Below are 115,467 nucleotides of genomic sequence, written 5' to 3'. Positions count from 1 at the left end.
CTTTCATGTTGAATAATGAATAAATGTAAGAATTGGTTGTTTCTGGCTCTTCTACACTATATACTTCATTGGACTTTGTTTGTTGTTTGGAAGCCTGTTTAAACCTTGCTTTGCACTGTCTCATTATGTGCCCACTTCTGTGACAAAAATAACATTCTACTTTTTAAAATTGTCAATCGCTAGAAGACTGATTGTTTCTATGTCAATTAAAGTTATTTTTCAATGCAGTTGCTAAGCTGTTTCCTCATTTTTTTGGTTAGTAGGAGCTGTTTTCCACTTTGCGATGGAATCCTGGCTTTTTGTGCCACTTTTGGATGGCTGTTCCCACCTAACTAGGTGAACGGCGCCATTTTGTGCTGCTTGAATTGCTTGTGAATCCCTTACAGCGCTTTCCATTGCCAGCACTATTTCTAACGTTTTCTTAAAATCAAGATTCACTTCAGCCAGCAATCTTCGTTGAATAGTGTCTTCCTGCACACCACATACAAAACGATCTCTGGGCATGTCATTCAAGGTTTCACCAAAATCACAATATTCTGTTAGTTGCTTTAATTTTGCCATATAGATAGCAATTGTCCCCCCCGGGGCTCTATTCTGTGAATTGACCATGAACCCTGCATTGTGACTGAGGGCTTGGGTTGAAAATGCCCCTTACAGGAAGGATATCAGTAAGATTGAGAGAGTACAGAGAAGATTTACTAGGATGTTGCCGGGTTTTAAGGAGTTGAGTTACAGGGAAAGATTAAACAGGTTAGGACTTTATTCCTTGGAGCGTAGAAGAATGAGGGGAGATATGATAGAAGTTTACAAAATTATGAGGGGTATAGACAGAGTAAATGTGAGTAGGCTCTTTCCACTTAGATTAGGAGAAATAAACATGAGAGGACATGGCTTTAGGGTGAAAGGGGAAAGGTTTAGGGGGAACATTAGGGGGAACTTCTTCACTCAGAGAGTGGTGAGAGTGTGGAACGAGCTACCATCTGACGTGGTAAATGCGGGCTCACTCTTAAGTTTTAAGAATAAATTAGATAGATACTTGGATGGGAAAGGTCTGGAGGGTTATGGACTAGGTGCAGGTCAATGGGACTAGCGGAATAATATTTCGGCACAGACTAGAAGGGCCGAATGGCCTGTTTTCTGTGCTGTAGTGTTCTATGGTTCTATGAGGTCTACTGATTCATTGAAAGTCTTTGAATCTGGGCCACAGGGGGCCATCAAGCTTTGAATTAAACTGTAGGTCTTGCTTCCACAAACACACAGGAGAACCGCTCTCCTCTTTTCCTCCCCCGTGATTTTGTTGGCTTGAAAGTAGAATGCAAGACATTCTATATACTGAGACCAATCATCTATGGCTGGCTCAAAGGGATCGATTCTGCTAAACTGTGGCATTTCAGAAGAGTATATCTTCTGTTATTTTTAACAAACTTAGATACTCACAATTGCTGGGCAAGGTACAGCACCGAATCTGATTTATCCTTGTCGACAGTAGTTATAGAGTTGATCTTTGGACAACTTTTCTTGGTGGACACATTTAGCTTTATTTACAAGACAGCAGTAGCAACTACGCATGTACATCAAACTCCATAACTAAAGAAAAACTTCCTTGTAGAGGTTCCCTGCACTGCTAACACATTGGTTTACACAGATCATATGATCTTACAACACAGGATTATCCTTAAAGCTACAGCTCTACATTTCCAAAACTATAATTACTACAATTATGAATGGGTCATTGTTAATGGTCATAGCATCTGAACATGCAGAACACATCAACACATCTTGTCTGTCATGGATAATCATTTTGCTGGGAGGATTGCTAGCTAGATATTGATCTAATGACACAATGCACACTGTGAACTATCAGTGGTGCCATTAAAACAGATGATGCATAATTTGTTCTTGACTTTGTCACGTGTTGAAAATGAATGTACACAATCACACCTACAGCCTCGGTGATTTTGTCTGAAAACATGCCAGGTTCCACATGTATGCTGATGACACTCAGCTCTATCTTTCTTGACCCCTTAACTGTCTCTGAATGATCACAGTGCTTGTCTGATTTCAAGGACTGTGTGAGCAGAAATATTCACTGACTAAATATTGGGAGGACATTGTCTTCGGCTCCCGCCACAACTTTCAGTCTCCATCCACCGGCTCCAATCCTGTCCCTGGCAACTGTTTGAGGTTGAAGCAGATTGCTTGTAACTTTGAAGTTGTGTATGACACGTACAGGGATTAGTTTCTGACTGCATTACAAAAACTGCCTACTTCCCTTTTTATCATTTCCCAACTTCATCCCCTCCCAGCTCATCTGCCGCAAGCCCTCATCTATGTCTCCATTATCTCTAGACTTGACTATTCCAATGCTGGCCAACCTTTCACCCTTCATAAACCAAGCTTATCCAAAACTCTGTGCTGCCACTCTCCTAACCCGTACCAAGACTCATTTTCCCATCAACACTGTGCTCGCTGATTATATTGGCTCTTAGTTTGGCAATGCCTCGGTATGAAAATTCTCCGCCTTCTTTTCAAATTCCTCCATAGCATCACCTTTCCCTATCCCTGTAACCACCTCCAGCCTTACAACCCTTTGAGGCCTCTGCACTTCAACTCTGGCCTTATGGGCATTCACAATTTTAATGACTTTACCATTGGTCACCGTGCCTTTAGCTGCCTAGGAGTTAAGCTTCAGAATTTCCTCCCTAGGCCTCTCCATCTCTCTAACTCTCTCCTGCTTTAAGCAGCTCCTTAAAACCTACTTCTTTGAACAAGATTTTGTTTATCTGAACTGATAGCTTTTTATGTGGCTTGGTGTATAACTTTGTGTGATAATTGCTCTTGTGAAGTATCTTGCATGATTTACTATATTGGAGGTGCTTCATAAATTCAAATCTTTTGTTGAGAAAATGGGGAGAGTGGTTGTTTTCTCTCAAATTGTATCTTTCAGAAGCTCCCCCATAGTATAAACCAGACAGCGTTATATAATTATAGACAAAGCATCCACAAGTTTTGTCAGGCCTAATTTCCTTGTCACGCCTATGTAAACTTCAAGTTGAATGTTCAATCTTGATTTGGTAGGGAGGGGCTATGATGATTCATGCATGGCTATCAGTTGTTACCATCTCATTCACACACACCCTATGGTTTTATCTGGATTCCTAAACCTTATTTTGTTTATCTATGTTCTCTCCCACAGAAAAAAATTACCAACAATTTATTCATGGATGCATGAAATTGTCATATATAGCAGACCATGACTAACTGTGTTAACTTTTCCCATATCAGCACATGTTGTCTTGGGAAATGACTTAGTTGCTCAAGCTCCATTAAGTCATTGCCAGACATAATTGCAGACACTAAGTAACCCTACCAAATAAATGGCAAGGGCTCCAGGATCATCCTTTATCAGATCCTGTGTCAATAAATCAATCCATTATGTGGCTTAAAGCACACAATGGAGTCAGCAGCACTTCTCTGACTCATGCTCCTGCACTGTGAGCACAGAGTGAAATTAGTCACAAATTGTAGCGTGAGATAGGCTGGTAACATCAGGAACCATTTTTTACACCACATCCAATCGAGCTGGTCAATGGGAAAGAAAATCAGAAACAGTGTAAAGTAGGCTACCAATTCACCATAAGCCCATTTCATGCTCCTGACATTAACCAGCTTCACCGCCATTGTCACAAAACTGAACATTTCTAGCCTATATCTGTTGATCCATTAATTTTAATTTTTCCTCCTGGCTCTCTTATTATAATATTGTTAATCTTAAATAACGCTGATATTTTTGGTGTTCTCACCTTGCTTTGTCAATTTGAAATAATGAAGTTTACTGAAGTAACATTTCAAAGAACACTGAAAGAAAAAACAAGAACATATCTCTCATGAAAATCTATAACTTTACATCTATGATGCATGATATGATTTTAAATTTTTAAACATCTTTAGATTTGCTTGTGTGGCCCAATGGAATTAGGGGATTCTTGTTTAGCCAGGAGCCGAACTCAGGTAAGTCTGAGAGGAAAATTGGTCAGTAGGAGATCAAGGCGGGATGGGACAGAGGGCAGGGTGATCGCAGCCCAGCAGTGGCCCACAGTAACTCTGTGGAGCAATCCTGTTCTCCCAGCTCCATGTCAAGTTACATTTTTTAAAAGCTTACCTGTTTGTTGGCAGCCAGTGGAGGCTGCAGCAAACCCCTGAAAATCTGAGTGGATCTGCTCTGAAGCCTGCTAGTGCTAATTTCTCCAAAGGTGTTCCTTGGCGATAAGCCACTCGAACATATTCAGGGGCCCAATGCCTGTTTTGGGCAGCCACCCTAATGAATTTAGCGGTGGCCTACTCCTGCTCCTAATTCATATGTTCATATGGGAATGAATGTACAAATAGGAAAGAGGACTTCTTCCTTCTAAATTCTGCATCATTGTGTCCCTGTTCTGCCCATAAAATGGGTGCAATGATATTAAATTTCTCCCCCTTTAACTCTGTTTCTCATTGCTTGCGCCACGTGAAGAAGCTTTGTTCAAGGTCAAATTTGCATTGAACTCCATCTGACCCACAGTTAAAGGCAATTGAGACCAATTAGCAGGATCTGAATTACCTAATTGAAAAGACTATATATTGTGCAAGTCTAGTAATGTGTCCTAGATCTCTGATGTTCATTCTTGTATGTTGCCTCAGATGCTGCAAACTGATGACCTAATGCCTGCTTCTTGTATTGTTGGGCATAGAAGGCCACACGAGGCATCCAAAGACAGGCAGCCAGTGCAAAGAAGGCTAGGAGTGTGTGAACAAGGCTGCCAGCAAGAGTCATCAGACATTCACACATGCCCTCCCACACATCCAAAATTCTTAAAATTGAACTTTAACTTTGAATCAGATTAATCATTTTCTCTGTAATGGCCAAACATCAGCATGAATTCTGATCCAATAGCAGGAAATCAGGCCCTTAAATTTCTCCATATACTATCTGTGCCTTGTAAAGTTGACAAGAGGCACAATTCAAGTTGCCTACAGTGATTCATTGTTTAAGGAGTTGAAAGTGGAACATCTTATGTTGCCATAAAGCAATAAATTAAGTGTACAAAACAATGTTTGCATAGATTGCACAGAAAATTATATGAGTGTTTTAATAACCAGGAACACCAAGACAGAAATTCTTATTAACATACGAATTAGGAGCAGGAGTAGGCCGCTCAGCTGCTCGAGCCTGCTCTGCCATACAATAAGAGCATGGCTGATCTGAATGTAACCTCAACCCCACATTCCTGCCTACCCCCAATGACATTTCACCCTCTTGTTGATCAAGAATCTATCTAGCTCTGCCTTAAAAATATTCAAAGACTCTGCTTCTACCACCTTTTCAGGAAGAGAGTTCCGAAGACTCATAATCCTCAGAGAAAAAAATTCTCCTCATCTGTCTTAAATGTGCGATCCCTTATTTTTAAACCGTGACCCCTAATCCTAGATTCTCCCATAAGAGGAACATCCTCTCAACATCCGCCCTGTCACGACCCCTCAGGATCTTAAAGATTTCAATTAAGTCGCCTCTTACTCTTCTAACTTCTAATGGATACAAACCTAACCTGTCCAGCCTTTCCTCATAAAACAACCCACCCATTCCTGGTATTAGTCTCCTAAACCTTCTCTGAACTGCTTCTAATGCATTTACATCTTTCTTTAAATAGGGAGACCAATACTGTACACAATACTCCAGACATGGTCTCACTAATGCCCCATACAACTAAAGCATAACCTCCCAACTTTTGTAATCAATTCCGCTCACGATAAATGATAACATTCTATTAGCTTTCCGAATTACCTGCTGTACTGGCATATTAACCTTTTGCGATTCCTGCATTGGGACATCCAGGATACGCTCTGAAACTAAGAACTCTGCAATCTTTCACTATTTAGATAATTCCTTTACAGGTACACTGAACAATTTCAGTAAGTCAACAATTTAAATACTTTTCAATTTTTCTATGTTTTCAAAAATCAATTTGGCCCAAGAGTAGCTGAACCATGTTTATAGAATGTGGGTGGCAGTGCCAAGGTCACAGTGCCAAGGTCACATTGATTGTCCCTCCCTAATCCTCAGTGTTGGTGACAATCTGAATTTTCCACAGATTAAACATACTGGAAGTTGGAAAACACTACGGTAGGCTGCCTTCAGGTTTCAAAAATGCTTTGTTTATTTGACGTATAAATAACAGATGACATGCCAGAATGTAATGCACCCAGTTCCTCACCTCTTAGCAACTGAACACAGAAAACGCAATCTCGGAATCCCAGGAAATGGGCTCAATTGTGCAAGAGAATCATCGTATTAAGACCTTGTATTCAAACTAAAGCTCCCTATAAAAAATAAACAGTCACCGGCAATCAAGCAATCAGAGTAAAGGCAGAGAATATTTATTAAATCAAACAAATAAAAACAAGGGGCGGAATCATTCCAGATTTTCACTAAGTGCAGTAGCGGACGGGAAAAACTATGTTTTACCCTTCAGCCACAATGGTGGCTTCTCACGCTGTATCGTCCCAATCCTGCCGCATTAATTATGCAATTCTGGGAAAAATGTCGTTTTGATGGCTGGCCGGCTCTCATTCACCCACCATGCCATCACCTCGCCACTTCCTCATGCTGGGTGCCATATTTGAAGTGCAGCCCGCGCAAACCTCTCAGTGCTTCGAGCCCAGGACTGCTGCACGGAAGGCGTGGCCCCGAAAAACAAGAAGACTTCTGCCCCCAAGTTTAATAACGCTTCCCTCGGGCACCTTTTGGACGCTGTAGAGGCCTGCCATGATGTCCTCTACCCTACTCCGGCCGCAGGATGGGCAGAAACATCACCAAGCCGGCTTGGGAGGCTGTGGCAGTGGTGGACAGCGCCAATGCCCTACAAAAGGACTCAGCCACTCAGTGCCACAAGAGGATGAATGATCTCCTCTGTTCCGCTAGGTTAAGTCACTCTTCTAATCACTGTCAACCCACACACTCACAAACCCATCCACATCCACAGGGACCTCGCTCACTGCCAGTTCAAGGGACATCACCATTCACTCTCTCACACACACCTTCATTATCCTCATCCCGTCCATGGGCCCATCCACCACCCACACATGCCAGGCATACTTATCATGTGATCTGGCAGGCATCCTGCTTGCACTCTCTCCATCTCTATTCATGTAGGACAAGCTGGCACACAACAAGAGGGAGAGGTAGACTGGTGGAGGAATGCCTCATGGACTTTCAAGGCAGAGCTATCCATTTGGACCGTTCCTGTGCTGACGGTGAGGATGGCGGTGCTCTACCAAGTGAGGATCCAGCAGTGCAACATACATCAGACAATCATACTATGAGTGATGTGTCCTGTTTCACAGGCCACTGCCATGCACTAATTATCTCTCCTTGATTTCGCAAGCACATCTGGGAAACAGCCGACAGTGTCCATGACCCAGGGCCTACAATCAAAGCCCTGAAGAAACCTCTTAAGAGGAATGTGGAAGCACCCTCACTGAAGATGCATCACAGTGCTCACCCCACCCTCCATAAACGCAGAGACACAGACCTTGGTGGGACCTAGCTTTAGAGTAGCCTCGGGATCACAATCTGGTGAGCACATCACACTTTCTGATCCACAGCAGGTGGCGGCAGGGACTTCCCAGGTCTCCAGCAATTGGAGGATTGCTGGAGGCCAGAAATTTGCTGAGTCCGAGTCAGATGACGAGCCTCTGGACCCGGTCATACTTCAGTTGCTGGAGTTGCAAAGGCAAGCTCAGGAACATCAGGAAGGGTTTTCCGCTGCACTCCTCAGATTGAAATGGATGATGGAGGAGTCTATCCAGCTTCAGGCTGAGGTGATTGTGCTTACATGCCAAAGCACCGAGGTCAACACTGGTAGGATGGCGGTCGCCATGGAGATCTTGGTCCAGGATCTCCTGCACTGTGGCGCGGCCTCAATTTCATCGCTGATGCCATAATTGGCCTCCAAAAGTGTGTATGTTAGAGGAGTGTGGGGCATCTCTGTCTCACTCCAGCTTTCCCATCTCCTCAAGGAATCAGCAAGAGGGCCTTGGGCACCCATAGAGAGGAGGATCAGCAGGTGCACACCCCAGGGCCATCCACCCAGGTTACTCGGGGAGAGTCCAGCCCAACCAAATTCCCTCTTCCTGTAACCCAAGCAGGTCCAGCTCAACAGGCCGAGGAGGGTGCCATTGCCATACGGCAGGACCCGAAAAGCAGGCCAGGGCCCTCCCGGTCTTGGCCCTCCAGAGGACGCCCCCCCAAGGTCATCACACGCAGGGTGTAGCAGTCAGCAGTCTGCCTCCACCTCCACTGTGTATGTTACGGGAGCACCTTCCCAGGGAAGGTTAAAAAGATGTAAGCCTTTTGTTACAAAACAAATAAACTAAATTAACAAATCAAGGGACAAAGTAAAAGGTAACCCCTTAAACGGGTTTTTTATTTCATGGGTGTTAATCACTTGTACATAACGTTCACTACTGTAAGCAAACTGTCAAGAATGTCTCCTTGCCGTTGGCTCCTTGTTCTGATGAGCAGTGTTCGTGTCACTCAGATGTGAAACTTTGGTTCCTGCACAAGACAAAGGCAGGTGTCTCAGTCCAGGGCCTCTTCCCTGTGCTTTGTCAGGCTTCAGACCAAAGTGATGGTCCAGCCTCACATTCCCTGGACTCATTGCCGATGCCTGCGCCTCGATGATTAAACCTCGAGGTTTAATCTGTGGCTGTGTCTTAACTGGATTAAAACCAGCTAGTCTGGGTGCTTTGATGTGTACTAGTTTTGATATGTAAGAGAGATAGCATGCATTTGCATTTTTTGAATAGAACATTCAAGAAGTGGGGTGAAAACTGACACCTATCTAGCAGATACCAAGCAACATGGGCAGGCATCATAGAGTTCCATCATTCTCTCTGTGTGCTCTCAGCACCTTTAAGGTGGGGCTGGCCCCTATCTTGTCAACGTCTGTGACCAGTGGTACTGTGTTCCTGAAGGGTGCTAAATACTAACAAATGTTCAGCTGCTTTTAAAGTTTCATGGCTGCATCTCCATGATATGACCCCGATCACAGAGTGCAAGAAAGCTTCCCTCAGCCAGACAGCAGTCAGACATTCTCAGAGTCTAGGTGAAGATCTATGGAGTCTCCTCACTGCATGTTATCATCATCCTCCTGGAATCAAGCAATTATTAGGGCTTCCACTGCATCTCCATGACAGTAGCCTTATCACAGAGGGAACATGTACAGGCATAAGCCAGACTGGAGTCAAACAGTCGCAGATGCAATGTGAGGATCTATGGTGTCTCCTCGCTGCATGTCGTCATCATCCTCCACAGATCTAGCTGCTATGAGGGCCTCCTGAGCACACCTGCCTCATCTGGCCAGTGCGAGGGCCTCATCTCAATTATCGTCGCCTTCAAGGACCTCCTCATCCTCACCCCGCTGACTTCCTCCTCATCAGAGGAGGCCTCCAGCTCCTGCATCTCCTCCTCAGCCAGCTCCTCCCCCCATTGCAGTGCAGGTTGGAAAGGGCACAGCAGGCAAAGATGATGCGTGTGTCATGAAGCTATTAATGTATATAACGTGATTGGAAAATATTTTACTTTTAAAATAGAGATTTAATCTGTGGCTGTGTCTTAATTGGATTAAAGCCAGCTAGTCTGGGTGCTTTGATGTGTACTAGTTTTGATATGTAAGAGAGATAGCGTGCATTTGCATTTTTTGAAAACAACATTCAAGAAGTGGGGTGAAAACTGACACCTATCTAGCAGATACCAAGCAATATGTTTATATCACTAATAATACGATGAAAGGGGTTTTATTGTTAGAGAGGTTTAGTTCAGAGGTTGGTGATACAATGAGAATTTACATTCAATGGGCAGTGGTAGGTATAACTTCAATAGTTTTGTGTGTGCAGAGCAAAGGCAATGTGAGATCAAAAGACAGTTGTCAACCTCCAACAGTCTCCACAGGAACCAAAGTGAAAAGAACCTCATTTTGCATTCGCAAGGTGAAAATGCTTTGCCTGGTGATTGGTTAAGTCTATGGGTTGCTGTTGCCTTAATGGTGATTAGTTTGGGAATTTGTTAAAATTATGATAGTAGTAATTTGCAGCCGTGTGTACATATATTTTAATCTGTGTAAATTAATAAAATGTTTCATTTAGTTTAATGTAAAACCTCGAGTACTTGTGGTCTGATTCCTGAATTTAAAGTCGCATCTCAAACATAACACTTAAAATTATAGGTTATGACAGTTGTTTAAAGTTTCCCTCTGGGATTTTAAATAACTCAGCTGTACCAACTGCATCCATCATAACAGTGTGACACCCTCTGTGGACTATATTGCAGGGCTCCACCAGACCAGTCCAGGCATCGGAATGTCATTTTCAGCATCCTGATGGTTTGCTCCACCAAGCATCAAGTTGCAGCATGAACCTTGTTATAACTTCACTCTGCTCAGTCCGAGGCCACGGGTGTCATCAGCCACATCCTCTGCGGGTAGCCCTTGTCCCCAAGGAGCTATCCATGCATCCTCAGTGGACCCTGGAAGATGTCAGGGACCTGTGACCAACTGATGACATAGGGGTCGTGGAGACTCCTTGGAAACCATGTACAGACCTGCAGGATGCGTTTGTGGTGGTCGCACACTAGCTGCACACTCAGCGAATGTGAGCCCTTGTGGTTGACATAGCTGATCGCTTGTTGCAACGGAGATCTGAGCGCCATGTGAGTGCGGTCGATGACACCCTACACCTGTGGGAAATCTAATTGCTCTTACATCCTGGCTTTCCTGGTCCCAGGCAAAATGCACAATGTTGTGTGCTCTCGCAAAGATGGCATCTATCCATGACCTCATGGGTGCATTTATGGGTGGAAGCTTGAGTGATCCCACAGAGGTCACATGTGGAGCCCTGAAAGAAGCCACTGGGGTAAAAATTGTGTGCCACGGTCACTTTCATGGTCACGGGCAATGGATGCCCTCCGTGCCGCTGTGGCACAAAATCCTGCAGTAGCTGGCAGATGTGACCAACCAGTTCCCTAGACATGCGTCACTGGTTCTTGGTCATCTGCAGGAGTGAAAGGCGGAGTCTGTTGACCCTAGGTCTAGCTAGGTGTCGACCAGCGATGGCTTGATGTGGCTCTTCAGTAGCGTGCATGGAAACCCCAGTCACCCCTTATTCCTGAGGTTGTTGCTCCTCCCTCTGCGCAGCCAGGCACCTCAGTCTCTCTCTTCTTCGTCATCTTTGCTCTCTGTATGCCACAAGGCATACAGCTAGTTCGCCAGGCTCCATGCTCCTGATGTAGTCCTCCTGCAGGATGAAAGAGACAGATGCGTGGGTTAGCTCGGGTGTTCTAAGAACCTCTCTTGGTTAAGTCTGAAGGCCCCTTAACACATCCCGGAGAATGCTGGCCACCATTTGGAGGGCCAGAGTTTAGTGCACTGCATGGCTGCTCGAAAACCCACCTGCCTCCACCCCACTCTACCTGACCAATTGGCGGCAGCTTTGCCCATTGTAATGCCTGTTGTGCTCTCAGCTCAGGTGCAGGCATTCTCCTAACCCACACTGTAAGGCTGCACTGTTAGCTTGAACTTTGGGGGAGAGTGGGATGATGACATTGCAAGGGACTATGAGCACCTCCACCAGTGACTGCTCCATGACCAGCTTTAGCAAGGAGATTGTACAACGTGTACAGTCGTCCAACTGTTCTGCAGTCCACTAACAGGCCCGTTACTTTGCAGTCTGTGCCCAAGGAGTGAAAGGCTTTGGAGCACTTGGTGACACTTTCTTGGCTCTGCATTGCTTGAGTGGGCAGATAAGCTAGAGGCCCGACTCAATGTTAACTCAATGTTAATGTGGCTGCATCTGAACTGTCTCAGCTGCAGAGGAGTGGTCACTTTATACAAGGTTTCCCGAATGCATGGCCACTTACCTCCCCCCAGCCCCGCACATGCTTGTGCACTACCTTCAACCACTGGGCAGCCCTTGCCTCCACCTCACCAAGTCGCCTCAACTGCAGGGCAGCCCTTGCCATCCCCACCCCCAACGTGCCTCAACCTTGAAGTCCAGCAGGCGACCCTCGCCAGCGCTGCACAACATCACCGTGCGCTCACCTCTGAGTTCCCCTCCAAGTGCAGCCTGCCAAGTGCAGACTTTTTACATGCTGTTGTGAAACACACCAGCGTGCAACCAAGCCAATGTGCTCAGATGATTCTGGCAGGCTGACCTTATAATTGTATGCAGACGTATTACAATGAGTTTCTGGCATCCGACAGTGGGAAATGCAGCCCGTCATTGATGGGCAGAGCAGACGATTGCGAACTGCTTTGTGAAACCGATTTTTTGCCTTTTCACCATATTGTCCGCTCACGCCGCCAAACATACCCAATGCCAGCGGGCATGGAAAATTCCACCCAAGAGCTTGATAGCAAATGAGATTGATCACATGCACAATTGAAGCCTAATTTCTGCTAACTTGCTTTAATTTTAAAGTAATGCAATGAAAAACTACATAGAAGGAGACATAGAGAGATGAAACAGATTTTAAGGAATACCAAGTGCACTGAGTAGAAACCCAAAGCTACCAGCAACCTAGGGTACAGATACAGTACAATAGTTGAACATGAATGAATCTCCTGACCTCTCATTTTAACACAGATTGCAACAATCAGAATTCTACAATAAATAGTAAGGGAGCTAATTCTAAAGGAGTGAATGGAAGCTTGAGGAAAAAGCATCACAATCCCATTTTAAGCACAAAGATCCTCCAAACTGAGTATAATTAAAATTTCTGCACATATTCTTAAGTCAATAAAATTATACTTAAGACTTGTCAGATAGAAATAAATCTCTGGACGCCCTGATAGCTTTTAGGAGTGTTAGCTAAAGTCCTCCCTTCAGGCAAGGTGGTGAGATGAGGTGGGGTGGAATAGGGTGGGCCACGCAGACTGGTAAGCACTGATATGAGTAAACCTGCAAAGCAACAAGCTGCTTGAGGAAGGAGTCCAGGTAATCCTTAAGATTCTTGCTCTCCTTAATGTAGTTTCTCTTGCTCTCCAAGTCTTTCTGATATTGCCAAGAGGTAAAGGAATGTTAAAGACTTTTTCTGCCTGATCTCTGGCTTCAGTGATACTGTCGTTTTTGCCTTGTTGTTAAATGGCTTCTGCTCAGACACAGCAGAATGCAGCGATACCCTGGAGGAGGCTTCTTTGCTTTGACAATGTATGCAGCATAGTGTGGTGTGAAACTAATTAAATAAGCTCCTCAGAGGGTGCAGGGGTCACATAAGTGTTTTGTGGGTTTGTCGCTCCTGTCTCTGCTCTGAGAACATTTACCACCTGTACGCAGCTTCCTGCTCTGACATACCAAGGTCTTGAATCTGACTCTATAGGCTGGATTGGTGCATTGGTGAGGCCAGGGCGAGTGACAAGCTTGCGAGCTGAGGTTCAAAGAGATTTTAGCGCCCTGGCTTATGCAAGATTGTGATTCCCAACCCAGTAGAGTCACTGTCTGTACGGCCAGCAGGATCAAGAATTCAAGTAGCAGCAGGCCTTCACATGTGATAATGGACCCTGGAAGAAGGTATACTCAGCAGGGGCTGTGGGGGGAAGCCAAGGACAGGGTGCATGCCAAGGTTTCTTTAGGGGGCCAAAAAGAGCTTTCATACTCCTTCTGATCCAGAGAGAAACTAAAAATATTTAAGCCATCCCCATGTTGGATCTTTCTGACCTTGACTGCTGTTCCTGGTAGGTGTGCTATTGTTGTGAATCCCCTCCCCAAACATTTTTACGTCTCCATGTTTCTCTCCTCCATAAAGAGGAAGGAGAAATTAGGGAAAGTAATAAAAAGTTTAGTCAAAAAGATCAAGGAAGGCAGGCAGAGTTTGAAGAATGAATCCCAGAGCATAGGAACGAGAGAGTTGAAAGTTTTGCCACCAATGATAGCAGGCAAAGGTTGGAGAGATGGCCAATGAGCTCAGGAACGATGGGAACAGATGTAGGGCTAGCAAAGGTTTCAGTGGTAGGTTGGAGTGAGAGCATGGAGTGATTTAAAGTTGAGAGTGAGGAATTTAAATTTGTGGATCTAGGGTTGAGAAGCCATTGTGTATCAGCAGAGCTGGGAAATGACAAAAGGGTCTTCGTATGGGATAGGATATTTGCAGCACATGTTGCAAAAGTTGAAATAGCGCACAAGAGACTATTAAGGAAAACATTGGATTGTCATGTATAGTGGTGACAAAGTCATGAATAAAGAGAGAATAGATTGAGGAGCAGAGCTAGGTAATATTGTAGAGGTGAAAGTAGGTAGTGCTTTTCAAGAAGAGTAGCTTAGTTCAGAGTTAAACAGGACTCTGAATTTGCAAACAGTTTGTTTGAATCTGGAACACTGGCTACCAAAGAGCAGGAGGGATTCAGTGAATTTGTCTAAGTCACTCTCCATACTTTTTTTTTAACTGATTTCCAATTACACTCCTTGGAATGTTTTACCATGTTAAAGGTGCTATACAAATGCATATTTTTGTTCTTGCTTGGCCTGATGGGCTGCTCCCCTGCTCAGGCCTCAGTCTAAAATGGCAGATCAAGCCCCCATGATGACATCGCCCAATTTATAAATTTAAGACTTCCCCAGTAGTTTGGGGCTGGAGTCCTTTCGACCAGTCAGGGTGGGAAAGGAATGAGCAAGCCTTCTATTTCACTTCAATTGCACTCCCCACATTGGGGATGGGGGTGCAGGGTGGGGATTCTGTTAACTTTCCCAACCTCTGAAATTGCCTTATTCAAGCTTCCCTAACATCAAACTTTGACAATCCCTCCTGCTCTTTGGTAGCCAGTGTTCCAGGTTCAAACTGTTTGCAAATTCAGAGTCCTGTTTAACTCTGAACTAAGCTACTCTTTTTGAAAAACACTACCTACTTTCACCTCTACAATATTACCTAGCTCTGCTCCTCAATCTATTCCCTCTTTATTCATGACTTTGTCACCACTATACATGACAATCCAATGTTTTCCTTAATAGTCTCTTGTGCACTATTTCAACTTTTGCAACACATGCTGCAAATATCCTATCCCATACGAAGACCCTTTTGTCATTTCCCAGCTCTGCTGATACACAATGGCTTCTCAACCCTAGATCCACAAATTTAAATTCCTCACTCTCAACTTTAAATCACTCCATGCTCTCACTCCAAACTACCACTGAAACCTTTGCTAGCCCTACATCTGTTCCCATCGTTCCTGAGCTCATTGGCCATCTCTCCAACCTTTGCCTGCTATCATTGGTGGCAAAACTTTCAGCTCTCTCGTTCCTATGCTCTGGGATTCATTCTTCAAACTCTGCCTGTCTTCCTTGATCTTCTTGACTAAACTTTTTATTACTTTCCCTAATTTCTCCTTCCTCGGCTCAACATCTGTTTCCTTGGGTATTGTCTGCATTAAGTGTGCTATTTAAATGCACGTCTTGCATTGTTGTTATTTGTGAGCACCTATGAAGCTCTGTCATGGCTTAGAGAATTGGAGCTGGATCTCCTTTAAGGCAGGTTTGCCACTGGAGATGTGTTAGGATGAACCATTTCCTGTCACCCCAGTCTTGCTGTAAACCCTTACCCATTTTCATAGACAGGATTCATTATAGATGGAGGTCAAGCTCCCATTGGTAACTCTGCTTTGTAGAGAGAGAGCCCACCACTGCTAGGAAGCAGAGTCAAAAGTGCTGCAGTAAGACTCAACCAAAGGAACAGGAGGCTGCATTAGAGAGGAATAAAGCTATTGAAGATTTTTTTGGAAATTCAGAGTCCCTCACTGAGCACATATATCCTTGGGAATAGATGTGGTGCAGAAAAGAGGGAGGGGTGTTTTCAGTTAGGCACCCTTCCTTCAACAGAGCCATAAACTGGCTTTTCATTTCCACACCACATGCCTTTTCTGGAGGCATAGAAATTACCCACTTTGCCTGGTGTACCATCCACCATCATTTAAATGCAGTGATGTATTTAAGGGATGGGTAGCTGAGTTGCTGGGAGAGGGGAGGGGATAGAAAGGACATTTTCAGTTGCACCCTAAGGATCAGAGATCTTTTGGAAGACCTTTCTGCCCCATTTTACTATTTCTTCCACCAATATAGTCACTTAGTTCCAAGTTGTGGACTCTGTGCCAGGCAATTTATAAAAAAAAATACCACCAGCTATGACATATTGTAAGTAGCATTCACACCACACAAGAACCAGGCAATAATCATCCCCAACAAGAGTCTAGCCACCTCTCCTTGATATCCAGTGACATTGCCATCATCAAATTCCCAACAATCAGCTTCCTAGCAGAGTCATCATTTTTTTCATACCTGTTCATGGAATGTGGGCATTGCTGGCTAGGCCAACATTTATTGTCCATCGCTTTACCAGAAATGTAACTGGACAAGCCACATAATTACCATGGCTACAAGAGCAGGACAGATGTTAGGCAAGTGCATCTCCTCCTGACTCCCAAAAGCTTTTCCACCATCTATATAGCACAAGTCAGGAATTTTGGTGGAATACTCTCCACTTGCCTGGATGGGTGCAACTCCAACAATACTCAAGAAGCTTGACACCATCCAGGACACAGCTGTCCACCTGATTGGCACTCCAGCCACTACCTTAAACATTCACTCCCTCCACCACTTGCACAAAAAGTCAACAGCCTGTACCACTACAAGATGCACTGCAGCAACTCACCAATTAAGGCTTCTTTAGCAGCACCTCATAAACCCATGGACTCTACCAACTAGAAGGACAAGGGCAGCAGATGAATGAGAACACTACCACCTGCAAGTTCCCCTCCAAATTAACCTGACTTGTAACTATGTCACTGTCCCTTCACTGTCACTGGGTTAATATCCTGGAACTCCCCATTTAACTGGATGTGTGCAGTTCCAACAACGCTCAAGATGCTTGACACTATCCAGGACAACAGCAGCCTGCTTGAATTGCACCCCATCCACAAACATTCACTCTCTCCACCACCGGCGAACAGTATCAGCAGTGTGTACCATTTACAGATGCACTGAGGAACTCACCAAACATCCTTAGACAGCACTTTACAAACCCACGACTGCTACCAAGGACAAGGGCAGCAGACGCTTGGGAACACCACCACTTGGAAGTTCCCCTCCAAACCACTCACCAACCTGACTTGGAAATATATCGCCGTTCCTTCACTGTCCCTGGGTCAAAATCCTGGAAATCCCTCCCTAACAGCACTGTGGGTGTACCTACATCACATGGACTGCAGTGGTTCTAGAAGGCAGCTCACCACCACCTTCTCAAGGGCACTTAGGGATGGGCAATAAATGCTGGCCTAGACAGCAACGCCCACATCCCATGAACGAATAATTTTTAAAAAGCACATTGAAGTACCTTCACCAGACTGCAGCAGCTCAAAAAGAAGGTTTGCTAACACCTTCTCAAGAGCATTTAGGAATGTTGGCCTTGCCCACATATCATGAATGAATAATTTTTTAAAAATCTACTGCAGCCTTGGCTTGAGTTATATTTAGCATATAGTGAGAGAGTAGTTAGCCCTTTTAAGTATTGGCACCTGTGCAAAAATGACTTGCTTGCTGTGTTACAATCAGAATAAAATAGTTAACAACAAAGATTGGCTGATTAAAAATCTCTGCTGAACTCACAAATTTCTATTGTGTAATTTAAGTAAGTCATGCCACAGAAATTTCTTTCACAGCTGCCACATTTTGCTGAAGTCAATATTTGTTGATCGATAGACCACAGTTCATATTTACTCCACCATATGAACATACAAAGATACGAAATAGAAGCAGAATCGATCATTTGGCCCCTTGAGCCTGCTCCGCCATTCAATAAGATCATGGCTGATCTGTTTGTATTTCTAATTCCACTTTCCCATCTTTATCTCACGATAACCTTTGATTCCCTTGCCTAACAAGAAACTATCTACCTCTGCCTTAAAGATATCCAATGACCCCACCTCCATTGCCTTCTGAGGCAGAGAGTTCCAAAGTCACACAACTCTCTGAGAGAAAAAAACTTCTCCTCATCTCTCCAAAGAGGGAAACCCCTAATTTTAAAACAGTGCCCCCAAGTTCTGGACTCACCCACAAGAGGAAACATCATTTCCACATACAGCTTGTCAAGACCTTTCAGGGTCTTCAATCAAGTCACTTCTTTGCTAAACTCCAGTGGAAACAAGCACAGCCTGTCCAACCTATCCTCATAAGACAACCCGCTTAATCGAGGTATCAATCTAGTAAACCTCTTCTGAACTGCCTCCAACACATTTACATCCTTCCTTAAATAAGGAGACCAAAACCGCACATAGTATTCGAGATGTGGTCTCTCCAATGCCCTGTACAACTGAAGCATAGCATCCTTACTTTTATGTTCAATTCCTCTCATAATAAAGGATAGTATTCCATTAGCCTTCTTAATTACTTGTTGTACCTGCATGCTAACTTTTTGTGATTCATGCACCAGAACACCTAGGTTCCTCTACATCTTGGAATTCTGCAGTTGTTCTCCATTTAATAATGCTCTGCTTTTTTATTCTTCTTGTCAGTGAATAACTTCACATTTTCCCACATTATACTCCATCTTCCAGATTTTTGCCCACTCACTCAACCTATCTATATCCATCTGCAATCTCCTTATGCCCTCATCACAACATATTTTCCTGCCTATCTTTGTGCCATCTGAAAATTTAGCTACCATGCATTTGCTCCCATTGATATAAATTGTAATAAGTTGAGGCCTCAACACAGAGTCCTGCAGGACTCCACTTGTTAAATCCTGCCAATAAGAAAATGACCCATTTATGCACTGTCTGTTTTCTGCCAGCCAGCCAATCTTCTATCCATGCCAATATGTTACCCACTACACCATGAGCTTTTAATTTCCTCAATAACCTTTGATATGGCACCTTATCAATTGCCTTCTGGAAATCCAAGTATAGTACATTTACAGGCTCCCCTTTATCCACAGTGCAAGTTAGTCCTTCAAAGAATTCTAATAAACTAGTTAAACACGATTCCCCTTTCACAAAACCATGCTGACTCTTCCCAATTACCTTGGGCAGAATTTTGCCCTCGGTCAGGCGGGCACGGCGGGCGGGCCTGGGAGCTTGCGATCGGATCCCAAAATGGATTTCACGCTGGCTGGCCAATTAACGGCCAGCCAACGTTAAACGCGCGCTGCAGCGCTCAGCGTTGCTGAGTGGGGGTGGCAGGACCGCGAGCGCTGATATTCATGCATGCACATGGGTGTGTGCAGTAAAAGCTCCAGAGCTGCCTCAGGGAGCTGAAGGTTTTTATCAATATAAATAAACAATTTTAAAATAATGAAAACATGTCCCCTCATGTGACTCTGTCACATGAGCAGGGGCATGTAAAATATGAGTGCAAAAAGTTTTTATTGTTTTTAATCACCGGACGAAACCTCATCCTGCCCATAGATGAGGTTTTGCTAAAAATGCAAAGGCTGCTTTGCTTTTTCGTCCACCCACCAACTGAACGGTTGGACAGGCAGCAAAAAATCCCAAACAATTAGTTGATTAAGGGCCTTAATAGGCAGCTTAATTGTCGGTGGGTGTGCTCTGACTCCTGAGCATGCGTGCTGACCGAAATATCGTACGAGTGCGTGATAGCGTTGGACGTAAAATTCAATCAAATTGTGGTCATTGCTACCTTGGGTTGCCTTTACTCTGAGGTCATTAATTAATCCTGTCACACTACACAATACCAAATCTAATATAACCTGCTGCTCTAAGAAACTATCTCGAAAGTATTCTATGAACTCCTCATCCTGGCTACTATGCCAATCTGATTTTTCCAGTTTTCCAGTAGGTTAAAATCACCCATAATTATTGCCGTCCCTTTGTCACAAGCACTCAATGTTTCTTCTTGTATTCTTTGTCCTACATTGTGGCTATTGTTAGGGAGCCTGTCGACCACTCCCACTTGTGACTTCTTTCCCCTGCTATTCTTCATCTCCACCTAAACTGATTCCACATCCTGACCTTCTGAACCAAGGTCATCGATAACTATTGCACCAATGCCATCTTTAATTAACAGTGCTACCCTTCTACCTTTACCTACCTTAATACTATTCTTGAATGTCATATATCCCTCAATATTCAGGACCTAATCATTGTCATCATGTAGCTATGACTCTGTAATGGCGATCAGATCATATTTACTTACTTCAATGTAGACTATCAATTCATTTTCTTTTTATGAATGCTACGTGCATTCAGACACAGAGCCTTTAGTTTTGACTTTTTGTTATCTTTGTAACTTCTGTTCTTGACTGTTGGTGTATTCTTAGGTTTTTTTCTCTTTTTCACTTCCTGCTGTTCTCTGACCCTCATTTCCCATATTACTATTTTGCTCTCCTGCTTTGATTCTTCACCATGACTTGCAACATCTACTCAAGCTTGATCCCTCACAGCCCTTATTTCATTTAAAACCTCTTTACTTCCCTAGTTATGTGGCTCAATGGAACACTGGTCCCAGCACGGTTCAGGTATAGACTGTCCCAAAGGTACAGCCTCCACTTTCCCCAGTACTGATGCCAGTACCCCACAAACCAGAACCCACTTCTCCCACACCAGTCTTTGAGCCACGCTTTCATCCCTCTAATCGTATTTGCCTATGTCAATTTTTATGCAACTCAGGAAATAATCCAGAAATTATTACCTTGAGGTTCTGCTTCTTAATTTGGTGCCTAGCTCCTCATACTGACCATGCAGGACCTCTTTCCTAGTTCTACCTATGTCGTTGGTACCTACATGGACCATGACAACTGCATCCTCCCCCTCCCACTCCAAGTTCCTCTCCAGACCTGGGCAGATGTCCTGAACTCTGGCATCAGGCAGGCAACACAGCCGCCTGAACTCTTGCTACCACTACATTCCTAGTTGCTCCCCCTACTTGAACGGATTCCTGTACCATGGTGCCATGGCCAGCCTGCTCATCCAACTTGCAGCTCTCCCTTCAGACACATTTTGAACACCTCAAACCAGTTTGACAATTGCAATGTCTGAGGCTCGTCCACTGCTGTCTGCACAGTCCCTTTACCTGCCTCGCTCATGGTCACAACCTCCTGTCCCTCACTGTTGGCCAAAACAGATGACCCTATTCAAAGAGGTCTTCTGGAACAACATGTCCTAGTATTTCTTCTCCTTCCTTATGCTGTGCAGTTCGGCTTCCAGATCAATAATCCTGATCCTAAATTCCTTTAGCTGCTTACACGTTCTGCAGATGTGTTTGTCTTGGATAGCCTTGGTGTCCAAAAGTTCCCACATTCCACAGATGCAACATAACACCTGTCCTGCCATTGTTAGGTATGTTATTTAGTTAATTTAATTAAGTTAGAATAATTCCTATGAATACTGCAATTTACTATGCTTACTAGTACCACTCACAAATAAAACTAAAGGTTATATGATTTTTAATTGCACTGGTATGCATTTTAGGGATTTATTTTAATTATTTTATTTTAACACTTTTTTAAAACACTTTTATTTTAACCATTTTATTTTATATTTATTTTTATTTTAGTTTAGTTTTAGTTCTTGTTATTTACAGATCTACCTTAACTCCTGAGTCCTAACTTGGCTATTAACACACTGCCTATTACATCAGACACTTACTGGCCAATCAACTTACTAGTTTCCTGTGATGTCACAGTTTTTTTTAGACTCAGTTTCTTCAGCAGCTGAGATGGTGCTCCTGATTGCCTTTGTTCAGCTCCCAGGTAGGAAAGGCTGCACTCCGATACCCGGGCTCTATTTATGCCTCTCCCGACTCCTGACTTCCCCTGTTCAACTCCCAGGTAGGAAAGGCTGCACTCCGCTCCCCGGGCTCTATTTATGCCACTCCTGACTCTCGACTGCCTCTGTTTAGCTCCCACGTCTTCAGCTTACAAGAAAAAAAACACATTTTTGAACAGTCATAGTGCACTGGGTAAGCCAGGTTTATTTGATATCTGAATGACAAAGGGAAATAAAACTGGAGTATTGTGTCCAGTTCTGGGCATCACATTTTAGGAAGGATGTAAAGGCATTTGAGAGTGCAATGAAAAGACTCATGAGAATGGTTCCAGGGATGAGGAACTTCAGTTATATAGAAAGATTGAAGAAGTTGGGACTGAACTCCTTGGCAAAGAAGGTTCGGGGAGATTTGATAGAGGTATTCAAAATCACAAGGAGTCTGGATAAAGTAGATAGGGAGAAACTGGTCCCATTGGTGGAAGGAGAGAGAACTAAAGGGAAAAGCAGAAAACTGCAGATGCTGAAAACCTGAAATCAGAACAGAAAATGTGGGAGATGCCCAGCATGTTTGGCAGAACTGTGGAGAGAGAAACAGAGTTTACGTTTCAGGTCAATGACCTTTCATCAAATTGAGAAAAGTTGGAAAGGTAATAGGTTTTGAACAAGGACAAAAGGAAGGTCTGTGATAGGGAAAAATATAAAAGGGATTGAATGACAGAAATGAGAGTCACAGGGCCAAAGGAAATAGTGATGAGGTAGGAAAGTAAACAAAGAAACGAAAGGTGTGCCTAGAGCAGGTGTACTGCTGACTGAAAGCAAAAATTAGAATAAGACCAAAACAAGCAAAGAGAAGGAAACAAAATATGGTCTGAAATTGTTGAACTCAATGTTGGGTCTAGAAGGGTGTAAAGTACCTAACGGAAAGATGAAATGCTGTTCCTGAAGTTTACGTTGAGCTTCAATGAAACAGTGCAGTAGGCCGAGGGCAGAAACGTCAGTGTGAGAGCAAGGTGGAGAATTAAAATGACAGGCCACGAGAAGCTCAGGGTTATACTTGCGGACAGAACAGAGGTGTTCTGCATAGTAGTCACCCAATCTGTGTTTGCTCTCTTCAGTGTGGAGGAGTCCACATTGTAAGCAGTGAATACAATAGACTAGATTGAAAAAAGTACATGTAAACCGCTGCTTCACCTGGAATGCATGCTTGTGGATTGGACAGTGAGGAGAGAGGAGGTAAAAAGGCAGGATATCACAGAGGGAAAGGTCTGCCCAGATGGCTGAAAGGGGGAAGATGGCATCACGCTGGAGGTGATGGAAGTAGCAGAAAATGATCCATTGAATATGGAGGCTAGTAGGATGGAAAGTGAAGATAAGGGAAACCCTATTGTAGTTAGAACATAAGATGTAGGAGCAGAGTAGGCCATTCAGCTCATCGAATCTGTTCCACCATTCAATGAGATCATGGCTGATCTGATAATCCTCAACTCCATTTTCCTGCCTTTTCCCCATAACACTTGGCGGGGCCCGCTCGCTGACGCGTAAAATAACATGGGGTGACGTCGGGTGGAATTCCCGATGTCACCCCACGTCATTTCTATTTTCAGGTCGGTGGGAGCGCAGCTGAGTCGGGTGCACACCCGCCGACCTGTCAACAGCCTGTCAAGGCCATCAGAAAACTAATTCGGCTCATTAATGGACCTGCCCGTCCAACCGTAAGGTTGGTGGGCAGGCCGGGAGCCCAGGCGGGCTTGTGAAAAAACCATGAATGGCGGGATGAGATTTCATGAGGGTATTTAAATTTTAATGAAAGGTTTAAATAAAAGTTATGGACATGTCCCAACTCATGTGACAGTGTCACATGAGGGGACATGTCAGGGAAAATCTTTAAACTCCTTTATTAAAAGTTAAAAATCTGAGCTGATCTCCCTGAGGCAGCACTTAGTCTCAGGGAGATTTGTGCGCTACTTCGCACACATGCGCGAAAGAGCGCACTCCCGGCTGAAGGAATTCCCCTCCCCCCCACCCGCCCACACAGGGAGCGCATAGGGCTTCCTGGCAGATGTCACGCTGGGCAGGCCTTAACCCGCTCCCACTTGTCCCCCCTGACGGGGGAAAGTTTTGTCCTTACTGATTAAAAATCTGTCTATCTCAGCCTTGAACACATTTAATGACCCAGCCTCTACAGCCCTCTGTGGTAAAGAATTCCACAGATTCACTAACATCTGGGAGAAAAAATTCCTCATCTCTGTCTTAAATGGTGCCTCGTTATTTTCCTGAGCTTATTTATATAAATATATAAATCTATAGTTTAATTACAATAACTGGATGTGACTTTTGGAACAATCAAACCCATCCTCCCACAGCCCCATGTACACTCTCCCCTCCTACAGTACCTTCCTTCTCTAAGGATTGTTCTTAAGTCAGTCTCTACTCACAGGATCATGGTGGTGTAGACAGATGACGTTTATATAGATTGGAGTGATTGTCAATGCCTTTTGAACACCTTCCAGCTGTTTTTTGGATGGAAGGATATTGACCCCTTACTTTGAGATTATGCCCTCTGGTCCTAGACTCTCTCACAAGGGGAAACAACCTCCTAGCATTTACCCTGTCAAGCCCCCGAAGAATTTTATGCTTCAAGAAGGTGGCCTCTCATTATTCTAAACTCCAATACATACAGGCCCAACTGACTCAACCTCTCCTCATAAGAAAATCCCTCCATACCCAGGATCAACCTAGTCAACCTCCTCTGGACTGCCTCCAATGCCAGTATGTCTTTCTTTAGTATGCTTTCCTTAGATAAGGGGACCAAAACTATTCACAGTATTCTAGGTGTGGTCTAATAGGTGCCTTATATAGTTTTAGCAGGACTTCCCGGGTCAGACACTTTGGGTCGGTGAGTGAGGGCGGGCACCGCTTGCCGACGCGGAAACTGACGTGGTGACGTTGGCTATGTGTCCCGATGTCACCGCGCGTCATTCAGATATCCAGTTCGGCAGGTGCACACCGGAATCGGCTGCTCGCCCGCCGAACTGTCAAAGGCCTATTAAGACCATTTAAATATCAATTAAAATACTTAACTGAGCTGCCCGTCCAACCTTAAGGTTAGCGGGCAGGCGAAGAGCCCAGGCGGCCTTCACATTTATCATGAAACCTCATTCACGGGCAGATTTTTAAAGTTTTATAAAATTTTTTAATACAATTCATTGACATGTCCCAGCTCATGTGACACTATCACATGAGGGGACATGTCTTAAAACATTTTTTGTCTTTATTAAAATTTTTAAAAATTAAACTGATCTGCCTGAGGCAGCGCTTTGCCTCAGGGAGATTTCTGTGCTCTTTCGCGCACATGCAGAGAAGAGTGCAGGACCCCACTCAGCCCACTCCCCCCTGGCTGCACAGGTAGTGCTCAGCTTTTCCGGGTGTGTGACATGCTGGGCGGGCCTTAATTGGCTCGTCCACGTAAATTGGTGCGCAGCCAATCATGGGCAGTGATCGGCTGCATGCCCGCCCGCGCCCGCTCCCGCCCAGCACCCCCCCCCCGCCCCACCCCCACCCCCACCCCACGGGGATAAAATTCTCCCCCCTATTTTTATACTCCATTCCCTTTGAAATAAAGGCCAACATTCCATTTGCCTTCCCTATTACCTGCTGAACTTGTAGGCTAGCTTTTTGGGATTCATCCATGAAGACTCCCAAACCCCTCTGTGCTGCAGCTTTCTGCATTTAAATAATACTCAGCTCCTCTATTCTTCCTGACAAAGTGCCTAACCTCACATTTTCCCACATTACATTCCATCTGCCAAGTTTTTGCCCATTCACTTAACCTGTCTATATTCCTCTGTAGACTCTTTGTGTCACCCTCACCACTTGCCTTCCCACCTATTTTTTGTGTCATCCGCAAACTTGGTGATCGTACATTCACTTCCCTCATCCAAGCCATTAATGTATATTTTAAATAATTGTGACCCCAGCACTGATCCCTAGTTACAGGTTGCAATCCTGAAAATACCCCCCATATCCCAACTCTCTGTCTCCTATTAGTTAGCCAATCCTCTATCCATGCTAATATGCTACCCCAAACACCATGGGTTCTTATCTTATTAAGTAGCCTTATGTGTGGTACTTTATTGAATGCCTTTTGGAAATCCAAATATATTACATCTACTAGTTCCCCTTTATCTATCCTGCTTGTTACCTCCCCAAAGAATTCTAATAAATTCGTCAGGCATGATTTTCTCTTTATGAAGCTATGTTGACTCTGCTTGATTATATTATGCATTTCTAAATGAATTGCTATTACATCCTCTGTAATAGACTCTAATATTTTCCCAATAATGGATGATAAGGTAACTGGCCTATAGTTACCTGTTTTTTGTCTCCCTCCCTTTTTGAATAAGGGTGTTACATTGGCAGTTTTCCAATTCTCTGGAGCTTTTCCAGATTCTAAGGATTCTTGGAAGATTACTACCAGTGCATCCACTATCTCTGTATCTAGTTCCCTTAATATCCTAGGATGCAAGCCATCAGGTCCAGTGGACTTATTGGACTCTAGCCCCATTAGTTTCCCTTGTGCTTTTTCTCTAGTGATAGTTAATGTATTTATTTCCTCCCCTGCTTTTGCCCCTTGACTATTTAGTATTTTTGGAATGCAGATAGTGTCTTCTACCATGAAGACTGATGCAAAGTATTTTTTCAACTCCTCTGCCATTTCCTGGTTTCCCATTATTATTTCTCCAGCCTTATTCTCTAAAGGGCCTATGTTCACTTTGGCCTCTTCCTATTTATATAGTTAAAGAAGTTCTTACTGTCCGTTTTTATATTACTTGCTTGTTTACCATCAAAAGGTTGAATTTTCCCAGAATTGCACTAAATGCGGTAGCGGGCGGGTAAAATGGAATCCTACCCGCCAACATAAATGGCAGGTTTTCACGCTGTATCTTCCTGAGCCCACCTCATTATTTATTCATTCCCAGGAAACGCGCGGTTTCCATGGCGGGCAGGCTCTAATTCACTCACTCACCATCAACCCACTGTTGCATCACGCCAGCCGCCAGCTTTAAAAGGCAGCTGCCAGCAAAGCGCTCATCACTACCAGCTCACCACTGCTGCCTGGGAGACAACACCCGCCGGGATGCGCTCTACCCCTGATCTGGCCGCAGGGTGGGCAGCCAAGCCACCAACCTGGCTTGGGAGGCGGTGGTAGTGGTGGTCAGTGCAAACGCCCTGCAGAGAAGGACAGTCACCCAGGGCCGCAAAAGGATAATTAATCTCTTCCATTCCGCCAGGGTAAGTCACTCTTTTCATCACTTGCAACTTACACACTCACAAACCCATCACACACCCACAGGGTCCTCACTCACTGACAGTGCAAGGGACATCACCATTCACTCTTTCACACACACCATCATTGTCCTCATCCCATCCATGGGATCACTCACCACCCACACAGGCCAGGCATACTTATCATCTGGCACGGCAGGCCTCCTGATGCACTCTCCCCATCTCTATCCATGCAGGACAAACTGGCTCACAATAGGAGGGAAAGCTCACAGACAGGTGGAGGGATGCTGGAATTCAAAGTTCTCACAGAATTTGAAAACAAAACCATCCAGCTGGCCTGCGATGACCGGGACCAGCCCTGTGCTGATGGTGAGGTCGGCACTGCTCTACCAAGTCAGGATCCGGCAGCGCAACATCCATCAGACAACATTGCCGTGAGTGATGTCTCCTCTTTCACAGGCCACTGCCATGCACTAATTATCTCCCCTTCCGGGAAGCAGCCGACAGAGTCCACGACCCAGAGCCTACAAGCAAGCTCCGAAGAAACTTCTGAAGAGGGATCTGATGGCATCCTCCTTGAAGTCCCGTCACAGCGCTCACCCACACCCTCCACCAGTGCAGAGAGACACATCTCGGTGGGACTTAGCTTTAGAGTAGTCTTGGGATCACAATCTGGTGAGCACATCGTACTTTCTGATCTACAGCAGGCGGAGGCAGGGAGTTCCCAGGTCCCTGGCACTCAGAGGACTGCTGGAGGTCAGACGTTGCTGAGTTCGGGTCAGATGACGAGCCTCTGGACTCGGTCATGTCACAGTTGCTGGAGCTGCAAAGGCAAGCTTAGGAATAACAGGAAGGGATGTCTGCTGCACTCCTCAGGTTGTAAGGCATGGTGGAGGAGTCCGTCCGTCTTCAGACTGAGGTGAAAGTGCTAGCATTGCAATGCACCGAAGTCAACACTGGCAGGATGGCAGCTGCCATGGAGACCTTGGTCCAGGATGTCACTCATGCACAGTTGTTTCCGACCCAAGTTTCTCACTCTCAAACTGAATGCTAAATTCTACCATGTTATGGTCACTGTTTCCTTGGGCTAGAAAGGAGGTTCTTTTGAAAGAATTTGAACAGTTCTAAATCTTTTATTCTGAGATCATTTATTAAACCTGCCTCATTACACATTAGCAGGTCCAAAATAGCCTGATCCCTGGTTGGATCCACAATATATTGTACTGGGAAACTGTCCCAAATACATTCTATGAATTCTTGCCTGTGGCTAGCTCTGCCCATTTGATTTTCCCGATCTACATGAAGATTAAAGTCATCCATGATTAATGTACTTCCTTTTTTACAAGCCCTCATTATCTCCTGATTTATTCTCTGTCTGGCAGTATAGCAACTATCAGGGGACCTATAGACTACTCCCACCAATTTATTCTTCCCCTTGTTATTTATTACCTCCACCCATATGGATTCTACATCTTCCTATCCAAGGTAATTTCTTGCTATTGTACTTATTCCATCTCATACTAACAAAGCTACCCCACCACCCTTTCCTTCCTTCTTTCGAAAAGTCACATACCCCTGAGTATTTAGTTCCCAGCTTTGATCTCCTCGTAACCATGGCCTGAATTTTTTCCGCGTTAGGCGGGCACGGTGGGAGTGGGCGAGGGTGGTCGCGGAGCCAACCATCGCCCGCGATCGGCTCCACACTGCCATTTTACATGGGCGGGCCAATTAACGCTGAGCGCTACCTGTGCGGGCTGGGGGGCGGAAGGAGAGTTGGGTCCAGGGCTCTTTCGTGCGCATGCACGCGAAACAATGCTTCAATCTCCCTGAGGCATAGCGCTGCCTCAGGGAGATTGAAGCGCTTTTGAAAAAAATAAATGCATGCAATAAAAACTTAAGGAAACATGTCCCCTCATGTGACTGTGCCACATGAGATGGGACATGTTTTTATTTTTCAAAATTTTTTTAATTCAATTTGTAAAAGCTTTAGGAAACCTCACCCTGCTCGTGGATGAAGTTTCCTAAAAAACGTAAAGGGCACTTGGCCTTTTCGCCTGCCTGCCAACCGTTCGGTTGGACGGGCAGCATAAATTTGAAATTAATTAGTTCCTTAATGGCCTTAATAGGCCTTTTAATTATCGGCAGGCTCGCAGCTGACTCTGGCACCCACCCGCCGAACGAAACATCGCGAGACAGCGCGATGACATCAGGACGCACGCCTGATGTCATCGCGTGTCATTTTACGTGCTGGCATGTTGGGCCCGCCCCCGCATGCCGACTGTAAAATCCTGGCCCAATGCTCCGTAATGGCTATAAGATCATAACCATTAACCTCTATTTGTGCCGTTGATTCGTTTATTTTGTTCCGAATACTATCTGCATTTAAGTAAAGAACCATTAATTTTGCCTTTATTATCATTTTTTCCCCGTTTGACCCTATTTGCTGCTGTTTTTTTTTTACGTTTGTACAATCTGTCCTCCCTGTCACACTCTGGGTATCATTACCTAAATAGCTGCCTTGCAAGGCTGCCATGTCCTCTTGCTTTGTAAGCCTCCGTAGCCCCTTTCCAGATCCCTCCCCTCACTCTATTTAGTTTAAAGCCCTCTCCACAGCCCTAGTTATTTGATTCGCCAGGACACTGGCCTCAGCATGGTTCAAGTGAGACCTGTCCAACCAGAACAGCTCCCTTCTACCCCAGTACTGGTGCCAGTGCCCCATGAACTGAAACCCATTCCTCCCACACCAATCTTTGAGCCACTTAACTCCTTGACTTGGTTTACCCTATGCCAGTTTGCCCGTGGCTCAGATCGTAATCCCGAGATTTTTATCTTGGAGGTTCTGCTTTTTAATTTAGCTCCTAACTGTTCAAATTCTTTCAGAAGAACCTCCTTTCTACACTATCAATGTTGTTGGTGCCAATGTGGTTGATGGCAACTGGATCCCTCCCCTCCCACTTCAAGTTCCTCTCCAATCCTGAGGAGATGTCCTTAACCCTGGCCAAATTTGAATTACCCAATCTGAGGGGTGTCATAGAGGTCTACAGCACAGGCCCACCGAGTCTGCACTGGTCAAACAAGTGCCTAACTATTCTAATCCCATTTTCCAGCAACAGGCCCATAGCCTTGTATGCCATGGCAATGCAAGTGCACATCCAAATACTTCTTAAATGTTATGAGGGTATCTGCCTCTACCACCCCTTCAGGCAGTGAGTTCCAGATTCCCACCATCCTCTGGGTGAAAAAATTCCTCACATCCCCTCTAAACCTCCTGCCCCTTACCTTAAATCTATGTCCCCTGGTTATTGATCCCTCCACCAAGGGGAAAAGTTCCTTCCTGTCTACCCTATCTATGGCCCCTCATAATTTTATACACCTCAATCATGTCCCTCCTCTATCTCCTCTGCTCCAAGGAAAATAAGCCCAGTCTATCCAATCTCTCCTCATAACTAAAACTCTCCAGCCCAGGCAACATCCTGGTGGATCTCCTCTGCACTCTCTCGAGTGCAATCGCATCCTTCCTATAATGCAGATCCCAGAACTGCACACAATGCTCTAGCTGTGACCTAACCAGCGTTTTACACAGTTGACTGCCTCCTGAAGCAAAGTGTCCAGGTGACATCCTCCCTCTTTGATATGGCGCAATGTTCTGGGCGGGAGGGGTTAGAGGGAGAGCAGAAGCGTGGGAAATGATGCTGATAAGGTGTCATGAAGCTATTAATGTACATAATATTTTGGAAAATATTTTTCTTTTAAAATAGAGGCTTAGTTTTTGAGTGTGCAGAGCAGAGACAATGTAAGATCGAAAGGCAGCTGCAAGCCTCCAACTGGTTCCACAGTGAAAGGAATTTCATTTAGGATTCGTAAGGTGAAAATGCTTTGCCTGGTGTTTGGTTAAGTCTATGGGTTGTTGTTGCCTTAATGGAGATTAGTTTGGGAATTTGTTAAAAGGTATGATAGTAGTAAGTTGTAGCCATGTGTACATATATTTTAACCAGTGTAAATTAAAAATATTTTTCATTTAGTTTAATGTAAAACCTCAAACTAGTGGTCTGATTCCTGAGTTTAGAGTTGCATCTCAAACATAACACTTAAAATTATTGATTATGACAGTTGTTAAAAGTTTCTCTCTGGGATTTTAAAATAACTCTGCTTTACCAACTGCATCAGTCATGACACATGGTCAAGGGCCCTGTCAACCATGATGGGGGTGGGTGCAGGGAGAATCCTCAGGTGAGGGAAAAAGAATCCACCTCGGAAGCGCTGTTGTGGAAGCTACATCATCAGAATAGATGCGATGGAGATGGAAGAACTGGAAGAATGGAATTTTACAGGGTGCGAGGAAGTGCTGTCAAGGTAGCTGTGGAAGTCAGTGGGCTTGTAATGAATATTAGTTGAATGTCACCATAAATGGAGACAGGGAGGTCAAGGAAGGGAAGAGAAGAGGCAGAGATGGACCATTGAGAGAAAGGTGGAAATTGGAAGCCAAGTTGAAGAAGCTTCAGAGCAAGAGCACAGGTACAGTCATCAATGTACCTGGGAAGGAGTGGAAGAAGGGGACCTCAGTAGGACTGGAACAAGAAATATTTGATATATTCTGCAGAAAGGCAGGCATAACTAGAACCCATGCGGGTAACCACAGCAACACCTATAATTTGGAGGAAGCGAGATGAGTTAAGGAGAACCAGAGGGCATAGCTTTAAGGTATTTGGCAAACAATCAATGACAACATGAGAAAAAAAAACTTTTACACAGCAAGTGGTGAGGATCTGGCTAAGAGTGTGGTGGAGGCAAGTTCAATTGAGGCATTCAAGAGATTATTTGAAAAGGAAGAATGTGCAGGGCTACAGGGAGAAGGTGGGGCCGTGGCAATAGGTGAATTGCTACTTCAGAAAGCCAGCATGGGCAAACAGGCTGAATGGCCTCCTTCTGTGCTGTAACCATTCTATGATTTCACGTGAATGTGATCAGAATACAACTATGGGTGTCCTATTAATCCATGCAAATATTGATCCAGCCGAACTGGTGAGGTATATGGGGGATTCCCATTCAGTGGCTGTAGCTCACCAGCTGTACATTAATGAGACTTAATACTCTAAATGGGCCAGGCCTCCCACCATCAGCAGGCTAGCTGGATAATGATGATAATCTCATGGACTTTTACTTCATAATCCATTTTTAGCTCTAAATTGAATTGACTTTGTGGAATGCACACAAAATTGGATCAAACCAGTTTGTTCAGATCCAGTAATACTACATCACCAGACTATCCAGTCATATATCTTGTGAGACACACACACACACACAGACACACACATGTATCAACTTCAATTGAATCAAGTCTAGGAGCTAGAAACATTCCTTTATTTAAAATAATTTTTATTCAGAAGGAATTTGATATATTTTACTGTAACAGCAGAAATAAGGGATCTAACGATACATGATTTTTAAAGTTTTGTGGTTATACAACTTCAGACAAAACAAAGACATTCCACACCACGTTTTGGTCATATCAGCAGAGATTGCTTTGTAGTACCAGCACTGCAGGCTTGACTTTGCCTATGCACCACCCTTAATTTTGATTTATAAATATTCTGCATGGTACGAGCTGGTACATTTTAAACTGACTGCCAAATTGTTACCCCAAAGTCTCATTTTACAGCTTACCTCGTTAAAAAAAACTGACATTCAACAAATACAAATCTAGAAATAAAAAAGCGTAAAGTGAAAATTCCCAAGCTCCTCTTCATTATAAAATGAAGAAAAAATAACCTTAAAATAGCATTTTGAACCTTCTCTATGTTCATCTCCGTAGCCATAAAAAATAACCACTCAATGCAAATAATGATGAAAGACCATATTGCAGATATTTAAAAAATGATATAATGCAAATGCATTGCAAAGCTGTGCAACATTCAAGATTATAGTTTATCATTAACTATTCCAAATTAAACATAATCAAAATTCACTGGCAGTAAACTTTCTGTTAATGCTAAATATTACATATTCAATGTAACAGATCAGATACCTGTCAAAGAAGACTATGTAGAATGTTTTTGCCTGGTTCTAAAGCATCTTGTTTAAAATCTGCCCCTGTTCACACCCTTCAGAAAAGTCACATTTCAACTGTATTTCAGTGAAAGGTGGTGGTACATTTGGAAGGATACACCTATCTGTCTTAAAGAACAATCTTAAAGGCTTAAAGCAGTAACTATCCCAAACGTTCATTTGGGGCATACAATATTTAAGCATGCTAGATTAACTAAATACTTTCATGGAACTATGAAGATGGAGAGGCAATTAGCCAGAGTTAGGCTTTCTTTTTTATTCTGAAAAAAAATCAGAATATATGATTTTAAAAAGGTAATAGACAATGCTTACTGTCAGTGATTATAATATTATCTATTGTGAACCAGAATGACAGACTATCAAAATAGAGTACAATATTAATGATTGCCTCAGAGATCAAACCATAAGTTAATGACACTAATAGTAATCCATCCAATAATTGGATGGCTACTTGCCTTTGAACCTGTTTACAATATTATTTTACTGTGAAGTTGTTTTAATATTTTCTCTAGGCTTCATCTATTTTTGAACTATTTTTGTGAGATATGTGCTTACACAGTAATCCCACTGAACCAATATGTTATGGACATTAGAGGCAGGAGATACAGATTTAACAGTCATAAATTCCCAACATCATTCTAACAATAGCAGTTTAAGCACTAACTATTCCACAGAAAAGAGTAAAGAGAGCATTATAATGTACATTTGTATACAGTGAAGGTGCCTGAGCAGCAGGACACACATGACATGCATGTTTAGAAAGTACACAACAAATCAAATAGAGGTTAAATTAAATAGTGAACATTTTTGCTTTATCATTTGTTATCTGTGTGTTGTGATTAGATCTGCTCATGGTGAGTCACAGCATTTGGGCTGCAATATTTGTCTTCTGTTAATGCACATTCATTATTCCAACATTCTTAAAGAACGTTTGCAGAGGCAAATATTAGAATATTCAGGAATTGATGACCTTAGAAGGATTTTAAAATACAGGTTCAAGTATTTATTTTAAAAGGATTTGAGATCTGAAGTTCTATCTGCCTCATATCAAAATATAACAGTCGTTCTAAATGCTTTTCTACTGAAATAATGTGGCAAAATTATCTGAAGTTCTTTTACGCATATCTTTCCAACAAGCATCCAATATACCCCACTGAACACTGCACCGTGACTATTAGCTGATCGTCACGATTATTTCAACTGGACCAAGGCATTACGACAATACACATTTTATGTGGGGGTAGTGGCCCTGCTCCCGACTTAAAAATCACAACTTCATTTAACACTTAAAACTGGAGTGACAGAAAAGCAGCTCGAATTTACCAAAAATGTTTCTAGTGACAAGCCCGCCTCCACATTGACCGGCTCACCACACAGCCATTTTACGGCTGCCAGACCATTAACTAGCTTGAAGCAGGACTTCTGCTTCCATCTGGGAGGTGATCCCGTCTCAGAGAGCTGCTGGCCAATCAAGTGGTCCATCGCTGCAACTACACACAGTCCCCGAAGGAGAAACGCCATGGACACAGCGAAGGAAATGGGGCGGCTTTGTCAGGATGGGAGGGGACTAGCTCAGGGTCCTCTGCTGGGCACAGCCCAACATGCAATCTGCTACTGAAGGGCCTCAATTGGTCCCTGGGCAAGTGAGTCACCCGATGCCTCCACCATGACAGGTAAAATTCCAGCAGCAGCAGGTACTCAACTGGCATGGTGCCATGCCCAAATTTATAGTCCCCTTGCCTGCCAACCCGCCCTTGGGAGGGGGTTGGGTGGGGGTCAGAAAGCTGGGCATAAAATTCTGGTCTTGAAATTTCAGGGTGAGGCATGTTGCCTGATGAAAATTTTGCTGCACTGACTTATAAATGTACATTGTGAACTGTTAGCCTGCAGCACTTAATTTTACAAACTATAGCAAAAAATCTTTAAAAAACCAAGTTTAGTTTCACCACTCCCCGCTCCCAGCCCACAAGATTCATTTGTGGATTAACATACAAATCTTCTGCATAAATTCAGTGTAATCAGAGTTCCGTTGAAGTGATCTTTAGTCATCAAAAGAGAATACACCTGGAAAATAAAGAGGGTTCTTTTAATTACAGTGGACTAATTTTAGGTGAACAGATTTGATCTTAGCCAATAGATAAATTAGGAATACTTATACAAATAATTCACATCAAAATATAGTGTAAATGTTAATGTTTAGCAGAAACATTTCTGGTAAATTATAGCCACCTTACTGTCATTCCAGTTTTAAGTATTAAGTGAAGTTGTGAAAAGGTAGATGGATTTCAAGGATATCAAATAAATCAAATTGAGAGGAACCATCTAAAATGTTCAACAATACAAGAACTAAGTATATTGCCCCAAGGAGTACAAAACAGGGCATACGTACAAGGAGTATCAGTAAAGTGAATTTGCAAGCTCCCACTTTATAGTAAAGCTTCTAATTTACAAAAAGGCTTTATATATAAACATTGCAGTTTAATTAGATCATTAAATATTGAGACCTTATCTAGTCAAGCATAATCCATGGGTCAATCCAAGTAAAGGAAGAGTTCCAGTTATCTTATGTTTTATGGGATTGTTTTCAGAAGGATTGGAAGGTTAGGAATGGTATGTGTTATCTCAGATGCGGCAATAAAATAGATGACTGTTAGGTGGGAAACAAAGCACATTATTGAGGAGAAACCTTTCCATGTGTTTTAATGTATATAAATCTGGACTTCAATTATAAATTTTAGATTACTCTTGGTGAGGAACTTGACATGCTCAAGTGGCTCAAGGATATTCCTGGTCTAATCAACTCAAAACTGTGTGGTGTTAGTCAGGTTGCATACCAAATGCTCATCAAATGTTTAATTGTTCATCAAGTAGAATCTTTGTATTTTAACTTCTTACTTCTTGTATTCTAACTTCTTTTATAACTATAATCAAGTTAATCTCTTGGAGTTTCTGTTTCTCAACTCATAAGTGACCAGGTATACCTACGAATTTGCTTTATAAACATTCAGCTGAGTTTTTAGATTAAGGGGTTCTTATGCAATTGGTAGTAAAGATGTTGTTGATTTAGCTTAGTTGCTGTTTCTCCGCAGGCTGTTAATAAACAATTCATTAACCTGTCTTGAAAGTCAGAAAACATGCCATACCCTTTCTAACTTTCAGCAGGGATAGAGACACAGAAACATAGAGCTGAATTTTCTGGCTGGCAGGGGGAGCGGAGCGGGAGTGGGCACGGGTGGGTGCGGACCCGATCGTCGCTCGCGATCGGGTCCACGCCACCATTTTACACGGATGGGCAATTAAGGCCCGCCCAGCGTACTTTACCACTCCTCTGCATAGCGGGAGTGAATGGGCGGCGGCGGGCGCGCTCAGACTGCCGGGTCCAATGACGCCCTGGCGGCCTGTATAAAGGAAGGCCCTGGCAGCCTTGGAAAGGCTACTCGCAATGGCTGGGTGAAGGACTCTGCAGAGGGGCAATGGAGGTGACGCAAGTCCGGAGGGTAGGCCATCAGGACAGGCCAGGCTGGAAGGTGTGGCGGGGGACCAGTGTGCCCCTCGTTTTTCCGATGAGTGCCTTGCTGCCCTCCTCGAGGATATTGCAGCATTGCAGGAGGTGCTGGCTCCCCAGGACGGGAGGAGGAGGGCCCCCCCCACCCCCCACATGATAAAACGTGCCTGGGAGGAGGTCGTGGAGGTGGTGAGCTCCCGCGATGTGGTGCGGTGCACCTGGATCCAGTATCGCAAGCACTTCAATGACTTGTTGCGCTCAGGAAGAGTGAGGGCAATGTTGGCATTGGGCATTTAACCCAGCAGGTCGGCATTCCCCCCTGCTGCACTCCACCGTCCCCCCAAGTCTGAGTGTAGCGCCTGCATTGAATCACTGACGGCGTGTGTCCTTTGCTGGGTGGGCCAGCAGATATTGCCCATGCCGAGGTCACCCTGAGAAGGTGGTGATGAGATGGGTTCTGCGCCCACAGCCTGTGGTACACTGAGACCCACATGACTGTTTTTGGGGGCAACCTGGAGGAGCTGCACCTAGGCGCAGTGCTGGAACTGCAGGTCATGTCCAAGTCAGGATGATGACAGGCTGGGAGAACAGCTTCAAGGTGGCGTGGCCATGAACCATCTGCTGCGCTCTGCGCCTCCTTGCTATGGGAGGATATACCATATGGTGCCTAATGTGATGTCGGCAGCATGTGGCCAAAGGGGGGTGGTGGAGGGGTGGGGAACAGGCCAAGCATCTTTGTGTGAGTGGCAGGCAGCAGCAGGGTGAGGAGGCACTGGAGCCTTGATATGTCTCACTCTGGTTGGGGTGGGCCGTGCGTGAAGAGAGCCTATGTACAGTTTGCATTAATCAATGCTCTTCTCTCATTTCCAGGAGAAGAATGTACATAATGCTGCAGAGCGTGTGAGGACTGGTGGTGGCCAGGCGCAATTAGCCATTCTCAGCCGGTTTGAGCAGGAGACCCTGGATTTGGAGAGGCGTCATGCGCCCAGGTCCACTGGTGTCGGTGAGGCAGGGGTGCCACGGCCAGGTATGTTTGCCCAGCAGTGAGGTCACCATTGTTCTCCCAACAGCTATGGCAGTGCTGAATGTTAAGTGGTTTAATTTTGCAACATGGCTTGACCATTGGTTATGGAAGGATGAGCTCTTAATGATCCGGGGGACAGGAATGCACTTTGCCATTGTCTCCACATTAACTGATCCACTGTCCTTGTTCTTCCTTTCAGCATCAGTGGAGCAGGGCCAGGAGGAGGAGCAGCAGAGGCCCCCATCTCACACCTGAGGGGCCTGAAGTCTCACCAGCGTCATACCATCTCTGCCAGGCAGGCACCAGCGCAGATACTAGCACCTCGGTGGGAATTAGAACATCGGCTAGTGTCCCAGGGCACAGCGGTGAGAGCACTTCACAGTCACTGGAGGAGCTGGCAAAGACAGAGAGTGCCCATGGCGCCAGCAGTCGGAGCACTATAGGGAACCAGGCACAAGCTCAGTCGGTGCCTGATGATTTGCCTCTGGAGTTGTCCACGATGCAGCAGGTGCAGGAAATGCAGCCGGGTGTGCGGGAGCATCTGGGGGAGATACATGAGGCTATGGTTGGCTTGGTCTCCATGGTGGAGGAGTCTACGCGGACACTCGCCGAAGCAATGAGCCTCATATCCGAGCGCCATGCGTCCTCCATGGAGAGAGTGGCGACTCTCGTGGAGAGGCTCCTCCAGGAGACCCATCAGGGCTTCCTAGGGATGTGCTCTGACCAACAAGCCCTCACATCGGCATTGCCCTCAGCTGGTCTGTGCCAGTGTGGGAGATGGTCTGGGCACCAAGTTTCCCAGCTCGATGCCCATCCATCCACAGTGAGCAGGGAGGTCCGAAGCGACCTCACGTCAGCACAACAGCTGCCTGGCGTCTCTGTGGGCTCCTCTCAGGGCGCTCCGTATGTGGGCGGCAGTTCCTCCGCCCCTCTCCCAGTGACCGTAACATCCGATGAGGCTGTGAGGACTCAGGAGATTCCAGCTGTGGAACTGGCAGATCCCTCCCAGGCGGGGCCAGCACAGGCTCCACGGGCCTGAGGACGACCGCCAAGGTCATCGAGGCCAACAGGACAGCAGAGTCAGCAGGCTGTCTCAGAAGCCACTCCCAGCGAGGGGGCAACACCAAGACGCAGCGCCTGAAAACGTAAACATAAGGCATCTTAGGCGCACCATAGGTTTATCACTGGTGCTTCAGTGTGGGCCCGAGATGAGGTCTTTATGAGTTGGTGTGATTTTTAACAACTTTTTCATTTTGTTTCATTAAGTTTCTTTGGTTGCAATATTAAATTCAGACATGTCACCATGGCTGAGGGTGCCTCTTTTCTTCTGCAAGTGCATGGTTTCCAAAAATATTAGCAATGCTTTGTGGGACATTCAGCTTTATTAGCAAGGCCCTTAGTTACTGTTCCTAACCTGGCAGTTAGGAACCAACTAATTGGTTCCTAGCAATTTAGCACTTAGGTATCAAGTATGGAGCCTACAGCCCAGGCTTGTTCTGGAGGTCCACCTGTGGTGCGCTAGTTGAAGGTTTGTTGGATTAAAGCCTCCTGGATGTCCCTGCCTCCCTGGAGTATGCCCGGGTCAGCGTCTACTCCCTCAGCATTTCCCTGTGCGTGCTCATCCTCGGACTCACTGTTGGGCTCATTGTGTGCAGCCGCAGCCACTGCGTTGATGTCTTCATCACCCACTGCGACCCCCCTTTCCAGCGTAAGATTGTGGAGAGCACAGCATGCAACCACTATCACTGAGACACGATATGGGGGGTACTGGAGAGTGCCCCCTGAGCGGTCCAGGCATCGGAAGTGCATCTTGAGAAGATGGTTCTCTCCACCACAGCCCTTGTGGAGGCATGGCTCCTATTGTACCGCTGATGAGCTTCTGTTCTTGGATGTCGGAGAGGCGTCATGACCCACCTTCTGAGGAGATAGCCCTTGTCACCCAGCAGCCATCCATCAAGGTGGGCTGGGGTACTGAAGAGCCCCAGCACCTAGGAGTGTCTGAGGATGTAGGCATCGCAGGAGCTGCCTGGGTATCTTGCACAAACTTGCAGAATCTGCATCCTGTAATCACACACTATCTGCACGTTCATGGAGTGGAAGCCCTTCCTGTTGACGAAGGCACCGGGTTCACCTGCTGGCGCCTTGATGGCCACATGTGTACAGTCTATTGCACCCTGGACACGAGGGAAGCCAGCAATGGCCGCGAAGCCTCTGGCTCGCTGTGTCTGACTTGCCTGGTCCCAACGGAAGTGGTGAAGCTCAATGTACGCCTGAACAGAGCATCTGTAACCTGCTTGGCATAAGTGTGGACAGCTGTTTGGGAGACACCACAAAGATCACCCACCGACCCCTGGAAGGAGCCAAAGGCTCAGAGGTTGGGGGCAGCTGAGACCTTTAGAGCCACTGGCATGGGGTGTCCACCCACACAGTTATTGGAGATCTCAGGCTTAATCATCTGACAGATAGAGTCAACTGTCTCCCTTGAGAAACAGAGCCTCCTTCGGCATTGCACCTCAGACATATTGAGGTAGCTGCTTCACCGCCTGTATACCCTGACAGCAGGATAGTGGCATCTTCTGCAGCCCCTTCCGCCTTGGTCTATCTCTTGGCCCTGCACCCTTTATACCTGCGCCTGTCCTCCCAAAGGTGGCTCCCCTGGAGGCTGAATGTGCACTCCTGGCCTCCTCCCCCTTCTGGCCCTCCCTTCCTCCTCAAAGGAAGTGCCTCCACTGGAGAGTTCAGCTCCCATTCCCAGGCTAAGGGAAGGCTTCCTGAAACCTGCAGGCCCAGAAAAGATTCTTCACTGCAGAGTGCTGACCTGAAGGTTAAGAGTCCAGACAAAGCAGCTGGTATGCGTTTTGAGGTATTGCAGATCACACAGGCAAGGTTCAATAACTCTGAAAAATCAATACTTGAGAGAGCACATTCGCTCATTCCTCACTGAGCCCTCTTGTCCTGCCCGTGGATGAGGTTTATACAAATGTGTCCTACCCGCCTGCCCGTTGCACCTGTGCGCTGACCCGAAGATTGCACAGGCGTCGAAAAGTCACGGTCAATTGGAGCGTCAAGGGCCTTAAGTGGCCCGTTAACTAACGGTGGGCACACATCGGAGAGCATCGCGCGCACGTCCAAAGAAATATCGGATGGCGCGTGGTGACGTTGGGACGCTTGCCCAATGTCACCGCGCGCCATTTTACATGCGTGCGTGCGGGGCCCACCCCTGCACGCCAACAGGAAAATTCCGTCCATAGGCCTGAATTTTAAGCTCCGGGGGCGGGGCCCGCTTGCCAAGGCGTAAAATGACGCGCGGTAACTTCGGGCGTGTATCCCGATGTCACCGTGCATCATTTAGATTTTCAGTTCGGCGGGCGCGCAGCCAAAGTGTCAAAGGCCTATTAAGGCCATTTAATAACTTATTAAACTAATAAACTGAGCTGTCCGTCCAACCTTACGGGCGGGATGAGGTTTAATGAAGTGTTTATAAATTGAATAAAACTTTTTATAAAAATTCATTGACATGTCCCAGCTCATGTGATACTGTCACATGTGGGGACATGTCCTAACATTTTTTTCTTTTCTTTATTTAAATTTTTATAATCTGTGCCCCAGGGCGATTTCTGCGGCCCCAGCTCAGGGAAATCCTGGCCCGCACAGGGAGCACTCAGCGCTTCCGGGCACACATCATGCTGGGTGAGCCTTAATTGGCCCGCCCATGTAAAATGGCGGTACGGACCCGATCGGGTTCACGCCCGGCCCCGCCCGCCGCCACACAAACCCCCCAACAGGGGGAAAATTCCCGCCATGGGGCAGAATTTTACACCAGTGGGATTTTACGGTCCCGCCAAAGTCAATGGAGTTTAGAATGGATCGCCGCATTTTATGGCCCCTTCCCCACTGCGATGGGGCTGTAAAATTCTGGCCATAGGCACCGACAATCAGATTCAGCAACAGTTGAGAAAGAGATTAGAAATACCACCTAGTTTAAAAGGATTAAAATAATTGCATTTCGATAGCACTTCTTACAATGTCTCAAAGTGCTTCACAGCCAATGAAGTACTTTTGAAGTGTAGTCACTGTTATAATGTGGGAAATGATGGAAATGATACTGATAGATATTTTTTTTAAAAACATATGAATTATTAGCTAGTCACAACTCATAGCTGCAGAAACAGTTACCCATCTGCAAAACATGTGGCAGATGAGGCTGGAAAGTGAAATTGTCACAGGTGAAGATGATCTTTGTCATTTAATACTAAACGGCAGGATTCTGGGCAGTTAAGCAGTCACTACTGATGTAGATGGGCTGACCCATCACCTTCATTGTGATACAGTGAATGAAACACATGCGAGAAGTATGCAAGACACTGGGCTGCTTCACATTATTATATGGTGCTCTGGTGATGGACCATTACAGACAAGGCAAACCTGCATTCATAATCAGGGAATATGAATGGCCACAGAAGTACCCATGGCCAAAATTTGACTGGAGCATTTTTCTTATGTGGTTGTCACAGAAGTATGTTTTAATTTGTGCCTACTGTTTGATGCTTTAATAGGAAATGACATAGGTGCCAAGGGGCTTCTCAGCAAACAGCTCAAGGATGAGAAAGTCAAGTCAATGCAGTGCCTTATTGTTCTAGTGCAGGCAGCTGGTTGGTCAGCTCCTGCCATTGCAGCAGGAGGATGTATATTGGCAAGTGGGACACCACAGAGCTTGAGGGTTTCATTGACCTCAATATTAAAAGCCAAATGGGATGAGAAGCACTAGACAAACATACTCAAAAGCTTGGTAAAAGGTAGACAGGAAGCTTATCTGACAGATTCTCCTGAGGAACCAGGTTTCTGGAGTAAGGAATCACACAGGGAACAGAGTATTTGGAAAGCAAACTTGTAACACTGCTTGAGCAGGTTCCTTTAAAAATGTACCCAAGTCAAATTATAGCGCTGGACCTTGGCTGCTATTTTAATTTTGGCCTGATGTGGGAAGCCACTGCTGCTTTCCTGCCAGGTGAAGGGAGGGAAAAAGTTTTGGCACAAGCTTGGTGACAATCTGAAGTCAATGGATTTCATCCCAATTGTGACACTGAAAACCTTAGGTTTACCTTAACTCAGGTCAAGCCACTCAGGCTTTGACGAAGAACATGTCCCAACTAGCACATACTTTTATCAAAATACAACATATTCAACTTATATCTGTAGCAAATCACACTCTGAAATCTAATTTAAGATCAGTGAAACTTGAGGAATTATTTTTCAAGTTACCTTTAGAGAACTGAACATTTCAGTTAAATTAATCTTTTGCTCAGGAACGTCCCGGGATTATGTTGAGCTAATTTGACAACAGCTGATGTCAGATGATTTACAAAGTCCTTCTTGCCAAATCCTTCCTGTTAAACCACAAAAATATAAACAAAGATGCACTAACGTGACAATATAAGTATTTATTTTTCACTACTTTCAATCAACATCCAAAAGCTTCTTGCTACATCAGAAAAAAAATTATGAAAGGTTTAATTTTTTATCTTTCAGAAGAGAAAACCATTCAACCATTAGCCTTGCAAATAGACCATACGTGACTCAATCAAGGTGCACAGCATTTTAAATTTTTAAATCTCTTGTGATTTTTCAACTGTTTGTGTGGTAACCAGATTCTTCCTTTACTTGTTTACATGTTTAAAAAATCCTTCATCAATTAAGCCTTCACATTAGGCCCCAACTTCAGGAGTGAGTGGCTAACCTCTGACTCCCCAAAACATCTGCATCAGCCTCCAGTTTCTTGCATGTCTGTAATAGTAACAGCACTTAAGAAGCTAGACAACAAGCCAAAACAGTCCTCTTGATCAGCACATTATCCATTATCTTAAACAGCCACCCCCTTCATCACTGGCACACCATGGCTGCAGCAGGTACTACCTGCAGAATAAACTGCAGCAATTCGGCCAGGCTTCATTGACAGCACTGAAATAAAGGGACAGAAAAAAAGGACATTCAGTGCCTTGTGCCTGTTCCACTATTCCATTAAATCATTGCTGATCAAAAGCTCAACTCTACATGCCTGCCTTTGTTCCATATCTCTTGATACCCTCACTTAACAAAAATCCAGAATATCAACTTGATACACCTTCCAAGCTCTCAACATCCACCAATTGAAAGGATAAGGATAGCAGCTGCATAGAAACAGCATCACTTCCAAATTGCCCTTAGTCACATAACACATTGACTTGGACATATTATTGTTGGTTCAAGATCCTGGACTTCTCTACTTAACAGCATTGTAAGAGCTCCTTCACAAGGACTGAAGTGATAATAAGCCAGGCCAAATGTGACTAGGAATGCATAACATACACTGGCTTTGTTAGTTAAACCACACCTGCTGAGAATGCATTAAAAATGAAAACACACTATGGAAATTTGGTAGGGTTTCCAGTCTCAGAAGAAGCCAAATGCACCATGCATGTGACATATCAGCTGATATTTGAAGCAAATTTTCGCAAACTAAATGTTAATGCATAAAAATTCCCTCAGAATAAATCAAGCCACGTCTAAGGACTTGTTACATACCTTTTTGAAGAAACTCTGCAAGTCTTTCTGTGCCCACAGTTCATACAGGAAAAGACAGGCAGCTTTGCCAGCTGAGGGGTAATTACTATAAAAACAGATAATATTTACATACATACACAGTGCAAATTAGATGCACATAATTCTGATTGAATACATTACATTCATGGTTTCTGGGCAGATAGTAATTTATCCTGGAAAGAAGTCGAATGAATTAACGCCAAAGCTCAGAATTTTAAAGTGACTGGTGCACTGGAATATCCATGATCTTTTATATTGGTTCAAAAGTCTATTCGTGCAAAGCAGTCCCCACTCACAAAACTGGCCATGCCCCCAGAACACAGCCTCATCACTGCTAGTCTCAATCTTATGTACCTAAAGCAGATGAAAACAGTCAACTAAAGCCAATTCAAGACCAACAGCATTAAATCTGTCAGTTGAAGAATGATGCCTTTCTTAGCAATCGCACTCTGTTGTGATACCGGAGAATGAATGCCCTGTTCCAGTCACAAATCAATTAAATTGCTTAATCGGGATTGTGTTAATTGACAGAATTTTGCCCTAAGCGTGCGGGCTCGGCGGGGGTGGTTGGGAAGCTGACCGCCGCCCGTGATTGGCACCGCACCGCAATTTTACGCGGGTGGGCCAATTAAGGCCTACCCAGCATAAAACACGAGCGGCAGCGTTCAGTGCTGCCTGTGCGGTGGGAGGGAGAGGAGGGCGTGTGGGTCGAGTGTGAGCTTCACGCATGCACGCAAGTGAGCGTTACGTAATCTCCCTGAGGCAGGGAGATGAAGAGATATAAAAAAAAAGAAAATAAAAATGTAATAAAACATGTCCTCTCATGTAACTCTGTCACATGAGCAGGGACATGTTATTAATGAAAAACTAAAGTTTTTATTTTTATTTGCTTTTGGAAACCTTGTCCCGCCCGTGGATAAAGTTTCCAAAAAGTGCAAAGGCCGCTTGGCCTTTTTGCCTGCCCGCCAACCGTTAGGTTGGACGGGCAGTGAAAAATTTACATTAATTGATTACTTAATGGCCTTAACCGGCCTTTTAATTATCAGCGAGCACGATGCTGGCTCTGGCACGCGCCCAACAACCAAACTATCACGTGACTGCACGTTGACATCGGCACGCTCGGCCAACACCAACACGCGTCATTTCACGCTCGAGCAGGTCGCGCGCGCGCCTGCCCGCCGAGCAAAAATTTCTGCCCAATGTGTTTCTCAGCAGGGATGCCAGACTAAAACGTGTACGGAAAGAAAGAAAGGCCTCTTTGCTTGGCTACCATAACCTACAAATTAGTGGCCAAGGAGCTCACTCCACATCCAATTAAGAATGGTGGAAGGGCTCCAGGCACTGGAAGGCCCTCCGGCAATGACACACTGGCAGCTCCACCATCCCAATTGGGAGCTGCCGATGTAGGTAGAAGAGAGGGGACCCCTTGAGACTGAAGGGCCCTCTAATAGGCTTTTTGTCAAGGTGATATTAAAATTGGCAACCGCTTTATAGACAATTACTGCGGAGCTGTATCCATCTCGCGATCGCTGCCACGGGACTGGGGAGTGGGGGGGTGGGTGGGGCAGGTTCTCTCATGGCAGATTCTTGTGACAATTTTTCGTGAAGAATTCAATTGTTCCGTTAGATGCTCCTTCACTTTTTCCAATTAATGCAAGTTTCATTCTCAATTATTTAAATATGAAGAAATAAGTACATAATCTCTTTAAATTGCCCCATTTTAAGTCATTTTGATTTAACCTCAAGTCAGTTAATGGAGCAGGTCGTCTTGTTTAGTGTTGGGATTTCAATTTATTATTGTTTTGTGCCGGGTGTGACATAGGCTTGAGAGACCAGATTGGCACCATTTTAGAGTGGCCTCTCCTGCTCCCTGACCCTCCAGCTTGCGGCCCTGTAAATCGACTTCTCACTCTGTAGGTTGCTTCCTGCCACTTGCTGCTCACCTCCCAAGCCCTTGCTGACAGCAAGTGTTCATGTGAGGGAAGTACGCATGTGAGGATCAGCCAACAGGAGAGTTGGGGCGCATGTCGGCAGTGAGTGAGAGGGTCAGAGACCAGGAGAGGTGAGGAGCAGGAGAGATGGCAAGCTGGATGTAAGTAGAAAGAGCCAGCATATTTTAAAAATATTTTTAACTTTATTTTATTTTAAAAGTTATTTCATTTAGGGATATAGTAATTTAACAAATACAGTATTTAAACTTACAGGTATAATATTTTAATGTTCTTTCTAACAGAAAAAGGTCCTATAGAACCTGACCAAAGTATTTACATTGGTTGTAATGGGAACATCTGATTCACTTAACATTGTTTCATTTAAAGTTGTGCTTTTCAGAAAAACAAGTACAACTTTAAGTGAGAATTAGTGTACTGACATATTGGCCTGATAGTGGTATCACAACTTGAAAAAACAATTATTACTACATCAATACAATCTCTAGCAACTTCTATTTTGAAACACGGACTAAAAGCAAATAGAAAACACATTTGAGAGCGAGGAGAGAGAAGAATTAGAACAGGTGGAGAAAACTACTGACACCAAGCTGCTTATACTTATTCTTTGACAGGGTGTGGGCATCGCTGATTAGGCCAGCATTTGCTGCCCATCCCTAACTGCCCTCGAGAAGGGGGTTGTGAGCCGCCGCCGCCACCTTTTTGAACTGCAATAGTCCATGTGGTATAGATACATCCACAGTGCTGTTAGGAAGGAAGTTAAAGGGTTTTTTAAAACAATCATTCTTTCATGGGATGCGGGCATTGCTGGAATGGACAGCACTTGTTGCCTATCCCTAGCTGCCCTTGAACTGAGTGGCTTGCTAGGCCATTGCAGAGGGCAGTTAAGAGTCAACCACATTGGTGTCTGAAGACCTATTCCTGCATAGCAAAATTTATTATTCAAAACAAATTTAAAACCAATCAACTATGTTTAGCAAAATAAAGTTTTAAGTTAACTTCAGTTACCTCGAAATTATGTGGGATAGCAGTGTATGAATACATAACACGTTACACTTGTGAGATCCCTTACTATTTTAGCAGAGGCATTGAACCATTTATTGGTCTACACATGTTCAAATCATAATGGGATGAAGAGGGGTTTAAAACGCAGTTTTATTGCTTTATTGGATAAAGTATTTCTAATGAATTACCTGGATTTACTGAGGCTCATCAGATTTCTCAACATAGAACCCTGTAGGACTGTTTTTGCCAAGGCGGTATTACTTGGCATCAGATTTCGCATAATATTACAGACAGAAGCGATGGTGTCATCCGAGGTCTTGGAGCTGCTGCGTTCCCCAGGGAGAAGCCGTGCTAACTCTGGCAATGTCTGAGATGCTGACAGAGGGTTTAAAAGTTGGTTAAATACTCAATCTTTGGACACTATTAAAATCTCAACTTTGGCTCTACCAACACTTGAAATTTGTCATATTCCTGAGCAGGCTTAACTACTGGGTATCCCCCACATCCCTGACCTCCTCCTGCTGGCCTCACAACTGCAGTTGGGCAGGAAGCAGCCATTGAGCGACCAATAATTGGCTTCTTAAGGACCTCGATTGGAGCAAGGGCAGGTTGGCCACCCTAGGCCTTGCCCGCCCTCTAAAATTTCTGACAAGTTGGAGGTGGGAGGTGCCAGGAAGGCCACCCAAAGAATTCTACAAGGCCAGCCCACTGGCTGCAATCCCACCAGGGTTAAAATTCTGCACCATGTTATTTTTGCATCATTCCCGTTTCATTTTTCAACAGCTGTTATATTCTCTTTATCACATTTCACAGTCTGACATTTTCTCTTGATGCCTCTTTCTCTTATTTTTAGGTGACTTATTTAGTAAAACAAGTACACAAGACAAATAACACCAAGACTGAAGAAAAATATGAGTGATAAATCATAAGCATTCTATTAGACAACATGAATTTAGTTAATTATTTATCATTGGACAGGGACAATACAATTGAAATTATTAAGAACATATTGGAGAACACTGATCTCATGCAAATTCGACGATATTTCATAAAATCACAATTTTTCCATTTATGGACATAGGTAAGACTGACTGTTAGGAATTGTTCAGTCATAGATTATACCAATGTCACAGTTTTGGTAGATATATTCAACTGTGTAACTATTTGGGAGAGAGTGTTAAAAGCAAATGTCTCACCCAATTGTTGTTGGAGACTATTATGCCTTGACATGTTGTTCAGCAATGAAACTGCAGTTTTTTGTATGTCCGAGTTGCTTGAACTGAGAAGCTTTGCGACCTGAGGAAGCGCCTTTTCTTTATCTACAATTGCTGAACTCATCAGGTACGATAGCTTGGAAGAAAAGTCAAAGGAATTAAATATTTCTGAAAATGTGCAAATGATATCAGTAAGTGAATATTAATTCCAAAGCTCTAAAAGTTGATACTAAAAATAGGAAATGTGCTTCTTATTCTATTGCAAAGAAAAAAATAAAATGAGCGCCTTGTGTAAATCGCTTTTGCATTCATTGATTTGGCTGATTCTACCAAGTCTCATTTTGCACAGGGTTGTGACAATTAGCATTAAGAAGACACCCAGATCAGATTTGATTCCAAAAATGAACAAGCAGCATTAATAGCCTGACACAATCCCTTTTGTACATTAAGGAACAATATTTTGCTAGACCATTTTAAAAAGCCCCTCCCTATTCCCTCCATTCAAAGTTTTTGTACCATTTTGTTGCTGGCCGTAAGGTTCTGCAGAGCTCCAGCACAAGCTTCCAGTGTAGCATCAGACTTGGATTTATCCATGAGAGCTGTATACATTTTGATTGCTTTTGAATGTGAAAGGTTGTTCACACCTTTGGGATTGTCATCCTCTTGAGGGAGAGGCATATTATATGAATCAGACTGCAGAAGAAAAATGACATACTTAAGTTACAGAAAAGTCAATAAAGACATTTAAAAGGGAGCCTTTTCACTTTTGGTAGGGAAAGTATACCAGTGGTTATGGATGGCCCTCTGATTTTCAGTCCCACTAAAACCAATGGAAGAAAAATCAGATGGAGCATATAGCAGGAAGCAAACCCATAATCAAAGTTAACCACCTAATCCAAAAGTGAAAATCGTCTATTTTCTTTCTGTTTTGAGGTAGTAGTAATCGGTATTTCTACAAAAAGATAGCTAGTATTAGAATTGGGAAAGAGATTCAAACCTACCAATGTTAAAAATGTTATATGAAGCTAAATTGTAATTAATGCCTAAGCATTGGTTTTGGGTGAATGAAGTCGACAAACAGTGAATTCCATCAATTGTTAAATTGCAATATTATACCATACAGCACCAGCAGGCACTGGCCTGAACATCTTATATTGAAAACCTTACTTGGCACCACATTGCTGTCAGCTTTTCCTATTATGACATTTTTGTGTCCACGTTGGTAATAGAAACTATGGGCAGGATTTCACACCCAGTCGGGCACGAAATCGCGCGAGACGACGTCGGGCGAGCATCCCGACGTCATCGTGTACTCGCACGGTATTTCGCTTGGCAGGCACGCGTAAAAGTCGAAAGCGCGCCCGCTGGCAATTAAGAGGGCAATTAAGCCCATTAATGGTGCAATTGTCTGCGATTTTTCATGGCCCATCCAACCTTACGGTTGGCAGACGGGTGACTCGGCCAAGCGGCCTTTGCATTTTTCATCAAATCTCATCCAAGGATGAAATGATATCTCCATTAGGGAATAAAATAAATATCTGGGGACAGCTTCTTTATGAGCTATGGCCAGAAATTTCTTGTCTGCGATTTGGGGGTTGGGCCAGCTCGCCAACAGGAAAATGATGCGGGATGACGTCGGGAGGAACCCCCGACGTCATCCCGGTCCCTTTAAATTTTCAGGAAGGCGGACGGACAGCGAAATCAGCTGTCCGCCCGCCGACCTGTCAATGGCCAATTGAGGCCATTGACAGGGTAATTAAAGTAATTAAATGCCCTGCCCGTCCAATCTTAAGGCTGGCGGGCAGGCCAGTAGCCCCAGCGGATTTCTGATAATACATGAAACCTCATCCACTGGCGGGTTGAGGTTTCATGATCCTTTTTAAAAACTTTAATAAATGTCATGTGATATTTATTAACATGCCCCATCTCGTGTGACATTGTCACATGAGGGGGACATGTTAATAACATTTTTATTTTTCTATTTTTTAATTTTTGTGCACTGTCACTAATCTCCCTGAGACAGCACTTAGTCTCAGGGAGAGAGCGCACTTTGACAGCTGGGGATTCCCTCCCCCACCCGCCCCCCCTGCACAGGAAGCGCATAGCACTCCCCGTTGGGTAGGCCGCTGGGTGGGCCTTAATTGGCCCGCCCACTCAAAATGGAGGCGGGCCCCATTTTTGCAGCGGGGGTCGACTGTCCGCCCGCCACCGAGCCGGTGGGGCTCACCCGCCCATCAAGAGCAAAATTCTGCCCTATGCTTTCAGGTGCTTGATTGTGATGCATGGACACTTTTTTGCAGCTTTTTACAGCTTTATTTTATTATTTGCAGGACTGCAGCTCCCTGAGGCAGCTGTCTGCCTTCAGGGAGCTCTCTCACAGCGCTCACCCGTGCCTGCGGTGTTGTCATCGCTCTCCCTCTTCCCGCCCCCTCCCCGGCAGCATTGAGCTTTTCAGCACGTGTTTCACGCTGGCCTAGCAGTTAATTGGCCAGCCAGTGTGAAATTGCGGTCGGGGGCCGATTGCGGTCAGCAACCCATTTCCCAGCCGCTCCCAGGCCCGCCGATCACACAGGCCTGCCAAAGGTAAAATTCAGGCTTAGGAAAACTTGCCATCCTGTAGTTAAAGCCACTTGCTAGTGAAAGTGCTACAACTGACAGGAGGATGCAATGTGATTGTTGTAAACAGGTAATTAATAAAGTGGCTATAAAAGGAGAGAATTTATGACTTCAGAAATGAGTCTATTATGTGTTAGTGTACCTCGCTCCAATTATCCACCTGCCCCTGTAACCAAGATCAACTGAATGACACTTCTTAGCTCAGTCTGCAATACCAAGGCAAATCAAGTTGTCTCACAAATTTTCACCTTCCATATTTCTATCCTGAAAAAAACTTGTGTAATATCAAGAGTATAAAAAGGTTAGGAGTTTTAAAAAAATAAACTGTAAAATTTACTCATGAAAGCTTCTAGTTTAAAAAACTGTCCTCTGATTGGTGGAAAGCTGCTTACAAAGACCAGATTGTCAGCCAGATCAATGCCAGAAGTGTAAAGATTAGTGTGAACATTGGCTATTTGAGGCACTTTGAAGTTTTCAATTAGATGTTATTTTCTTCAATTGTGAAGACACTAATTATTAGCTTCCAATGGGATAGTTCACTTAAAAACGAACACACAATGTGAATAAAGGATTGAACTCCCTTCCATACTCTGAACCGAACTCTTAAATAAAACAGAATATACTGGGGAAACTCAGTGGGCTGAATTTTCCGTTCATTGGGCGGGCGGAGCTGACCCAATCGCGGGCAGGCGCAGACCCGATTGCCGCCGGCGAAGTGGGCCTCACTGGCGCCCTGTGCATTTCACATTCCCGTGGAGAGCGGGAATTTTAAAATTGCAGCGGGCGCGTACAGGCCACCGGTTCCAATGGGGAACCTGCAGTCCGTATAAAGAAAGGCCAGGCAGCCTCCTTTAGGCTGGTCACCATGGCCAGCTCCAGGTGCAGGGGGTCTGCACAGCAGGCTCCGGTAGAAGGAAGAAAATCCAGAGGAGGAGGGTAGGCCAGAGGAGGAGGGCAGGCTGTAGGGTAGGCCAGCGGGGGGCCAATGTGTCTCTGATACCTGCCTTGCTGCCCTTGTTGAGGAGGTGGCAGCACGGTGAGAGGTCCTGTTTCCCCAGAATGGGAAGAGGAGGGCCCCCCATGTTATGAAGCGGGCCTGGCAGGAGGTGGTCAGCTCCATGGATGCTGTGCGGCGATCATGGACCCAGTGCCACAAGCGCTTCAATGATTTGTTGCGCTTTGGAAGGGTGAGTACCATGTTGGCCGTGGCCATTTAACCCAGCGGGAAGCCTTAGCCTTTGAGGAGCCCCCCCCAACTCCGCCCCCCTCCCAGACCACCCACCCCCTGACCCCACCCCCCCCCCGCCCCCCCCAACGTCTTAGTGTTGTTACTGCATTGGGCATTTGGCACACGCTGGGTGGGCAAACAGATAGTGACCACGCTTAGATCAGCCTTAGTGGCTGAGGAGAAGATGGGTTCTCCCCGCAGCATATGTTGGTGTTTGTCGCATTTGAGTAGTCTGGGGGAAACCTGCAGGGGAGGCAGCTAGACACATACACAGAACTCCAACACATGTCTTATTGATGGTGGTGAAATGGTGGAAGGGGAGCCTCAAGGTGTCGTGGCCAAGAGCCATCTGTTGGCCTCGGTGCCAGACCTAGTTGTACCTCCTTGCCATGGGCGCTAAGACCCATGTGTTATTCAAAGTGATAGATGCCAAATGTGTCCAAGGTAGCCGTTGGGGAAGGGGGTTGGGAGCAGCCGTACTATCTTCTGGGGACTGATCACCAGTAGTGTGGACAGGAGCCGCTGGAGGCCTCAGATGGGCCACTGTGGTTGGGGTGCGACGTGCGCGTGCAGAGTACATGAGCAATCAGCCCCAATAAATCCTCTTCTCTGTTCTGCAGGCAAAAACTGAACACAATCAGCGGGAGGGCCAGAGGACTGGTGGTGGGCACACCCTGCTCCAGTGCCTCACGACCTTTGAGGAGCAGGCCATGGAGCTGGGGAGGAGGCAGGCGGCCAGGGCGGCAGGTGTCGGCGGGGCTGGGGTCCAGCGGCCAGGTATTTGAGGTCCACAGTCCCATCCACTCTGTCTCCCCACCATCCAAAGCACTGATGGTTGCTGCAATCATTAATGCAGCAACACTGCTCGTTCACAGACTGAGACACTCTGACGTGTGGGTCATACACAAAGTTCCCTCGGCCCCTTGAGGATGCGCGTCTCTAGCACCTTCCAAAGTCACCTTATCCCATTTGTGACCATTATCCCCATGGCCTAACATGCCATGGCTTCGCTGCTGCACATCCAAAGGCTTATTGCATCTTAGGAGGGTTTGTACCTCCACCACCCTTTCAGCCAGCGTACCACATTACTCTGTCCAAAAGGTCCTCAGCACCTCACCTGTCAAGCTCATGGCACTCAACTTAAATAAATGCCACCACGTTAGTCATCCCTCCGCCAAGGGGAAATGTTGCCTCGTGTCCACCCGTTCTATGTCCCTCATAACGGTATGAAGGTCAATAATGTGACCTGTCAATCTCCTGTGCTCCACAGCAAATGTCACAAGTGTATGCAATGTTTCCTAATAGCTCAAACTCTCCAGGCCAGCATGCATCCAGGTCAGGAACCTCTGCACTCTCCCCACTCCAATGCCATCCCTCCCATGAAGCGCAGGTCACAAGTGAACACAGAAGTGTAGATGTGGCCTCGACAGCGTTTTCTGCATTTGCAACATGACCTCCCTTTTTCTACATTCTATTCCTCGGATAATAAAGGCAAGTTTGGCTTTTACCTTGTTAAATGCCTTATGTTCCTGTTCTGCTACCTTAACGGGTCTGCCCAGCAAGGTCCCTGTAATCGTCCTGACTTCCCACGGTCCTACCGTTACTCATGTATTCCCGTACCTTGTTTGTCTTGCCCAAGTGCTTAACTACACACTTATCCACATAACATTCCATATGGCATTCCTTAGGCCATCTGACCAGCCTGTCTGTATGTACGTGTAATGTTTGGGCCTCCTCTTGACTATTTACCACCCCATCAATGTTCATCTCCTTAGGTTCTTGAAGGTTGAGCACATTATGAGGCTGGGGGGAAAGGGATGAAAGGTGTTACTGACTGAACGCTAACTGATGCACTGTCCTTGTTGTTAATTTTAGCATCACCACCACATGACTGCCAGCAACAAGTCCAGAGCACCCCCTCCACACCTGAGGACCAACACTTGCAACTTGCGTCACATCCTTTCAACGAGCCAGGCACCAGCGCAGCGACAAACACTTCGGTGGGGATTATGACACCGGCTAGTATCCCGGGGCACAGTGGAGAGGGCACTTCACAATTGCTGGAGGAGATGGCACGGACAGAGAGTGCCGATGGTGCCAGCAGCCAGAGGACTGCAGGGGACCAGGCACATGCTGAGTCCGGCACTGATGATGTGCCTCTGGAGATGTCAGCCATGCAGCAGCTGCAGGACAAGCGGGAGGGTGCGCGGGAGCATCTGGCAGAGTTGCATGAGGATGTGCTTCATTTGGTCTCTGTGGTGGAGGAGTCCAGGCAGAGTGTCAGTGAAGGCATGAACCTCAGGACAGAGCTTCAGGCTTCCTCCATTGAGAAATTGGTGACTCTCATGGAGAGGGGCTTCCAGCGGATTGAGAACCTTCTGATTGGGTTACGCTCTGACCTGCAAGCACTCACAGTGCTAATGGCCACAGGTGGTCATTCCCAATGTGGGAGATGTTCTGGGCACCAAGTTGGGTCCCAGCTCGGTGCCCATTCATCTGCGGTGAGCAGGGAGGTCCAAAGTGACCTCACATCGGCGCAGCAGCTGCCTGTCGTCACTGTGAGCTCCTCTCAGGGCGATCCAGATGAGGGCAGCAGCTCCTCCACCCCTCTGCCAGTGACAGTTGCATCCGTTGAGGCTGCGACAACTGGGGAGGTGCCAGTTCTGGAACTGGCCACTCCCTCCCAGGCGGGGCCAGCACAGGCTCCACGGGCCAGAGAACGGCCGCCAAGGTCATCGAGGCCAACAGGACAGCAGAGTCAGCAGGCTGTCTCACAAGCCACTCCGAGCGATGGGGCGGCACCTACATGAGGCACCTGTAAACGTAAGCATAAAGCACTTCAGGCACTCAACGGGTTTTTCACTGCTGATTTTCTGTTGGCCCTAGATGAGGGAATTTATATTTGTCAACGTTGGAGCAGCGTTTTGTTGTGGCACCATCTGATGGATGGGAATAATGTCCACATTTGTTACCATGGCTGAGGGTGTTTCCTTTGTGCTGCATTTGTATGTTTCACAGACATTTCATGAGTGTTTGAGTGGACATTGATGTTTCTGTACTAAGCTCTTAGTTGCAGCTGATGAGGTGGAAGGTGTAGCGCCTAAGTGCCACAAATAGATGCACCAGGCAATGCTCATCCTGCAGATCTATTTGTGTGGAGCTAGCTGAAGGTCCATTGGATCAAAGTCTCCCGGATGTCTCTGCCTCCTTGGTATAGTTGCGGGTCAGTGTGCTGCCCCTCATCATTGCCCTGTGCTTCCTCATCCTCTGCTGGATTCATCATGTGCAGCTTCATCCGCTGCGTCAAGGTCTTCATCATCAATTTCATCCCCTCTTTCCAATGCAAGATTATGGAGAGTGCAGTATGCAACCACTATCACAGAGACGCGATCTGGGGGGTACTGGAGTGCACCCCCTGAGCAGTCCAGGCATTGGAAGCGCATCTTGAGAATACCGATGGTTCTCTCCACCACAGCCCTTGTGGCGCCATGGCTCCTGTTGTACCGCTCCTCAGCTTCTGTTCTTGGATGGTGGAGAGGCGTCATGAGCCACCTTCTGAGGGGATAGCCCTTATCACCTACCAGCCAACCATCCAGCCGAGCCGGAGCACTGAAGATACCTGGCACCTGGGAGTGTCTGAGGATGTAGCCGTCGTGGGAGCTGCCTGGGTACCTTGCACATACTTGCAGAATCTGCATCCTGTGATCACATTCTATCTGCACATTCATGGAGTGGAAGCCCTTCCTGTTGACAAAGGCATCAGGCTCACCTTCTGGCACCTAGACGGCCACATGTGTGCAGTCTATTGCACCCTGGACACGGGGGAAGCCAGCAATGGCTCCAAGGCCTCTGGCTTGCTGTGCCTGACTTGCCTGGTCACAGCGGAAGTAGATGAAGGTCAATGCCTGTCTGAACAGAGCATCTGTAACCTGCTTGACACGTGTGGACAGCTGATTGGGAGACACCGCAAAGATCACCCTCCGAGCCCTGGAAGGAGCCAGAGGCATAGAAGTGGAGGGCAACTGTGAGCTTCAGAGCTGCTGGCATGGGGTGTCCACCCACACAGTTAGGGGAGATCTCAGGACCAATCATCTGACAACTGTAGTTGACTGTTTGGGTGCCTCCTTCGGCACTGCACCTCAGTCATATTGAGGTAGCTGCTTCACCGCCTGTATACCCTGGCAGGGGGATGGTGGCATCTTTTGCAGCCCCTTCCACCTTGGACTACCTCTTGGCCATGCGCACCTTGTGCCTGCACCTGTCCTCCCAAAGATGGCTCCCCTGGAGACTGAGTGTCCAATCCTGGCCTCCTCCTTATTCTAGCCCTCCCTTCCTCCTCAGAGGAGCTGCTTCTAGTGGAGATGTCAGAACCCATACCCAGGCTAAATGGAGGCCTCCAGAAAGCTGCAGGCCCGATAAAGATTCCTGACTGCAGAGTGCTGAGCTGAAGCTTCGAAGTACAGAGAAAGCTGCTGCAATTCGTTCTGAACTGCTACAGATCACACAGGCAAGTTTAAAATACTTGCTGCAATAAATACTTCACATAAAACATTGACAACCCCACTGAGCCCACATATCCCGCCCATGGATGAGTTTGGTTAAAAAGTCACGTACCCGCCTGCCCATTGCGCCCGTGCGCCGAGCCAACGATAGCACGGGCGCCTCAAAATCAGTGTCGATTGCCGTGTTAAGGGCCTTAACAAACCCTTTAATTAATGGCTGGTGCGCGTCACACTTCATCGCGCGCCCGCCTAGCTAAATATCGTGATGGCGCGCGGTGATGTTGGGACGCTCGCCCGACGTCAGCGCGCGCCAGTTTAAGTGCTGACGTGCGGGGCCCGCCACCCGCACATCATCCAGAAAATTCTGCCCAGTAGGTCTGCCTGTGAAGAGAGAAACAGGGTTAACGTTTTGAGTCCAATATGACTCTTCTTTGAAGGGAAACCTGCCAGGCTGGCCGCATGGCGTTGGCCTCGCCTGCCTCCGGTTAAAAGCTGGCACTGTTGGGATGAGCCCTTTCCTCAATTCGCCCATTGGTGGCTGGGCCACCAAATGCCACCCCCCGCTGGTATAATTGTGATGTATCTGGGGTGGATGGATAGGCGACAGGCAGGCTATTCACTGGATTTAATGCCCTCCTGCCTTCAAACCCATCAAATCCAGTCCTCTGAACCAGATTCAGTTTTTGTTGTATGTATCTAATGCAGTTAACAATTGTGTTGTGTATTGCCAGTGAATATGACATGACCTGCATTGTTCGAACAGTTTACTTCACTGTTCTGTCCTGTGAGCCTTCTGGTGAATAAATGAAGTGCACATCATAGAGGTTCTATACTATGGGTAGAATTTTATGGCCCCCATCACGGTGGGAGTGGATCCATAAAATGCAGCCAGCCGTTCAAAAGCCCATTGACTTTGGTGGCACCATAAAACCCCACAGTGTAAAATTCCACCCCATCTAATCACAGTCATTTCTTCCTATCAGCAATGGAAAATTAGCAGTTAATAAGAAAACCTCACCTTAACAGAAGTTTTATTTTCATCATGAATTCACCTTTTAATGGGATTCTTTGAATCCAAACAACTAGCGTTGTGGTGGAGCTACCTGTAAACCCTGGATTATTTTTCCAAATCATAGGGAGTGCCAATGGAACAGTGCCCATCTGAATAATGTATATCAGCTTCACTTCACTTCTTAATAGTGGCATAGACAACATTTTAATGTTCCCTGTTGCATAGGTTAGACATGTATTCCCTTGAGTATAGAGGATTGGGGGTGATCTAACTGAGGTATTTAAGATGATTGAAGAATTTGGTAAGGTGGATGGCGATAAACGATTACGTCTTGTTGAGGAGTCCAGATTAAGGGGACATAAGTTTAAAATGAGAGAGTTAGGCCGCCTGGGGTTGATGTTATAAAATATTTTTTCACACAAAGAATGGTGGAAATCTGGAGCTCTCCTCCCCAAAAAGATGTTGAGGCTAGGTCAAATAAAAATTTCAAAACTGAAATACATAGATTGTTGCTAAGCAAGGGTATTTAAGGGTTCTTAAACTAAGGGGGATAGATAGAGTTAAGATACAGATATGCCATGATCTAACTGAGCGACAGAACACACTCGAGGGGCTGAATAATCTACTCCTGTTCTTATGTTCCTAGTATTCGGAAGAGACTTGTTAAAAGCAAAACAAAATTCATTCAGTGCATTAATTAGGATTAGTGAAATTCAAAAAATGGAAAAACTGAATCGGTGACTTAAAGGCCTTAAAGCAGATCAGAATTTATTGAAATATTGTAAAAACAATACTAACAGCATCTTCAGGGGTAGAATTTTCCCCCTGTCGGGGGGTTGTGCGGGGGCGGGTGCAGACCTGACCGGTGCCCCCGATCGGGTCCACGCCGCCATTTTACGTGGAGGGGGCCAATTAAGGCCTGCCCAGCAAGACGCTTACCCGGAAGCGCTGAGCACTCCCTATGCAGGTTGGGGTGGAGGTGGTGAGGGTTTCCTTGAGTCAGGAGTGCGCTCTTTTGTGTGCATGCGCACAAAAGAGCGCAGAAATCTCCCTGAGGCACAGAGGTGCCGAAGGCAGATTAGTTTTAAGTTTTAACAGTTCAATAAAGTGTTGTAAAAATTTTTATGACATGTCCCCTCATGTGAAACTGTCATGTGAGCTGGGACATGTCCATTAATTTTATTAAAAACTTTTAAAACCCTTTAAAAATGTTCATGAAATCCTATCCCGCCTGTGGATGAGGTTCCATGAAAATTGCGAAGGCCACCTGGGCTCTTTGCCTGCCCGCCAACCTTAAGGTTGGGCGAGCAGCTTTCTCAATAGGCTTAATTAGTTCATTAATGGCCTTAATAGGCCTTTGACAGTTCAGCAGGCGCGCAGCCGATTCAGGTGTGCGCCCGCCGAATTGAAAATCTAAATGACGCACGGTGACGTGGGGATGCACGCCTGACGTCACCCCGCGTCATTTTACGTCTTGGCGAGCGGGGGCAGGGCCCGCTCGCCGAGCTGAAGATTCGGCCCCAAGATTAGGAATCATATGTATGGTTACCTCATCAAACTGATCAGCTCCAGGGCTGAAACACCCCATTGAGGACTTCTTAGTTGCTCTATTTCGGCTCTGCACATGTCCATTCTCATTTATGTGACTGAATGCAGTTGGCACTTCGGAGTCCAACTGGTAAGAGAGGTTGTGTAGGATGCAGACACAGTTTTCAACAGACTGGCAGAAATAAAAGATGGTATCACAGAGTTAATAAACAGAAAACACTTCATCTTTGCGCTGGCACCCTGTTATTAATATAAGCTTATAAAATAAGCTTATGCTATTAATATAAGCTACCAAAAAGGTAGCTAAAAATTTTTAATTATAACTAAATATAGAGTGTTATAGCGTTGTGTTCCTCAAATTGTATGGTATCTGAGATTATTAATTGTAGATAATTGTAAGATAATCAATTGTATGTGAAAATTACATCAAAAACCAAACCCTTACAATATCCAATAATGGATCTAATTGAGGTTTTAAAATGATAAAAGGATTCGATGGAATAAATACAGAGGAGTTACTTCCTCTGTTGGGGAATCCAAAGCATAAGGGGAAAAATTAGAGCTCAGCCATTTAGGAATGAAATCAGGAAGAGCTTTTTCCCTCTGGAAATGTGGAATTCTCTCCCCCATAAGGGTTTGGATGCTAGGCCCACTGAAATTTTCAGGGCTTGAGATTGACAGACTTTCATCCGTTAAGGGTCATCAAGGGATATGGATCAAAGGTGAGTAAATGGAGTTGACTCACAGACCTACCAGGACCTTATTGAATGAAGGAATAGATTCAATATTCCTAGACAGGCTCAGATGGTGTGGAAGCAGTGCCTTGGGTTTGCTTTAAGTTACTTTGTGTACCGTGTTAAGGGAGTCAATAATCTGATTTAGCACATAAAAAATTTTATCCAAGTGTTAACTATAGTATTACTGGAGGAAATTATATCCCTTTGTGTGTTAAATGATATTGGCCCATTATTACTGCGGAGGAAGGAAAATGCATGAAGAACATTGTGTCATTTAGCTCACTGATAATGGAAAATAATTATGCCCTTACAGAATTGACTGTCACTTTATATTGTGGATGGCAAAGGATTTGGGGCAAAGATAAGCAAAATGTTGTTTTCTTCAAATATTATGCTCATCCAGATGAATGTTATTAATGCTAGGAATAGGGTATTTTACATTTCAGACTCATAGGGCGGATTTTCCCTTCAGGCTTTTGAATCCTGTCTTCAGGCTTGAATGGGGTCAGAAATCTGCACTGCGGGGAACCAATCACTCAATGTTATTTTACCCAGCACAGCAAATTAATGCTAGAGGGCAGGTTTGCCATCCAGTTAAGGAAGGCAGACAGTCTCTTGAAGCTGGAGGGCCAACCAGAGGCATTCCAGTGAAAAGCAGCAGCAGAATGCCATGGCAGGTAGGTCAGAGAGTGGGAGCTTCAAAATGGAGGCGCCCTCTTTCCAACTTCTTCAAAAATTTTGAAGAAAATGAAAAAAAAAGGCCTTTGCAGCTCAGCCACCACTGTTGGGGGAAGCCCAGACTTCTAAACCTGCCAGGAACATTGCCCCACCCCCCTCCAGTTTGCCCCCAGGAGGCCCCCTGTCACCTCCAGGAATTGGGAGGTTGATGGAAACTCCCAGTTGGCCTCCACAACAGGCTTTAATATGTCGTCAATTGGATCAATTAGCTACCGACTGCTTATAGGCAGGCAACCCCATCCCCCAGCCCCACCCTCCAGTGCTAACTCCAGGAAAATGGCCCAGAAGTGAGATGGAGTCAGGAAACTGGCACACAGGCCAGCGCACAAAATTCTGCACCCGTCTGCCTCCGTTCCTGCCCCCTGCAGGGGGTAAAAATCCAGCCCACACAGTGTCAGAATCAACCATTTTCAAGTCATGTACAGGACAGGTGGTTGCTTTGTAAAGGTTTGAATGATCCAGGCTCAGCCTCAGGGCTGTTCCCTGGATTTACTTCTTAAAAACTGTTGAATTTCAGTTAGTTTAGACATTATATTAATCCACAATAAAACCTATCATCGTGTACAAGTGCTCAATAATGTATTATAAAAAGAAAAGTTTACATTTTTATGTTGGCAATTTCCCCTTAAACATTCTCTCTCTCTTACAATACATGTGTTAATGGCTGGGCATTATTGGAGTAAACAGTAGGCTCTTTGTTAGCATTACTCGTATTGAAACGGGCTGGCATGTATGCCCAAAGTGAATGATTGATTTTGTGCCATTACAGATAGTTTGACAAACAGACATAAATTTTCTTTTTTTCTAGCCTCAGGACTGCTTTATACATTAATTGTGTAAAGAGTTGGCAAACATACAGGTTCTTCATGACAAGAAAGCCACATGTCATTTCTTCTAACCTTGTTTCCTGTAAACAGGATACACGGAAACCCAAAAGGTATAATTTGAATATCTCAGCCAGGCATGCAAAGCTATTGGGATATGGAGCTGTACAGTTACAGTTAGTAGTTGTTATCTGGTTTTCCTCCATTTTTGTAATTGGTGATAAAATACACATGTGCATCTTTTAGCAACATTATCATGAACCGATTCGATTAATTATGTTACTTACTTTTTCATCAGCTTGGTTTTCATTAATGCACGCTTGAATATGAGACATGAGAGAATCAATTAGTCCATGGGAGTTGCGCATCAACTGGCGGCTTGTTTGACCAGCAGAGCTCAGGTTCCTACACAGCAAGATTTACATGAAGTTATACATTTTTTTTCAATTCAGAAATCAAATTCAAATGTTGAAGCCCACAGTGCAAAGCACCAAAAGGTGAAAAAGGAGGGATTAAATAAATCGGAAAGTAACAATTACATAGGAACACGGGGGCAGGAGTACGCCATTCGGCCTGTCAAGCCTACTCCACCATTCAATTAGATCATGGCTGATCATCTACCTCAACACCACTTTCCCATGCTATCTAAATATCTCTTGATGTCCACCACCCTCTGAGTGAAGAAATTCCTTCTCATCTCACTGTTAAATGGCCTAGCCCTTATTCTGAGACTGTGTCTTCTGGTTCTGACTCACCAGCCAAGGGAAACATCCTATCTACATTTACCCTGTCATGTGGATTGACAAGCCTGTCTCAGCCCACTGAACCATCTTAAACTCTTCACTTGTATCAAAATGAATTTAATTTTTTTAACCCTCAATTAGGTTACCCTTAAACTGCTGGGTGAGTGAATTAATTCTAAACAAAATCGTTGGGGAGAATTTTCCCCCGTCGGGGGTCTTGTACGGGGACGGGCGCGGGCTCGATTGGTGCCCCCAATTGGGTCCACGCCGTCATTTTACGCGAGCGGGCCAATTAAGGCCCGCCCAGCATGACATGCGCTCAGAAGGTGGGGGTGCTTTCTGAGTCGGGGCCTGCGCGCGAAAGAGCACAGAAATCTCCCTGAGGTACAGAGGTGCCTTAGGGAGATTAGATTCAGTTTTAAAAAGCTAAATAAGGAAAAGGAAATATTTTAAGACATGTCCCCTCATGTGACAGTGTCAATGAATTTTTATAAACATTTTTATTCAATTTATAAACACTTCATGAAATCTCACCCCGCCCGTGGATGAGGTTCCATGAAAAATGCGAAGGCCGCCTGGGCTCTTCGCCTGCCGGCCAACCTTAAGGTTGGACGGGCAGCTCAGTTTATTGGTTTAATTACTTTTTAAATGGCCATAATAGGCCATTGACAGTTCGGCTGCACGCCCACCGAACTGAAAATCTAAATGATGCGCGGTGACGTCAGGATACGTGCCCGACATCACCCAGCGTCATTTTACGCCTCGGCAAGTGGGCCCCGTCCCTACTCGCCAAGCCGAAAATTCTGGCCATTGTAAGGTAATTGATTTTTAATGATTAGTTTTAGTTTAGTTTACACACAACGTATATTAATTGATTAATCTAATAGTATATTATCCTTCTTAAACTGTAACCAAGAGAGGACTTCAGCATTTAGTATCATGTGATTCTGCTTAGCTTCATTTGACAGAGAAAGGCACCATGGGATTTTAGGCAGCATAGAGGTACCATACTAGTGAGTTAATTACACAACTGCTGGAGAGGCCCCTGTTGTACTTATGGCAGCATTTCACAGAGCCACACTGCGAAAACGTGCTGCTTCAAGGTTGAATGGGCGAGCTTACATCCCCCCACGTCGTAAAACATTATTGAAACCTGGTGTTATCAACAAAGCAGAGTTAGATGATATTTAATGTATGAAAAGGGGGGGAGAATAACAACAGCTGTGTTCTACATTGTTAATGTTAATTTGGAGTGTTTTTAAAAAAATTACATTTGACTCAACGGGGAGAATTCTCCCCTTGTCGGGCGGGCCGGTTGGGAGCAGGCACGGAGCCGATCACCGCCTGCGATTAGCTCCGCGCCGCCATTTTACGTGGGCGGGCCAATTAAGGTCCGCCCAGCGTGACACACGGCCGGTAGCGCTCAGCACTACCTGTGCAGGAGGTGGGAGAGTCAGGGCCTGCACTCTTTTGCGCATGCATGCAGAGGAGCACAGAAATCTCCCTGAGGCATGGACCTGAGGCAGCTCTGTGCCTCAGGGAGATTAAGTACATATTGAAATTTTCGAATAAAGAAACATAAAAATTATTTTCACATGAGCGAGGACATGTTTATGAATTGTGCAAAAATTATTTATTTATTTAATAAAACCTTCAAGAAACTTCATCCCGCCCAAGGATGAGGTTTCCTGAAAAACACAAAGGCTGCCTGGGCTCTTCGCCTTAAGGTTGGATGGGCAGCGTTGAGAATTACTTTCATTGGTTTTTTAATGGCCTTAACAGGCTTTTGACAGTTCGGCAGGTGCGCAGTCGCCTCTGGCGCACGCCCGCCGAACGAAAGATCTAAATGACGTGCGGTGACATCAGGCTGCATGCCCAATATCATTGTGCGTTATTTTACGTGTCAGAGTGTCGGGCCCACCCCCGCGCACCGACGTCAAAATTCTGGACAATGTATTCTTTCTATTAGAGTTAACTTTTGTAACAGTGTGTGATTAGTTTTGTAACTTTTAAACTTTTATCCTCAATACTATGTATTAACTGAATGTATAAGGAGACTTTACCACCTTACATTTTAAACACTGATTATTGCTGTGCACTTATATTTTATACACGCTCTGTATAATTTTTAAGTACTACCTATTTTGTAACTTTTTCTATTAGTACTTTGTAATCTTCTGTATTAGACCTACATAGTTTTAAGGTTATAAGCAGCATTTCCATCATATCCTTTGTTTTAAAAGTAAAGTAACTCATTACAATTACCAACAACTACAGAGAGAAATACATCATCTAGCAAATGGCCTCTAAAACAGTTCAGATTTAATGAGGAACCTGCAACAACGAAGCAAAGTCTGCGACGATGAGCTCAAGTTATCATTCATGAGGGCATGACAGCATACTTCCCCTATCCTGAACAAATGGGCAAGGAAGATACCATAAAACATCCTTCTATCTTAGCAAGAAGTTATTAAAATAACAGAAACAAACTTTAATGAAGAGGATGGTCCCATAAGTAATTGGCATTTTAAGGAATCGGTCAGGGGATACTGGGAGGCACCATCAGTCGATGATCATCACCCTTGAGGGCCAATCACAGATTGAAACTCTTTTCGAGTTATCAACAGTCACAGATTGCAATTCTTTTGAGTACAATCACAGTTCTTGGTTTCCGGGAGTGGGACATGAACCCACAACCCTCTGATTCAAAGGCGAGGGTGCTATGAACTGAGCCACAGCTGACACCTGCACCCCTTAAGCCAAATAGGAAATAGCCTCATTAAGGTCAATCAAAATGCAATAACATCATTGACCCTGCTGTGGGTTGTGGCTTGGAAAGAGTTAATAAGCAGCAGTTTTCACTGACCAAAGCGCACATCAATTTGAAACTGAAGTTTGCAGAGCCTGCTGTCCACAGGGGAGCAGAAGACCAAAGAAGAGATGGAGAGAAAACAGAGACCGAGTGTCAACCTGTGCCAAAAGCTGAACCAGGAAGCAAGAATCATAGTACGCCTGTAAAGTCATTGCCCTGCTGTGGTAAGTATTAACTTCTGACTTATTAAAGTTTCCTGAGTTACTTCACCAAACTATCTCCTGTTACCTGTATAGTTAAGTCTCAAATGAACAAAATTGAAAGTTAAATTCAAATAGTACCTAGAACTTACATCATTAAGGAAGACGGCACGCTGCAAATCATATACTAAACATTATTTAATAGTTACAAATCACAATTAAGTTGGGCACATGAACATTTATTAATCATGCATATGTTTTGAGAGTTACTTAGCAGTTGAATAGCAAATCATTCATGGACAGAGTCCTTAAAAAAAAAAGTAGCAAAGGGACATTATCTCAACTGGTTTATCTCTCATTTTTCTTAACATTTGCACGCTCACTCTTAACTCAAAATTTAAATTCTAACCTCTACATCTGAGTATATCAGGCAGAAGGTTGGTAACCAGAGGACACAGGCTTCAGGTAATTGGCAAAGGAACCAGAGGTGACATGAGGAAAAGATTTTTACACAGTGAGTTATGATGATCTGCAATGCACAGCCTGAAATGGTGGTGGAATCAAATTCAATAGTACCATTCCAAAAAGAACTGGATAAATATTTGAAGGGGAAACATTGACATAGCCATGAGAAAAGAGCATGGAGTGTGACTAATTTGATAGGTATTTCAAAGAGCCAATGCAGATGTAATGGGTCAAATGGCCTCCATCTATGTTGTACAATTCTCTGAACCTATGGGGCACAATTTTCTGCCTGTCGGGCAGGCGGGGAGCCGATCCCCGCCAGCGAAGTGGGCCCCGCCGCCATTTTACATGTGCGGGCCAATTAAGGCCCACCCAGCGTGACATCCGCTGGGAAGCGCTATGCGCTTCCTGTGCGGGTGGGGGGCGGGGGGGGATTCCCTACAAGTGAGAGTGCGCTCTTTCGCGCATGCGCACGGAAGAGCGCACATCTCCCTGAGGCTAAGTGCTGCCTCAGGGAGATCGCTTCCACATTGAAAAATATTAAAAATAGAAAAAAAAATTCCCTAACATGTCTCCTTCATGTGACAATGTCACATGAGATGGGACATGTTCATAATTTACAGAAAAACTTTATTAAAATTTTTAAAACCCTGCATGAAACCTCATCCCGCCGCTGGATGAGGTTTCATGTTTTCTCTATTTGCCGCCAGGGCTCCTGGCCTGACCGCCAACCTTAAGGTTGGACGGACAGGTCCTTTAATTGTTTCAATGATCCTGTCAATGGCCTCAATTGGCCATTGACAGGTCAGCAGGTGCACAGCTGATTTTGCTGCGCCCCCACCTTCCTGAAAATTTAAATGGGGCGCGGTGATGTCGAGGGTTCCGCCCGATGTCATCCCGCGTCATTTTAGGTGTCGGCGAGCGGGCCCCGCCCCTTGCTCACCAACGGCAAAATTCTGCCCATGATGGCAGTGATGTGTCTGACTTGCTTCCATTTAATAATCGAATAATCTGGAAAGCCTGCACAGTGGAGTAGCACTCTATGAATCATTCTCAGCAATGCAAGAGAACCTGCTAGGCTACAAATTACGCTATTCTGGTATGTTCATGATTGAGTAAAGTACAACCCAGTGGATGTTTTGTATACACCACTAAGTTTGCACCACCAAAAGATACATCCACCCACAAAGGATTAATAATATTTTTTCAATAAGATAAGGTCTTATCTACAGTTTGCATTGTGGATGTTAATTTCTTTGCCAAATGGTGTGTGCAATGTTAATGTTTATCCAAGATTTTTCATCACACAAAGCACCCAGTACATAATAGCAGCTTTGTCCTTTTAATTAAGAAATATATGCTTGCCAACTAGAACGAAATCTCCTGTACACACCCTGCTCAAGTGTAACATGGGGCAGAATTTTGCTGTGGCGAGCAGGGGGCGGGGCCCGCTCGCCGATGCATAAAATGATGCGGGATGACGCCGGGTGGAACCCCCGAGGTCATCCCGCCCCATTTAAATTTTCAGGAAGGTGGGGGCGCAGCAAAATCAGCTGTGGGCCTGCCGACCTGTCAATGGCCAATTGAGGCCTTTGACAGGATCATTTGAACAATGAAAGGACCTGCCCGTCCAACCTTAAGGTTGGCGGACAGGCCAGGAGCCCCGGCGGCAAATAGAGAAAACATGAAACCTCATCCAACGGCGGGATGAGGTTTCATGTAGGGTTTTAAAAATGATAATAAAGCTGTTCTGTAAATTATGAACATGTCCCAACTCATGTGACATTGTCACATGAGGGGACATGTAAGGGATTTTTATTTTCTCTATTTTTAATAGTTTTAAAAGTCCAGACGATCTCCCTGAGGCTGCACTTAGCCTCGGGGAGATGTGTGCTCTTTCGTGCACATGCGCGAAAGAGTGCACTTTCGATTTTAGGGATTCCCCCCTGCCTGCACAGGGACCGCATAGCGCTTCCCACCGGATGTCACGCTGGGCGGGCCTTAATTGGCCCGCACACGTAAAATGGCGGTGCGGCCCACTTCGCTGGCGGGGATCGGCTCCGCGCCCGCCGGCGATTGTGACGGGCCCACCCGCCCGACAGGCAGAAAATTCTGCCCATGGTCTTTAGGAAGTGTTCAGAGTCGCATAAAGGATGTTGGTTAACCACCAACATTGCCCAATTACTCTTGGCTTCTTGATTTGATGCTCGCACACTCATGTTCCTACCATTGGTTGTTGATAGTGGACAGGAGTAGAAACACTAAGTAATTTCTCCCTCTCTAACCCCAGAAGCACTAAATGCTACTGCAGCCACCAATCTGGCAAATGTCAGTAATGTAATTAAGAGAATTATAATAGCCTCAAATTTGGTCATTTAATGAACTTAAGGGCGCATTTTCATCTCTAGTTCTCTCAGTGCAGGACGTCACAACTAGTATTCTTTGCTAAAGTGTGCATTTATTGGTATTTATTTTGGGCTATATGAATGTCACAAAGTGAGTAAAAATTTTGTAACTTCATTAAAAGTTCAAATTCACTGTACTAACAACGTTTTCTCCAATTAGGAAGAAAGAGATTCTGTATGAAGCTCCAAAATAAACTTCACACAGGAAGAATTGCTCTGGTTACTATGTATACCTTCACTACAAATGTGATCATGCAGATTACCTCTGTTTGATGTTTGTAATGAAATAATAAACCTCATTCCAACACAATCTATTTACAATTTTGCTGGAAATACAGAATTAAAAAAATCTTCAAGAACACATTTAAGACATGGCTGGATGTAATGCTTACAGCAAATCTTCCCGATGGTACTTTGAGGAAAAACAAACTATTTTTCCCTATCCCCTACTCTTAAGTATAGCAATGTAGTGAATGACCATTGTGTCTATAAACTCAAAGTTTCACCAAAGGTTTTGTAGCCTCTTGTGCACTCTTCAAGACCTTAACCATATCAACAAGTTAGTCATCAGTTCACAATATGAAAAATGCCAGCTCCACAGCAATTGCAGCCATTTGCAGAAATTGACTTTGATGTACTTCAAATGAAATGCTCTTGTGTGTTTGAGGAAATCTATTTCGTGATCTGCCAAATAATCAGGTTGACAACTGTAAGGCATATTACTTATTTTCTTTGCACCAAAAATAAGATATTCCTAAAACAGCCAGGCTCAATAATTACTCTTGTCCATCTCACCCAAGTTTTTTTAAAAGTTCGTTCATGAAATGTGGGCATTGTTGGCTAGGCCAGCATTGCCCATCATTAAAGGCCCTTGGGAACGTGGTGGTGAGCTACCTTCTTGAACCACTGCAGTCCATGTGGTGTAGGTACACCCACAGTGCTGTTAGGAACAGAGTTCCAGGATTTTGACCCAGCAACAGTGAAGGAACAGCAATATATTTCCAACTCAGGATGGTGTGGCTTAGAGGTGTTCCCATGCATCTGCTGTACTTGTCCTTCTATGGGGTAGAAGTCGTGGATTTGTCCTCGAAGGAGCCTTGATGAGTTGCTGCAGTGCATCTTGTAGATGGTACACATGCCACTGTGCATCTGTATTGGAGGGAGTGGATGTGGAAGGTGGTGGATGGGCTGCCAATCAAGCTGCTTTGTCCTGGATGGTGTTGAACTTTGAGTGTTGTTGAAGCTGCACCCATCCCGGCGAGTGAAGAGTATTCCATCACACTCCTGACTTGTGTCTTGTAGACGGTGGACAGGCTTTGAGGAGACAAGAGGCAAGTTACCCTCCACAGGATCCCAAGCTTCTAACCTACTTTTGTAGCCAAAATATTTATATGGCTAGTCCAGTTCAGTTTCTGGTCAATGGTAACCCCCAAGATGTTGATAGGGGGAATTCAGCGATGGTAATGCTATAGAGTTTGAAGGCGAGATGGTTGGATTCTCTCTTGTTGGAAATGATCATTGCCTGGCACTTGTGTTGCTTGCCCCTTATCAGCCCAAGTCTGAATGTTGTCCAGGTCTTGCTGCATTTGGGCACAAATTGCTTCAGTATCTGAGGAGTCGTGAATGATGTTGAACATTGTGCAATCATCAGCAAACACCCCAACTTCTGACCTTATGATGGGGGGAAGGTCATTGATGAAGCAGCTGAAGATGGTTGGGCCGAGGACACTACCCTGAGGGACTTCTGCAGTGATTTCCTGGGACTGAGCTGATTGATCTCCAACAACCACAACACTTTTCCCTGTGCTCAGTATGACTTCAACCAGTGGAGAGTTTCCCCCCCGATTTCCATTGACACCAGTTTTGCTAGGGTTTCTTGATGTCACACTCGGTCAAATGCTGCCTTGCTGTCAAGGGCAGTCATTCTTACCTCACCGCGGGAGTTCAGCTCTTTTGTCCATGTTTGAACCAAGGCTGTAATGAGGTCAGGAGCTGAGTGGTCCTGGTGGAACCCAACCTGAGCGTCAGTGAGCAGGTTATTGCTGAGTAAACTCCACTTAATAGCACTGCTGACAACATCTTCCATCACTTTACTGATGATTGAGAGGAAACTGATGGGGTAGTAATTGGCTGGGTTGGATTTGTCCTACTTTTTGTTACAGGACATAACTGGGCAGTTTTCCGCATTATCGGATAGATGCCAGTGTTGTAGTTGTACTGGAACAGCTTGGCTAAGGGCGCAGTTACTTATGGAGCACAAGTCTCCAGTACTATTGCCGGAATGTTGTCAGGACCCATAGCTTTTGCAGCATCCAGTGCCTTCAGCCGTTTCTTGATATCACATGGGGTGAATTGAATTGACTGAAGACTGGCATCTGTGTTGCTGGGGCCCTCTGGAGGAAGCCAAGGTGGATCATTCACTTGGCACATCTGGCTGAAGATTTTTGCAAATTTTTCAGTCTTACCTTTTGCACTAATGTGCTGGGCTCCTCCATCATTGAGGATGGGGATATTTGTAGAGCTTCCTCCTCTGATGAGTTGTTTGATTACCCACCACCATCCAGCAGAGCATAGATCAATCTGTTGGTTGTGGGATCGCTCAGCTCTGTCTAGCACTTGCTGCTTATGTTGTTTGGCACGCAAGTATTCCTATGTTATAGCTTCACCAGGTTGACACCTCATTTTTAGGTATGCCTGGTGCTGCTCCTGGCATGCCCTCCTGCTCTCTTCATTGAACCAGGGTTGATCCCCTGGCTTGATAGTAATGGTAGAGTGGGGGATATGCTATGCCATGAGGTTACAGATTGTGGTTGAGTACAATTCTGCTGCTGTTAATATCCCACAGCGCCCCATGGATACCCAGTTTTGAGTTGCTAGATCTGTTCGAAATCTAAAATAAGAACAGAAAATGCTGGAAAAACTCTGCAGGTCTGGCAGCATCTGTGGAGAGAGAAACAGAGTTAACATGTCAAGTCCATGTGACTCTTTTTCAGAGATAAAGAGAAATAGAAATATGGATTTAATACTGGGGGGAATTTTCCGTGCCCATTGGCGTTGGGCATTTTTGGCAGCGTGAGCAGACAATATGGCGAGAAGGCCAAACATCAAGTTCACGACATCCTGAAACCAGTTTGTAATTGTCTGCTCTGCCCGTCAATGATGGGCCGTGTTTCCCACTGTCGGACTTTAGGAGCCTCATTGTAATACATCTGCACATCATTATAAACCCAGCTCGATGGAACCATCCCCCCACGTTCTCTCATCTGAGCATGTCGGTGTGATTGTACGCCCACAGGCAGAATCGTCCCTGGATTGCACCAACTGTAGTAGCAGGTGGGTAACACGACGTTTTACCCGCTGGCTGCAATGGGGGCTTTTCACACCGTATCGTCCTAAACCCACCACATTAATTATGCATTCCCGGGAAACAGAGCATTTTCATGGCGCACAGGCTCTTATTCGTCCACCATGCCATCACCTCGCCACTTCAGCATGCCAGGCGCCAGATTTAAAGTCCAGTCGCATGCACACCTCTCAGTGCTTCCAGCACATGACTGCTGCAAAGGACATGGCCCAGGAAGGCAAAAAGACTGCAGCCCCCAGGTTCAATGATGCGTCCATCGAGCGCCTTTTGAATGCCGTGGAGGCTCGCCGTGATGTCCTCTACCCCCGCTCTGGCCACAGGATGGGCAGCAACCTCACTAATCTGGCTTGGGAGGCAGTGGCAGCAGTGATCAACACCAATGCCCTGCAAAAGAAGACAGCCACCCAGTGTCACTACAGGATGAATGGTCTCATCCGTTTCGCCAGGGTAACTCACTCTTCTCATCACTTTCAACTCACACACTCACAAACCCATCACACATCCACAAGGATCTCACACATCAAGGGAAACAACACTAACTCTCTCACACACACCCTCACATCTTCATCAGCTCATACCCTCTAGAGCTCGTGTCCTCATCCTGTCCATGGCTCTGCTCACCACACAAACATTCCACGCAGTGCCATGTGTCCTGCTCACACCCTCCATCTGTTTTCATGCAGGAGAAACTTTCTCGTATGAGCAGAAAGAGGTCCCAGACTGGGGGTGAAGTGACCCACGTTAGGCCCCTCACTCACTTTGCGGAATATGCCATCGCACTGACATGGTAAGGACATGGACTGTGCCTGCGCTGATAGTGAGGTTGGCGGTGCTAACCCTCATAAGGATCCTGCACCACATCATCCCTCTCAACAAAAATGTGAGTGCTCTCTCTCCTGCTTTTCACTCTGCTGCCATGCACTACTTATCTCTATTTTGGTTCACAGGGAGCTCTGACAAGTGACCAACACCCTCAGCCAGCCAGTCCCTCAGCTCCATCCACATCCTCACCTCCAGCCAAGAGGACACCTCCTACATTAAAGAGTTGGAAATAAGCAGCTTGGAAGACCCATCACAGCGCTTACCCACACCGTCCACCAGCGCAGAGACACATATCTCGGTGGGACCTAGATCTAGAGCAGGCTTGGGTTCACAATCTGGTGGTCACCGCACATATCCACAGCAGGAGGGAGGCAGGTTCGTGCGAGCTCCCCGACACTCGGAGGACTGCTGGATCAGGCATCTGTGAGGTCCGAGTCAGATGACAAGCCTCAACATCTGGCCTTCCAACTTATTGTGGAGAGTCAACAGAAGGCGGGGGAGCATCACGCAGAGCTCTTGGAAGTCTTCAGCAGAGTGGCACACGAGTCAGAGGAGTGCGTCCGCTGCTGTCTGATGAAGTAGTGCCCACACATGCATGTATGGACATCTCATGGGGAGCATGCCATGGAGGCTCTGGTCCAGTAGAAAGCAGAGATGTGTGCAGACCTGTACTCCATCGTGTTAGCTTTGGGTGAGTTTCTGCAGTGGCACCGTGAGGGGGAAATGGGCCATCTCGACATCACGCAGGGCACTTCAACGTCCCTCCAGGTGCTCCTTCCCCTCAAGGAGTCAGTCCGAAGCCCCCGGGAACCCAAAGGGAAGAGGAGCAGCAGCTGGACACACCTCGGTCATCCATACAGGAATCTTAGAGGCTGTCCTCTCCCTCTGAATCCCCTTTGCCTGTGAGCCCCTCAGCATTATCTTCTGCCACCACAGAGGGAGCAGCTGGCCCACGAGTCATTCTGGAGATAGAAGTGTGTGTGGCAGGGCCTTTCGGAGCCTCATGCAAGCACTCTCCCACGCACGCGGATCCTTCATGTTTCACACTCACCTCAATGTCCTGAGCATTTTCAACGCTGCCTGCTGTGGTTCTCTTTCAGTTGTCCATCTGAGCTGACCTGCATCTCCACCCACCCAATGATCAGACCCCCATGCAGCACTTGATCTCGCCCACCCGTATTTCCTCCCCGCTGATAAATTCATTGCCCCCCTCCCAACTTCACCCCGCCCCCCGCAACTCCTTCATTCCCCCCTCCCAACCTCACCATCCCCCAACACCCTTTCCTCTCTCAGTTGATCCTAGACCTTCCCCTCCCACCCACTTGACCATCATCCATTGTGTGCATCAATGGTGACTTTCCAACTTCTGTGAGCAGTTTCGCAGTAGAGCCATGTCCATGAGAATCCACCCAGCATGCCATGGATGTTCCTCCAAGATCCCATTGCTGTTGGGCTCCAGCAACTTCTGCTCCTCAAACATTCACGATGTGAGCAAGCCCTGGCGGTAAGTCCTGACTTTTGCATATCACAGTTGTCAAGAGGTTTTCTGCACTGGTGTGTTTTCACGCTGACCTGGGCGGATGATCCAGCTTTGGGTGGAGGGGGGTGATGAGTCCTTATAATAATATACTGATGTTTTACAATGAGGTTTCCAATCTCCGATGGCAGGGAACGTGGCCAGCCATCAACAGGCTGAAGAGATGATCGCAAACTGGTTTCACGACGTCGTGAAACCAATTTTTGGCCTTCTCGCCATATACTCACACCACCAAATATGCCCAATGCCAACAGGCACAGAAAATCCCGGCCCATGTGATTTGCAACTGTACATAAGCAACCTGCACTTCGCTCGGGACTTCGAGGTTTGTTTTCCTACCTTGCTTCGGGCAGCACTCGCGGTCATCAGTGCCAGGCTTCACAGACAGCACCACATGGCTTTTAGGGGGGCTCACAGGTAGGTTTCTACCTACCAGACCAGCTATAAGGCGGGTTGGCCTTTCAACTGCTGCAGGGCTAGGGCTTGCTTGGGGAAGGGGTTGAAGTGGCCTCAGGCAAGGGAAGAGGCTGCAGGGCAAATGTTGTACTGGGGAAAGGGGTATCCCAGGGTGTGTGTGGGGGCACATTTTGATTTGTGCAAGTGACCTGAAGATGGTGAGGGCTAAGGAGGCAGTCTCCAGAGGAGAATGAGGTCAGATGGAGATGTGAGGGTGTGTGTGAGAGAGTGAGTGGTGATGTCCTTTGAGCTGGCAGTGAGTGAGATGCCAGTGAATGTGTGATGGGCTTGTGAGTGTGAGAGTTTAGAGTGACGAGATGGTTGCCTTACCCTGGCGGCACAGATGAGATCATTCATCCTCTATCTGCACTGGATGGCCAAACTCTTTTGTGCAGCATTGTCACTGACCATCACTGCCATTTCCTACTAAGCCAGAGTGGTCGTGTTGCTGCCCCTCCTGTGGCCAGAGCAAGGGTAGAGGACATCATGGGAGGTCTTCACGGCATCCAAAAGGTGCTTGAGGGTCGTGTCATTAAACTGTGCCTGCAGTCTTCTTGCCTTTCGGTGCCATGCCTTCTGTGCCGAGGTCCTGGGCTGGAAGCACAGAGGTGTACGTGTGGCTCCATGTTAAAATGTGGCACCCGGCATGATGAAGTGGCGAGGTGACGGCGTAGCAGGCAAAGGCTAATGAGAGCTACCCACCATCTAAGCGGTGCGCTACCTGGGAATGCATGATTAATGAGGCAGGGCTGGGACGAGACATTGTGAAAAGCTGCTATTGCGGCTGGTGGGTAAAACGTCCATTTCCCGTCCACTATCGCACTTTGTGCAAATCTGGGACAATTCCGTCCACTGTTTATGAGGGGGTGGAGCAAGATAGAAGGTCAGGGATAGGTGGGAGCTAAGGAGAGATTGACAAAGATGTCATGGACACAGCACAAAGGGCGTATTAATGGTAGTGTTAAGACTAAATAAGGTGCTGATAGTGGCATAAAGGTAAGATAGCAGAATGTGTTACTAGCAGAACAAGGGTCAGTGCTCTGTGAAAGCACAACATAGAAACAAGTGACAGATAGCCCTGTGGGGTGGTGGGGGAGAAAGGATAAAAAAAGAGTAAATAAATAAAAATTAATTTTAAAAAGTTGGATCAAAAAAGGGGTAAAGATGGAGGATATAGTTCATGGTCTGAAGTTGTTGAACTCAATGTGAAGTCTGGAAAGCTGTAAAGCGCCTAATCGGAAGATGATCGAAACCTATTCCACTTTAGCATGTTGGTAGTGCCACACAATACGGGACTTTGTCTCCACAAGGACTGTGCGGTGGTCAGTCCTATCAATACTGCCAGCAGCAACAGCAGCTGTGACAGGTAGGTTGATGAGGACGAGGTCAAATAGGCTTTTCCATCTTTTTGGTTCCCTCACCACCTGCCGCAGTCCCAGTCTAGCACCTGTGTCTTTTAGGACTCAACGAGCTCGGTCAGTAGTGGTGCAACCAAGCTACTCCTGATGATGGACATTGAAGCCCTCCAGCCAGAGTACATTCTGTGCCCTTGCCACTCTCAGTGCTTCCTCCAAGTGGTGTTCAACACAGAGGAGTACTGATTCATCAGCTGGTGGGGGGAAGTAGGTGCTAACCAGCAGGAGGTTTCCTTGTCCATGATTGACCTAATGTCATGAAACTTCATGGGGGTCCCAAGTCACTGTTGAGAACTCCCAGGTAACTCCCTCCTGACTGTATACCACTGAGCCATCACCTCTGGTGGGTCTGTCCTGTTGGTGGACAGGATATACCCAGGGTTGGTGGTGGTGGTGTCTGGGACATTTTCGTGTAAGGTATGATTCCGCGAGTATGACTGTTAGGCTGTTCCTTGGCTAACCTATGGGACAGCTCTCCCGATTTTGGCACAAACTCCCAGATTTTAGTAAGGATGATTTTGTAAGGTCGACAGGGCTGGGTTTGCCATTGTCATTTCTAGTGCCTAGGTTGATGCCGGGTAATCCGTCCAGTTTTATTCCTTTTTGTGGACTTTAAAGTGATTTTGATACAACTGAGTAGCTTGCTAGGCCATTTCAGAGGGCCTTCAAGAGTCAACCACATTGCTGTGAGTCTGGAGTCACATGTAGGCCAGATCAGCTAAGGATGGCAGATTTCCTTCCCTTGTTTTGATATTATATTTATTGATTAATTCTGGGCAATAATTTACATCTGTATTATGTACTCAAAATATCTTTCACATGTACTTTTCTCCATTTTCCAACATGACAACAGAAACTCAACTTTGAAAGTACTTTGCTGGCTGTAAATTCTGAGCTTGTGAAAGGCACAATTTCCCCCAAAGCATTCATCACTAATTACCTGAAGGGTCGTTATCTGACCCATGCTGGAACTTAAATTGTTTACACCAGCTCTCTATATAATCTATCCAGGTGAAGAAGGAAAATTACACTTTTTCCATATTATCTCATATTCTGTAACATACAAGACATTAAAAAAACCCTGAAAGCTCAAATTTAAAAAATACTGGAAATAGACAACAGGCCATGATTTGCCATTAGTATTTGAAAGATAAAAGGCAGACCCTTCATTGAGGCCATCTGAATATTTCCCACATTTTCTGTTTTTATTTCACAGAGTGCAAAAAGAGACAGCACCTCCAAAGCTTCCATAACTAATATTAATGAAATAATAACTTTTTTGGTTTTTTTGTTCCTCATGACATTTTAGAAATATTTGGATGTGCGCTTGTGTTGCCATGGCATACAAGGCCATGGGCCTATTGCTGGAAAATGAGATTAGAATAGTTAGGTACTTGTTTGACTGGCGCAGACTTGATGGGCCTTTTTCTGTGCTGTAGACCTCTATGACTCTATGACTCTTTCATTGTGTCGCCATTTGAATTAATGCCAATTAAGCCAACCAATCCCATCACAAATAAAACCCCATAAAAACAGTCCTGTTTATGTAGATATGTACTATATATGAAAATGTGTCCCCTTGTTCCAGATTCCCCAAAGGGAAACATCCTCTCAGCATCAACCCTGCCAAGCTCTCTCAGAACATTATATATTTCAATAAGATCACCTCTTATTCTTCCAAACTCCAATGAGTACAGGTCCAACCACCTCAATCTTATCTCATAAGATAACCCCTTCAGACCAGAAATCCATCTGAGCTGTCTCCAATTCAAGAAAATTCCTCAAAGGCCAAAACTGTACACAGTACTATTTTTAGCTCCTGACCCACTCGAGTGTTAAATAAAGCGCATTGATGTCAGCTGAGTGTGCCGACATCAGCGCGTACTCTCGCAATATTTCGCTAGGTGGGCTCACGATGGAGACGGAGGCCCACCCACCATGAATTAAGTGGCCAGTTAAAGCCTTTGCGACACCAACTGTCTCCGACTTTACATAGCCCGTGCGATTTTTAGGCCATCAAACAGGCAAAATGGGCAGGCGGGTTGGCCACAATTTGCAAAACCTCATCCACGGGCGGGATAAGAGGAGTCAGTGGTCTTGTCAAAGTGATTAGTGAGGAGTGCAGGATATCACTTGCTACTGGTTGCTTCTGTGAACAGGACAGCTTCATCTTGCTTCAGAGCTCCATTCAGAGAATTTAGAGGCTTCAGTTCAGGACTCAGGTGTTGTTTTCCAGGCCCCCGGGAGATTCACACCGCGTGGGGCCTTCCAGGTATCAGTCAGCTTTCCCTTACCCTGGTAATGGGGATTGTGGTCTCTGATTGAGGCACCTCCTCCTTAGAGGAAGAGAGGGCCAGGAGGTGGAGGAGGCCAGGTGTCCCTATTCAGCTTTCAGGGGAGCGACCTGTGAAAGGAGAGGCGCAGGCACAAGTGGCGCAGGGCCAACAGGAAGTCCAAGGTGGAAGGGGCCGCAAAAGACGCCATTATCCTGCTGCCAGGATTTACAGGCGGTGATGCAGCTACCTCAATATGTCTGAAGTGCAATGCCAAAGGAGACCCCGTCTCTCAAGGGAGACAGTGACCTCTATCTGTCAGGGGATCGGCCCTGAGATCAACTCCGACTGTCTGGGTGGACACCCCATGTCAGAAGCACTGAAGTTCATGGTGGCCCTCAACTCAGAAGCACTGAAGTTCATGGTGGCCCTCAACTTCAATTCCGGGGGTCAGCGGGGGATCTTTGTGGAGTCTCCCAATCAGCTGTTCACAGTTGCGTCAAACTGATGACAGACGCTTTGTTCTGCCATGCATTGACTTTCATTCATTTCCATACAGACAATGCCAGCCAGACACAGCGAGCCTGAGCCTCACCACGTCACGGCTGCTGACTCTGGATACCACCTCCTCCCAAGCCTTTTTGGTGAGGCAGGGGTGGGCCTCCTCCTCCCGACCCTGGGGACAAGGGTTTCTCTCCTTGCTGCCACCTCCCCCACGAGGCACTCGTCCCGAGAAACGCGGGGCCCACTGCCCCGCCAGCCTGCCCTCCCGCCTGCCGTGTCCACCCGCCACGGTTTCCATTCACAGGATTTCCGTTCCCTCGATGGCAGCCTTCCAGGGGCTGCCGAGGCCGCATTTGAATTGGCCGCCAGGTCGCCATTGGACCCGGTGGACATTCTGCCCCCCACCCACCCCTTCGCGTTCACTCCCAAGCCGTATATCATGCCGGGTGGGCCTTAATTGGCCCGCCCGTGTAAAATCGCGGAACGCTGCTGATCGTGGGTGGCAGTCGGCTATCCGACCGCCCCCGCCCATCCCGCACGCCGAGGGCAAAATTCTTCCTTATTTTTATACTCCATCCCTCTTGCCTACTGTACCAGGATGCCAATATTGTGTTTCATGTACAAGGGCATCCCTCGGTGCTGCAAAAGTTCTGCAGTCTCTCTCCATTTAAACAATATTTTGCTTTACTTTCTCTGAAGTGCATAACCTCACATTATACCCCATCTGCCTAATTTTTGCCCACGCACTTAACCTCCCCAGTTGCAAACTGTGGACTGGATCTTGCGTCAAGAAATGCAAGTCGGGCCATTTCCTGACTCTGCGATCCAGAATCCATGTCACATCCTCCTACTCCCACAGTATTTTTCTTTCTGAGGCGTGGGCGGGCAAAGTTTGTCCGCTGAAGAGGAGTCGTTTTCCGACACAAAATGTTACCTCTGTTTCTTTCGCCGCGGATGCAACCAGGCCCGCTGAGTTTTTCCAGCGCTTTGTTTTTACTTTGGATTTCCAGCGACCACAGTATTTTGCTTTAATTATTTGGGCATTTAATACTTTTTTTTTATACTTTAGATCAAAAATTCAATTAGCCACATTTGGATTCCCAATTTGCCACATGTGGCTAGTAGCTAATGTATTGGACAACGCTTGCCCTACTGGATAATTTCAGAGCAGCACTCCTAGTTGTTAGACACAAGGTTGACCAACCCCCGGTGAAAAATTTAAGGGACTCTTTCGCAGGGACAATGTAAGATTGGAGGCAGGGGTTGCTGCCAGGCTGAGAGAGTTGAGGGGGGGGTTGGGGGGTGGAGGGGGGTGGGGGGTGGTGGTGAGGAGTGCTGCCAGTGCACGCAGGCAGGATGTCAATGGGTACTGCACATGCACGAATTTTAAAGCTCCGAAAGGCGGGATAGACAGCGTCCCAGCACCATGAAGACATGGACACAGGTCAGTGGACTCAGTTACAGGACGTTCCCATAAAGTAAGGGACAGTTGGTCACCTTGGTTAGGGAAGACTCTCACTCCCTCCTCTTAACAGACCATAGCACTGACAAACTTAACTGTGGAAGAGGAACCATTTTTTAAAATAATAGTAGTTACTGTCACAAATGATGCATTTTACATGATTAATTACACAAATATTTGAGTCTTATTCCCCCACCAATGAAATGATGACTATCATACCTTAAACATCCTGTAGCATTGTGGAAAACCTCGGACTTCTTAGTCTTTTGGTCTTCATACTCCTGAGAAGCATATGGAATAATTACCGATTCGGTCAGGACCGGCAAAGCATCATTAATCAGGTCCTGCTTGAGGTTCTCACATGATGAAAGGTTCCATAAAAGCCCTAATAACATGAAAAATAATTAGCAAAATGAATATCCCAGGTACAAACTGGAGCAATCGCTGGGGTTTATAAAGTAACATTTTTTGCGCATCCTCATCTTTTTTCCCCGTGTCTCACTCTTAAAACAGTTTTTTTTCAACTCTTTTTATGAAACAGAAATCTTGGCCAAAGAACACCCATAGCCTGTACAACTTCAGGCATCAATTCTATTATATAAATCAATTAACAACAGTCTATATGCAAGTCTTTAACAGTGGCAAACTTCTACAGTAGAACACAACATTTAACAGTCTACATCATGAACAGACTATTTAAGTGAATTGGACTACTTGTAGCCTGGCAATGAATGCAAACGAGAAGTTGGCAGGCACCGGTGTCTTTCTAGACTATTACATGTTTCCTAAACACTAATGGTATTAATATAGCAAATAGGTATAATAGGCTATGTTTTTATTATAATAGAAGCAAAATACTGCAGATGCTGGAAATCTAAAATAAAAACAGAAAATGCTGGAAAAACTCAGCAGGTCCAGCAGGATCTTCCGAACTAGAGTTCGGAAAAAGAGTCATATTGGACTCGAAACATTAACTCTGTTTCTCTAGCCACAGATGCTGCCAGACCTGCTGAGTTTTTCCAACACTTTGTTTTATTGTATATGTTTTTATTAATTCTGTATGGATTAATAGTGTGCCTTTTATCAACTTTCATAACCTGCAGAAGGCCAGAGGACCTACAGCAGTAGGCAATATTTGATTGCACTGTGCACCAAGAAAGCTCCCATTCCTGATGGAAGTTCTAAAAGCTTGGCCAATTAATAATAGCCAGGAAATATGCAGAAAGTGTAGCATAAATAGACCTGTTAACCACCTAAGATTACTGATGCCACATGATTTGCGTCAATAGAATTATACATCCCAGCATCATTATCCATCTCCAATAATTAAATCCCAAGTGACCATATGATCTACGGTATAGTGTACAAGTCAACCCCGTGTATAAGACAACCCATTTTTTTCAGCAGAAAAATGCATGTTTAGGCCTATATTTGGCATTTAAGTCATTTTCAGCTCATAAATACATGTTTAGAAACAGGAAGAACAGAAAAAAGATGAGGTGCTTAAAAAGAAGGTACCAGAGGAATAGGGGATAAGATATACTCTATAAGAGGTCCTTCAATTAAACAGAAGTTTGTACCAGTAATTTGCTTCTGTGTTTCTTGATTATATGTTTCTCTCAGGAGCTGAAGTATTTGTTTGATTCCACCATTTTTCTTTACTTCAAGCTTGTTGGTGGTGTTCTTGTAGACTGCATTTCGAAGGGCTCCACAGACAGATTGTTGAATGTTGTCATTTTTGATTCTCAAGAGGCTCATTAGCTGGGGAATTGCACCCATTCTGTAAATCTGGAAACCACATTATTTATTTATTCTAGCTGAATAGGTAATATTACATAATGAATTACTTAGGATAAGTATTACAAGCATCCAACAATCGCACACATAGGCCAGAATTTTTTCCTCATCGGGCAGGCTCGGTGGGGGGGCGGCGGGCAGAGGCTGTCGGACAGCCGACCACCGCCTGCGATGGGCTCCACTCCGCGATTTCACGCGGGCGAGCCAATTAAGGCCCGCCCTGCGGGATCACGAGCGGCAGTGCTTAAGCGCTGCCTGTGCAGGCGGGGGGGAGGAGGGAGAGCCGGGCCTGGTGCACAGTTTGTGCATGCATGCAAAAGAGCACTTCAATCTCCCTGAGGCATGGAGCTGTGTCAGTGAGATTGAAGTGCTTTTTGAAAAAAATATATAAAGACACTAAAAAATTAATTAAATATGTCCCCTCATGAGACTCTGTCACATGAGATGGGACATGTTTTTAATTCCAAAATAAAGTTTTTATTTAATGTTTATTATCGTGGATGAGGTTTCCTAAAAAATGTAAAGGCCGCTTGGCCTTTTCACTTGCTGTCAAACGTTAGATTTCAAGTTAATGAGTTTGTTAATGGCCCTAATAGGCCTTTTAATTATTGGCAGGCGTGCAGCCGACTCCGGCGCGTACCCACCGAACGAAACATCACGAGACTGCGCAATGACATCAGGACGCATGCTCGACATTATCACGCGTCATTTCACGGGCACACGCCCGCAGACCCAGCGTAATGTTCTGGCCATGGTATCAGATACTGAACATCAGTTAGTCACAAATGTTTAAAATCTGGCATTTAGATAGAGCCTCTTAGAAATGGAACATCTTAAAGACTTTTTTTTAAAGCGGGCGAAGTGAAGCGGACATGAAGCAAGTACTTAAGAGCTTGGGAGGTAGGCTCTTTATGAGCTCTGATTAAAGACATGAAACATGGGCCAGAAAAGTCTGGCCTTGCTGTGGCAGGACCCGCTATGGGGGATTCGGTGGCCCAACCAGAAGTCCATCGACTTTCAACGAGACCAAATGATCCCAGCGGCTGGGAAATCCCACTCATTAGCTCAAGTTTTTTTTTTTCATCACAGATATTGCCAAACCGGCTGACTATTTCCAGTATTTTCTATTTTATTCCAGGTTTTTAATGAAGCTTTTAACTTAAGGACTGAGGTAGCAAGACAAATTGTTTTAGAAAAGGGTTCCAAAGGAGAGGGCCATGCATAATGGATGAAAAATTGACTTATAATGATGCAGCAGAAATGTTGGAGGGGAAAGTAATATTCTGGAATCAAAGGGTAGAGTCATTTGGAATGAATGGCTGGAGAAGATTTCCCAATAAGGGAGAGATCTAGAAGATGAGTCACCAATGCAGAGGCTCAGAAAGGAGACTTCAGTGTGGAGTTGGAAATAAAATGACATCCCAAAGGGCCTTGGCTCAGTCAGTGGCAGCACTCTCATCCCTGAGCCAGAAGGTTGTGGATTCAAACTCCATACCAGAGAAGTGAACACAATCTAGGCTGGCACTTCACTGCAGTAATAGAGAGTGCTACACCATCAGAGGTGCATGTCCTTCTCCTTTGGATGAGATAAAAATTCCTGCCAGTCCTCTCAGGTGGACATGTGAGATTCTGCAGTACTATTGAAAGAAAAGTAGGGGAGTTCTTCAGATCGCCTGCCCAATGCTGATACCTTACTCAACAACATTAGGAAAGGCTTATCTGGTCATATATCTCACTGCTGTATGTGGGGCTTTGCTGCATGACATTTGGCAGCCATGTTTTTCTCATTACAAAAATATATGCTTCAAGAACAATTAATTCATAGGGTTAGACGAAGAAGGGTGGGAGGAGGCTCGTGTAGAGCATAAAGAGCATGGGCCTGTTGGGCTGAATCGTCTGCTTCTGTGCTTTAAATTTGCTGTAAAGCGCTATGGGACACCTTGGGATCATAAACAAAGTTACATTAGTTCAAGTTTGCTCGAAGTCCTGCAGGAAAGTTCTGTAAACTGCAATGGACCAGGGAAATGGTGCATTACACCATTCCCCAGAGCATGCAATCATATCGCGAATCACAATGACAGAACACCCCACATGCCACACTCCCCATCATTCCATTTATATATATATATATATATATTATCTATGTACCAGGATACCAAGAATTATCTGATTGCAAATGTATCCCTCAGCGATTACTGAAATGATATTCACATTGTACATAATTAAAGATTTGTAATAATCTTTTTTTCTAAAAAAAATTACTTATTAATTTTAACAAGCTTATGTCAAAAATGCCACAGTGGGAAAACTTCTTTTACTTTTCAGCCTAGATATTCTATTTTGTTCAAAAATTCCTGTTTCAAGGGATATTTGTGATATTTTACTTTACCGCTGTTTTAGCACTGTCCTCCTTAAAGCACTCATGCTGGATGTAGGCAGAGGCATAGGTCAAGACTTTGGGATCCTTACTGGATAAAAGCATCACTGCTGTTTGTAGGTTCATGTCTGAATCAAATTCTCTGGAAAAGGTCAGAAAGATTAATGCAACAATGAAAACATTGAAGCATGCAGCTATACATCTTATGTGGATGAAAAATGCATGCTTTTGTTTACTACTGAATACTGCATCAAGATATCAATGCAGGCCCCAACAATACGGCATTTAGGAGATACAAAACACTAATAAGTGCAGCCACTATCAAATGGCAAGTACCCAGCTACAGCTATATGGTAGTTAGAATCACAATGTTGAAGATCCTATTAATGCAGCAGAACAAACAAAATAGATGCAAAAAAAATTAATTCAAAGAAAGCTAATGATAGAAGTAATTGAACATGTAGGGCAGAATCTTCGGCTGGGCGAGCGGGGGTGGGGCCCGCTCACCGAGGAGTAAAATAATGCGCGGTGAAATTGGGCATGCATCCCGACATCACCACGCGCCATTCAGGTTTTCAGTTTGGCCGAACTGTCAAACGCCTGAGGTCAGTTAACTATTAATTAAAACAATAAACTGAGCTGTCCGTCCAACCTTAAGGTTGGCGGGCAGACGAAGAGCCTAGGCGGCCTTCGGATTTTTCATGGAGCCTCATCCACTGGCGGGGTGAGATTTCATGAAGGTTTTTAAAGGTTTGAAAAATTTTTAAATAAAATTCATAGACATGTCCCAGTTCATGTGCCAGTTTCACATGAGGGGACATGTCCTAGATTTTTTTTTTCCTTCATTAAATTTTTTAAACTTAAAACTAATCTCCCTGAGGCAGCTCTATGCCTCAGGGAGATTTCTGCACTCTTTCACCTGCATGTGCGAAAGAGCACAGGTCCCAACTTAAGACAACTTCCCCCGCCCGCACAGGGAGTGCTCAGCGCACGTCAAGCTGGGCGGGCCTTAATTGGCCCGCCCATGTAAAATGGCAGCGCCCAGCCGATTGCGTGTGGCAATCGGCTACACGCATGCCCGTGCCCGCTCCCGCATAACCCCCCCGATGGGGAGAAAATTCTCCCCATAGGCTGGGATTTTCCAGTCCGCTGTGGCGGGACCCGCCTTGGGGGGTGCAGCTGTCAGCCAAAAGTCCATTGACTTTTGGCAGGACCGGACAGCCCTGGCAGTGGGTGGGGCTGGAAAATCCCGCCCATATGCTTTTATTTTGCATTTTGCACCCCACCACCACAGGCCCCCCATCCCCACCATCATCCTTTCCCTTCTTTGTGAAACTGAATTCATTTTATGGGGGTAGGTAGGGTGCAGATTTCAGGTTACAATATCAGCCATGATCTTACTAAATAGCAGAGCAGGCTCGAGGGGCTGAATGGCCTACTCCTGCTCCTTGTTTGTATGTTCGTATGTGCTTTTATCATTAGCTATCTTTTTACAAAATATTTTATTTTTACATCTATTTTGTTTATTAACGTTGTCAAAATTTAACCCCACTCCCTAACATTCCTATTGCAGCAACTGATCAGTAGGCAAATTATGTTCTTAAATTCTGGGAAAACTTGACTGCTCAAGAAAGACTGGCCATTATCTTTTATGAAAGGGAGCAGGTAGGCTTTTTCAGTTGCTTGCAATTGTTGCAAAAATCCACACCTCAGCATGACTTGTTCCCTCATGCAGGCAAAAACCACTACTGGATGCCTGCCAAAAATGTTCTAATGAAGTTGACCATGGGACATCTGCTGAGACCAGGTTCAGGTTTGTGGGTGGAAATCTTGGTCCACCACACACTTCTGGCAGCAATTGTTACCAAAGTGGGAAGTGATAACAGTGATAGTTAATTAAATCAAAATTAGGCTTACCGCATTCCATTTATTGTTCTCTGAATATAGCTTCCCCTTTGGGAACCATGCAATTTTGAGGCCAGTGACATTAGCCTTCCATTTTCCTGACTTTTCGTATCTGGAAGCATTGAAGAATGTTGGATCGTGCGTCTCCTTATTTGAAGGCTCTTGGTCCGATCTACAGGTCGGATCTTGCTTCTCAGTTTTCTTAAAGTCTGTATATTTTCTATATTTACGAGATCTGGTTCACTTCGACTGCTTGACATGCCTCGATAGAAGACTTCATTATCACCCTGTGGGCCTTGTGGACCAGAATACTTTCGATAATGTGATGGCACACTGATTGATCGGTTTCCCTTCACGCTATAAGAGCTGAACTGGTTCTTATGCTGATATTCTCTGGAGATTCCTGTTCCGTAAGTCACACTACTTTCCATGCTAGGAACCCCACTCATGGTACCATTATACTGGGAATCCTTAAAAAAAAGAGACTGTTTAAGTACAAAGTTGAGCATCTTCAGTTTTGAGTAGAGTTTAACAAGGTTCCACGTAAATATATTTACTATAGATTTAAAGCTAAAACCTAGAACTGCAAGGTAAAAATAAGCATTCTCAGTACCAAATGTAGTCAAGATCCTACAAACCTAAATTTAATCCTATTGCATCCATTTTGTGGGCTTAAATGAAGGTAACAATGATAAATTTAGCACTGCAGAAATCCACGCTTGATCTCTGAGAGTTCAGATGACTGGTAAATTGATTGGACCCTTTCTTTCAGAGGTCCACAATCAGCACAGCTGTCATTTTAAGCTTAAAAATGAAATTCCTTAGCTCATTTCAGACTCAGACTCCTGTTTTATCTTAGAATCTTACAACACAGAAGGCGGCTATACAGCCTACCATACCTGTGCCATCTCCATGAAGGAGCTATCTAAATAGTCTTGTGTCATCTGCAAACTTTGAAATTATGCTCTTATATCCCAAGTCATTACATATGTCTAAATATGCCAAAAGAGCCGTGGTCCTAACACTGACCCCTGGGGTCACTACTACACACTTCCTTCCTGTGTGAAGAACACCTGCTCATCATTACTCTTCTACTTTCTCTCCCTCAGCCAATTTCATATTCATGCAGCCACTGTCCCTTTAATCCCAGGGGCTTCGATTTTGCTAACAATTCTATTTTTCTTTTATTTGTTCCTGGGATGTGGACGTCGCTGGTTCAGGCAACATTTATTGCCCATTTCCAATTTCCCTTGTTCAGAGGGCATTTAAGAGTCAGCCACATTGTTGTGGGCACGTGGGTCTGGAGTTACATGTAGGCCAGACCAGGTAAGGATGGCAGATTTCCCTCCCTAAAGGACATTAGTGAACCAGATGGGTTTTTATGACAATCGGCTATGGTTTCATGGTCATTATTAGACTTTTAATTCCAGGTTTTTATTGGATTCAAATTCCACCATCTGCCATGGTGGGATTCAAATGCAGGTCCCCAGAGCATTACCCTGGGTCTCTGGATTACTAGCCCAATAACAATACCACTACACCATCAACTGCATTACCCCCATCAACCCTCACCATCACTTCATTAAAGAAGTCAGTCAAACAATTTGCCATTAACAAATCCATGTTGGCTTTCATTCGTTAACCCATATTTTCCCAAGTGCCAATTAATTTTGTCCTACATTGATGTCTCTAAATAAAATTCATGACCACTGATGTTAGACTGAATGGCCTGTTATTTACTGGGTTTACCCTTCTCCTATGTGTTTAACAGGGATGTAATACCTGCGATCCCCCAGGCCATTGCCATTTTGAAGGAGAATTGGAAGAATGTGGCCTAGGCCTCCATAATTTCCACTCTTACTTTCCTCAGCAGCATAGGATGCTTCCCATCTGGATGAGATAGCTTTTCTAACACAGTCAAACTCCTCCTTATTTTTAATTATGTCCAAATTCCCTATGACCTCCTTTACCTCTTCATTGGAAACATTCTCTTTAGTGATGACAGGTGTAAGCTCATTTAGTACCTTTCCCATGCCCTCTGCCTCCACAAGAAGATTTCCTTTTAGCCTTCAATTGGCCCCACTCTTCTTTTGACTATCATTTACTACTTATATATTTACAAATGACTTTTTATGTTACCCAGTAACCTATTTCCATAAATTGGCCGGGATTTAGTCTGAGTGACAAGTTGGGAGAACAGGTGGGAGACAAGCATTACTTCCACGCTGCACTATTTAAGTGCCCTTGGGCACTTAACTGGCCAATGTTCGGTCTTCTATGAAATCAAGCCCCCAGTGGAGTGGGAATCTCACCCCCCGAGAGCTGCTGGCCAGAAGTTGGCAGCTTTCTACTGCCGGCAACGCCACTGGGATTGGTGGCTGCTGCCGGTAATGCTCCGAGGCCCAGTCTGAAGATCACCGCTGTATCCCTGGAGACAGGCGAATGGGGCGGTATGGGGGTCATGGAGAGAAGGTCACCGGAGAGTGGAGTGCAGGGAGATACCCTCCCCCTTCCTGATGCTGGGTCCCTCAATCAAGCATAGAGTGCCTGACAATGAGGGACCCCGCCTTCAAGGCTGCAGGCAAACCTGACAAGTGTTTGCTGAGTAGTCTTCAAGGCCTGGGAGGACAGTGCAAGGTCCATTAAATCCCTGAGTCACCATAAAACTCCCGTGGGCCAGGGATTATTGTTCTCAAGTGGCTAATTAATGAGCCTAATTGATATTCTGCCACCAGTGGGCGAATTCTCCCATTGAGCCCTTCCACTCCCCAACTTAATTGGGGGCAGTTTTCCCGATGCCAGGAATCTGATGCAGGTACTCTCACCTGATTCTCCTGACCCCACCACTAGCACCCACCCCCATCCCCCCCCATCACCATCATAACCGCTCCATAACCACTATTAAATTCCGCTCATTCTCTGTGTGCCTCTTAGTTCCTTTTCCAGCTCGCCCCATATTTCCTGTATTCAGCTTAGTTCTCTACTGAAGTATAAATCTGGCATTTATCATAAGCTTCCTTCTTCTGTCTCAGGTATATCAAGGAAACACTTATGCTTGCATGCTCCATTAACAAGAAGAACAATTTCTAGCTGTCTCCAGTGCCTGACGAGTTAATTCACGCACACAGGGAAAGAAATTCAGTGTCCTTTAAAAAATAAAAAAAAATAGCAATTTGTTGAAAAGCCACTTCAGTAATGACCTTTGAAACTTGATAAAGGTAAAATAAAACATTAATGCAACATGGCTTTAAGTGTCAACTGAAAATTAAATTAAAAATAGGAAACATTTAAAATTTGTGCAAAGATCAAGACTGATTTTCCTCTAACAACACTTGGTTCAAGAGATCACCAAGGCAGAGTAAAAGAGGAATGTCCCTATCTAATGATCACACACCCATAATGGAGTCTGCCAAATGTTAATTAAATGTCAAATTAATGGGCGAAAGATTGGGAAGGCTCTGTTTTAGGTGTGTGACTGTTTCTGCCTGTGTTTTTTTGAAAAATGTGCATCGTTAGGTGATCCCTTAAGCTAAGACATTTAAAGGGAGATCTTCCCTTTTTAGTTCCATTGCTTATCCATTAGGCAGGGCATTGAAATATTAACACATCTAATACAGTAGCAATTAAAACTGATGCTCTGGACCAAGCCCATCACTTCTATTTGTACTTTTTTCTCTTTTATTTAAAAGAAAACACTTCTTTTCTCTTTGCCTGTTCCAACACCATTCTTTCCTGTCGTCCTGCATCCTTTCATTTCTCCCTCTCAGGTACTTTGCCCTTCCAAATCCCAATCCCAATCTTTCAATACTCTTCAATGTTCCCACTCTCCTGTCTCTGGCCCAGGTTTGACTGACTCTCAGAAAAGCTTACTATATCCCTCTTTACCTCCCTCAACATCCTCTGAAGGACCTTTTGGGGTGCTTGATGCTGCTTCATACAAGCAGCAACCCCAAATGCCCTGCCCTACTGTCTCACAGGCCTACCCAACTAGAATGTCCACTGGGGGCTAATCATTCCAATCTTTCCCCATCCAACTAACCCCTCTCAGTTCTAACCTTGTGGACTGGTGGAACAACTATCACCATCCCTTGCCGCATCTCCCTTTAGAATGTCTGTTCACATGGGCACAGGGTCCTTGGCATCTATAAGCTCATTATGGATAACTGCAGTGATCTCACATGCTCAACGGAAATCCGTCTGAGGGATGATTTTACCTTTCCCTCACTGTCTGCCTATGCCTTCCACCACCTGTCCCGCCAAGACCACTGCAGCATTGGTATGGCTCTTATCACTTTCTCCTCAAGTAGCTCACCATGTTCTACCTCCCTCGTCTCTCATTTATAATCCTTGTTTTCTATTACCCACCTAAGTACCATAAAAATTCTCAACAAGCTATCTTCACTGCTTTCTTCCCTCATCTCTGCATAAGAAGACTTCTCATCCTCGATGATTTCAAACTCCATTTCAATTCATCATGCGCTTGGTCCTCCTCGTTCACTGCCCTCCTTTCACCATTTAATTTCTCCTTCTAATTAAACTCCCCAAACTGTACTCATGACCAGCAACTTGACTTGTCATCTTGCCTCACTACTCCTTTCATATCAATCACAGATAAAGCCAACTCCAATCATTTCCTTGTATCATTCTTCACCACAACTGCTTCTTTCAATCCTACTTGTTTCTGATATCCACCCTTAGAAAAAAAAAATCCCTCAACTCATTTACAACTGAACTTTCAATATCCCAATCATCTAGCTTTTGGTTTAGCCACTCAGATGACAATTCTGCAGCCAATCTTCTCAATCATACCCTCAACCCATCTTTGACCCACTAAAACCTTGACTCTCACATATCCTAGTCATCCCTCTGGTATGAATCTTATCTCTGCTCCCTTAAGTTCAAGGAACACAAACGTGAATGGATATGGCTGGTGACTAGTTTAGCTATTCACACCAACTCACAAAGCGTTATCAGGTCCTGCTCCCATCTGTCAAAACTATTCACTATTCTAACAAGTCCAAGGAGTTTATGGACTTCCTTGTCTCTAAGTTTGAGACCATCTGATCAATTGCCTCTGCCACTTCTCTCCCTTCCTCTTACCCACCAGATCAAATCTCCCTACGCTAGTTCTGAACACTTAATTCATTATTTTCTCTCCGATCTCCTCTCATGTCCTCCCTGAGCTTATCTTGTCCTTGAGTACCTACTTCCTTGACCCTATTCCAACTAAGCTTCTGACCTCTTAAGTTCTCTTCCTGATCCCATGTTAGCCAATATTGTTAACGATTCTCTCTTTAGGTATTGTCCATCTCTCCATCAATTCCGTCATCATCACTGCTCTCCTCAAAAAGAATAACCTCCAATACCACCATCCCATCTCCAACTTCCCTTTTCTCTCCAAAGTCCTTGAGCATATAGTTGCCTCCCAAACCCTGCCTATCTTTCCTGTATTTCCATGTTTGAATCCCTCCATTCAGGTTTCTCTCGCTGCCACAGTATCGAAATAACCCTTATCAAAAAGGTACACATGACATCCTCTGTGACTGTGACAAAGGTAATCTATCCCTCCTCCATCTGTCTGCAACTTTTGACACAGGTGACCACACCATCCTCCTCTAACATCTCTCTACTATCATCTAGCTGGGTGAAACTGCACTCAACTGGTTCTACTCATATCCATTTAATCATAGCTAGAGAATCTCTTACAGCTTTCATATTGTTACCTCTGGTGCCCCAAGGATCTATCCTTGGCCCTCATCAATTTCTCATCTACGTGTTGCCCCTTGGCAACATCATCTGAAAACACAATAACAGTTTTCACATGAAAGTTGACGACACCCTGATCTACCTTACCACCACCTCTTTACTTCTCTGTAACCTCTAAATTGTCAGACTGCTTTTCTGAAATCTAGTCCAGGGTGAGCAGAAATTTTCTCCAGCTAAATAACGGGAAGAAAGTCATTGTCTTCTGTCCCCATTACAAACTCCATCCCTAGCCATCATCTCAATCCCTCTCCCTCGCAACTGCATAAGGTCGGACCAGACTGCATAAAATATGACACCAAAGTTGCAAAGATGAGCTTCTGACCACATATACATATCATGAAGACTGCCTTTTTCCACATCTGTAATGTCACTTGGCTCCAACCCTGCCTCAGCTGATCCGCTGTTGAAACCCTCATCAATGCCTTTGTTACCTCCAGACTTGGCTATTCTAAGGTACTCCAGGCTGGCCTCCAACTTTCTCCCCTCCATAAATTTGTGGGCATCCAAACCTCTGCTGACCATGTCCTAACTTGCACCAAGTCCCATTCACCCATCACCACTCTCTGATACAGAATGGGTCCCAGCCAGGCCATACCTTGCTTTTATAATTCTCATCTTGAATTTCAAATGCCTCCAAGGACTTCCTGTCCTTATTGCTATAATTTCTCGCATCCTAAAATCGTTGGCGATATCTGTACTCTTCTAATCCAGGCCTCTTGAGCATCCCCAATTTTAATTGCTCCCATACACCTTGGTGGCTGTGCCTTTAGCTGCCAAGTTCCTAAGTTCTGGAATTCCCCCCTTAAGTTTCTCCACTTCTCTACTTTTATTTTCACTTTTGAAATGATCTTTAAAACCTACCTCCCTAACCAAGCTTTCGGTTGTCTGCCCCAATATTTCCTGTAACTCAGTATCTGATTTTGCTATATAAAGCTCCTTTGAAGTGCCTTGTGGTGTTCCATGTTAAAAGTACTAGATATAAATGCAAGTTGTTGTTGCATTTACAATGTTATAACACATCTTACGACATAAGTATTCCCTCTGCTGATTCAAATGGAAATGCTGAATTTATCCAAAGTTGGCTAGCCCTGGAACTCAAACTCATGACTGCCTAGTTAATAGTCCTGTATCACTGAACATTCTAATAGTAGGCAGTGTTATCTTTATAAAATTATGTGCATGCCATGCAGAGAATACCAAAGGTTAATATTCAATCTTCTCAACATGACTATTCTGGCAATTGTCCTGAAATTTGATCAAGAGATACAGAATTTCAAAACAGGGTGTGGCACAGCACAGCCTTGGGCAAAACACAGTACAAAAAGGAGAATTTATCAACTGTGTACTTTCTAAAAATAAAATGGCAGTGGCAATGTTCTATCTTCTGTTATTATTTTTTTTTTTTTTGTAAAAATATACTTTATTCATAAAAATCTTCAATCACATTCAAAACCATTTCAAAAACAACATTACAAGGGTACAATCCAGGTTAAACTTTTACAAAATGTATCACCAGGTGCATCAGTACAAACAATATTACAGTCATTTACAGCCTTTCATTTTGATCTGTACAGCCCGAGGGGCTCTAAACAGTTCCCAGTCTCTCGGTGCGCTGTGGTAGAAAGGTCTTAGACAGCGACCCTTCCCCATTGCGCCTTTGCGGCAGCTGCCCCAAGCTTTAGTGCGTCCCTCAGCACGTAGTCCTGGACTTTGGATTGTGCCAGTCCGCAACAATCGGTCGGGGACAAATCTTTGTGCTGGAAGACCAACAAGTTTCGGGCAGACCAAAGCGCGTCTTTCACCGAGTTGATGATCCTCCAGCTGCAGTTGATGTTTGTCTCGGTGTGTGTCCCTGGGAACAGCCCGTAGAGCACAGAGTCCTGTGTCACAGAACTGCTCGGGATGAACCTCGACAGCAACCACTGCATCTCTCTCCAGACTTTCTTTGCAAAGGCACAATCCACAAGGAGGTGAACAACGGTCTCTTCCCCACCACAGCCACCTCGAGGGCATCGTGCAGAGGGGGTGAGACTCCTGGCGTGCAGGAAGGATCTGACGGGGAGGGCCTTTCTCACCACCAGCCAAGCTACGTCTTGGTGCTTGTTGGAAAGTTCTGGCGATGAGGCATTCTGCCAAATGACTTTGACAGTCTGCTCGGGGAACCATCCCACAGGGTCCACCCTCTCCTTATCCCTCAGGGCCTCTAGGACGTTACGTGCTGACCACTGCCTGATGGACTTGTGGTCAAAGGTGTTTTTCTGCATAAATTTTTCCACCAGGGACAGGTGGTACGGCACGGTCCAACTACTTGGAGCGTTCCGCGGCAGCGTGGCCAGACCCATCCTTCGCAACACCGGGGACAGGTAGAACCTCAGCACGTAGTGACACTTGGTGTTTGCGTACTGAGGGTCTACGCACCGCTTGATGCAGCCGCACACAAAGGTGGCCATCAGTATGAGGGCGATGTTGGGCACGTTTTTTCCCCCTTTATCTAGAGGCTTGTACATCGCGTCCCTGCAGACACGATCCATTTTCGACCTCCAGATAAAGCGGAAGATGGCTCGAGTGATCGCCATCGCGCAGGAGTGTGGAATGGGCCAGACCTGCGCCACGTACAGCAACAGCGAGAGTACCTCACACCTGATGACCAGGTTCTTACCCGCAATGGAGAGGGAGCGTCGCTCCCACATGCCCAGTTTCCTTTTCACCATAGCCACTCGCTCCTTCCAGTTTCTAACGCATGCCCCGGTCCCTCCGAACCATATCCCCAGCACCTTCAGGCCGTCAGCCCTGACAGTGAAGGGGACAAAGGATCGGTCAGCCCACTTCCCAAAGAACATGGCCTCGCTCTTCCCACGATTTACCTTGGCTCCCGAGGCCAGTTCGAACTGGTCGCAGACGTGCATCAGTCTGCGCACCGACAGCGGATCCGAGCAGAAGACGGCGACGTCGTCCATGTACAGGGAGGCTTTTACCTGAGTGCCTCCACTGCCTGGGATCGTCACTCCTCTTATGCCCGGATCCTTCCTGATGGACTCGGCAAAGGGTTCTATGCAGCACACAAAAAGGACAGGCGAGAGAGGGCAGCCCTGCCTGACTCCAGATTTAATCGGAAAGCTATCTGTTTCCCACCCATTGATTGAGACTGCGCTACTGATGTTAGTGTAGAGCAGTTGGATCCAATTTCGAATTCCCTCCCCAAACCCCATTTTGGAGAGCACATCCCCCATGTAGGTGTGCGATATTCTGTCAAAGGCCTTCTCCTGATCCAAGCTGATGAGGCAGGTATCCACACCCCTGTCCTGTACATAGGCAATCGTATCCCTGAGCAGCGCCAGGCTGTCAGAGATCTTCCTGCCTGGCACAGAGCAGGTCTGGTCAGGGTGAATCACCAATTCCAGAGCGGATTTGACCCGGTTGGCGATGACCTTGGACAGAATCTTATAGTCCATATTCAACAGTGAAATGGGTCGCCAATTTCTAATTTCCTCCCTTTCCCCCTTCTGCTTGTAGATGAGGGTGATGATGCCTTTCCTCATGGATTCTGACATGCTGCCGGCCAGGAGCATACTCTCGTACACTTCTAGCAGGTCTGGGCCGATCCAGTCCCACAGAGCCGAATACAACTCCGCCGGCAGGCCGTCGCTTCCGGGGGTTTTACTCTTCTCGAAGGACTCGAGGGCCTTAGTCAGTTCGTCAGGGGTTAGCGGTTTGTCTAGGCTCTCCCGCGTACTGTGGTCTAGGACCTCCGTGATAGAGGACAGGAAGGACTGGGAGGCCGTGCTGTCCGTGGGCTTCACGTCATACAGTCCGGCATAAAAGGATTTGCTGATCCTCAGAATGTCGGACCGTGATGACTTTACTGAGCCGTCTTCTTCCTTCAGGCTGCTGATCACAGAGCGCTCTCTGTGTACCTTTTGGAAGAAGAAACGTGAGCACGTCTCATCCTGCTCCACGGAGCGGACTCTGGAACGGAAGATGATCTTGGAGGCCTCCGAGGCAAAGTGCGAGGCTTGCTGGCCCTTCACCTCTTGGAGCTCCTCCTTGACATCGACCCCCATCGACTGCAGCCGGAGCAGATTCTGCATCTTTTCCTGGAGTCGGGACATTTCCCTCTGTTCCTTTCTAGCTTTCTGGGTGCCTTTGAGGATGAAAAACCTCTTGATGCTTCCCTTGATCACTTCCCACCAGTGTGTCAGGGACTCAAAGAGGGGTTTCACGGTTCTCCAACCTTTGTAATCCCTCTTGAGCTCCTCAATGTTCTCTGGGGTCAGCAGTTGCACATTTAGCTTCCATGCCCCCCTGCCCACCCTCAGGTCTTCCTCCAAGTGGCAGTCCGCCAGTAGGAGGCAGTGGTCAGAGAAGAACACCGGCTTGACCTCGGTGGATCTGACTGTGAATGCGCGGGACACAAACAGGAAGTCTATCCTGGAACGAATGGACCCGTCTGGCCGCGACCAGGTGTATCTACGCTGCGCTCCGTCTGCAGGGTTGCTGAAGACGTCGTGCAGCTTGGCATCCTTAACTGTTTCCATCAGGGATCTGGACGTAGCGTCCAATCTGCTTCCGGCCCTGCCGGATCGTCCAGCCGCATCGATGATGCAGTTGAAGTCCCCGCCCAGAATGACCGGCCTGGAGGTCGCCAGCAGCAGTGGGAGCTGCTGAAAAACCTCCAGCCGCTCAGCCCCTTGTGCCGGGCCGTACACGTTAATTAACCGGAGTGGAGCGTTCTTGTACATTACGTCTGCTACCAGGAGTCGCCCGCCCACCACCTCCTTGACCTCGGAGACGGTGAAGTTGCCTCCCCGCAGCAGAATACCCAGGCCGGAGGAACGAGAGTCGTTTCCGCCCGACCAGATCGATGGCCCGTGGGACCACCATCGTGACCATTGCCTGTAGGAGCTGAGGTGCGGTATCGCACACTCCTGCAGAAACAACAGGTCAGCTTTGACCTTGGCTAGGTAGTCCAAGGTCGCAACACATCGCGTAGTAGATTTAATGCTACGCACATTTATGGATACAATCTTTAAACCCATATTAAAGCATTTATTCTCCTACCAAACCCACTGTCTCTGAGAGTCCCAGACCTTTAGTCTGCTCCTTCATACCCGTAGTGAGCTCAAATTCCTTCACTTTGGATGGGCTGAGGTAGATCTCCTTGGCCGTGTTCTGCTCCAGTGGCATCTGGAGGTTCACGTAGTAAGCGGGTTTTGAGATGACCTTTGCTGGAGAAGCTTCTCCAAAACTCACCCCCTCTGGGGGGTTGCTGTTCCCGGCTTCCTGGAGCTGGGGTGCGATGATTGCCTCACTGCTCCCAGATTCCAGGGGCTGTGGTGCACTGGCCTCCTCAGGTTGCAGGCAAAGTTGGGGTGCGCTGGTCTCCTTGTTGTCTCCAATTTTCTGGAGCTCGGGTGTCTCGTCCTCCAACGCCCTGGAGCTTTGCCGCCTCTTCTGTCGGTGCCGCTCTGGCACTTCCTCATCCGAAGAGCTGCTGCCCTTGTCATCCGTGTCGGATGGGAGACGCCTCTTGCCGCTTCTCTGGGAAACGCCTTTGCTTCTTCTTCGCTCCCTCTTACTTTTCTTGTTCTTCACCGTCCGCCACTCCCCCTGCTGCTTTTCCACTGCTGCCTCCTCCTCCATTGATTCGCTGTCCTGAGGACTGGAAGGTTCAGGGGGTGGTGCTGTTGATTGGCTCTCTGTTGCCTCAATCTCTTTCTCCACCTTGTCTCTCTCTGTGTCCTCCTTTGTCCCGTTGAGCTCCCTGGGGGCCTTGGTGTTTGGAGTGACACGGAACATTTCTTCTGCTTCCCCGTGGTCGGCTTTGGCTGCCTGTGCGTAAGTACGGCAGCGTTTGGGGCAGGTCCTGTAGAGGTGACTTGCCTCGCCACACAGGTTGCAGCACTTGGCCTGTTTGCAGTCTTTTGTCTGGTGCCCTTCCTGTTTGCAGATCTTGCAGAGGGAGGCGCTGCAGTTGGCCGCCACATGACCAGCCTTGCCGCATGAGCGACAATGCTTGGGTTGCCCAGCGTAGACCAGGTAGCCACGGTTTCCCCCGATAGCGAAACTGGAAGGAGGGTGGAAAATGGCTCCCTTACCATCGGTCTTTAGCGTGACCTTAAACAGGCGTTTGCCTGTCCAGATCCCCAAGTCGTCTCGAATCTCAGTGCCGCTCCCCACCTTATCGAAGTACCTGGTGAGGAAGGTGACCACATCGGCGACAGGGACGAAGGGGTTGTACACATGCACCATCACCTCACGTTCCCGTTGCAACGGCAGAGAAAAGTGCGGCTCCGCCGTCAGGATCTTCATCTCCGGCAGGTCTCTCTTCTCCTCGAACACCCTCAGGAGCCGGACGCAGTCTGCCACTTGCTTGAACGTGACGTCAAAATAACCACCTTTGCGGGAGTCGTGCAGGGTGAAGATCTCCGTAGCTTGGAAGCCGCACGCCTTCAACAGGATCCTCCTGGTGAAGAAGCCCCGATCCATAGGTGATCCTCCTTCGTCGCTGTGGTTCACCGTGACTCGGACGGTGATAGGTAACCCACGGTATGAATTCGGATTGCGATTGGTTTTCGCCCTTCCATCCCGACCTTGCCATGGCAGGACCATGGTGTCGCCCCTGCAACACTACACTTGATCTTAGCCAAAAGTTTCTGTTATTATTGAGAATACTGACCGCTTAGTTTTGAAATAAGTGAGTGTGTTGTTGCACTATTTGACTATAGCCAACATTTCCATTCATACACTTTCTAGTAAGGGTCACTGTTTAGTGCCTTATTCCAACCAGAGCACTGAGGAAGGGAGCAAGTTGCTTTGAGAAAATGACTAATAAGAAAATCTGGATTTTTTTTGTCAATGGGAGAATACAATCATGGTTCAGAGTCAGAAACAAATAAAACTAGTGAAATTTTGAATAAATAATTAACTTGACTCAAGGCATCCCAATGCATTGTACAGCCAATGGAGCGTCACTGTTGTAATGTAGGGAAACACATTAGACCTTCCCTGCTTTTCCTTGAATAGTGCCATGGGATCTTTTACAAACTGATGAGGCATCAGTTTGCAAAAAAACAGTGCAGCGCTGACCTCAGTGCTGTGTTGAAGTGCTAGACTAAATTATGTCCTCACATCTCAAGTGAGGCTGAACCCACAACCTTCTGACTCAGAGTCATGAAGGCTACCGCAGAGATAGAGCATTTATTGTTTGTCAGCTGAAAGTGAAATTGACTGCATTTCTTTTTTGAATTTGATCAAACTTATTTAAAATAACTTCCTTGGGGGCGACCACCAGGAATTTTCCCAAGGGTTCTCGTAATCCACCTCTGTAACTTTGGTAGAAATTGGTGGAGACATCCATTATTCTTCATACAAGGTTTCCAGTAATCAGTCAAACTTTTGTGGCTGATTGAAGACATTCTAGAAAAGTAGCAGCCTTCAAATCGGATTTGGATAAATGCTGGAAGGAGAAAAAGCTGCAGGAATATGGGGCTGAATCTTACCTAGGTCAGGCGGGCTGGGCGGGAGCGGGCGCGGAGCCGATCACCGCCCGCGATTGGCTGCGCGCCACCATTTTATGTGGGAAGGCCCGCCCAGCGTAAATCGCGTTCCACAGTGCTCAGCGCTACCTGTGCGGGTGGGGGGAGGAGGGAGAGTCGGGCCTGCGCTCTTTCGCGCATGCGCGTTAGAGCGCAGCAATCTCCCTGAGGCATGGAGCTGCTTTAGGCAGATTAAGTGCACAATGAAACTGTGTTATAAATAAAATGAAAAATTATTTAGACATGTCCCTCATGTGACAGTGTCACATGAGCTGGGACATGTTTGTCAATTTAGCATAATGTATTTATTTATTTTATTAAACCTTCAGGAAACCTCATCCCGCCCATGGATTTCCTGAAAAACACGAAGGCCGCTTGGGCTCTTCGCCTGCCTGCCAACCTTAAAGTTGGATGGGCAGTGTTGTTAATGACTTTAATTGCTTTTTTAAAACGATTTTAATTGCTTTCTTAATGGCCCTAATAGGCCATTGACAGTTCGGCGGGCGCGCAGCAGCCTCCGGTGCGCACCCACCGAACAAAATATCGGAATGACGGGCGATGACGTTGGGATGCACGCCTGACATCATCGCACGTCATTTTACGTGTTAGCGTGTCGGGCCCTCTTCCCCACGCCGACGGCAATATTCTGGCCATGGGGAAAGTGGGACAAATGGAATGCTCTTTGAAAGACCTGGAGTATTGCACACCATGAGTATTGTGTGCAGTTTTGGTCTCCTTACCTAAGAAAGGATATACCTGCCATAGCGGGAATGCAGCAAAGGTTCACCAGGCTGATTAATGGCATGGCAGGATTGTCGTATGAGGACAGATTGGGCCAACTAGGTCTGTACTCACTGGAGTTTAGAAGAATGGGAGGAAATCTTATCGAAACATATAAAATTCTGACAGGGACGGACAGACTGGATGCAGGGACGATATTTCCTCAGGCTGGCGGTCTAGAACAATGGGTCACAGTCTCAGGATACAGGGTAGACCACAGGACTGAGATGAGGAGAAACTTCTTCACTCAGAGGGTGGTGAGCCTGTGGAATTCTCTACCACAGAAGTTTGTGGAGGCCAAGTCACTGAATATATTTAAGAAGGAAATAGATAGATTTCTGCACTCTAAAAGCACCAAGGGGTATGGGGAGAGTGCAGGAGTATGCTGTTGAGATAGAGGATCAGCCATGATCATATTGAATGGCAGAGCAGGCTCGAAGGACCGAATGACATACTCCTGCTCCTATTTTCTATGTTTCTATGTTACTAAAGAAGTGGTGCAATTGTGATGGACCGAAAGGCCTCGTTCCTTGCTGAATATCATGTATTTTATAATTCCATGAAAGAATCTTTTGACAGGCTGCAAACTCATTTTTCTTCAGGCAAGGGTAGAAGCTGCAGTTTGAAGCTAGACATGAGCATTATTTGTATTCAGATGTCTTGTTGCAAAACTAGTTTCTTAACAATGGAAGCCTGATCACATTCCTAACCTAACAAAACATTACACACACCCAAAAACTGGGTGGAGAATAGGTGTGGGATAGTTAAAAGGGACACGTTTTTTATCCTGTTGGTGTGTGAATACGCCACCTGTAAAGCTTAAAAACATTAGGGATGTCAGTGTCAAAACTGTCTTCATTAACATTTTTGAGCTGATTGGAAATATAAATATGAGACAGTTAAGAAGCAAACCAGTACAGTAATAGTCTTAATTCAGACAAGTAAACGGAACAAGGTTTCAAGCTTGTCAGTATATAATCAAAATAAGCAAGCCTGTTCATGTTTCTTCTATGTTTGTTCCTTCATGGGTTAATATTATTTTCCAAAAATGGAAATTAGATATTAATACAATAATATGAAGTCAATTATTCATATCTGCTCTTCCAAATGTTTCTCTAAATGCAAGATTGTAGCAAGACTGTAACATTAAAAGGAGATATTTCCAATAATGAGTCAAGAAGTAGCTGCTACATTGTCTGGAAAGTGTTGGCCAAAGTTGATACTTCTGGTTGGATAGTATTTAGTTGTCAACAATAATAACAACTACTACTACTGCTACTACCACTGCTAACCCCGTTTATATAGTGCCTATAATATCCTAAGGCACTCCACAGGACAGATATCTAAAAGCTTGGTCAGAGAGGTGGGTTTAAAGGAGCTTCTTAACTGAGGAGAAAGAGGTAGAAAAGGAGAGAGAGAGAAAGGGAATTCCAGAGTTTAGGGCCTTGGCAGCTGAAGGCATGGCTGCCAATTGTGGAGAGCTCAATGATTAACAAACCAGACTTGTAGTAATTGAATATTGTGAGATTCCATTAAGCTCAAGGTCTTGAAAGCTGATCTTGGCAAAACGTGCAATTAATAAGTATAGTATGACTGAGAGTCACAATGCACTCAGAGCTTTTCTTCTCCAACCAGGAAACTTAAAGTGGCATAGTGCTTCTTCCATTGGCAAAACCAGGAATATCTCCTTTCATACAGAGAAAATAATTTTAATCTGCCTTGAATTACAGATTGGCTATCATTGGATAGATCAATTTTCTCTCTCTGTTAGAAACTAGAGATGTTGTATCTCCTTTCTATTCATCAACTCCTGGCAGAGGTGTATGCATGTATAGAGCAGATCTGAAAAAGATCTGAAATAAAAGCAAAATACTGCGGATGCTGGAAATCTAGAGCAAAAACAAAAATACCTGGAAAAACTCAGGAGGTCTGACAGCATCTGCGGAGAGGGATACAGTTGACGTTTCGAGTCCGTATGACTCTTCATCAGAATCTGATTGAAGGGTCATACGAACTCAAAACATCAACTGTACCCCTCTCCGCAGATGCTGTCAGACCTGCTGAGTTTTTCCAGGTATTTTTGTTTTTGTTCTGAAAAGGATCTGACTCAGTTTTGATGCAACCACAGTCAAATAGCCCACTGATACTCACTGCCAAGGCGCTATTTAAAGAGCAGGGAGTTCTCCTGTCCTAGGCAATCTTCCCTCAGCCAACTAGTCATGTATTTCATTACTATTTGTGAACTTGCAGTGTGAAAAATGGCTACCATGTTTTCCCATGTAACAGTGAACTACCCTATGTAATGTGCAGTGCTTTAAGATGTTTCTGAAAGACATTGTGAAGACCCATGTATGCTTCATGTGTGAAAATATGAGAATTAATGGCACTGTATAATATGTAAGTATAATCAAAATATAGCTGTTTTTCAATTTCAACTGTGACAGCTTTGATAACAAATAATGTTTAAGATGCTCTTGTTTTTAAAAGTCACAGCACTGTAGGAAATGTAAACGTTTTACTTCCTGTATTTTTTTAATACTTTGTCTGAATATTTTGTACCAGTTCCTGGCAGATGAAGGGTTAATTATAGGTGTGTGAGTACTGCCTGCGTGGCTTGAGTTAATTAGAACCATACGTATGGATGGATTGTTTATGTTTGGGTCATGAACACTTCTCAGGACTTGGGTACAAAAGCAAGGACTCAAAACGTTTTTACAAAGATTTAAAGATAGTGGGAGAGAAAGAACAACAGAAGTCATAAGCCGCTAGAGTCAGTGGAAGCAAGAACCATTTAAACTCTAGGATATCGACTGTCTTCTTTGTTAATTATAACTTTTGCTGCTTAACAAATTGTCTTAATATCACTACATCAAGTGTCTCCCTGTCCAAAATTGTATTGTCTGATCTCTGAACCTCTTACAGTCCTGGAAAAGGGATCGATGACTAAAGCATTTCAAACCCATAATTTTCTTTACTGGGCATTCATTGCAGTTGTTTTAGACTCAGTTTGCAGCTCAGTTCACTTTAAAACATATTTGCAATTCATATTTTGAACACTTTCATATCGTTAATGGTCACAACTTTACTTCATTTTTTTCCCAAAAAAAGCCAAGAAGAGTAATGTATGAGCAATTACACGCAATTCCACCATTTGGCAAATCTTGAAAGCTAACTTTGGCTGTCATTACGTAGTCATTTCCAGGTGCAAGTTAACTACAGCGTCTGTGTAGGCTCCTTGTAATGGTATTAGAAAAGCAAGTTCAGTTTTTGCATGAGTAATTTGTATTTAGGCATCAGGTACAAAGCCAGTCTGCACATGTTGTCATAATGGAATATTCTGGGATAATAACAAGCTACATGAAGCAGAATAGACAAAGTGCATCCCTCAGTGTCTAGCATAAGGTAATACCAAACCTACAATATTCAATGTATAAAGTTCATGACAGAAATAAAACCCACATGATAATCCAGACTAGAGCTATTCTCTATTGCTACTAAACTGAACTTGAACTTTCATATTTTAAAGGTGTTTTCAGCAGTGGGAAAACTGTATGAATATAATCCACAAAAAGGAAGACAGAGAACAATGGATAGTGCATAGGAATAATCTAACCATTTGCCTTGAACAAGAAATGACTAGTTTGGTTAAATCTATTAGTGTGATCAAGAGAGAAGTTTCCATACAATCTGATTAGTATGATCCAGCTTGTCGAGTTGAAATGATTTAAAGGGGAATAAAGATTTTCTTTGACATGCTGTGGGTTGGAGGTATCTTCCAAAATTTGGGGTCAAACAGCATTTCAAATATTGGATTCTGTGATTCTGAAACTGAGACATTTATGCAAATTGTATAGGCCATGTTTCAGATCCATGCAGAACTGTTCTTTTTAGTCAAACTGCCAGATAAAAGCTTTGCCCAATATTTAAATTATATTCTGAATTTCATGCCATTCAAATTACCAAAACAGTCTACTCTTATCCACGTAATAAGGTTTTTTGTTTATAATGTTTTGTTTTATGGAAGCCTATTCTATTAGTTGTGACAATATGCCTCATTAATATTTAGTTAATACTTTGCAATATTAACCCTCCAAAGGTTGTAATGATTAAAGTTAAGGCTCATTTGACACAGGGAAAAATTACAGATCCAGGGTAAATAATAGAAATTAAAATGTGATTATTATATCCTATCCAGAATTGCTGGAGAGGATTTTGAAATAACTTGCAAAATAGGTATGTGGTAATGTGACAGCTTTTACACAGAGGTCTTCCTTCACTGTTTTTAAAATGTTGATAGGGTATGGTTCTGCTGCCCATTTCCACTGCTAAACTTTCAGAAGATACTTAAATTGCGTGGAAAGCCGAGTTCCTGCATTTTCACACATTTCTCCATAAGACTTAGTACTTAATTCCACCGCAAACAGATAAAAAGTTGCTTGAACTCTGCTAGGTTTAAACCAAAAGTCTTCCAAGCCCAACCTTCAACCAACAGATCTTCTCAACACACCATGAACTGGGATGTATCTACATGACCAGATCAATGGTCCAGTATTAATTTTGATCCACTTTTTCCTCACAAACTTCTAAACATAGAATGTCATCATACACCCAAATGATGACGATCTGGAGGAAAGCAGAACAAGAAGCCATCCATGTTGGAGGATAGGAGAACACATGTAAAGGACAGATCTTGACAAGACCACTAGGGACGGTGGTGGTGTACACAACACATTGTGTGCACAAAGCAATGGTTCTATGTAATTCATGGGATACGATGCACTTCGGGGCATCTCAATTTTTCAAGTTCTCACTTTACTGCTTTCTGAGTATTTAAATATTTAAAGTCATAAGTTTCTTTCAGTAATTTCTATAGATGTCTATTTAACTCACTGTATAAAAAGGCCGTTCGTTTCAAATGTATCACATTTTATGAACAATTCTGGACAGGGTAATACCCTCTCGGATGCTCCACACAATTGTGATAATGTAAGTAATGCAATAAATACACTCCATCCCACCCAAAAGTCAGGTAACACTCCAGGACAATTTGTAGTGATGTAGGGGAGGGTGGAATAAACCTAGGCAATCTTGTCCTGAATTACTTTTACTTTTTGTAAGAGGTTGTAGCCGTAGCCCACATATGAAAACATTTAGCTACCCATGAGAATCTGACAAATTATGTTTTTCATAGAAGTTCAGTAATGATCTTAAATTAAATTACAGTAACTAAATAGCACCGTTTCAAAACATGGAAAACCATTAGTAATTGCTGTTGAACACTTAAAAGAAATGCAGAATTGTTACTCTATTGCTGCAGATTCCCATCTGTTACTAGATATTTAAATTTATAATGGCCAAGTTTAACTTACTATATCTGAATCAGTGATTCTAGACAATAAAAAATGTTTTACCATCAATAGCTAAAATTAATGAACAAAAACAGTTAGCCTTCTTGTCCTCATATCCTTTAGACATAAGATTACCACCTTTAATTTGTTATTCACCAAAGACCATCGTATACATTTTAAATGATAGTTTTAGCAGCCTTAAATAAAAACCTTTAATGTGCTTTTGTATTCAATGATAAATCATAGCTGCTAAATTTATGGGGCAGAATTTTCCCGTTGGCATGTGGGGGTGGGCGCCACGTGTCTGCGCGTAAAATGACGCGCAATGACATCAGGCGAGCATCCCGACGCCACCGCGAGCCATTGCGATATTTGGCTGGGCGGGCACGCGATGATATCCGCTGCGCGTTTGCCATTAATTAACGGGTCACTTAAGGCCCTTGGCTCATCAATCAATGCTGATTTTCCGGCGCCCGTGCAATCTTCAGGTCAGTGCACGGGCACAAGTGGCAGGCAGTTAGGGCACATTTGTATTAACCTCATCCACGGGCGGGACAAGAGGGTTCACTGGGGTCGCGAATGTGCTCTCTCAAGTATTGATTTTTCAAAGTTATTGAAACTTGCCTGTGTGATCTGCAGTACTTTAAAACACATTCCAGTTGCTTTGTCTGGACTCTTGGTCTTCAAGTTAGCACTCTGCAGTGAGGAATCTTTTTTGGGCCTGCAGGTTTCAGGAAGCCTTCCCACAGCCTGGGAATGGGAGCTGAACTCTCCACTGGAGGCACCTTCTCTTAGGACGAAGGGAGGGCTAAAGGGGGAGGAGGCCAGGAGTGCACATTCAGCCTCCAAGGGGGCCACCGTTGGGAGGACTGGGCCAGGCACGAGGGGTGCAGGGCGAAGAGGTGGACCAAGGCGGAAGGGGCCGCAGAAGATGCTACTATCCTGCTGCCAGGGTATACAGGCGGCAAAGCAGCTACCTCAATATGTCTGAGGTGCAAAGCCGAAGGAGGCTCTGTCTCTCAAGGGAGACAGTCAACTATATCTGTCAGATGATTGGGCCTGAGATGTCTGCTAACTGTGTGGGTGGACACCCCATGCCAGTGACTCTAAAGGTCACAGATGCCCTCAACTTCTATGCCTCTGGCTCCTTCCAGGGGTCAGTGGGTGATCTTTGCAGTGTCTCCCAGTCAGCTGTACACACTTGTGTCAAGCAGGTCACAGATGCTCTGTTCAGGCGTGCATTGACCTTCATCCACTACTCTTGGAACCAGGCAAGTCAGACACAGCGAGCCAGAGGCTTCGCGGCCATTGCTGGCTTCCCCCGTGTCCAGGGTGCAATAGACTGCACACATGTGGCCATCAAGGCGCCAGCTGGTGAATCCGGTGCCTTCATCAACAGGAAGGGCTTCCACTCCATGAACATGCAGATAGTGTGTGACCACAGGATGCTGATTCTACAAGTCTGTGCAAGGTACCCAGGCTGCTCCCACAACGCCTACATCCTCAGACACTCCCAGGTGCCGGGGCTCTTCAGTGCTCCAGCCCAGCTGGATGGATGGCTGCTGGGTGACAAGGGCTATCCCCTCAGAAGGTGGCTCATGAAGCCTCTCCGCCATCCAAGAACAGAAGCTGAGCAGCGGTACAATAGGAGCCACGCCTCCACAAGGGCTGTGGTGGAGAGAACCATCGGTCTTCTCAAGATGCGCTTCCTATGCCTGGACCGCTCAGGGGGTGCACTCCAGTACCCCCCAGATCGTGTGTCGGTGATAGTGGTTGCATGCTCCGCTCCCCACAATCTTGCGCTGGAAAGGGGGGACGCAGTGGACAATGAAGACGTCAACGCTGTGGCTGCGCCTGCACACGATGAGTCCAACAGTGAGTCCGAGGATGAGCATGCACAGGGAAATGCTGAGGGGATGGACACTAATCCGGGCATACTCCAGGGAGGCAGGGACACCCGAGAGGCTTTAATCCAACGAACCTTCAGCTAGCACAACACAGATGGACCTCCAGGACAAGCCTGGGCTGTAGGCTACATACTCGATATCTAAGTGCCAAATCTGCCAGGTTAGGAACAGTAACTAAGGGCCTTGTTAATAAAGCTGAATGTCCTACAAAGCACTCCTAACATTTTTGGAAACCATCCACATGCAGAAGGAAAGAGGCACCCTCAGCCATGGTGACATGTCTAAATATAATTTCACAAGCAAAGAAACTTAAGCCAAAAAAATGACAATGGTGTTCCAATTCAAAGCAAATCATAAAGACCTCATCTCGGGCCAACATAAAAGTACCAATGATAAGCCCGTGGTGTGCCTAAGGTGCCTTATGTTTATGTTTCCAGGTGCTACGTCTTGGTGCTGTCCCATCGCTGAGAGTGGCATCTGAGACAGCCTGCTGACTCTGCTGTCCTGTTGGCCTCGATGACCTTGGCGGTCATCCACAGGCCCATGGAGCCTGTGCTGGTCCCACCTGGGAGGGATCTGCCAGTTCCACAGCTGGAATCTCCCCCGTTGCAGCCTCACTGGATGAGACGGTCACTGGCAGAGGGGGGCAGGAGCTGCCGCCCTCATCCGGAGCGCCCTGAGAGGTGCCCGCAGAGACGCCAGGCAGCTGCTACGCCGACGTGAGGTCACTTTGGACCTCCCTGCTCACCGCGGATGGATGGGCATCGAGCTGGGAAACTTGGTGCCCAGGCCATCTCCCACACTGGCACTGACCAGCTGAGGCCAATGCCGATATAAGGGCTTGCTGGTCAGAGCGCATCCCAGGAAGCTCTGATGGGTCTCCGGGAGGAGCCTCTCCACGAGAGTCACCACTCTTTCCATGGAGGACACATGGCGCTCGGACATGTGGCTCATTGCTTTGACAATCGTCCGTGTAGACTCCTCCATCATGGAGACCCAGATGCTCCCACACACTCAGCCGCGTTTCTTGCCCCTGCTGCGTCGCAGACGACTCCAGAGGCTCATCATCAGACACCAACTGAGCATGTGCCTGGTCACCTGCAGTCCTCCGACTGCTGGCACCATGGGCACACTCGATCTCTGCCAGCTCCTCCAGCAACTGTGAAGTGCCCTCACCAATGTGCCCCGAGACACTAGCCGATGTTCTAACTCCCACTGAGGTGCTAGTATCTGCGCTGGTGCCTGCCTGACAGAGATGGTGTGACACTGGTGAGACTTCAGGGCCCTCAGGTGTGAGAGGGGGCCTCTGCTGCTCCTCCTCCCGGCCCTGCTCCACTGATGCTGAAAGGAAGAACAAGGACAGTGGATCAATTAACTTGGAGACAATGACAAAGTGCATCCCTATCCCCCGGATCATTATGCATTCATCCTCCCATAAGCAATGGGCAATGTTGCAAAATTAAATCACTTAGCATTCAGCACTGCTATGGCTGTTGGGAGAACAATGCTGACCTCACAGCTGGGCATACGTTCTTGGCAATGGCACCCCTGCCTCACTGACACCAGTGGACCTGGGCGCATGACGCCTCTCCAGATCCAGGGCCTCCTGCTCAAACCGGCTGAGAATGGCTAATTGCACCTGGCCACCACCAGTCCTCACATGCTCTGCTGCATTATGTACATTCTTCTCCTGGAAATGAGAGAAGAGCATTGATTTGTGCAAATTGTACAAATCTCTTGGTGTACGGCCCACCCCAACCAGAGTGGGACATATCGGGGCCCCAGTGCCTCCTCACCCCGCTGCTGCTGATCACTCACACAAAGATGCTAGGCCTATTCCCCACCCCCCCACACACCCCTTGGCCACATGCTTCTGACATCACATTCGGCACCACACGGTATATCCTAACATAGCAAGGAGGCGCAAGCACGTGGAGCGCAAAGCGCAGCAGATGGTTCGTTGCCACGCCACTTTGAAGCTCTCCTCCCAGCATGTCATCACCCTGACTTGGACATGTCCTGCAGTTAAGCACAGCTTAGATGCAACTCCTACAGGCTGCCCCTAAAACAGTCATGTGGGTCTCAGTGTACCACATGCTGCGGGTGCAGAACCCATCTCTTCACCACCATCTCAGGCTGACCTCGGCATGGGCAATATCTGCTGGCCCACCCAGCAAAGGACAAATACCGTCCATGATTCAATGCAGTCACTACACTCAGACTTGGGGATGGGGGGGTGCGGCAGCAGGGGAGTAAGCTGACCTGCTGGGTTAAATGACCAATGCCAACATTGTACTCACCCTTCCTGAGCGCAACAAGTCACTGAAGCGCTTGCAACACTGGATCCAGGTGCGCCGCACCACGTCGCAGGAGCTCACCACCTCCTCCCAGGCACGTTTTATGTTGGGGGGCCTCCGCCTCCTGTCCTGGGGAACCAGCACCTCCCACCGTGCTGCCACCTCCTCGAGGAGGGCAGCAACACAGTCATCAGAAGAACGTGGGGCACATTGGCTCCCCGCCCTCCCGTCCGGTTTGACCTGCTCCGATGGACTACCCTCCAGCCTGGCCTGCCCCGATGGCCTTGCATCACCTCCACTGCCCCTCTGCAGAGCCCTTCGCCCAACCATTGCGAGCAGCCTTTGCAAGGCTGCCAGACCTTCCTCTGTACAGACTACCAGGTCGCCATTGTACCCGGCGGGCTGAGTGCGCCCGCCACCGCCGCCCGCCCACTCCCACTATGTATAGGAGTCATGAAATACGCTGGGCAGGCCTTAATTGGCCTGCCCACGTAAAATAGCAGCACAGATCCAACTGCGAGTGGCGATCAGGTCCACGCCTGCCCCTGCTCCACCCCCCGCCCCCGCCATCCAGAAAATTCTGCCCATGAAGATATAAAACATATACTTTATGCACTGATATTCTGATTCCTAATAGAAATAAGTAGCATGTGTTTAATGTCAAGGTAATATCATTGGAATAATCAATCCGAGTCATATTTTATTACAGATGGCAATTCTGAAATGTTTGTTCACATTGTGTATTGGCTTATTAATTGGTCACAAAACATGTTGTGTAGTTTTTAGTGCAACACATGTGAATTTACTTGTAGAAATCTTAATTCCAAATGCTATTGCCATATTACAATATTAATAACATGCCATTTTTGATTTTAAAAAATTAACATGACATACGGTTTAGGCTAAGGAAATAAGCTTTATATGGTGGAGCCAGAAATGCCAACAACAAAAATCAGAACTAGAGATTATTATAAATTAACAAGCAGCGTAGTCAAATATTTGTAAAAGGAATAAATACTGTTTTACATTTACAGATTGGTGGACTGTAATTCATAATAATTATTTGTTTCGCAGCATGGCTAATTGAACCAAGCAATGATAATACTAATAACTGTGATCACCAACTTCAAAAAGGATATTTTTTTTAAAAAACTTGTTATTCAAAACTGAAAAAAGAACAATTTTTATTCAGTCCAGGGATTCTATTCCATTTTTGATTTGCATCTTGAAAGCATTGTACTTGAATATCATTACAGCAATTTTGATGCATAATCTAGGTTAGCTCATCAGTTCAGTTCCAGAAGATGGCTGCAGCACTGCCAACATTTCCATCTTCAGAAAAAGATTTTAACCCAATCCTCTATTTGTTTGTTCCCTGGTGGATGCTAAAGATTCCATGCACTATTGGTATAGATACTGGGAAGTGTCTCTGTGTACTGGCTAACATTTCTCCCACAAGCAAAACCAACAAAACAAATTAGCTGTCATTCATCTCATGATCATTTAAGAGATATAACTTTGTATAAATTGGCAGTTGTCTTTGCCCCAAAACAATGGTAATTATACTTGAAAAGTTAACCTTATGTTCCCAGCGGTCTTGAATAATTCAAACAGCTTAAATCAGTTGCATTATAACTTATTATTTCAAAGATTTTTTTGGTGTGATAAACATTCAGCTTAAACAGCAGCTTGAATTAAATAATTTCAATAAAATAATACAAGAAGAGTGTTTTTTTCCCTCAAAAATAAGTGGAGTTACTACAATGACTTGCATTTATATTGCACCATTTCTATAGGTATACTTCCTAAGTTCCTCAGAGGTGGAATCAAAAAATGGACACTCAGTGAAAGAAGGAGATACTAGGAAGAGTCGCTGAAGACCTGTTCAAGAACATTCTAAGGAGTGTCCTAAAGAAGAGGGAGATAGAGAGGTGGAGGGATTTATTCAGTTGACACAGCCATGAATGAGGAGACAGGTGGGGTGGGGGAAGAGGTAGGATTGTCAAGATACATTTGTGAGTGCGGTTTATGTTGCACTCCAGCAAGGCTACAGCAGCAGCAAAGGAACAACACAGAAGAAATTCTAGGGCCAAGTATTAACTTACATGCAATTGGTAGCAGTGTAGGTTTCAGCCCTCCTTCCAGAACTTTGATACATAATCAAGTTTGATGCATCGGTTCAGTTCTGGAGGATAACTGCAGCATTATCAAAGTTTCCACCTTTGTAAAAAAAAATGCTAAACCAACCCTCCAAGTGCCTGTTGGATATCTCCCACTGCACTGTTGGAACAGGCTGGGAACTGTCTCTGAATTCTGGTCAACATTCCGTCCACAAACAGCACCAAAAGAAAAAAATTAGCCGTTTGTGCATCTCATGGTTCTGTGTGAGATCTTGCTTTGTACTAATTAGCTGTTGTCCTTGCCTAAAAGCAAGAGTTACTATGTTCAAAACGTTACTACGAAAATGTTAATTATTTTCCTACTACCTTTGCCACAAAGATTGCAGTGGTTCAAGACAGCATACCATATCTTCTCGGGTCAGAGTTTTACCAGCATCACCCACATCTTGTGAACTAATGAATATGCATCCCATGGACTAATAAGTACATACAACATTAACTTTTTGGGTCTTTTCCTTTTTGTCATAATAGTTCTCCCTTTCGCACTTGCTTTTCTCCAAGAATTTGCATTGTTAAACAGAAATTAATCTGAATGATATTTGAATTTAATTCTATTTCAAATTTTGCTAAATGGTACAGAATTTTGATGCACAGTGCAAATGAAAATGTACTGCCAAGAATAATTGTATTTTATTCCCATTCTTTCAAGGATAATAAATCAGTAAAATTTTAGCAACATTGCTGGAAATGTGATTAAAAATTACATTGTAGAATCTACTTATCTGAATACAGACATGGGCGGCAACCTATTAGACAAAATTTCACAACCAGCTATAACAAAATATTAATCTGATTTTACATCACCGTATTACAGATTACAAAAGCTTATCAAAGATCAAAGAAATGTATTTTTAAATTACCTTGCGCCTCTGAGTCCCTTGGTTCTTAATGGACATATTTCGAAATGTATTTCCAAAATCAAAAATGTCTCTTTGGTTCATGTTCCACTGGTCATTTGATAATTCTAATCAGACAGAAGTAGAGAAAAAAAACATGTTATAATGCAATAACAAAATATTCAAACTACCATTCTGCATTGTGTCTGAGATCGCTTAAAACATTGCCAAAATACTCATCTACTGTTAATTTTAGCAGTATGTCCCAAACCAGAATTGTAGAATAAGGCACTAGTGGGTTTAATAATTGCACTGGGCAGTTTTGGCTAAATTGAGGTAATTGTACAAAAAGGAACAAAGCAAATCAACCCTGTTCTATAAATTATATGCATCACCAGTAATACTGTATTTTATATATACACACACACAAGGTAAATGTAACTAAAATTATATATGCCTGTCATTTTGAATCAAGTATGTCATTTCAGTTCAAATAAATCATGCCTCATGCCTTCAGCTCAAGGAACCTTCACACCATGCCAACATTTGATCAAGAGACAAAATGCAAAAATGAAATATAGATCAATAGGTAAATTGTAATGATTAGTTCAGGAGGTTAAAAGATGAAAATATTATTTCAACACCAAGTGATAACTTTGTCATTAGCAATGTTGTTCAATATATTTTATGTATCATATAAGATAGTAATGAGCTCATATTAATTAATGCAACAACAAAGCAGCTTTGTAATGATACTCAAATATTAGTCGCTATCACATATTAATTGCAAATATAAGATTGTGAAAAACGCAATATTTCTGATTTGTTTCTTAATGATATTTGTACAGAGAATAGAACTGTTGTGTCGAAGTGAGCGGGAGGAAAAGCGGAGAGTGGGTCCCGTACCTTTTTTAATGGACTTCTGCTGATTTCTCTTGTTCTGCATCACCATCCGCACTTGAGTACAGACTCTCTTCTCACTGTCCACTCGGGCCAGGGTGCTCAACTTCCCGGGCGGCGGTAGAGCCAATGTGGAATTGTCCTGATTATCAAAGTATTCACCGGCTGTAACTGTCTTCAAATAAGCCATTTTCTTGTTATGTCTCTGCCCACTGCTCGTTACAACCTTCTATCCTCTTTAATTCCTCTCGTTCGTCTGCCTTCCCTAACACTCTTCCCTAACCTCGCCTAGCTCTGCACCTTAACAGTCAGAGCCTGGGTGGAGTCGTTGTCTGTTTGGGTAGTTCTTCTGTCAATCAAGCCAGAGCATTTAAAGGGGTTAGTTGCACAAAGTGACTTGTAAAATGAAATGAAAGGGAAAATGCTGCAACTCTATGTAGTGTTGGACAAAACAACTGTGGTAATCTGATGTGTAATATACCTTTGATAAGAATGTTATTAAGGAAGATTTTTTTTTTTCATTCACAGGATGTGAACTTCACTGGCTGGGCCAGCATTTATTCCCCATCCCTCATTGCCCTTCAGAAGTTGGTGGTGAGCTGCCTTCTTGAATTGCTGCGGTCCATGTGGTGTAGGTACACCCACAGTGCTGTTAGGAAGGGAGTTCCAGGATTTTGACCCAGCCACAGTGAAGGAACAGCAAGATATTTCCAAGTCAGGATGGTAAATGACTTGGAGGGGAACTTCTAGGTGATGGTGTTCCCATCTATCTGCTGCCCTTGTCCTTCTAAGTGGTAGTGGTTGTGGGTTTGGAAGGTGCTGTCTAAGGAGCTTTGGTGAATTGCTGCAGTGCATCTTGTAGATGGTACACGCGGCTGCTAATGTGAGTCGGTGGTGGAGGGAGTGAATATTTGTGGATGTGGTGCCAATCAAGTGGGCTGCTTTGTCCTGTATGGTGTCCAGCTTCGTCAGTGTTGTAGGAGCTACACTCATCCAGGCGAGTGGGGAGTATTCGATCACACTCCTGACTTCTGCCTTGTAGATGGTGGACAGGCTTTGGGAGTCAGGAGGTGGGTTACCTGCACAATTCCCAGCCTCTGGCCTGCTCTTGTAGCCACAGTATTTATATGGCTAGCCCAGTTCAGTTTCTGGTCAACAGTAATCCTCAGGATGTTGATAGTAGGGGATTCAGTGATGGTAATGCCATTGAACATCAAGGGTCGATGGTTGGATTCTGTCTTGTTGGAGATGGTCATTGCCTGACACTTGTGTGGTGCAAATGTTACTTGCCACTTGTCAGCCCAAATGTGATTGTCCAAGTCTTGCTGCATTTGGACATGGACTGCTTTAGTATCTGAGGAGTCACGAATGGTGCAGAACATTGTGCAATCACTAGCGAACATGCCCACTTCTGACCTTATGATGGAAGGAAGGTTATTAATGAAGCAGCTGAAGATGGTTGGTCCAAGGACACCACCCTGAGGAAATCCTGCAGTGATGACCTGGAGCTGAGATGATTGACCTCCAACAACCACAACCATCTTCCTTTGTGCTAGGTATGACTCCAACCAGTGGAGAGTTTTCCCCCTGATTCCCATTGACTCCAGTTTTGCTCAGGCTCCTTGATGCCACACTTTGTTAAATGTGGCCTTCATGTCAAGGACAGTCACTCTCACCTCACCTTGGGAGTTCAGCTCTTTTGTCCATGTTTGAACCAAGGTTGTAATAAGGTCAGGAGCTGAGTGGCCCTGGTG

At 45.3% G+C, this 115,467-nt stretch overlaps 1 protein-coding gene across 1 annotated transcript; it reads right to left on the bottom strand.

Moving 5' to 3' along the window:
* Positions 1–32,420: 32,420 nt before the first annotated feature.
* On the bottom strand, positions 32,421–114,007 carry LOC144683556 (plakophilin-1-like). Its single transcript, XM_078546685.1, has 14 exons — positions 113,720–114,007; positions 112,838–112,941; positions 86,177–86,634; positions 84,272–84,401; positions 81,666–81,873; positions 80,305–80,470; positions 61,915–62,032; positions 59,330–59,500; positions 48,939–49,115; positions 48,405–48,558; positions 47,397–47,583; positions 44,237–44,321; positions 42,938–43,062; positions 32,421–35,210 (listed from the first exon to the last, which is right to left on the bottom strand). Exons 1-13 carry the CDS (start codon positions 113,901–113,903, stop codon positions 42,961–42,963), a joined length of 2,244 nt encoding a protein of 747 aa, XP_078402811.1. The 5' UTR covers positions 113,904–114,007; the 3' UTR covers positions 32,421–35,210; positions 42,938–42,960.
* Positions 114,008–115,467: the final 1,460 nt, after the last annotated feature.

Source organism: Cetorhinus maximus, chromosome 8 (genome assembly GCF_964194155.1).
Source record: "Cetorhinus maximus chromosome 8, sCetMax3.hap1.1, whole genome shotgun sequence".
Classification (NCBI taxonomy): Eukaryota; Metazoa; Chordata; class Chondrichthyes; order Lamniformes; family Cetorhinidae; genus Cetorhinus; species Cetorhinus maximus.
Note: the sequence above shows the minus strand (reverse complement) of the source record. Positions and strands in the feature narration are given on the sequence as shown.

What these genes read in the sequence shown, in the direction of transcription:
- LOC144683556 (XM_078546685.1), bottom strand. Translation starts at nt 113,903, where the DNA reads ATGGCTTATTTGAAGACAGTTACAGCCGGTGAATACTTTGATAATCAG. An exon ending in AAAACCAAGCTGATGAAAAA is followed by an intron (nt 59,501 to 61,914) that starts GTAAGTAACATA and finishes TATTTCTGCCAG; the next exon opens with TCTGTTGAAAACTGTGTCTG. An exon ending in TTACGGCCAGCAACAAAATG is followed by an intron (nt 48,559 to 48,938) that starts GTACAAAAACTT and finishes TTTTCTTCCAAG; the next exon opens with CTATCGTACCTGATGAGTTC.